The sequence below is a fragment of the Phaethon aethereus genome, assembly GCF_964289735.1.
Source record: "Phaethon aethereus genome assembly, chromosome: 21".
In the NCBI taxonomy this organism is placed as follows: domain Eukaryota; kingdom Metazoa; phylum Chordata; class Aves; order Phaethontiformes; family Phaethontidae; genus Phaethon; species Phaethon aethereus.
The window spans coordinates 3,092,510-3,214,405 of record NC_138597.1 but is presented as its reverse complement, the minus strand read 5'-3'; the positions used below and the strand labels follow the sequence as shown (position 1 = coordinate 3,214,405).

General features: G+C 40.0%; 2 protein-coding genes across 2 annotated transcripts; both read left to right on the top strand.

Moving 5' to 3' along the window:
• Positions 1-2,253: 2,253 nt before the first annotated feature.
• Positions 2,254-17,692, top strand: PDPN (podoplanin; the record flags this gene model as incomplete). The annotated part of the gene is made up of 5 exons (XM_082009303.1): positions 2,254-2,323; positions 14,335-14,420; positions 15,001-15,133; positions 17,158-17,193; positions 17,577-17,692. The coding sequence occupies 5 exons, from the start codon at positions 2,254-2,256 to the stop codon at positions 17,690-17,692; spliced, it is 441 nt and encodes a 146-aa protein (XP_081865429.1).
• A 24,046-nt stretch (positions 17,693-41,738) lies between these two features.
• PRDM2 (PR/SET domain 2) lies at positions 41,739-103,032 on the top strand (the record flags this gene model as incomplete). Its single annotated transcript, XM_082009381.1, has 8 exons — positions 41,739-41,771; positions 50,452-50,569; positions 51,834-51,937; positions 55,533-55,685; positions 61,740-61,866; positions 83,845-83,955; positions 85,512-89,886; positions 102,924-103,032. The coding sequence occupies exons 1-8, from the start codon at positions 41,763-41,765 to the stop codon at positions 103,030-103,032; spliced, it is 5,106 nt and encodes a 1,701-aa protein (XP_081865507.1). The 5' UTR covers positions 41,739-41,762.
• Positions 103,033-121,896: the final 18,864 nt, after the last annotated feature.

Below are 121,896 nucleotides of genomic sequence, written 5' to 3'. Positions count from 1 at the left end.
CTGCAACTTGCACATCTCCCAATTCCTAAAAGCTCAGGAGCTCCAGTTCTCTATTCAGAATACAGTACAGTTTAAAGGAAGAAATTATTTAATTCAGCACATATCTTATCCTTCTTTACAAAGGCTTATTCCTAAACCTGAGACAAATTTGTATATATGAATAAGCATGAAAATGAAAGATCTTCAGAGTACCTTTGAACAAAATTGAATGAAATCCTAAAAATACTCTCCTGTTCCTGATGAGAATTCGTTAACATTAAAAAGTTACTGTTCGTTCCAGTTTGTCTTTCAGAGTGTACTACATTCATTTTTCATTCTGAAAATACATACAGAAATCCAAACATTCCATTCTGATAAGGTAAAGAATGATTTGTTTTGATTTTTCAAAATAAGTTTCATTTAAACTGACATCCTCCCCTAGCAAATTTCAGTTTCATATGAGTGGCATTTCCCAATAAGCAGACATTCTTTTAAATAAATTTGAAGCAGCATTATCAAGGAATCATTAATCCCATATTTTAAGATTCAAGGCATACTGGAAGTTAGTGTATGGCAATATTTCTTTTACTGGTTTTTCTAAAGACAATAGCCAATATTGCTGGTTGTTTCTTTGCATTAGCATTGACTTTTAATCCTACTCTCCTGGTGATCTTCAATACAAAGAACACAATTATAGCTATAGATATAAATTACGGTGCTAACAAATTCCTTTGGCACCTATCACTTTCAAAAGTAATGAAGAGTGCTATGGAAGGTGTTGCACTTCCCATCTGCAGCCCAGCTCTCTTTACATGACTGTATCACTGCTTACGTTTAGACTTGCTTTGCTTCTTTATAGCACAAAATGTTGCAGGGTCTTAATGAGGGCTCTGACTCACATTCACTGAGCAAAACCACCTAGCCATGTTTTGGGGGGTGGTGGGGGTGGGAGTGTTTTGTGGTTTTGGTTTTTTGGGTTATAAAAAGATAAAACCTCTCCAAGTCTGCCCAGCTCTTCTGCTGAGGTTACCTCCTCCACAACTGTCAGCAGAAAGGAAACCAATCTATCCTGCTGCTGCTATGCTTCAGTCTGATGTCCTCGTAGTGCAGGACTTCACGGTACAGAAACTGAGGGAGAAGGTCACATACTTCATCCACTCAACCGTGTGGCACACTGGTGTAGTTAGTTCACATGGGAGCACTGATTAAAACTCACCACATTCCTAAATAGATGTCAATCAGCAGATTATTACTTGCCCAAGACAAGGGGAAGATTCAGCAAAGGGTTAATATAAATCATTGCTCCCCAAGTCCTGCCTCAGCCCCAGACTCTGCCTAATAACCATTATTTGCGAGAGTGTCTGTTACAGATGGTGGTAGAGTGTTAATCTAGTCTTGCATACATGCCACAATGCTGATGCACAGAAACATATACATGAAAAAAAGTCACTAGACTCGTACAGACCATTGTACAGCTGTACGACTAATAGTTACATAGGAAAAGGAAAAATCCTCTACCTTTGTAGGGTGATATTAGCACACTGAGGCCAGCAAGCCTGTGGGCAGAGGTAAATGCTAAAGCACAGCTAGGATGTCACTTGAGGACACAAGCTGAGAGACACTTAGACATGCAGAAAAACTCAGGCAGTATTTACTGCAGAATTAAATAACCTGTCCTAAAACTATTTCAGTATCCCTAAATGCACATTCACTACCACACTTGCTCAGATAAACATGGGGGCTCATTTTGAAATGAAAACAACATCAGTTCACTGCTGGAAATAACAGGAAAAATGTCCTTAGTGTTGTTCCTTAAATATTTTTAAGGACAGTTTGCAGAAGGGAGGGAACTCCCTGAACACCTCGCTCTGCCTGAGGACCCTTTCCCTCTTTACTAAATAAAAGTCTTCTGAAAGCCACAACAGCTCCTGTAACTTTAAACCTGGGCTGAGATCATAATTTTAGTACTGACCAAACAGAGTGCAGAGGGCGGGCTTGGCTCATCTTTGAGGACCACCTTAGGCATGCTCCCACCCCTTGGCTAAAGAAAATAATGCCGACTTCACTCAGTTTTCTTTTAGCTGTATAGTTATCATCTGGGAAAACCTTTCCCCTTCAGACTACAGCAGTTACAAGAATATTTGGAATACCAAAGTATTTTTTGCAGTGATTTCTTTTTGTGATCTCAATTTTCCCCTGCCTCTAAAAAAATTAATCAGAATTTGAATCCATCTGGTCTCAGGATTGGAAAGCTATTCTGTAAGCAAATCAAAGATGTTTATTAAAGTTCAATTCTTCATCTTCGTTCTAGGAAGCATGCCTTTCGTAGCACTTGCCGAAGAAGGTAAGAAGAAACTTTGGTTCAAATTATTTCCAGTAATTTCCTGTAATTTAACAGTTTGTGTGCTTACTCATAGGCAATATAGTTGCTCTGTCCTGTTTATAAAGCTTTCTTTTGAATTCTTAAGCTACTACTAGGCATCTACTATGGCTGTAATCAGGAAAAAAGACCCACATAAAAAGTTTTCAGATGGGCTGAGTTACGATCTATTAGAAAAGAATTTTCTGTGTGTGTCTGTGTAAGGGAAGGAGAATGGTACAAGCAGTCAGGGAAGGCATTACATCGGCAGCCCTTGGAAATGTCTTCAGTGTCACTATAGTATATGCAAAGGAGACTGCGAGCAGTAATTTAGGTGGTGAAACTCTCTATGAAAGTAAGAAAGTGAGGGAAACTAAAACAGGAAGAATTACTACCTAAGGGATTTGAAGAGTGTTATGTACCTACTCAGAAAAAGTTTATTTGGCAAAAGTTTATTCCTTTTGAATTTTATAAGGAAAATACAATATACACTTCTAGATAAAACAGATGTTTTATCTAGTCTTTTTGCAGCTAAAGGAAAAGTCTGATTTATTAACAGTAAATCAGAATTCCCCTGAGCAGTACTTGATTCCAGAAACATCCCATGCAAATTCAGTCTTTCTGCGTAGTATTTGACTCGTTATGAATGAATTTGCCATCAGGCAATGTGCCTAATGTATGATGTATGTGCAAACAGAAAAATATGCCTGTAGTGGTAAAATACAGCTACCATTGCTACGGAACACGTTCCCAGTACTAGTGCTCTGAACAATAACCTGAAACTCAACCCACTAGTCTTCCAAAGCATAAATCTACCTGCCTGACTTGGATTTGGGGACCCTAACTGAAACATATGACCCGATGTTGGCCTGGTGACAGTCAATATCATTCTGCTGAAAATAATGGAGCTATAACAATATACAGGATGTGTGGATGTTGGCTTGAAACTTCTAATGGGTATTCCTGGTGTTCTGTATGCCAGAATATGAGGCTGAAAGTTTACAGTTATGCTTTAAAATGTCACAGAAAATCTAACAGTCAACAGATATTAGGCAAGTCTCAATTATTGCTTTCTAGGCTTTCTCAGAGATAAGCACTTAGGGCTCACCCAGCTAGCTTATCCTGAAAAAGCGTCAATATTAAATGTACCAAAGTTTAAAGCCATTAAGAATAAGGCAAAACCCACCACCATTTTATAGAATTACCTTAAGCAGTTTCTAGGATACCAGAATTACAGGAAAAAAGGTCTTTCATCTTAAGGCTTTTGGGGAATTTTAATGCATATTTTCTCTCAACTCAGAGAAGGAGTGAGCAACAATCAAACTGAAACCCTACTAGCGAGAAAAATGTAAAAATATTTCCTGCTTGCAAGATTCTACCTCTGTTTTATTACCAGTATAGTTTGCACCGAACTCCACAGTTGGATCTAGAACATGGTTTACAGTATTTAAGGCTTTCTGTGTCTGTTTAGGTTTCATGACTTTTTCGTCACATGGGGCCAATCATTTAGGATAGCTTCCAAAGGATACACCAGGAAAATAGACCCCAGATACAAAATAAGCAAGCCTCAAATATTTAGCATGTGTATCACCACTGTTTACTGGTAACGATCAACAATTACAAGTTAGAACAAACTTAAAATGACAATGCCACCTTTGGCAATCTGTGACTGTACTGACAATGAAGATGGAGAATTTTTGGCTTGTATAGCCCTAGGTAGAGTGGGTATATTCAGATATCTGAATCTCTGTGGCAGACAATTTGGCCTGAAGGTTTTAGACGAAAAAAAGTCTCCTTATCAGATTCTGATACCTCTTAACACTGATAAGGCCATAACTATATCTGCAGCTAACCTTTTTTTGTATTTGGGCACTCCATTTTCTGGATTGAGACCTAATCAAGAAAAGTAGGTTTGTTTTGATCAGGAAGCATATTTCCAAGGATTATTATTGGTTCCAAACTCGTCCTTGAACTGCCAATAAATTGAATTCAGCTGCTGATCCTAGTTGTAAGCATAGCATTTTTCCCCCTCCAGGCAGTGATCCACAATTTGAGCAGTTTCATTACTATTTGCTGTCTTTGAGCTTCTGCAACTTTATGAAGAAGCCAGAGGCACAGAAACCATTTCAGGACAACTGTGAACCGGAAAAGTGACTGGAAAATAGCCGTTACCACTGACCCAATAACAGGACTATCAGCCAACCCATGAACATAATTTCAGCAAAAACCTATGAATCTTAAGGGAGAAGTCAAAAATGCTTAAGCATTCTTTGCTCATAGAGAACACGCAAATTAAATCTAACATCAGTAAGTTAAAAATTAATCCAGATTTCTGTTAAAATTTCCTGGATTTGTGCCACTCTTAACAGAAATTTTTGGTCCCAGTCAGCAATGCGGTTTCCAAAAGAAACGACAAAAGCTCCTTTAACTGGGTCACGTAAAGCAAGACATAAAGCTGTAAAAATCATAAAATACAGTACTGATGTGGAAGAGGAGAAAATAACTGACTTATTAATTCCGTTCTTCATATGTCAACTTCCAAATAAAATTAGTGGCAGAAGTTAGCAAAACCACAGAAAGAATACTTAGTAACAAATCTTAATCACTGTCTACTTAAAACACATTCATGAATGTTCTATTTGTGTTATCTATTAATGGTTTAAATGCTAACTAAAACAGCCAAATATTTTGTCTTTCTTACAACTAATGACAGCCCTGAGCACTATACAAGCTGATGAATTTTTAGACTAATGCATTTCCTATTGAATGATTAGCAGATAGATATTTGTCCTAATGTGATCCACTTCAGCATGCGAAAACTCAGGCAAATCTTAGCACACAGGATCTGACCAAATGAGCTGAAATAGAAGTTGGCCTAACATTTTTCTGGGCATAGCATTAATCAAACAATTAAAAGCATAAGCATTCCAATGAGTCCTTTAGAGGCAACACATTTTTTAATTTGCAACTTTTCCCATGGTGCAAGTATCATTGCAGAGAAGGAGATTACTCTATTGGCCGTCACATAACATGAACAAAAATCAACATGATCTTTAAACAAGTTACCACATGTCATTTGAGCTGTATCAACTGTCCACATGCCTGATCTTACCTAGAGGCAAATAATAGATTATAAGTCCTTATGCAAGTCTCAAACAGGTTTACACTAGGTCATGTTATTTTACATTTGTTTTGGACTAAAAGTAAGCACATGGACAGGATAATTTGATGAAAAGTGTTTATAGGGTAAGAAAGGAAATTGAAGATTACAGTCAACTATGAAAGACTAAAAGATTTTATATGTTTTTCAAAATAGAATTGACAAAAATCACAAGGCAGGACTTTTTGAAAAGTATCTTGATTTTCCCAAGCTACGTTGCCAGTTCAGTGGCAAAACTAAATGATAAAATCAGGCAACTCTGAACTCTTCTGAAAATCAAATTCTGTAACTGCTGGTAGTAAATAAAATGAACAACCAAAATGAACAGCCACGCGTTACTCCAAAAGTGAGCCAGTTTTCTACCAGTGTGACAAAACCTTTCACCCTGCATCTGGCTGCATCATGAATCATGAGCGTGCTCGTGCATGTTGTTGTTCCTCTTATTAGCATGATATGAATCTAGCTCTACATGTCCAATACTCAAAATTTAATTATCACAAAAAGGAGAAAAAAATCTTACTGGATATCAATTAGTGGGGTTTGCAAACTAGTGAGTCGGTATTTTGCAGTGTCTTAGTACAAGACCAGCAGAGAACAGATAAAATCTGCTTTATCTTCTTCACTGGGAAAGCAGAGGCTTGCTCATCTGTAATACAAAAGTTACTTTTTGAATTTGTATAACTTTACAAGCAAAGGAAATAGCCATATTTAAAAGCTCCAATGGCCCTTTCATTAACTCAGGCTGCACAGTGAAAACTGGAAACAGAGAGGCCAGGTTCTCAGCTCCTGCAATTTAACAGTTTCCACCAAACCCATGCATTTACCCCAGATCTAGTACCTGTAAATCATCTGCAAAAATAAGCAGCTGAGAACCTCGAGATAAAAGAGCATTTTAATAGATAATAAAAAACAGTAAAGGAAGGATAGCCCACAGCATGCAGGCTGTTGGGCTCTGACAGAAGCATGCAGTATTTTCTCCTTGTGTCATTTGAGGCAAGCCATATGTACATGCGTACCGCAGAAATGACTACTGTTTGCCCAGCTCTAACATATGGTCTGTCTCAGTTGCACGTTTGTTTTGTTGGTTTGTTTGCTTTTTGTCTGGATGCGGTCAGGGACTACAGGATGGAACTCAAATGCTGCCAGGTCCTACTATTCACTGCATCCCAGATGCATGCTGCAGACAGGCAGCCTCTAAAAGGGCCTTCTCCAATTTGTGTGTGCACATACCATAGCCTCAGCCTGAATTAATGCTGCCGCAAAGCTCACATAGCCGTGTTGTGCAGAGCTTGCTACACAGCATTTCAGAAAAAGATGTAGGATTGGGAGTATAGGTATGTTGGGATGTTCTAAAGAGAAACAAATGAGAAAAGCAAGAGACAAATTCACTATTGATTTCTAGCTCACTGCCTCAGAAGCCTGGCCAAAGACTCTCCAAGGAATAGAAACTGTGATTCTATGCACATTCTTTGTGTTGCTTTACGACTTCCTCATGTGTTTCCATCATTGTATTTGTTGATTACAAACACTACAACATCCAGCATAAATTGCATCAGAATAATTCTTTGTGAGGGCACAATTCAGCTGTGTGTACCATTTCAGGTGAACACAACACCCTCTCAGGAGGGCTTGAAAAGTGTATGAACTGCTGCTAAATCTCTAAATTCCAAATGCATATTAAGATGTTTTTATGACTGTAGGACCCATCCAAATATTAGCTAGTATGTTATTAGTAAGTCAGACTAAAGTCAGACTAAACTATTGGAATGGATCTTGCTTGCTGTGTGGCAATATAAAGCAGCTAGCCAAAAATCATTGTGTGAACAAAATTAAAGCCTAGACAGTTTCCAGTTAGTGTTTAGCATGCATATAACAAACAAATGAGTTAAGAATGATAATGTAAACAGTTCCACTGGCAGATAGAAGGGTTTAGTAAGGCAGCTGTGAAAGGGCATATGGCTACAGCCTCAAGAGTTTTGGGATGGAAGCAATTCAGGAAAAAGATTAGTTTATTACTGTATTAAAGGTCATTTCTTAATTCCTCTCTTCTGCACTTATATATCCCAATATTTGTACACAGATTATCTGCTTTCTGCTGCACACCCCGTAAAATCTGCCGATCCATTACACAAAATTTTGTACTCTTCACCTTATCTTAGCTCCAATGCTCATTCCTTGTCACCCATGCAGCGATAAAACTGCCGCATTACTGTACTGTGTTTATGTGCTGCTTAGAAAGATGCAGAAGAGATGCACACCTTGATCACAACTCCGATCTTGTTGCCCTAATCAAAGCCCTACTGCTCAGAGAAAACAAAGATATTGCTAGTCAGACTGCAAACAGGGCAACAGGGTCGTGGGGCAGCAAATACCAACGTGAAAGTGGTTTTATCGCACATTCACAAGACAGCAACTCTGAGGTCAGTGTACTCAGATACGAAATCAGATTGACAGCAACGCTATTAAAAACATAAACCGTAGAAGACTCACCTCTAGTTCTGCAGGGAATATTTTAAAGGAACATCCCATAATGGAGTTAAATAGTCTCTTCCTTTTAATGCCCACGGCTCTGTGGCTATTCTTATCACGCATAAGAGAAAGCTCAGTAAGTTACCACCTTTTCCTCTTGTGGCTTTGTTTCATGACTGTGGTTATGGGTCACACATATATAGCAAGCACTTGAAAAGCAGTTAATTTTCTCTATATCTGCCCAGTTAAAATATATTTTGTTTCACTTCTCTGTGGGTATCCTATATACAGGCAATGTAGAGTATCATAACATTCAGAAGACATGTGATTCACTTCGGAAGCAGCCAAGTGGTTCTTTGCTACTTGGCACTGTAGATTTAAACTCTGGCTTTGTTCCTTTGACTAAGCCAGCCACAGCAATAGAAACCATCTGTGGTAGGGTGTGGTGACCAAAGGAAATGTTTCTGACAATTCAGCAAAACATTGTCATCATGAGCTACATGGAATACCTGAACAAAGTCAGTCATACTCTAAATAAGGCTGAGCTAAATCCTTCCTTGTGCACCATGACTATTTTTCAAGTGGCAGATGCTTTCCAAAGTTGACGGTATTTGTCATCCAGCTTCCTTCATCACATAAAGCAAAGCTGTCAGTCTTTATATAAGGAAAGTGCAGGAAGCACTTCAGGCTTTAGACAGACAGTACATACTTTCTCCTGAACAACAGAAAGTCTAAACACTTAACACATATGCCAGGGCATTTCTTTATCATGGCATTGATAAAGAAAATTACTCCAGCTTCCAGAAAGAATTAACAGAGAAAGAGAAAATGCCAGTGCTGTGGCCCCAAACAGGCTAAAGATACAAAGTTCTCAGGATACTGTTGGTGTCATGAATTTTGCAGGAGCCACAGGTACAAATGAGAATTTCAGTTTTCATTACAAAACTTCCTTGCTTTTCTAACCTCTGAAAATTTTAACTGTCCTAAGGCTCAAAATCCAGAAGGCAAAACCCAGACTCCACTATATTATATTCTTCAAAACCTCAAATTTTCAAGTACAAAAAATTTTGTAGCCTGGATTTGGTAGCATTGAACCATTTCACACACAAAAAAAAGACTCACCTATATGCTTTTTTAAATACCTGGAAATGTTTAAGCAATTATAGAAAAATAATGGGAAACTACTTTCAGAGAAAAATAGGCTGATGAGGTAGGTTTTGGACCTGGCTCTGGAATATGTTTAAGTTGAGGATGAAGCCAATAACAGACAAAAATGTATTTGAAAACTACAGAGCTGCTGCTGAGACATTATGTATTCAAAAAGCAGATATCTTATCAACTCATACATTTTTGTTAAACTTCCACCACCATGAATAAAAGTTTCCGCTGAACTACAACTGAACAAAATTCCAATAATGAGATGCTGACTTTAAGACTCACTTTGCTCGCAATCAAATTAACATCTGAGTGAAGAATGCTTCCTCAGAAAGGGAATTTTTGTACCAGGACATAAATAAATACAGCCAAAATAGGATGGCTAACGCACATGTACATACAAAGTTCTTCAAACACCACCACTTGGTCTGTAACAGTTCAGGAAGCAGGTACTAAAACAGTCAACTCCAGATAGTTAGCTCAGTAGTATCTTAAACAGATACTTGAGCGGTATCTCCCAAGCGACCTGTCCCACTAAATTCTTTCCCTTGCTTTTCTAGAGAAGCATTCCACAATGTACCTCTCTAGCACAGCTGGATAGGGTACAATATGATATTTATAAGATGCAGATAAAAATAAACTTGAATTTTAAGATCAAAGCTTTTGTTTGACAGTTAATCTGCTAGTTTATTTTTTTAGCTGTTATAAATAATTGAAGCTGCTTTTTTTTTTTTTTTTTTTTTTTTTTTAAATAGGAGCAGAGGGGCAACAAGCCCCTCCTGCTAGAGGGAATCCTTTAAGGGTAGCCATTTTTACCTAGTAGCCTCTTACCACAGAGATAGAAACCCATGCTATATTCAGGGCTTCCTATTCCAAGGACTAAGCTAAAATACAGGCTTACAACTGCCTTTGCCCACTAGTGTCTGGGTTTATTCAGACTGCTGGTAAAGAAACAAGATCCTACAACATTTTTCATCTTCAAAAGTATCTTTGTTGGTTTTGGAGATACCTGAAAGAAATGCTAATGAACAACAGTTTTACAACTCACTCTCCTTTCCAACACAACCACTGTGCTTTGAAAGCAGCCCTAAGAGGTTTTTCTAGTAAACTGTCACTCCATGCATAACAATGAGTAGTGAGCTCATCTTCCGCTAAGTGGGTCATGGGATGCTTAACCATGGGATGTTTTCAAAGCAGTATTAAACTTTTAAAGACATCAGATTTTCTCCTGGTGTGAGAAGTTGCAGCCTGATAGCAGCTGGGAACTTTGAACTGAAACACACCCAGCTGGAACTTTGGCAGAAAGAGATGTCATGATTAATTCACATCTGCAGCAACGTATAGCTGCAAACAGAAGAGGCCATAGTGTTAGCTGGAGACAATCGGAGCACTGTGAGGCAGTGTTTTTATTTACAGCCTCCTCAAAGATAATATTAAGAACATATGCAGAAGCACTACTTAACCCTATGGCTCTTGCTGCATTTGGCCCACATCAGATGAAACTAGCAAATGACTAAAGCATACACTCTTGCATCCCATTTACATTCTCTTTGAAGTCAGCAGTACATGTGCATGGGAAATAAGTTTCACATCCCATAGTTTCTCTCAATTTCATTTAAATAGTTTTTTTACTTTATTATGAATTTCTTTGACAAAGTTATCCAGTATCAAATATTCCTTCCTGCAGACACAACACACTGATAACAAACTACCTCCCGGTCTTCCTTTTGGTAATAGTTCAGTGGTGTCTGCTTAACTACTGCCCAGACCACCTCTACTGTCTGTCCAGAAAAACAAACCTGGAAATATAGTCCAGGAACTATTCTCCAGCAAATACAGGACCTCAGCTTGAATGCAGTATTAGGCAGATTGGGCAAGGCTGGGACAAGACCTCCACACTGACAGAAATTGCTTTGATCTGGAAGCTTTAGGAAGTTGGTAGGGGAGCTATGAAAGGCAGCACTTCCAAGGATGACTCAAGTCTCAGGTGAGCTGAATTACCTTCTGTAAATATTTATTTTTCCATACAGACTCTTAAAGACAACAAGGGCAAGCAGAGACCTTATTTAGGCACCTTTATTAAGAACCTAAAATTAGGCAAGATTAACCTGGGCCACCTCACTGTACACCAAGGGCAAGTGCACTGAAATAGATTTTCTAAATGTCACTCATTGCCAGGAATCTGCAATAACTGTCACATAAAGAATAATTATTTCATGTTTCTTTGTGACATTCACCAATTCTCTATACCCTTGTTCTGTGACGCTGCTTCCTTTCCTGCCTTCACTCTCAGGTAATTCTAGTCTGAATAAGCTGCTTGTTGTTAACATACAAAACCTATTTCACTTTCTACTTGAGGTTTTTCCTCTGGTAATTGGTTTCCTCCATCTGCGCTCGTTTTGCAACTAGTGAATAAAGGATGTTTTTTCAGTTCCAACTGGGATTACAAGGTAAACTGACCCATACACAATTTGTATTGTTAAGCTCTATTGCTATTTCTTTCTTTACACTTAACATTTACACAGCATAATCCCAATATTGTACTTCCAAGACATTACTTTATAAGCAAAAAAAAAGTATTATAAAGTAGTGTCGTATCTTAAAATGCCCTGATATTTAGAAGGTGGCTAAATCAACACTCCTAAAAGTCAAGCCCCCTTTATTGCTATCTCAAAGGAAAAGTTTTCAAGGCTGCTTACCTGGGGGATTTAAAACAAAAATGACCAAAACATTATTTTTACCATCTAACTTAGAAATATGATTTAACCCGGCCTGTTCCAGTCTTTCCATGGACTATAAGGTGATTCCACACTATAAGGTGATTTTTGGGAGACTGGCTGTCTTCCTTAGCCACTATATTAGGCCTCATGCTGGCATAACATGAATACACTTTTCTTCATCTGTTAGTGCCTAAAGTACTACCTGCACACCCTTTTGGCTCTTAAATAGAAAGTGCATCTGTATTCAGGCTTATAAAGGTATAAAAATATAAAATTCTATTTACTTCAGTAAATATGAATTAGAAATCTAAATTTAGATCAGTGTTTAGTCTCTGGGCAATGGGACAAAACTCTCAGTCTTACATTGCTAGACATAGATGAAAATTTTTTAATTTGGTTCAAAAATGAGTTTTGGGAGCAAGGAAAAATATTTGCAAGTTTCCAGTAGAATTCAGATGACAGTTTCAAGGAGATGATTTTCCAATGTCAAATCATTCATATTCTGTATGAAAAATTTTCTTTAAAGTACCCATGCGTTCTTCTTTACTCATTTCAATATTAAATATTGTCTTTTTCATTTGAAATAGCATTTTTAAAATGGGTAGTTAAAAAGTAAAAAAAGCTAAATGGAACTCATAACTAAAAAAAAATTTCAAAGTGAGACCTGCATAGCTGATCCAAAGTGATTCTATTCTTTTTTCAATTTTGACTGATATCAAGCCAAATTCACATTCTTTCTAACTTCAGTCAAAGAACAAAAATTATGTTTACTTGCCTCTATGTTACATTCAACACAAGTAACAGTCCATTTAGGAGTATTAAAGTCTTTCATAAGAAATAGTCTTACTATTTGGCACTAGTCTAACGATTCAGAAATAAATCTGACTTCAAATGCAGAAGAGATGAGAACATTTTTAGGTCACTAAATAAAAACAGGTGTAATGACTGGAAACAGTGTTGAGATTTAATAAAAAAACAGGTCGTGAATATTTCTCTTACATAAAATAAGCAAATGGTACAGTAAATCCCTGCTTTTAGATATCTCATGTGAGTAGCTGTCCTCCTCACCAAAGAGATCACTACACAGCACTACCAATCTACCACTTTCGATTTCCACATTACAGAGGCATCAAACTATCTTGCAAAGGAAAAAAGGGTTAGGTATTCCTTGTTCATAATTAACCTGTTAGCAACTGACAATTGTTACCTTCCCTCCATCATAGGCACATGATGTGTGAGCATCCAGGGTTTTCTTCAACACCCGTAAAACTTCTCTGCTTTTTGAGGAGAATGAACATGGCTCTGTCACATAAGCTTCAACTATCATTGCAATATTTTCTAGCAATAATTCAGTATTATGCTGAAAAAGTATAAGCTTGATGTGAGAATGTTTGGACAAACTTTTGCTCTGACTGCTGAAATAAATGCAGGCTAGATGCAAAATTTGAATTCAGGAAAGAATTTTCCAGAAGTTTTGGGGGTTTTTTTCCTGAAGTTTTTGCTTAGGACAATGTCTATTATTAGCTCTTCACTTAAACACTGGTATCTGGAATCAGCAGCACTCTTACGCTGCAGGCAACAGCATAGCAAGCAGCCTCACCTACCTTTATAATCATGGTGAATTAGAAACTCCTGAGAGATATCACATTACAGTAACATCATACTGTGTATGGTCTTAGTTTTATGAATCAGCATGAAACGTAATCAAATGATACCTATGTTTTCAAGGTTTTGTTGAAACTGCCAGGATCCTTCACATATCCATCTCCTCCGTGTTCTGCCTTGTTCCATTCCCATTTTTCCTACTGAAGTTTGACTGCATTTGTAAAGAAAAAGCATTGTGTGGGCCAAAATTTAAGTCTGTTACACCAAAGAGCACAGATGACATATATAGTCTAGATTAAAAAGGGAGACCTCACATTGTTACCTAAAAAATTCAAATTATGGCAAGTAATGTCTGCAAGTTCAGAAAGATCTCTGAATAGACTGCAGGAATATTTTCTAAACTGTAGCTACACCCATAAATATTAATAATAGTTCTAAAAATAAAGGTTGCAGCTAGGACTGAGCTGAAAGATGGAAGAAAGCTCTTATTATTTTAGAAAATGGAAGATGCTTGAAGTAATTTATCCAAATATATAAACTAATACTTAACTTGAAATCCAGAGTAGTCGCATCCACCAGGGCAGAATCTTATCTTTAAAAAAAAAAAAAAAAAAAAAAAAAAAAAAAAATCTTTTCTTGGACAAAGCATTTAGTAGCCAATATGTTTCAAGGCTGTGCCAGGGTTAAGTGATGTGTACTCAAGCTCTTTGTCATACAAAAGTATAGGAGAATTCAAAGTTAATTCAAATAATTTTGCAAACCTGGGGCACGGGCAGAGAGATTGAACACTACATAGATCTCATGTTTAACAAAATTTAGATGTCAAAGTAGCCAGAACATGCGACTACCAAGTAAGATCCTAACTCACTTTCTAAAATTTTGTCCAGCAAGCTCGGTTCTAGAAGGAGAAGAAAGTGCAACAATTGATTTCAGAGACAGAAATGACACAGAATTTGAAGAATTACCAACCCTGGTGAGTATCATTCCAAGGAAAGGTTCCTTTAGGTTACCCTGATTTCATATTGGCTTGTGGCTTAGATTTTGAATAATAGTTATAAAGAATAACCTTGAGTTCTAACATAAGATAGATCTAACACCAATGCTTTTGCTTTGCAAGCAATCAGGTTGAGGCAACAAAGTTGAAAACATTTTTGGCAGTTCTGTACCACAGAAAGCATTCATAACCTGCTTATTCACTGCCATTTGCCTCTTCTAATTCAGTATCTCTCCACTAGCTTCAGTGAAACCAAACTGTTTAAAACAACAGCAAAAAAAGGCAGGTCTGCAATATTCTGCAATCCTCTCCTACACCTTTTGTAGTCCTACCGAGAGGTCACCTGATTTAGAAAGCCTCTAGCAGGGAAGACAAATCAGCTTGCTTTGGCTTTTTTTTTTTTGGGTCCCTGTACACAAGTCAAAGATGACAGACGATAGCTAAAAAAGCATCCACAGGGCACCTGACAGACCAGGCAATTTAAATGCTTATTTCATACATGTAGACTGAACGTACTGAGGTTTTCTTTTTCCCCTCTTTTTCCCCCCAATTCTTGTAGTTGCCCACAAGACTACACAATGTAACAAATCTCTTGCAGTTTGGACAACTGATGACCACAGAAAGTGCACTTGCCCCAGGTGAAGACACCAATAATTCTACTGGTTACGAAGCTAACACAGAAAATGTTGATGGTAAAAACATCTTTCATTTCTATTTTATTATATCAAAGTTCTACTGCCATGTACTAAATAACATCTGGAAAATTCAAATACCAAGTTTAAAGTGATCTCAAAGGTAGCATTGCTGATTTTTGAAAGGGAAAAAGAAGATTTCCTAAAATTACTCCTTAATAATCACTCAGCATCCTAACTTCATAACAGATGTGTGCTGACAAAAGGCATGAGTAGCTATACCATTTTGTCCACCAGTGCGCTGCCCGTTCTACCCTAAGGCAGGCAATAGCTCCCTGAAGCCTTCGTTTTCTTTTCAGATGATTAGTATAAAAATCACACAGTTCTCTAGAAATTTTTTTTTTTTAACCAATTCAAAGATCCTCAGATGCAGAAAACATAACTGTTACAGCCTGGCTGCCCTCTCAATTTTCCCCTGAGTTGTCTGCCGTCGCTTCCCTGGAGAGACAGTCATGCACATACAAAGCAAACCGCACCCATGTCCATACAGAGTCAATGAGCAGCAGGTTGGTGCAAAAGGCTGATAAAGTGTGTTCTGACCCGTTCACCTTATGCCTGCTTAGCTGTCTTCCAGAGAGATCACTGAGTACCTATGCTTTTGTGCCTGACTGCGTACAGAAGAATTTATGGGCACAAATAAGTGAGCATATGCTCTATATGGCTTCTTTTGGACCAGGATTGTTGTTAGCGGTTCACTCTGCGCATACCAGTAAGAAGTAAGAGAGCAGAAGCATCATAGTTTCTGCTCCGATATTCCAGTCCTGTAACGGTATCAACAACTGGTCTTAAGTTTAATGAATATCACTTTAAAATGTTCAGAGGAGCCGTTATGAGAAAAGAGGTCTTTTTTCTGTTTCCAGACAAACTTTTCGATAACTACATGCAAATTTAGCACGGTGTCTAAATAAATGAAGAATGGCTTCTCCAATTTATGTGAACAGTAGTAGCTGCTGCCAACAGATGCTCAGGGTGCACGTCACCTCAGGTACAAATGCAAAAATCAGATCACAAATATTAGAAATCTGTGAGGCTGGCAAGTATGTCAGTCACCTATCAGAATACATTAGTGATAAACTTAATTCACATGAATGGCAATCTGTCAATCACATGTCAAATCAGTTTGTTTTTAGCATATAAGCTTTGCTTTGAAACAGACAGTCAAATCAAATCTCGTGGCAGTTGCATTTCTATAAAGTCCTGTAGTATGTATATTATTAACTACTCCTCCTCTAAGTAGCCTAAGCCAATTACCTCTAGACAACAGCTGTGAGCAAACACTTCTTTCTTTGGCTAGCTTGTTTTTGAAGCTTCCATGTTCTACAGCAGTTTCATATCCTTCAATAGATTACACATTTGCTTAAAAATTGTACATACTTTTATCTCCTTTCCCAACCTGCTTGTCTCTGCTGAGAGTGTAGACCTCTTGTCTTGGCTTACCATTAAGGGAAGCAGCGTTTAGCAGATTTGAATTTTAGATAGAATTTTCAGACTTTTCCTAAAGGATATGCTATAGATTTGGGATGACATACTTCCAATCAATTAAAAGTAGCATTTGTGATTCATCTGTTTCTGATGGGGACTCAGCTACAAATTCAGTTCCAGATTTAGAGAAGTGTACTAAAGAGATTTTATACAACCTTCCATACACACACACACAAATCTATTTAAGGAACCTGAGGAACTTCTAAACTGACAAAAAGTCTTTATAAATAGACAAAGTATAGTTCAGCAAATGCACCGAGAGCAAGACAAAAACCTTATCAGCCTAAAACTGTCGCAGACAATCTACAGATCACAATCAGTACTTTAGATTTTAATTTCTTTCTATTACTTCAAAGAGCTCTGTGCACTCATTCTCTCAAGCTTTTCATTTGCTCACACCCTATGAAAAGAACAATATATTACACCACCCACAAACCATTGATATAGGTGATGAAAGTTTTCCTTGGTTATAGCATTATAAATTGGGATGCAAAACTCCGTACAACGCAGTATAAGTAATTTTTCTCTTTCTGGCTTTACAGGTGGACTGAGTGGGGAACCGGAGAAAACTGAAAAAGGTATTAAACAAAAGAACCAATTACAAAGACAAAGGAGAACTTAGCTGCCAGGTGATACCCTTCTAGAAGCCACTAGCTATGCTCATGCTATTCTTAAATAAAAGTTTTAGGAGGAGCCACAACCTGCTCCTTGATCTACCTCCTCTGGTTCACCCAATTACTGTCTCCATAGCCACATCTGTACAGTGCCCTCCAGCCCAAAAGCACATTTAAAGGCTACAAATAAGCCTGCTGAACTTACCAAACCTACTTCAGAGTTCCCAAGACATAAGGAAATTTTCCCCAAGGAGTGGGATGCAGCAGAACAGTGTCAGTTCTATCAGTAGCCTCTTATCTACGGTCTCCATGAGAAACATGCTAACATTCCCCACTTTTTCTTTCAGGTGGTCTGGAAACAATTGCACTGGTTGGAATAATTATTGGAATCATAGTTGCAGTTGGAATCCTTGCAGGAATAATAATTGCTGTTGTAAGGAAGATGTCAGGCAGGTACTCGTAAGTAAATTGCTAATCAGGCTTCTCAAACAAGAATCATTCTCTTAGCAAGGTCACAGGAATCAAATTTCTAATGCTTCCGTTTTGACAAAATAACCTATTTTCATGTTACACAGTGCCTACTGATTCAGCAAGAGCTGCCAATGTGACACGGGTGAGCTAAACCCCCTCACATGCTTCAGAAAAGTTTGTCAGATACTGCATGCATGCTTTTATGATATTCATCAGGTGCATGCATTTTGGATTACTCTACTGCAGAGATAAAATTTACTATGAAGTATTACAGGACCAACTTCTGGAAGAGCTGGATAACATGTGAATACTGACGAGTGATCTTTATCTTATTACTCTGGACATTTGTAGAAACTATTTTGGTACCAGCAAGATTCATAGGTGCCATGCAAATCAGAAGTGCTTTACAAACTCCAAAATAGTAAGAAAACCACACTACATTTACCAAATACTATTCACCCAGCATTAGCCAGTGGCAGGAAACAAACTGTACTTCCAGTAACATGGATAGGAGAAAGCAAAATCTGAACTGGGAAGAGAAATACAGTGGTGACAGGAAAGACAATGAGAGAGGGGGAAAAAGATCACATAACTAACACATTTGGGTAACTATGAACAATAAAACATCTGTGTCTTTTGTTTTACAGGCCCTGAACATAGTTGAAACAAGCAACAACGGCATTCTACACCAGAAAATACAAATGCTTCTTATTTTATAAGAACTAAAGACTATTCCCGTACTGGTGTGAGAAGATGATCCGTGGAAAATCTGGTCAAAGAATTCCAGATCTATGGGGATCCCACACAACCCTAAGGACACCTTTCCCCCTGCCCCACCCCAAACCACAGAGTATGGAACATTTCATAGGAGTTTTACTAACCAGGAATTTACTAAAGGAAAAGATTATGCAGTAAGAAAACCCCCAGCAGTAATGAGATTTACATCTGAAATGTGATTTGCAGGTAATAGATGCTAGCTTGACTTTTAAATGCTACCAGCAAAGATTATTTCACATTGTATTTTATGCATTTCTTTAAAAAGCATATGCAGAATCTTTTAAATGTTTTTGGCTGGTTAACTGCTTGTGGCATGTTTATCTACCAAATGATGTATCAAAAAGGAGGAATTAGCTTCAGAGACAACCAATTATTTACAATTTTAGAAAATATTAAATATTGGAAGCTAAAAATCTTTCCACTATTGATACAGATTTTCTGCTCTTGATACTTATGTTATTATGTGGCAAAATACGGTAGGCCCAGCTGGAACTGACCTACCACCCAAGAGTTTGCTCATCTGACTGTCGCACCAGGAATTTCCTGTCTTCATGGCGGGGATTGAAATACACATCCTGAATTAAAGGGTGCTTGGAAAATACCCAATTTTGATGGGTCACTTTAACCAGTTACTCAGCACACTTTAGAGCTGACATGTTGAAGCTTTTGAATTAGTACATACAATTTTCTTTGCAACTGTCTCATTTTCTAACTGTATAGTTGGCTTGTTGATAACAGATGTGCAACACTAAATTAGAAAATGTTAGTGAGATATAACACATCTTTGGACTCTACAACTTTTCTATGGCATATTTAGTGCAGCTGTACCTGGATGCACACAGTTCAGAGCAAAGGCTTTGTATGTCAGGTGGCTGCAATGCATCATGTTTGGTGTAAAAATCACAATAATCCATATGGTCAATAATTGCTAAACATGTCAACTTATCTAGATTTGCTCTTCTGTTCCTTTCATGTGCCATGAACTCTCATATCAATCCAAGCTTTGGAAATAAAAACTATGATTTAAATTGTCTTATACAATAATTGTTCTTTATTTTCTTTAGAAAACTTATAAAATGTTTTAAACTTCCCTCAATTTTCCTAAAATTATTTTGCTATTTGGTTGTAGCTACTGCACTGACAAGACAACTCATTTGACACTGATAAGTGAAACTATCATCAAAACCAAACATGTGAGGGAAAACAATAATTTCAAGGTCTTTTTAGTGCAGTTCTAATGGGGCATGTAATGGGGCACTCAGTCTGTGATGACCAATGAGTAGTAAGCTTTATCTTCAGACTGGTCTATGCTGTGAAAAACTGCAGGCTAGATCCAAGGACTGCAATTTCCAGATATTGGGGCTTTTTTTTGGTCTCATCTATAAAAAGAAACTAGTTTTCTGAAGTGTGAATTTAGACTTTTTGAGAATCTCTGAGTTAAAGCACATTTGGATACAAGGTTTTGTTCCGTAGCTCTGTCAGTAAATATAGTTGTCTCCAAGGTGCTGAGCTTATACACCTAGTAATACTACACCTGGAGCAGTCATTCTCTTCCTTACTAAAGGAAGATTCTAAACTAAATTTTTCCGACAGGAATGACTTCCCCCTTGAATAACTATTCCCATCACATTACAAGCTGTATCCACAGGTAGGCTATTTATAATGAAACTGAAATATACCTTAACTTGTATACCTTGTTTTGAGAGTCTGCTCTGATAAAACACAATCAAGGTTGTTACATGTAGAGTGAAAGCGTAGTACATGTAAGCACCCCCCCAAGGATGCAGCTAACATTAAGGAATTTGCCATGTGTTTGGATTCAAGTACTAAAGCCATGTAGTGCAAGTTCAGAGACCAGAGCATATGCATCCCAGAATTTGTCCACAGTCGTACAATACCATGGAATAATACATTTATGTGTCACATCCAGCATAATCTCATCTGGTTTATTTCCGATTACACTCAAGAGCTGCATAAAACTAAAATAAGGGAAAGATTAATGATACCAGTGTGCAAAGTAATATATGCACTATATATAAATCTATAACAAGTTTAAACCTAGGGTATATCTTAAGTCAGTTCTTTACTAATGCTAAATTCATATTGGGCATTTTTAAAGTACAAAATGCAAGCCCCAAAAGTGGACTTGAAGTAGGCTGCAAAGTTTTCACTGTCTTTCTTAAAGCCATGGGACCTCAGTTTAACTTTTTTTAAAGACATCTTTATTTAACTTAAGTGTCAGTAACTTTTTTGCCTATGACTCATTGGAGCATTACTCATGTAACAGTCATGCAGTTTACCCAAACAATTGTGAAAGTTCTGGTATATTAAATCAGTTATCTTTCAAGACAGCAGGTCTGCAGTCTCTTGCAGATGAACACACGAGGTCCCATCCCTGAAATACAATTCACACACACCCTAATACACTTTCCATTTGCTGTGACTCAGTTCAGTTGAAGACATTTGTCTTGGCTAGAAAGAGTTTACCTTTTCACACTAGCACCCTTTGCCCCCGTACTTTTAAGTTACAGTAAAGGGGCCACATTACTTCAGGTATTTTGTTTCCAAGTGTCCATACATCCCACTAGTTTTTGAAAGTTTCATGCATGACTATTCTATTTGCTTGTGTGACTTGTATGAATTAGCAAAAGATGCACGTAAACTCACATGAAAACAAAAAGATTACAGCTTTTCCTCATTGTGGCAATGTAAAAGAATAGTAAATTCTGTTACTCTAGATTTGGCAACTTCTTGTCTGTACTGGAAACTACCCCAATAAGATGCACTTGATGTCTGACCAAATGCACGCCACATGGAATTATGAATTATTCACTGTTGTAGGGAATAGCACAGATGTCACCAGTTTCTTCCACACCAGCTCAGTTGCTGCTAATGTGCAAATACCATGAAATGAGAAAACCGTTCTTATGCCAGTTCTGAATATTGGTTAAGCCAGAAGTAACAAGACCCCATTTGAAAAATGCATAGCATTAGAGCAGACCACCTTTTTGGGGAGTTCCGAATTTTCCTGGATCATGTACAGAACCCGAGCGTCAAACAGCTTGCATCCTGCTCAAGCAAACGGTTGCTTTGCTCCGACTCCAGAATCTCTCAGAGCCCTTTTAACTTCATATACCAACTATCTAAGTTTTCTGGTCTTAACCGTGCTTTATATTCTGCCCTTGAGTTTAAAGAAAGTTTTATTAGTCTTAGGCAAAATCAGCCCCTAACCAAATGGCCCATGCTCCACCAAAACATTATTTGGGCAGCTTCCAGCACTGGAGACTCGGTATTAAATATTGTGCTAATTGACTTAAATCTGAACTTGATAAAAATGTAAAGACATTAATTTCCCTCTGATTATCAGCTGGAGTACAGGATACTCAGTAAATGGCTAAAGAAAGCAAGGGCTCTGAAGAAGGCGGCTCTGAAGATGGCTCTGAAGAGCCATTTACTCAGTAAATGGCTAAAGAAAGCAAGGGCTCTGAAGAATCAAAAAGACCTCCATTATTCTGTCAACACGAAGAAACAGCAACTGCTGCTACACTGATACATTTAACATCCTGAGGATTCGTACTGCCTTGCTGCCTAGAAATCCAAAGTGTAGAACTTCCCAGGCAGTTTCAAGCAAACTCAAGAAACAACACCTTCATAAAAAGCTTCATCATATTTGTTACGTATTCATATGCTACTGAAGAATTCTTAATTCCCTTCTGTAACTCCATGATACAAAGGGTCTAGAGATAGACTAAAAATCCATGCAAAGGTCTATATTCCATATGCAAACTGCTGCAGCGTGCCGTGACTGAGCTTTCATTGACTTGTATTATCTAGCTTCCCATTATTAGTTCAGGAGTTCAAAAGTAGATTGAACAGAAGCTACATGTTTTTTGGTAGAATTTATGAGGAAGATGGGAACTTTTCTGCTTTGCAAGAAGTCAAACAGCACATTGTCCTAGGGCAAATACTTCTGTAAGCTGAAATGAATGATCAGTTATACATGCCTGCAGAATCAAGGCCCAAGGTCAGGAGACTTCCTACACATGAGAACGCATCAGGAAACAACAGCTCCATACTTTCACCAGCTGGCCAGGTTTAATTTTTATTCACAGGGAACAACATTCAATATATCAACACTTGCTTTCAGCTTAAAGTCCTTACTCCTGATCACATTCATTCCTTTATAGTTAGTAACAGCAATGTTCCCTTCTGCAGCTTGGCTTTGAGTCATAAATGTGGCTCTCCCTAACAGACAAGCAGGCACCAGTCTTCCTGTGAGAATGCCAGATGTCACTAAAAAATACCATAAACATAGTTATCCCCTTGTATTTGTGTCTGTGAGGAAGATATACAGCAGTAGTATACTATGAAAGCAATGATTTGATGCATCAATATTTATAATACTTCTAGGCATCGGTACAGCGGCATGTTTTCACTGTAAGAACAGAAAACATCAAAATAATGAATTCAGTAAAACTAGCAATAATTAAATATGAATCAGAAAAACTATGCAGATCTCAAGGTACTCCTATAAATTTGAAAAGTGTTCATTTATAGTTAAATACCAATTAAAACATGCAGCAATTGCTTTTACATGTAATTACACACTGTTTTAAGAGCACCTGCAGTATGCTATCTCAAGTATCTTAACCACATATTATTTCCTTAAAAAGCAAGTACAACATGCACATTAACACTTTCTGTAAAGTTCAAACTCAAAAGCACTGATGTGTGATTCACACGAGGATAACAAGTACAACCTCCAGTTCAGGCGAGTAGGATACATAGATTAAGTGACTTGCCAAGGGTTATAACCACAGGTAAGTGAAAACCCAGGAATCTTTAAACATTAGTCCTGTCACAGCTTCATATTAGTTCAAATGAAGTGATGTTCCATTATGTTTTATGATAGCATGATCCTTAATATTCTTTAATATAAAATCCAACAAAGGACACAGGGGAAAAGCAACCTACTGAATCTACCAAGAACCCTAAGGTCAGAATTATGCTCTGTTTTTGATGAAAAAACATTCCCTCTAAAAATAATTTCTCCTCCACCATCTTAAGTTTTGCAGTGTAGATACTATTGAAGCACTGCAATTTAAAGCTTAAGTTATAACTGGCCTACACCATGCCTGAAGACATTGTTATAGCTATTCATGCTCATCTAGTTAACTAGATTAAGTGTCAGATTAACCATACCCATCCTTTTCCAGACAGCTTTTTTAACCTAATGTATTAAACATACTGAAGTTCTCAGCATCTAGTTTTGTTAGACAACTACTGATGGATATAGAAGGTAATAGTGGATATATAACTTGACACTAGGTGCCATAATGTGAAGTTTGAATTAGTGCTTTGTACTTTTTTCACAGCTGCAGCATGGAGACATTTACGTATAAATAAACCCAGCATCACACTAGCCATGTGTCTTTGTCCAGGCCTTGTGGATTTAGGCATTGGACCAAACCCACAGCTCCCCCTGCTCTGCAACAAACAGTTGGACTGCAACACAAAGATCCCCATTCAATCATGTAGCTTGTTAGGCTCTTCCAGGCTGGAGAAGTCAGATTTTCAGACTCTGGTAAATGCTAAATTGGCAAGTGTCTTAGCAGGCAAGGAGAGCTGCACATTCCATGCATTTTCAAGGTTGTGTTCTGTTCGGCAAGGATGATTGATTTTGAGAGTTCAAAACCAAACAGTGCCATCCACGAAAAAAAGTGTAAAAATGGAAGTAGGGCAAGTAGAGAACTGCAAAACATTGTCTTCACTAAAATTTACTATTCATTCACATTTCCAGATTGAGCTAAAATGAAACAATGGACTTGCCCACTTGTGGGGCTACTTCAGATGTTAAGCCCCATGAGTATTCAGATAAACTCGCATCAGGGGAAAGAATTCTTAGAAATGTTTCCTTCTGAAAGATTAGAAGTTTGTCTCAAATCATTTGTCCCAGGTCAGCCATACAGGGCTCCAGGTCACCAGTCTGATCTTTTCCTGGTCTACACTTCAGGTTATCACAGAATCATAGTTCTGAAGTGTCCTCTGGGATCTCGCAGCACAAACACAAGGATAAGGAACCACTTAACTATCCTGGGCTGCTCTTGCAGTATTAGGGAGGGAAGCAGGAAGTGTTTTAATAAGGAGTTAGGCTCATCCACTTCTAGTCAATGATTTAACTCAGTTGTTGGGTCAGTATTGCCTTTAAGTTGTTACCCAATGGCAGTCTTATTGTAGGAAAAATGAGTTAAAGTTATTATGTAGTACAAATAAATCAATTTTCTTAAAATATCAGTAGCTGCATGTTCTGCATAGGAGAAAGAAGACAGAGGGGTTCTTTGATGAGGACAGATTCTTTTTACCATTACCCCTCCAAAAAAAAGCCAGAGGGAGCTTCTATTTTTACCCAGGTTTTATTGGCATTGTTACTGCATAGCCTCAGTATCACTCTTACTTTGCTCCCTTTCCTATTGGAAGATAAGGCTGCAATTACTTTCTGCTACTCTGGAATGACTAAACATTTTCTAACAAGGCAATTTTAAATGTACTGATGTTTGTCTTAGGAAATTAGTACTGTATGTCTCATTTGAGCTGGGAAGCAACTCCATTTCCTGCTTTTATCAACCATGTTATCCTCAAATAACACATTCCTTTATCATCCTGTGGATGTTTTGCCTCATGACATTTGATTCATCCTATGCAGGAAACGGGGAAGGAATTAGCAGGTTCAGCAGGTGTACTCATGAGAAAAGAGATAGGAATGTCAGCTTTCCCTCATTTCCTACCTAACATTTTGCAAAACCCCCCAGGAGTTGAATAAGCAATAACTGAGCACAGCATACACAAGCTAGCTTCCTTCTTGAAGGAACATCCTCTCCTGTGCACTTTGCTCTTTGCTGAGAAATAAGGGACAGCCATTTGCAGAACTGTCAGGGTTTTCCTGCCTACACTCATACAAACTGTTTATACAAAAAAAATAAAGAAAGGTCCACTTGTCACAACTTAGACACAGTTTTAGAAATTGGTGGTACAAGAGATTTTGAGCCAAAAGACAGTCCTTAAATCCAGGTTGTATTACAAAATACAGCTTACATTTCTAAGAGGCAGCCTTTGCTTTATTGGTAAGTGGTGAAAGAATTTACATAGTATAAGTTGCTGCATAAAGTTACCTGTGTAATCCAGAGCTGGACTTAGCCTGAGGAAACTAGTCCTAGCACTAAGACCTGTCTCTTTGCAAGTGACAAAAATATTAATAGCATTATGAAAACATACATTGCTATTGACCACAACTCACAAGGAGGCAAGCCCTGCCATCTGTTCATTTAAACCTAGAAGTGCTGAACTTAAGAAATGTTTAACTCGATAATTATGAAGTTACTCCTTGAAAACAGTTTTCCTGATCAATTTTTTTCTAGCTCATTTTGTCATGATTAATAATTAGCTTACTTCCACAATAAGCATGCTTGATTGACTGAAAAGTAATAGAAGTATCTGAGAAGGTAAAGCATGCTTCCATTTTATCCAGAAAACTAAGCAAGAACCACAAGAATGACTTAAGATTTCATACACCTAACAAGACATAACATATAATGAATACACAAGTACAACACTAAAATGAAAGACTCCTCACTGCAGGCTAATAATGCAGATGCACCATGACTGCACACTCAGTAAACTGTACCCTAGCACCAGCTAGTGGTAAGAATTACTGAAGGCATTTTACAAGAAAAATGAACATGTTCATAATAGAAAAGCTTCAGATTATTATATATTGCCTCCTAGCCATCAAGCCTGATTTTATTTTTAAGATGCTTCCAACAAAACCAAAGTTACGTATCAGTTTCACAGAGTATGCTTATACCATCTGTACAGCACCTCAAGTGTTTTTGATTGATCCAGTTGCCAGAAGTTGCTGGAAGCAGCAGTAGTGCAGGTAACAGCCAGATGCTTTCTCCATACTCAGTACTACTTCATCCTCAGAGCAAACTTGTCACCACACAAGTAGCAGGCAGCCAAAACAAGAGTAGAACACTAGATGTAGAATAGAACACTATTCTATATAGAATAGAACACTATTGTTACCATGCTTTCCCTTCCACAGTGTATTGCCAACATCTTCTCTCAACATAAATATTTCTTGTGTTTAAGTAAGTTTTTGCGATTAATTCGGCTAAGAAACTCATGGTCATCCATTTTCTGGACCCAATCCTGTAGCATCTGAATCAGTTTACAGAGGCAGTCCTAAAACATCTATGAGTTTACAATGGATACCATCCAATGTCCCCTGATAAATTTATATTTACCTAAGTTTAAATGGCCCTTATCTTTATCCCTGTGTCACTGTTGGTGCAATTGGCACAGATGATTTTTAACCAGTTACTAGCTGTCACCTGAGTACTACTCCTACTAAGTCCTACATAACTTACCTGATGGACTAAAGACCTCAGCAGCTGTCAAGTTCTGGAGAGGGCAGTGTTCAAGTGAAGCATGTCAATTCAGTCTTGGACAGAAGTCCTCTGTTCTATAAAACTGAAGAAAATAGAGTCTTTGGTTCCACAGTCTGTGATCAAGGGACAGTGAATTGACTTCACTAACTTGACACCATTACCCTGCCCCATCAGACAACCTACTTACCTTTTTGCTAAAGTCAGCCAGAGGAATTGTACGAAGGCCACTTGGAATATGCATTTGGATTAATTCAGATACCAAATACCTAAGACTAACTAGGTATGACCACATCATCAATTCCATAAAGTGGTCCTGGAGGATGTGAAAGATGCAGGAATGCTTAAGTGCTTGAGTTTTAAGACTCTCATTCCACAGGACATTTCAAGCACAAGTTACCTAAATATCTTAGTACTTCAGCCAATTCTTTGTTTTATCTGTCAAAAATGCTCTTATAGAAAAAAGTAATATTAAACTCAGAGCTATTAAGTAATCAGTAACCCTAGCAGTTCAACTCTATCAGTCTTTCGCAGATAAATTATTAGTTTAAGCCATAACATGCAGCCCATTGTCTCCTATGTTTATAAGGACAAACTAGAATAGCACAGAAAGTTTTGAGAATAGAAACCTTGTTCCATGAACAAGAGAAGAGTTGGCCATATTGGTATCACTTGGGCCTAGGTAGTCTCAAGGCCACTTCAGACCCTCTGATGAGAAAAGTATTTTCTAAAAATATTTTTTCCTGCCACAGCTCACTAAGACTTCTACACACAAAAAGTTCCCTGTTTCCCTGGCTAAAGTTTCCCTGTGACACATAACAGTCACCTTTTCAGTCACGCTGAAGATACTCAGTTAGACATCCAGATTTGAAAAAAAAAAGTTTTTGCTAGTATTTATCTCTACTGTGTGCTGATACTACGTGCCTGTGCATGCTTAATCACACACAGGTAACCTGGAAGTCTAACTCATGATTTTAGAGAGCACAATAGCAGCAATATCGATATTATCAAAATACAGAAAATTTTAAGCGTTCAGAACTTTAATCAACTAAAGCTTTGTAGGCTTCTCTGACCACCAGAAATAATATAAATTGAAGTGCAAGTCCTGTGGAACACCACCAGGTGGTATATATTCTCAGCGTAAGCACAGGGAAGTAAAGATGACTTGTACACACATAGCCAGATGTACCTGAATTTCAAGCACAAATAAGTGACTATACAACATAATCAACAAAAGCAAAAACTTCCAGGCAAGGAAAAATTGAGAAGTCTATCTGGCAGTGAAGTCTATTGGGCAAGAGAGGAACAAAGACCAGCACAGGCTATGCCGAAGCTAGACAACTTGTTCCTGTACAGTGTGACTGAATGATGGGTTCTGGAAAAACCGTATTAACAGTCACAGATGTGTCCTGATACAAGTGAAGAATACTACAAGGAAAGGACTGAGTTACGGAACAAGAGCGTTTGAGCCAAGGTTGATATTGGAAGTGGTATTTTTATTGTTACAGTGGATGTTTCCTTCATGTTCCACTCACAATTCGCCAAAACCTGTCACCTACCTTTTTAATGCTGCCAGTCTGCTAGCCTCACAGGTTTTAAATACCTCTGAAAACATGGGTAATTGGCTTGCTATAGCATTTTTCACTCTGGGAAGGTAGCATGTTGCAGTAAGCTTTGTAGTGACATTTATAATTTAAATGAGCAGCTTGAGAGCCCTAGGATTCATACATGGAAGACTGCTACATCAAGACTGACATACTAAAATATTTATAAATAATGTGAGTTTCTACTATTTAATGACTCCAAACTGGCAATATTAATGCCAGGCCAAAGATAAAACAGTATTTTGCTCCCCTATATCCTTTTTCACCTTTTGCAGATACGCATACAATGACACTCCTAAAGTACAGATCCCTTTACTCACATAAGAAACTCCATTTGCGGAGTTGAGATAAACACTAATTATTTCCAGAAAGAAATGTAGCTTTGAACTTTGACAAAGCTTCTGTCCTGTTGCAGCCCACCTTAGCTTTAAAAACATACTGTCCATACTACACAGATCCTTCCAGTCTCCTTCCAAATGTTAGTAAGGCCTCACAATGTAACAGGAGTGAGTCTCATCCAAGTTTTCCCTTTAGCGGTGTTTTGTTTCAAGCAAAGTATTGAAACAACACCCAACATTCTATCTGTGAAAAGCAGTAGCTCTTAGTGAAAGAAACTAATACATTTTTAATCAGAAGGACATATGCCAGATTCAACTACTTCACATAACTCTTACATTTCTTTAAAAGAAAGGATGTTAAATACCAGCATCTTTCTGGTCCATCTTTCACTTTTAAAAGCTGTGTGTTAACTGAATCACAGCAGCACAGGAAAGTATGAATGATTTGGAACTTGGATAATCAACAAGAAAACAGGGAGAAACATACTTGCCTACAGGATTATGAGTATCACTACATTAGACGGATATGGAAAAAAAATTGTACTGAAAGTACAGAGGTATTTTACTCACGCTTAAAGCAGGCAAATTAAATATATAGAACCTGGTTAAGTGACAGCTAGTTGGAAAACAATAGCATCTAGGAACACTTGAGCAAAGCACCGCTGTTTAGAGGAAGAGTGATGGGATAAACCAAAAATACACAGGCTAGGAAACTACCAGCGAGGGCCCTAAGGTACACTAATCGGAATCCTCATAGTTCAATATATGTAATACTGAGCTGACAAATCATGCCTTATGCCTTAATTTTCTCCAAATCTTGAAGCCCACTTCCACAGATAAAGTAAAAGTTTGTGTTTGTGGATATCACATTGCTCCCTATTCTTGTCTGTCAAGAGGCTGAAATTGGTGAAGATGATCATAGAATTTAATCCATGACAAGTCACTGCGTAGACAATACAAGGATTCTACAAAGCAATTTTACTGCCTCTTTTCTACCCTCTTTTGGTTTAATGAGTCCCAGTGGCAGCTAAAGAGATCAGTATTACTATTAGACAGCTTAACACCACTTATTTCAAGCAATTCCAAAAGCAAAGTGTGTATTTTCCAAGTGATTGATTATCACACAGAACTTATTATTATTCAAGGATACTCTTATAACAGATTCACCAAACATTTGACATAGAATACTGTTATATTTACAGTGTGGCTTATTTGCATCCCTTGTGCATTCATTTATTCCAATCTGTAAAGCAGAAGTTCCAGCACTAACTTTGTCAGGTTAGTACTTACTATCACATCCACAAGCATTCATCACAGGCATTCTCATCTTTACCCTAAGGAGATCTAGAACATCAATAATTGGCTTCTTGTTGTACAAATTTTTATTACTAATTTATCATTGTGATGCAGGGGCTGGGTTGAAGGCAGACAGGCTCAGTACAATATTCTGGAAGCTTTTGATAAGATTTCTAGCAGACAGAAGGGACCTACCTCTTTCCTCTCAACTTTTCTTTCATGCTTTATCTTTTCTTCATATTACTTCTGTCATCCTGACTTTTGGAAAGAAAAGATCTGCTGTAAGACAGAAATAGAAATGCTGTACTATGCAGTACTAAATGAGAACCTTTTACTATATATATAGCAGTGATGCATACACTTTAAGAGGAAGTCTTTTGGTCAGAGTTATTTCTTTAATGCACTGACAATCCTTTTATCCTTTGAAAGGTCTCGGGGGATGTTTCCAACTAAAAATTACAAGTAATTTTTACTTGTCTAGAAGACAATTTACTTGTCTAGAAGAGACCATATACCCATTTGTATAAGAATGTAAATAAACAGGATACAGGTACAACAGCATATTTACTACCAAACAGCAAACACAGTTGAGCAAATGGCTTCGGAATACCTATGGAAAGACCAGGACTACACACAGCTCATTCTGATAATAATGTTGCAACTGTTAATTACTAAAATTACTGATAAACTCAGAGTACCAGACAAGTTGTTCCCCCCCCGCCCCCTTTTTTTGTGGTCACACTTCGTATGCTTATGATAGCTACATTTCATACAGATATTGGAAGCACATTACTGCTTTCTACTCTGAGAGTTTTAACTGAAAAAAATTAACTAGCAGTTCTTTAAAACACCTACAAGTGTGAGTTCTTTAGTTTATAGATAAAATAAATGCAATTCAATCTAAAAGCCTATCCTGTCATAGAGAGCAATTATCAAACTCTTCAACATTTAGATTCTTTATTTTTACTTACTGTCTTATAACAGTTATAGTTGAAGTCTTATTAACTAACAGACTAAAAAATAAAAACTTGAACAATATAGTTTGCCTTAGCATTCTAAATTCTTCTAACATTTATAACATAAGCCTGTCAAGAAGCTATGAACTTTAACTCAAGAATTCTTCTTGAGTATCAGTAATTTGTTATCATAAAACTATAACCTTGTATTAGTAGCAATTACATGCACAAAAGCAAACAGTTAGAAGAAGCTACCTGAGAAAAAAATATTTCCACTTAGCGCAAAGCTCCAGCTTTTCAAGAGTCCTTTCTTCAACTATAATAGGATAGAATACAACAAAAAAAGAGTTAATTGAGTAAGTATTAAGTGTTAAAAACAACATGGAGTTACATAGCCTTCATAAGGGATTATACAGCTATAAAGAATTTCATATTGGCTTAGCATTATACTCCTACACAATAAGAAATAAGATAATGTTTTTGAGCAAGTCAAAACAATTTAAGATTTAAAAACCATCCATTAAAAAAGCTGTTTAGGAATAAACATTTAATAATAAAATCAAAAAAGCTTTTAAAAAGCTACAATTAAGCCAAGTTATAAACCAAGAAAATAATCTCAGCTACATAACATTCCTACTTGGACAATACAGAACAGCAAAGCCAAGCCCAAGCAAAATCTGGAAAACAACAACCCCACCAAAAACAAACTAGAAAAAACACAACCACCAGCCTCATTCAAAACATACTCACCTTCACACTGTAACCCTCAACCACAAGTTACTACAGCCTTTCACCATATCTCTTAATGGGACATCCTCCAATCAGTAGCACGGTGAGACTTCAAACTAAGCCTCTAAAGAGCCAGAACAGTATTGACCAGGAAGAAATAGAGAAGTAGTTCTAGTACTTGACCAATAGGTTTTAACCCCTTTTAGCATTGAGTAAATATTAATACTATAGTATTATAGTTATATAAAAAAAATAAAATTAACAAGCTCAAAGTCACTGTTAAAAATCTCAGTGTTTTGTAGTTAGCACTCTAAGTTTTTGGTTTAGCTTGTTGATACCTACCCTACCTTATTTACAATCTCAGTGACAATGCCTCTAAAATGCAGGAAAGTTAAACTAGTGAGAAGAAAAGGCTAATTAATTTTGTAAAAGCAGTATGTTTTGAGCTCTTTCGGAAACTTTTTCTAGAGCTATAAATATGGTAAGTAGAGGCAAGTTATAATTTGTATTATTTGTAATGGTTTTGGGAAACCTTATACTTAATCTTGAAGGTAGAAAGGTTTGTACTGTAGCTGATATAGTATGTATTTAGTTCTGTGTTTTTGTTTTCTCTGTTATAGGTGTAAGGCTCAAACATGTCAAATGGGAGTCTTGGCTTTTCTTAAAATAACCCCAAACTTACACAGGTGTAATTAGTTTAGCCTACTTATAAAATTAAATGTTATTACAGCTAAATTAGAATTAAATTAATTTAGCTTAATAAGCTAAAGTAGTTTAAACATATTTATATAAGGATTTGTTACTACTAAAATTACAGGTTTCAAAACCAATTTTGGTATATCTATGCAACATTTTAAAATATAAACATATCCTGAGTATTCCAGGTGGAAAGATCACTGTGTCCTGTTATTTTTCAGTCTGCTGTTACTTGGCAAAGTTAAGCATTACCACAGAGGCATTCAAATTCTCTGTCTTCAGAGTCTGTGTTTTCCTCATGCTTGAAAGGTTATCTTTGTAGCTGTGTTTGTTGGAAATATGGTGGATTGCTTTAAAAAGCTTCAGTTTGAGAAGAGTGGGTAGCCAGGTGATTTGCTTGGCTACTTGCTAAGGAAACCTTCCAGCTTCATGGAATGGGACTCCCCTATCCAGCTACCATACAAATACTTTGTCCAGGGTTATCGACAGTTTTAATGCTACTCCTTGATGTACATGCACAATGAATGCGAAAACAAAATAATCAAAGAAATGTGAAATATTTCTGAACTTTAGACCTCTAATCTGTAACTGTATTAATGACTCGTGTGTGTAAGTTGGGGTGGGGGGTGGTGGTGGTGTTTCCTCTGGAAAAATGGCTAATTCTTAACATTTCCCTGTAAAAAATAGTCCTAGCCCAGGAGGATTACATCTCTGACAGTATTATGAATACAAAATTCAAGTGAGAGATACGATTTAAAGGGGGGACACTGTTAAACCCTGCAATACAACTATGAGCATCTCCCAGGAGGTGACGGGTTTTTTTTACTTGCTCGGAAATTACAGTGAGAAAAACTTGATTTACACGGGACAACACAATATATGTGCAGCAAAAATGGGCCTCCGCCTCTCAGAGCGCGAGCCCAGAGAAACCGCCCGCGCCGCCTCAGGGGGTGAGGATCCTTCCATGCATCATCTCCAGTTATTCAAATAATTCCCCCTCAGCCACCGATTTATTCTTCTTTGTTTTCAGTCAAAGGCGAGAAAACCACCTCCCTCGCGGAGATGAATTACTATGAAAAGAAGAAAAACAGACAAAAAAAAAAAAAAAAGAAATAGGGAAAGAGAACCTGCTCTTCTCCACAGCTCATTGTCTGGGATGAGGGTGGTGGCTGGAGGCCGCGGTGCAGAGGCCGGCTCCGGCAGGTGGATGAGCTGAGGCGGTCTCGGGGAAATACTGGGGGTGAAACGGGTGCAGGAAGGTGGGGGGCGGCGGGAGGGAGGGGGGGCGCGGCCCCGCTCTGGAGGGGGTCCCGCGGCGGGGGGACCTGCCCGCTGGCCTCCCCCCAACGTCACTTCCGAGGCTGGAGACAAAATGGCGCCCGGACGGTGCCGGAGCTGAGGTTGCTCCGAGCCGGGCCGCAGGCGGCGGCAGCGGCGCAGGTGAGAGGGAGGTGGCGGGGCTCGCCGCGCCACCCGCGGGCGCTGCCGCGCCGGAGGGCGGGACGGGCGTGGGGGCGGTGGGCAGAGCCAGCGGCGCGGCGCCGGGGGCGCGGCTGGGAGGGGGCCCGGCGCGGGAGGAGGGGACCGCGGCGGCGGCCCGGCCCGGCCCGGCCCGCGGAGGAGCCTCCTTCGGGGGGGTGGAGCCGCCCTGGGGGGGGCCCGGAGGAAGGTGGCAGCCGGGGGTGAGGCGGCCGTGGCCGCAGGGTGGGTGTGCGGGCAGTGGCTGCAGGTGCGAGGTGTGAATCTGGGATTTACGCCGTGCGGGAGAGCCTCAGCGAGAGAGGGGGTCCAGGGAGCGGCAGCAAGGGTGAGCGAGGAGGATGGCGGTAGAGGCCGTTCGGAAGAACGTGCTGTATCCCCTGGGCTGCGTTTTCAGGTGTTTTTCTCTGAAAATGCTGCCCCGGAGGTGTGAGCTGGCGAGGCAGAGCTCTGTAAGCGCTGCCGGCCTGACGTTGTGAGACAACTGTTGTCTTCCACATAGTTCGTAATACACAGTTTGCCAAAGTTTTGACAATTCACACGCCTTAAAGCTCGCTGGTGATCAAGTGTCTGCCAAGCTGAGTGAGAGGGGGCTTGGAGAAATTAATGTCAGAATTGTTTTCCTCAGTGGAAATGCCTTTCCTAGGACATAAATTAGAGATTTCTTCATGGTGGTGCAGTGGTACCATGGGGAAGAACGTTTGGGATGAGAGAGGAATTTTGTGTGTAAGACTTTTAGGACACATCAAGAGTAGTATCTTCAAGTACATGCTATATTTGAAGGCAGAGCAGCGTGTGGAGCGTTGCTGGTAACTATCTTATGAGCAGGTAGCTGAAGTGTTCTGTAAAGTTTCTAGTGGTTTCAGATTTCTCCATTTTGAAATAGGAGAGAAAACATTAAATTGTTTTTAGTTGGTGAAGAAGGAAGGGAAGGTGATGTGGTTACACCTGATAATTCAATGGCAAAAGAAATATTTTTCTTAAACAGTGGGCAGCTCGTGCAAACAACACGACTGCTTGCATTTCTGATGCTGCTCCAGTTTGCTGTTCCCAGCCTATGATCTTGACTTTGGGCATGCTGTTTGGATGCAAAGTCTTTTTCAGTTTATTCACACGTATTAAGTAGATGAGGAGAATTAGAGAAGTATAGCAGTGTGCTATTTAATTACTACGTTGTTGTCTTTTGACACTTGCCACATTTTAATAAAAATGATGTGCATATTAAGAATCCAGGTATGCTTTCCTTGGTATAGACAGAGAGGCCTCCAGCTCTTCCAGCTGTTGAGAGGTGTGATGGTGAATCAGTGATAGTATTGGCACCCTTCACATAGAGAACTGCATCATTGATAGATGGGGGGAGCGACTTTTAAGAAACAAAAGAACTTTTGGACTTGTAGAGGCAGCAATGAGACCCATGTAGTAGTACCAGTTGGTTTTCAAGCATATAGCTCCTGGGATTTGCTAGGACAGAAGTGTCTCCACAGCTTGTCTGCCCATGGCATAGACCATAAAAATGAGGCCAGGTTTCACTTGTAGTGAAACCCTAGTTACGTTAAATAGAAGGCAAGTCATCACTTTGCATACTGTATCTTAGATGGAAATGCCACGATGAGTATGGTGTTTGGAGATCCCCGATTAGATGCCTGTTTAGTGTAGGTGTGGGGATCTGAAGAACAACCTTCTTCCAGAGCAGTGTGGAAGATGGAGGAAGGATGTGAAGTACTTACATGTGTATAACCCATTCTTACTCTTCTACGTGAGTATTTGCTTGAAAATGGAAGGAAAGTAAAGCAGAAAGTCAAAGCGAACAATTATTTTTCTTTAAGAACTAAAATGGCTGTTGAAGTCCATCCTCCAGTGCAGTGACGTCCCCGTTTTGGTGTTTTACATAAAAGCCTTGATCCTTAGGGCTAAAAAAGTAATAGTATATAAAAGAAGATCTGAATATTGTTGCTTGCTGGGTGGCTGTCTGTTGAAAACAGAAGTTCAGAGGCATTTAGAGATGACTAGTGTGTTAATGTATTTATGTATCGTTGGTATCCAGTTTGTTTGCAGTGTGCCTGCAAGGCCTTTAAGGATGTAAACCAGAATAAAAAAATAGTCTATGACTTATAGCAATAGCACGATACCTTGGTCATCGTGAGTCCTTTGCTTACTGGTGGAGGTTGGTGACTGCTACTGTGTTTTTTATCAGGGATTTATAAACAGCTGGAGTTCATAAACGCATGTGTATTGACTATCTGCATTGGCATGTCTTTGTAAAGTGCTGCAGTATATTTGCTGTTGAATTTGTTAGCATGTGAAAGGGCAGGTATGATCCTGATACTTAATGCTTCCATTCCAGTGAAATAATTTCTTTTACCAATATGTTTTTTCTTCGATTGTATTCTTAGCTGAAAAATATTTCTTCTCTGCCTCTGTGTAAAATATGCCTGTAGACAAAAGTGGGAGGCTGAGTCCTGTACTGTAAAAAGCAATGACTGGAATGGACTTCTTCACCTAGTAGTAAATCAGCAATGTACTTGTCTGAGAAAATTTTCATTTGAATTTACTGTCTTTGCAAGTAGAATTAAAAGGTGTAATTATGTCTGAAGGTTGGAATGGTCTTTCTGTATATTTGCAGTTGTTAGAGACGTTATTTTCTGTTGCTTCTCTTGACTAGTTGCTGTTTAATTGATAAACTCAGGTTTTATTTTTCTGTTCGTGATTTCTTGGCATGGTTATCTGAGTAAACCTTTCTAAGGTATAACAGTTTATTTGTTGACATGGCAGTAAGCAAAGCCTTTTTTCTTAGTGCACAATAGGTAATAGAATTTAGTGTTCAGAAAATAATTGTTTGCCCATTTTTTTCTCTGTTCATATTCTGGCAGTCTTGAGTAGCTGAAAACATCTTTGCAATTAAGTGCCCATAGATAGTGCTTCTTGTTTCTGTCAAATACATATTTTAATCTTTTAGAGTTAACATGAACTTTTTTTTTTTTGCAAGCTTTGTTTCACCTAATGCATTGAAAATTTGTGGATTAGAATATTTCAGTATTGAATTAAAAAAATGTGTCCTGATGTAAAAAAAAAAAAAAAAAAAAATTAAAAAAATCATGTCTTGCAACTAAAAACTAAAATGAAAAAAAGACAATTTCCAAAGCCCTGCGGTATGCCAGCCTGAAACTCTGGTCATTAGGAAAGCAGACTGTTGAGACTTTCAAGTTTTGTTCCTGGGTCTGTAATGAACATGGTTTTACCAGAGCAGTGATGTAATGCATGTCCCATTTTTAGCTTCCAGAATAGGATTGATACTCCTATGCCTGGTTTTTCCTTTCTCTGAATTGGAAGCAACATGCTCTTTTGATTCTGGGATTTTTTTTTTTTTTTTTTAAAACCCCACATACAGAAATGCAGAAATGATAAATATGGCTTATAAAATAAGAAGATAGACTATTTAGTAAGACCTAGGAGTGCTTACTAGATGTACCATCTAATTTAGTTTGAAAAAGATGATCTGTAATGCTGGTTTTGTATAAAATTACTTGCTCTTGTTTGCAAACTTTATTTGCAGAAAGTTACATTTTCTTGTAAAGGAATATTTAAAATTCTTAAGTGTAGAATTCAGAAATAAAGTCTAAGTGGGGTTTTTTTCAAGCATTTTGTTTTAGAGTGACCACGGTGTTTCCTCAAGTACGAATGCCTTGCATATTCTTATCTAGATAAATGTAATCTGTTGCCTAACAATGAGCCTTTCTAAATATGCTTTTCTGAAACTCTTAAGATTATATGATGCAGTAGATCTTCTTTCTCTTGTGTTTGTTTCCCAGATGCTTTAATGTCTTGAGAAAGTGCATCGTATTTTTGTACTCATGAGATACAGTAGTAGGTAGTGGTTTGAAATAAATATGACTTGACAATGTTTTCTGAATATTAGTTAAAAAGTCCAGTTTACTGGTCAGCATGCTTCATTTTTGGCATAGAACCTTTATTTATCTTTTCTTAAGGACTTCAGGGAATCTTCAAGATTTACCGTGGTAGACATTATTAACAATATTCAGGTCTTTGATGGTAGATGCAGGTATATGTTGTGTTGAGTTTGGAGGAAAGGTTGCATAGAAATAGTTGTTACCTCTATTTGATGGAGCTGCTGACGTGACTTTTCCAAAGTACTAACACAGTTGTAGACTATTGCTAACTTTAAAACTGATTTAATGTGGTCATCATCGCTTCTCTAAACTTAATATGCCACAGTTCCCCTGATGACAAATCAGAGCAGTATCATTTTATCTGGGGCTTTCCTGGAAAATCTTGTATTGGACTTGACTTGTATGTGTATCTAAAAAGTCATTAGTGTATGAAGTGTAAGCCTGTTTCTGCTGGCAGTGACAAGAGTAGATACGTTGTTGGTAGTCATTGATCATATGGGGAACTAGTATTTGTGCAGCAGTTGTAGAATTTGGTTCAGTTTTTCTTGTTTTTGTTGAATTTTGTGCACTAGAAGTTAAAACCCAAATTAAGTGTTACAGATATTTTGTCTTCTATTCTTATGTTCCATTTACATAGAAGGAGAACTAGTGACTGTACATAAATCTATACATAGTCTTAATTTCTTTTTTTTTCCTCAGTGCAATTAATCTTGCTTTCCACATAGCTGAGTTCATTGTTAACAAAATAGGTAATGTGGAGGAAGGAAAAAGTAGGGAAAGATTTTCAGGCGTTTTTTTAGTTAAAGAGCTCATACATGTAACTTCTCTGAACTGCAGGTATAACATTTTAAGATGAAGTGTGTGTTAATAGCTTTATAAATAGTTTTTGAAGCTTTTAGTTTACTGTAACTTAATTTATGATCTAATTGTATTTTATGGTCAGCTGGTTACTCTGGTAACTTGTAGCTGAAAGGGGTATGGTGTGGCGCTGTCTGTTATGAGTCTACCTAAACTGTGTTATGTGGACATTTAAATACATCAGTATGTTAAGATTTGTCATCTTCTAAGAAATACCATTGAGCGGTTTGGATATAACTAGTTCTATAAAAGCTGAATAAAGCATTTATAAAATTTGTAAAATATCAGTCTTATTTTTTGTTTTGAAAATTCTTGGAAAACAATATTAGTTCTAAGCAAAATAATTTTGAATTAGTGTATGACGTACAAGAAAAGTGTATTTTTACCACTCAAATGAAACCTAGTTAAAAGAAAAAGGTTTTTACCATTTTTCAGATTTCTGACTAATATATTTAACAACTCGGGTAAGAAGGCTTAGCTTAGATGGAACTTTCAGCTTGACAGGACCTTCCTTTAACATTGATCCCTTCAACCCATCACTTAATTGATGTTTACTTGTTGTTTCTCAAATTCTTTACACTTAGTGGCTGGATAGTGATGGTGTTGAATATTTGCTTCTATAAGGCAGTGCTTTAAATCCTTATTCTCTTTACATATCTAGAGTTCTGCATTAAATGCCTTCCTCATTTATTCAGTGTACTTCAGATGACTGTCATTTACTTCAGTGTAACATATGTGCACTTCTTGCAGCAGGTTTTCTAAATCACTTTCCAGAACCATGATGGAAAATGGTTGTGTGAACAATTAAGCCCTTGTCATTGAGGGACTGATAATCTTCAGTGAGAGGGAGGAGAAAAGGTAGAAATAGGCAGCTGGAGACAATACCCACTTAAACTCACATGCTACAGCCATAGCAGCTCCTCAGGCTGTGCTTGAAAATCATGTCAATAAGAGGTTCTTGCTTTTGTTGTCTTTACGTGAGTAATCCTTTTTTGTTTTGTAGCCAAGTATAGAAAAACAAGACACTTGTGACTAAAAATAAGTTGTTTTTCACACTAGGAAATGTTTTGATGCCTCTTGCTACCCAAAATATTTCATTTACAAATTGACATTGTGTGGGTATTGTCCCAATGAACAATGAAGGGCAGCACTGGATGTTTCTCTGTTCTTCAGGCCTCGTCTCGAGTACAGAAGTTTATAGTGACTCCAATTTTTGCTTTTTCTTTAGTCAGCATTTCCATGTGCTAAGGCGACTTTCAGCAAATGACAGGCTATCCATGGATCAAATTTCAGAAACCGTTTGCCTGGAGCACTTGCGTAAAAATACCTGAAGTAGAAATCATATTTGTCAGGAAGGAAAACGAGTTAAAATATCAAGGGTGAGGGAAGTAAAAGGTACGTGGAAGATGCGTGAGAAACAATGGTGTGCTAACGTATGAGAAACTTAGAGCTGAAGGGACGTTATTTTCATGGCAAGATTTAAGAGTTTCAGGAAGGACTGTAACTAGTAATGAAACCTGTGGAGCATTCCCTGCTTGTTTAGTTAGTTCCTTGGTGTCGGCAATGTTCTCTGTCAGCGTTGGAGAAAATGTTAGAAAATCAAATGCTTGGCACATATCATTCCTAGGAGTGGATTTGTATTTGACAGATGTACTGAAATAAGTTAGAAAGTTGTAATAGTACATTCCAAAAGGAATGCTTTTCTTCAGATGTTTAAAAGCTGTTCAGATGGAGCTGCTTATCCCGTAACTGGTCTTTGCTGGCAAACTGTAAATCCCCCAGAACCAGTTACAAAACGGGAACTGAAATACAGATGTTTCAGCTCTTTGTCTAAACGTTCATGTAGTCTAGAAATAGCAGGACAAAAGGAGTTAATCCTGGAAGAGCTGTATACAACAGAAATATCCTTTTCAAGGAAATTTTTCCTTTTCTTATGAATTTCTTAAGCAATGCAGCATTTGTATGATGGTTGGTAGTATTTTCACTGTTACGCAGTGTTAAGAATTCTTACAGTGCAAAGGTGTGGAGGATTATATGATACTTGTTTGGAGTATATTTTGCTTGTATGTATTTTAAATTAAATGTTAGTATTTATACGAAGTACTTAGTAAAACATCTGTTAATCATTGTTATACAGTGCTTTAAATGATTGGGTGTCAGTTAATCTCCAAAAAAGGGTTGTATTCATTTATTGAAAATTCTGTATGACACCAGGAAGGATAGTGTTTCCAGCGTAACTTGCGATAATGCTTTTTTTGTATATATTTTAAAAAAGAAGGAAGGAGGTGGGTCGATGTACTAGACTCTGAGAAATGGCATCGTTCTGATTAGTTTTGTCTTAAGTCATGAGTTTCCAAACTTGATACCTACTTGAATTAGGGAATTTTTGTTGGAAACCTTTTGAAACCTCAAGCTTCTGTTAAACAACAATGCCAAATGTGTTAGTGTAATAAAATAACTTAATAAAAGGCCCAATTTTAAGGAAGAATTTCCTGTTTCTAATATGGGAGAGTGGAGACTCAACTGCATGCATTTTCTTAATTTGAAAGCCACTTAAGGTCTTTCATAATGCTTTGATATTAAATTCTAAAGAGATCCGACTCCTAAAGTTCTTAAAAGTACTTAATCTTGTTTTTAAAAGCAAATGAAACAATCCTACTTGAGCACATTTCTGTTCAATGATTTTTTTAAAACTGGGAGAAAGATTAATGATAGATATCCGTCTTGAGATTATTCATGTACATTTGAGCTATAACAACAAAACTATAGCTTGGAGCAGATTTTTTTTATAAAGCAATATGCTCCTTTGTGACAAGTGCTTTAGGAAGAGTAACTATAGGTCTGTCTGTACTTTCAATTCTATGAAAATTTGTAGGTAGGTACGTGTTACAATTGTCTGTTTTTCTTTTTAGGGCTCATGTAATCAAAGGAGTTTCTTTGTTGTGTGTATCTTTTCAGAACACAACAGGAATTCAAAATGAATCAGGTGAGTATAAATGTAAGACTTTATCAAAATACTTAGATGTTAGAACAGTTAATTATTAATAAGAAAAGTAAATCATCCACTGAAAAAGAAATGTTCTTTAAAATCTTCAGTGTCATTAAATTTCACAATCCTCCTTTCCACAACCTGTATGCTTGTGAGATTTATTTTATTTCATGGGTTTAAGTTTTTTGTGTGTGAATTCCCTTTAGCAGCATGTAATTTATTACTGCTGACACCTCTTATAAGAACACCTCTCCAGAAAAATCTCTTTCATCCTGAGGCTTTTGGTAATAATTCAGCTCCTTATAAAAGTGGCTTGGAAATTGAAGGCTTCAATTTTTTCTTGTTTAACTCTTTAACCATTTTACCATTTCAAATGTGCAGTGAACAATCTGTCACAGAAATTGATTGATCGGGAGTTTTCACACTTTTCTGGAATCCTAAGCGTTTCCCTTAGAATCAAGTGAAAAGACTGGGAAAGCGCATTTCTTTTGTGAGGCAGTACTCTACTGCATGGATGCAAGAATATCCTGACTGGAGGGTGTTGTTTTAATCAATGCCACGTGTATGTGATTTTATTTTGCATTTGTCTATCCAAGTAGGAATTATACTTCTGCTTGTCTATCATGCACAATTGTATTACTTAAAGATGCTTATAGAAAAAGTATATGTTGCCTTAAATTTTTCTCTTAAGTGCTTCTTCCTCTGGATGATCTTAACAAAGTCCCTTTGGCATGGGAATGTGAACATAGTATGTTAGGCTGAAGAAATGCCATTTTTAATTTACTAAAAAAGTTGGCTATGAACAGAAGCTTTCTTAGCCAGAAACAGCCACAGTACACAGTCATGTAAAATGCTTTGTATACTTTTTTTCATTGATACCTGTATCTAATGAGTGCTTTTATTGCTCTTTATGCCCCTTTTTGATCATCAGCAACATTGAATACAATTAGCACTTTGCTGAAGTGTGTTCTCACTAAAGTCATAGAAGTATACTACACATAATACAAGTAATTACAGTGTGAAATGGGTTGGTGGGATGTTTCCTGTTGCTTTTCCTCTGATTTAAAATGAAAAATCTTCAATATATTATAAAAAGCAAAATATAATCTTTATCAGAGCCTTGAAATATGTATTGTAAAATACATATTTGTATTATATGATAATTTATATTTGTGTATATCTATATCTATTACAAATAATATTTGCATTAGCACACTTTGAAGCATTAGAGTCTGGTTTGGGGTATCTAGGTTAACTATTGCTTCACAATTTATTTTTGTTGAGACTTGAAATTTTTTCACCTGTAAGGTTTGTTTTGAATGCACTCAGTGGCATGAAGCGAATACCCTATTGCTCTGTCTGCTTGTGCAATAATCCTGCTTTATTAGTCGTTCTGATAAGCTTTGGATTCTGCTAAAATTCTGAAAGCTGTGGATCCTAATCTTTTAATTGTTATCATTGGCTGTTTCCTTCCCATTTATGTGTCCATGTCCTGTCTGTCGTGTTGTCCCATCCATCCCCTCCCTGATCTGTTCCTAGAATTAAGATTTCTGTGCTGTGTGAAAACAAAGTCTTCATTTTTCTTACTGCGACTGCTAGTATTGCTTATGCAGTGCTGTGATACATGTAATCTTACAATTAAATAATGAGATGACCCTGCCTCTGGGAGTCATTACAATAGCGTAGAGTCCTTCTTGGCATTTCTGGCTTTCACATTTAGTTTCCAAAGTGTACAGAGCTCTTATGGCTTTTTATTGTTCAATTACCATTCATATTAAGTGTGTATTTAGCATCAACCCTGTGGTGTTTTTTCTTGCAGTGCCCTTGTCATTTCATTCACTGTTGACAAGTTGTAGTGCCAGGTCTGTATAAGAAATATTTTTGCCTGATGCCAAACATCTTTCAAGTGTTCCGTTCTCATATTTCTTTCATTCTGCTTGTCTCTGCTTTTGGTGCAACTTCAGTGACCCTGAAACTAATTGGGCTATTGTTAATTTGGTTTATATGAAAAGACTGCTAGTCTGTTGTTTATCCCATAGAAATCTTGAAGTAGTGAAGGAAAACCTTTTCATAAAGACTTTGATATGGCCTCCTTGTAGTAAGGAGAAGGAGGATTAAAAAAAAAAAAAAGCAGTTGTGGGAATCCATAATTTTGGGTTTCTTGGAAGATTAGTTTCTCAGGATAGACAGTGTGCATTCTCAATATGTTTTAAAAAGATGTCTGCCCTTAATATGTAAACTACTTCATCAGAATATGCAGAATAATTGATTTTCAAAAAACCAAGCAAACAAGTGGTTTTGATTGGTAACATTTCTAGCATCTCGGACTGCATTAAGATTAAGAAGAAGGTTGTGTGCTACCCGGAAAACTGCATGGGTAGTTATTTAAAAAATGGTGAAGTCATATGTTAACAAATTATACTTGCACTTATAGTAAAACGCCCTCCCCCCATTCCTTCTGAATTTTTCAATGATTATTTCAATTATATCTGATACATCTTTAATTTTTGAGCACACACAGTGAAATTGTTGCAAAGACGGGTAGCCAGATAAGGTTCTTGACCAAGCAGAGACCTTTCTGCTTCTGACTTGCCTTTCTTTGTGCTAGCTGGCTGTTTGCCTCAGCCATCTTCCTTAGTCACTTCATCTCCTTTTCACATCTACCTCTTCTAGCTTCTGAGCCATGTCCCTCTCTCTTCAACGGCATCCTTTCCTTTATCTTTTATCTTAATCCTATTTCCACCAAAACATGATGCTACCTGAATGTTTGTCATTCATCACACCATTCAGGGTGATTTTTTTTTCCTTTTCACTCTAATCTCTGATCTTCTCTAAATATCTTGTTGCAAGTACTGTTTCTACTCTGCTTAAATGCTGCCTGTAATGTTATAGTCTAATTTGTGGTTGGTCCACAGGTAGAATTATATTGAAAGTGGTGTGAAAAATTGCTTAGTCAATGCGTTAAAAAGTCCTGTCAAAGTGATTGGACTGTGAATTCAATGCAAACGGGAAAAGATAGTTTCAGTTAAGGCACTCCTTCAGCCCTCAAATGTTTTTTTGGCATTGTCCTTAAGTCGCTTTACCCTGGCTGATTTGAAGGCTAGCAATGTAATATTTCTGATGAACTTCAGAGTAAGAAGTTTAAAAGTGAAATAAGCTTCAAGTCCTTTTGTATTCAAAAATGGAGTCTTGGAGTGAGTGAAAAATACCATATTAGGACTTCAGTTAAATGCAAAAATTTGCTGTAGGACCAGTACACTATCCTTATCAAGAGGAGAATTTTTTAAACAGAAGACTAAATTTAAATGCAATTGTTAAGTGTTGGTGGAAGGGTGATTTGAAATATAGTAGTCCTTCTTTTGGTAGACAGACGTTCCTTGGGGACAAGTTGTGATCTGGAAAATGTTTTAAGTAGCTACATTTAAATTGCAAATAAAATGAGATTGCACTGATTTGACTGAAATAAATTATTGTTTATTTTACTGTTTAGTATTTGGTAACTTATTACCATTCGTTTGAGGTGTGAAATGCATGTACTAGGCCATATCCAATTTTCTGGTACTTGTGAAATCCATTAATATGACAGGTGTTGAATATGTCTGAGTGTTGTGTTCTCTGAACATAGCTGCTTGTCTTTGGTTTATGTAGGTAAATGCACAGTAAAGTTCTGATTGTGTATTACTCCATGCAAATAAATGTCTTAGATGGTAGAACAGTTTTGGGATATTTACAGCTAAAAGGAGGTGTGACTATTAAGGAATATGCCAGACACATCAGGGGGTATGACGCAGTGCTGTGCATTTCTGTCTAAATTGAGTCTGATTTTTAAGGTTTTGGTAGGTAAAAAATTATTTACAGGCTTGAGATTTTTAACTGCTCATCTAGTTATAGTTGTAAAAAAAAAAAAAAACCACCCAAAACAAAATCACCAGCACCCCCAACCAAACCCCAAAATGAAACCCGACCAAAAAAACACACCACTTCTGTTAGCTTGAAACCTGAAGTACATTGTTCTGATAGCTGTCTTGTTCGCTCTCTGTAGTCCCCCTCATCTATGCCTATACATAATTTGTTAGAAACCACTGTGAAAAATAGGCTTGGTTCTCCCCTAATGAAATCATGAGGTAATGTACTGGAAAGATATTTAGGTTTCTTTGATGCGCTGAGAAGAGTGTGTTTCTGATGTTTGTCTGATGAGACATGGCTTCTTGTGTATCAGTTCAAGGCTAACAGGTGTCTGAAAATCAGACTTCTTTCATCACTGTTTTTCCTTTTGGATTGTTGGAAGAGCAAAATAAAACTTTGCTCTGCTTTGAATAGACTTCAGCTATTACAACTAGAGAATAAGGATTTCCCCCTGCCACGATCTCTTTGCTGTCTTGGATGGGAAGGGATTTCTGGCATTCTGTTCCTTCCATGGTTTCCAATTTGGGGGTCTTTCTCCCCTACAAATAGCTCTCTAGGATGTGTCTGTGCAGCTGTTAGGGCTTACCAAGGCAGCGATAGAATAACCTTGCTATGACTCCAGTTTTATCATTTTTCTCATTGTTGCTGTTTAAGCTGCCAGAAGACATGTTCTTGTAACTGAACTCAGCCAGTCGCGTTCATAAAGGTGCCATATGCAGCACCTTCACAAAGAGTGAGTGCTAAGTAGAAAAGATTGAGAAGCTTTACCTGTTTTGCTTTAGAGAGAAAAACCTTAAATTTCATAGTGTATAGAGATGCACTTGAAAATACATTTCCAGTAAACTTTCAGCATATTTCATCAGTGCTCAATGGAAAACGCTCTGAGTATTACTCAGCATATGGAAACTACTGTTGTATCTCTGCTTTATGGTTGTAGGTAAAAGCCAGAATAATTTCCAGAAAGCTGGGGGTTACTTGGACAACTGTAGTGTTGGTCAAGTTGTTGTTATTTCTTGGTTTTAACACCTCTTACAGCTTGTTCTGAGCTCAAGTACAACATCCTTCATATTAGAGTAGTTCCTACCATCACCACCAGTATTTGTTTCTGACCTGAATGATCAAAGTTCAGTGTCAGAGGGCAGGTAGTTTTTTTTAGGGCTAATGCACGTGGTTCAACATATGCCTAGTTCTCACCAAGCAGAATTCTTTCATAATGTGGACAGACTTTACGGGAAACTGTGCATGCTTGTAACTTTGAAATTCTGGTCCTTTTTATCAGGAATATGGTTTGGTGATTATAGTTAGGTAATAAAGGGCTAGTTGTTTAATGACAATGTGAGTAGTGTTTACTGTTGTGTTATACAAATAATAGTATGAATAATATTATAAGCAGCCTATTGAACCTTGTAGGCTCCTTAAAATAGAAATAATCACTTACTAGACATTCATAAATCATTTATTAGCTTTCTATTGCCTTTCAAACTTTAATATAAAAATACCTTAAAACCTTTTGTATTAATTATAACCTGCTGCTAAGGATTCTGAGCTGTTGATTTATTTATTTATTTATAATTAACATTTAGGGTACTGAAATAACAGCTATGACATTATCTAGAACTCTCTCTTCTCTCTAAAAGCTGCCTTTAGCTTATTATATTTGTTGCAGAGCAGTCAACTTGACAGCAGATATTTTAACGTCAATCTTTAGAGGGAAGTGGCATGTTTGTAGCATGTAAATAGAGCAGTGGAAAGACAGCAATAGACTCAGTAGTAGCTCTGTGAAGTATGTTAAAATACAAGCTTCATCATGTCAGGTACTCTACCATAAAGGTTTTATGCACATTACTAGTCTCCAGTACGTGCAGGGTAGCTTGTCTCTAACGTTTGTACCTAACGTTTGGTACCGGGTAGTACCGGATATATCCATGTGTATGGCAGAGTAGGTGGTGTATCCGAAGTGCAAGTTCTAGTATTTACATTGGAGTAGTTTGCTGCAACATCCTCGATTCAATAGGTAAACCAAAAAACTTTCAAGTTTTGTGAACTGTATGCACTTCTCAGAACTTTGTGTGTGGTTTTCTCCTTAAGTTACTGTTTAGTTTTTCTCACAAATGCTAAGTTTTCACATTAAGGCAATACCAGAAACTGGTTTAGATTGATTTTTGGTGACCGATTAGATCGAGAATGCCTGGAAGTCATCATTTGAAGAGGGGAAATAAAGGCTTGCCAATATATGTGAAATTATTCTCAGTGTGGTGGGTAGCTGGTGTTCTGGCTTAGCGCTGTATTTCCAAAGTCATCACTTGTGTGTTTCTAGGCAAGTTATTCCTGTTACTGAAGCTTTACATCATCCTCTCCTTATGCATAGAGGCATACACAGTTGTTTCATTTGGAACTTTTATGTGTGTGTTTAGGAAATGATTGACAAAATGAAAACGGAAGGCTGCATGAGCAGGTCTGGACCCTCAGACAGTAAGTGCTCTGGAGCTGGAATTGCCCTTTGTTTTGAAACTTTGAGGTGCCCCTGTACTCTGAGCTGAAATACAAGTTAGCTTTCATTATGAACACAAATAGTACTAGGGTATACTCAGGAAAATTGCAGTATATCTCAGTTTTCACTTAAAAGAATGGAAAGATTCTTTAAAAAATATACAGAGGATGGAAAATGCTTAGACCTGTGTGTTGAGTACAAATAAATATTTTTAGAATTTAACAACGTGTAGCATTTAATTTCCTAATTCTCTATTAATAGACCTGCCAAAATAGTTAAATATTTTTTTCCCTTGCTTTTTGTCACCGTTACTTTTTATGGGCAGGTATTTATGTTAACTCAAACAGAAAATTAAACGGATGGTTGGTAAAACATAAAAGTTTTTCCAGTCATTCTTTTCATCCATGCTGTCAGTTGTGATTAAGATAAGCTACATGCTGCCTGTCTGAAGCCGATCCAGTCAGGCCTATATGATTTTACTAACCTTTACGGAAAGGTTTTGACCTTTACTTGCTGAGGGTCACGATGGAGAAACTGCGTTGCTGGCTCAAGCAGGTTTATTTGATCCACATGTGTTCTATGTTTTGAAACAGAAATTGCAGAAAGTGAGTGTCTAGGTGTTAAGAAAAGGTAATGGAATGCAGCTGCTGATGCTTTAGTGCAGAATCAATTTGCATTATACCTCTGTTTTAGGGGCTTTTACAGTTTTATTTGTTGTAGGAAACTGAGGATTTTAAGAACCATGTCAATAGGATGGTTATGAAATAAAATGAAAAAAATCCTCTTCTTCCTGTGTTCTGGCTGCTTTGCTGCGTACTGTTTTAATCAGTATATTTTAGCTTGGCAATTCACTTGCCTCTTGTTACTTTAATTGCCAGTAACATGTTTCAACAGTATAATTTGGACAAATTATGTGTACGTCCTGAAACACTTCGAACAACTTCTCTCATCTTCTCACTATTTGTTATTCAAAAAATACAGAGCTAACAAAGATTTCTACTAGCAGCATCATGTGTTGCTCTTAAGGCAGTCAGAAGCATTTTCTAGTAGAAGAGTTCATATTTAAGATCTAGTGTACAGCTGAAACATGAAATAAGGAAAACTTTTTGTAGCTTATTTTCAGAAAAGATTAGGTCCGAATGTTAGATTAGGTCTGTTGTAGCTGTCTGTAATTTAAAGGGAAAATTAATATACCACTTTTACTTTTTTAAATCGAGTTAGACTTTCCAGGCAGGTTACATAAGAGCTAGTATGTTTTCATGCTATGTGGGTTTTTGGTTTGTTGGTTTTTTTTAAACTGGAGTTGTCTAGTTTAAAAATGGAATTAAAAATACTGTTTACAAATACGTTGTGTAATCAGAGTAATTCTAATGCTTCAATAGAATATTTAAGGAACTGGAGATTTTTATAGTGATAACTCATAAATACTAAAACTTTAGCACTGTTTCTGTGAATACCTATGACATATTTTTTTTGAAGAAAGTCTCAGCACAATAGTATAGGCAGGTAGATCAACAATATAATGTATGTTATCTGAAATTTGGAAGAACTTTAATACGAAATGGCGCAAAGGAATGTTGTCTCAACATAATGTAGAATGTAACAAACTGATCAGTCAAAATAATGCAACTGAAAACTGTTCTGTGGATGAGTTTTAGATTACCATATTAATGAGCGGTTTCAAAGACTTAACACTAAGCCTGAACTCATTTGAAGACTATATTCTGAAAAATAGAGATACTTTCCATGGTATAGTACTTTTCCGTTCATTCATCTTCAGGTATAATATAGTAGTGCTGTCAGGTAAGTCATATTCAGACAGGAAAAAGAAAATAGCTCTAATTCTCCAAGTAACTCAAGGGAGAATTTTGAATTTGTTTTTAAGGAGAGGGCAGGGAAGATGAATGAAATGGCAAATGGCCTAAAAGATACAGGAAAACCCTTTCAGTTAGATTTACTCACTGTATACTGCTTGTAATCAAAACACATCCATTAACTAATTACAGCAACTTTAGTTATCAGTGTTTTACATATATCTGTAATGTGGTCTTAGAACTCTGCATTAGAGCATAAACAAATGTAATTAAATTAATAGTGAAAACGGGAATATTCTGATAAAAAGATAGTTCTACGTTAGCACATTGATGGAGGAGACCCTAGTGGAAATGGCAATTTGGAAATCTTACCAGGAGTTTTGGTTGCTCGCGTGGGTTGATCATCTGTTGTGCTATTGTTTTTATCTGTTAATGGTCGTGGCCCTTCTGGCTTTTTGACTTGTAGAACCCAACTGAATCTACTGTTGCTGTGGAGACCTTAGATGATGTACCTGAGCATGTGCTTAGGGGGCTTCCTGAGGACGTGAGGCTCTTCCCATCTGCTGTTGACAAGACACGGCTTGGTGAGTGCTACAACTGTGAAAAGAGAATGAAAATTTTTACATGAGCTCACGTAAATTACAGTTGCTGTGAAAGTTTGGTGCCCTCCTGTGTGGGGTAGAGATGATATTTGGTGCACTTATCTGAAATAAATTCTGTTGGAAAGAGTGGACAGCTTATAAGTTTTTCCAGCATCCCAAGATGATGTTCCTAGAACATGAGAATTGTGGTCAAAGATGGACCGAGATGCAAATAGTTGACATTATGAAAACACTGATATATTACTTCACTGGTGTGTTTTTACTTACAGCACTTTCACTTTTGCCAGTTTTGTGTTTTGCAACTGTCATCTCTCTTTAAAATGCCGCATCTCACTGTCCATTCAACATAAAAAGTTTAATTTATAAGAACAGATCTAGTGCAGACTTGAAAGCTGCTATATGGAGCAAAGTGTTACTTCTGTAATGTGTCCAAAATGCTTGGCTTCTTTTTTTAATAGAGCTTAACGAGGCAGAACTTTGATGAAAGTCAGAATTGCAGGCTGGATACTTGCTGAAGTTGAAAGCTGTTATTTTGAGGAATAAGCCTGACAATAGATGTATTACTATTAGTAACAGGTTATAAGCTCCTTGGAGCAAGGTTAATATTTTCTAGTATGAACCTGATCTAGCATGGTCTGAATGAGAATGTTATGTTTAATCAGCAGTTATCTGTCAATCTGTTCTTAGTTTTCATGCTATAAAATGTGAAATGCAGCTGTCCATTTTCAGTTTGGTTAAATCTTGTCAATAAATTTGTGGGCAGATACACATGTTTTAACCAGTCCTAAATGTTTTTTTCTTCAAAATATGCTCACAAGTTTTGTGAGGGCTTCATTTGCCTGGCATTGTTTCAGACAAAGCAAATAGGATTTTTGTTGTAATAACTTACTCAGCAAAGCAGCTGAAATCTGGGACTTTACAATGTAAAACCTGTAATGCTCTTACGGTATTTTGAATATCACCTGAAGTACAAGAAAAATTGAGGTTGTTTTTTTATCTTCAGAGATACAGTAACCCCCATGAGCAAAGAATGAAACCAGGTAGATCCTTAAACCTTTCATGATTGCAGTGAGTTTTGAGGAGAGGATTGTTTGAATTCATTTTAGTAAACTTTAATTTCCGTATTGTGATCTTAATATTTTAGAGTGCTCCCCAATCTGCGACAGAAACGTATAATGATGTTAAGAAAGATTAATTGCTTGAGATAACTTAGATTAGTTCTAACAACTGCTATGTGTCTCTTCAGGTGTCTGGGCAACAAAATCAATTTTAAAAGGCAAGAAGTTTGGACCATTTGTTGGTGACAAGAAAAAAAGATCTCAAGTTAAGAGCAATGTATACATGTGGGAGGTAAGAAACGGCTTGTAAATGGAAAAAGGTATCTGTCACTAGGTCAGTATTTTGTATTTAGCCTTTAATTTTCCCAGAGTGTTAGAATAGACATGGTGTGAAATAACTGCCATCTATGTCTACATTAGTTATTTTTAGACGCTTAGATTGAGCAACCATTCTGAATTACGAAGTTTTAAACGATTGGCATTGTTTGAAATTGCTGAACTAATTTTCTTATATGCTGTCTCTGGATCACACCTCCCCTTGAGAGTCTCTTGCTGGCAAAGGTTTGCTTTGTTGGCTTGAACCCTTCGTGGTAGCCCTTCTGCAACTGAGTACTGTCAACTGCTTATGAAATTAGGGAAATTAGGAGGATATGGAATTTCTTAAGGAAGCCACAGCACTCCTCCTCATTTAGCTCTTTGAAGACCAGCTTTGTTATGGGAATTGGTTTTGCTTTTGGAGTTTTTATAAAAGTTCTCAACTGTTGCAGTATTTCTTGTACTGCTTGTGTTTGGGCTTGCCTTAAAGCAAATACTGTCTGGACAGCTGAATAGCTCTTAAGCACCACTGATAGTCATAAGACCTTGGATATTATGTAGATTTCAAAATGTAGGTGTCTTAATCTGGAGTTGAATCCCACCTACAGTGGCTTTAAGGCAGTTCATAACTACTTCCAAAGACTTCTTCAGTCTTTCTGAGGACACGTACAGCAAATGGCTTTAGCAAAGTGAGCGTTCGAGGAGGGGCGGGAAGGAGGAACTGTGGCATAGCATGTTCCAGAACAGAACTTGCTAGTTTACAGATTTTTAGGCTAAAGATACTGATAGTAGTCATCCTTCTGGCCCGTGGCCTGCAAAAGTTGAAGTGCATAAAACACTGGATGCACATACAAAACCTAATATTAACTCCTATCAGAGGAATCTATCTAGAAAAATTTCCCATAAATGCAAATTCACATTCAGGAAAGTAATAAAGCGTTCCAGTATAATTTTGTTGCATTGAGCTAATATTATCACAGACTCCACTGTATGAGGTATCTCCAATTTTGATCTGGTACAAGAACACTTAGTGAGATTGAATCAGTCAAGTAAATTATTGACCTTGCAATTGTTTTTCTCCGTGCTGGATTTTGAATGTTCTCAGTGGATATGTCTTAATATTTTTTGTGTTGAGAAATGATAATTTTTAAACAAGCTGTTACAAAGTTTCATGGTTTGTAACGCGGGCAATAACAGGAACCCTTGCTAGATTTCAAAGTAATTGTGTGTTGCTTTAATACTGATTTTGGAATTACAAAAAAAAGCAGCTGGAATGGGGCCACAGCAGTTGGCCCCATATGCTGATATCTGAAACCACTTCAGAATCTTAACTGTTAAGAAAATGCGGTTTGTAAAAGGATGGTGGTCTGTGGGAGTAGTTAGGTGTATGGACCTCCGATTAGGAGAAAAACGTTTTTCACAAGAATCCCTTTTGTTTCTTTAGTGGCATTAATCTGAAGAAAAAGTAAGGCTTCTAAAAGCTGAGATTCTCCAGTCAATTTTAAAAATTTTGAATTGTCACGCTAGAGGGTCTTTCTGAAAAAGACGAGTTTTGTGTTTCAGTGTATGCTTGCCATCTCTGAGGAGAGAAATAGAGACTTCAACATATTTTCATTTTCTGTCAGAAAAAAGCCAGAGATAGGAAAATGACAGCAAGTGACTGAAAACTGAGGCGAAATGTTGTCTGCCGATTCAGAATGACTGGCACAAGTGTGCTGAATGATCTTTATTGTGGTTTACATGACTTGCAATGTTATATAGAGGAGTTGGAGCTATTTCCTTTCTCACAGTGCACAGGGCCTTTAAACAATATTCTGTCAATTAGAAGCTTTAACTGAAAAGTAATAGTGTTTTTTGTTTTGTGCAAAAAACATAATAAAGTAATACATAAAAAAAGTAATAAAGTATTATGTTTTGCCAGATATTCCATATCTGCTACCTCTTCCACAGCATTGTTCAGCTCTTTTTTTTTTTTTCCCATTTTAACCAAAAGGGTTGCTTTTACAGTCGTGGTCTGTGAAGCTGTTTACACTTTCATATTGCAAGGGCTGGGTGTGCTGATGAACATTCTTTCAAAAGTCAGCTGATGAAATCCATGCTGGAATAGTTTAAGTAAGGGAGATGTTTTCCGTTTGCTTGGAAAGAAACTAAGATGATTTTGGTATATTTAGTTATGTATATAAATACATATTTTTTTTTTAATGGAAACTTTCCCTTTTTGGCTAAAATTCTATTTTATTAAACCCAACAGTATATCAAAACAAAAGAAATAACATTATTAAATGTTTCTTGTTTTAAGCTGTTGTAGAAGTATACTTGAAAATGTAAAACAGTTTGAAAAGACTTAGAATTACTTGTAAAGTAAGTATCAGAAACAAAAAAAAAAGCTACAACATTATGTAAGAGAATGGGAAAGTTATGGTGAAATCAGAATTTTAGTTTATTCCTTCACTGCAGTGGTGCTAAGTGAATGTTGCAGGAGGTAATGAGCTAAGGAGGCTGGGTTTTGAAAAGACCTCTGCCAGGCAGGGGCTGATATTTATAGGCTTGACCAAAAGGAAAAAAGCAAATAATAGGATATAATCAAATTGCACATATTTTTCCTTTTTTGTTTTTCTCAAAATCTGTGAGCTGCCCAATACTCCTGAGACATTGCGTACCTGTTAGTATGCCAGTGTTCTGAGACAAAGCGATGGCAGAATGATAGTTCCAGTTGCTGACCAGTGGTGTGTTCTTTGGTTTGGAAAAAAATAAATAGCATCCACTGAGACCTCTTTTTATTGGCCTCTAACTTGGATTATAAGAAGAAGAGTGGGAGATGCATAAGATGTCTTGAAAGAGAAGCAGAGTTGCCTGTCATCAGAAAATGCTGACGATGTCGGTAACCTTGCTTTATTGCAAGCTGTCTTGAAATGTAGAACAGGAAGTTAGGTGTTAAAATTTTTTCTCCAAGAATGGAAACCAAAGAATTTACACAGCATCTTGGAACATGCAGAAGTTTATTGACATGGTCAATTTTTTAAGGTGACTGCAAGATTTCTGAAAGGTCAAGATTTTCTTTAATACCCTGAAGAAAGATGAAATATAAATGATGCTTTCCCTTATCTGTCCAATAAAGCAAATGCTCCTGACGCCTAGAGAGTTTCTTTTCCCAATTCATCAGATAGTAAAAAACAAGCTCTATTGCATTTATGTCTTAAAATCAGTCATTTTACTAACTGCAAAATCTAGAGAATCATTTCAGGCTTGCCAAACTGAAAGGAAAGCATATAATATATTAAGTGTTTTGGCTTTTGAGCCCAAAACCTTCAGAGAAGGGCTCGCAGGCCAAAAGTGTGGGTTTGTTTGGTTTTTTTTTTTTTTAATTGTACTGGTTCCACTGAAAGGATTGCAGAAGACCAGCAACACTCTCCCGGAGCGCAACCCCTACCTCTGTTCATATCCTTTGTGTTATCTCTGTCTTCAGGTGATATTTACTACTTTGTATAGCTTTAAAATGCATAGTGTTTCAGTACAGGTACACTTCAGTGTTAACAGTTGTCCTTCTACTTAATGCCATTTTTGTCTCTTAGGTGTATTACCCAAACTTGGGATGGATGTGTGTTGATGCAACTGATCCAAAGAAAGGGAACTGGCTACGGTATATAAACTGGGCACGTTCAGGAAAGGAGCAAAATCTGTTTCCCCTGGAGATCAACAGGACCATATACTACAAAAGTTTAAAGGTATCAGTGTCTGAAGAATCAGTTACTGCTCTCTTACCTTTTACTATTAATACGTTTTATTCCCCTTTATTCAAATCCAATTATTTTACTATTTGTATTAAGGAGATTTTGCAACATTTTATGAAATAATAATTAAAATATTGCAAACGCTACATTTCATTGGTCTAAATTCTTCTGTGCCAATACAGCTGACATTAAGATCTACTGCTAAATTACAGGATATGTATGAACACTATGTCTGTCTTGTTGGTTAATGACTTGCTGCAGCACCAAATTTGATACAAACTGGAATGAAAAACTACAGCAGATGACATACAATAAACATTTTTCTATTTCTGTAGATAGAGACACTTTCTACTGAGGCTTTTTTTCAGAAATCAGTTATTTTTATGGTCTTTGCATCATATGACAAAGATTGTTTATCAAGACACTTTTATATAGGTAGCTTAATGAAAGATTTTTTCCTGATTTTATACCATTCCCTTTATATTCAGGGAGTGGGGGGCAGGAAAGAGGGTGTAATTACTGGGGCATTGTATCTCCCAAACCAAGAAGAAAAAAGGTTTAACTGTAAGTAATGGTAGAGTATGTTAGTGTTAGAATGTTGCGGCTATTTGAATCTCTGATCAAGAACCTATTAGCAATAAGTATATATAGCTCGACTTTGTTTTTATTTAAAATGCTTTTGTGGGTTTTGGGTATATGCGGCCTTGCTGTTGTGCTGTTGCTGTTTCTTACATTTCCTTGTAAGGCCAACAACATCTGTAAGTAACCGGTCTTTGCTTAATAAAGGCATGAGTTGATACCATGCAGTTTAGAAGTTTATAGGGCAGTATAGCAATATGTAAAACTGTTATATTTTAGGTCACTCAAGCTAGATTAAAAAAACCCCCAACCCTTCTAAACATTTTCTGAACTTTCTAATAGCTTTGAGATAGCATTCGAGTCGAGGTTCGCTATTGCCAGCCGGACTAGTGACTTCTCTTCAGTGTTTATTCACTGAGGGCAGGCTCCCAATGTAAAGCTGTAGCCAGCTTAGTTTTCTCTAGACGCTTTATCTTGGGTTGCCTCTGCCTTTCCCCATAGTCACACTAGTTCATTAACGTAAGTGTGCTTTTGGAGTCACTCTGACATCTTAAATTTCTCTCTGAATCTTTTCTGCAGAGGTTTTAGTCCTGATAGAGACAGGTATTCACATATTTCAAATTTGTTTTTTGATGGATAATATTGCACTTTGGAAAATAATTGCTCTGCTAAAAGGCTGAGCACTGCTGACAGAATAACAAATACCTTGCCTCAGCATCTGAAGTACCCTTTTGTTCCTTTGTCTGTCTTCTCTTGTGACCTGATGAATTTTATCCTAGCAGGTCTTGCCAACAAGATCATGCTGCCAAGCATCTCTTTCTGAAGACTGGAGCATCCTATAAGGATCGGTTTTATTGGTTTCAAAATCTGTCTGGGATTTGTTGCAGTGTGAGATTGAGTTTGGTGTGCAAAGGGGTTCTTCAAAGAGTTGTGTTCAGCAGGGTTTATTTGCCCCTGCAGCAGCCCCTCAGATACGTGTGTGCTGTGCCTTTCCCTGTGTGCTGTGGGGTTGTTTATTTGCTTCGGTTTAGCGTTAGCAATACCAGTCCCGGGCAAGCTTCTGGAAATTCATGTTGGTGTCTGCCCTGTATGCTAGTTGGAGGGAGTGTTACATCAGAAACGGCATTACCTCCAGGCTGCCTCTGCCCAAAGGCTTGCTTCTACACTCGCTTACAGGCCAGTGTAGAAGCAGCAGCTCTGAGTGGTTTTGGGTTTGGGTGTCGCACAAAGCAGGGCACCGGGACCCGAGCTGGTATAGAACCACTGAGTTGTTTCTGTCTTGTAGACTTAGTTCTAGGAACGGTGTGTGGACATGCTTGAACTAGTTCTGCACGAGCTGGGCTGGGCTGGCTTGTACTAGTAATCCCAGCTTCATGCTGCTCCAAAGTAACCGAACTGTTTCCAGGACCAAGTTAGCCCAAGAAGCATTGCAGCCATGGTTCAGTGGGGCACTCCTGTTGTTCCTTGGCTGCCATGGCATCTGTGACACAGGTAGCTTAAGATGTGGCTATAGAAATGTCTGAGTTGCTTCGCTGTGCAAAACTAGGTTATAATGTAGAGTATAACTTTGCTCTATATTGGGGGAAAAAAGCTCACAAATCTGTAATAATGAATATTTGTTAAACATGCATACAGATACTCCAATTATTTGTTTGAATTTTTTCAATTGCACACATGGTCTATTCTTGTAGTTTAATAGGAATATTTTAAATGCAATATTCTGTTTAGTTTCTTGTCCATTCCACAAATATGAAAACCAAAGGAAGCATCAAGAAAGCTTGTTTTGTCTAGTGTTTTGTAATTTTTTTTTCATTGTTTAAAGTGACAAATTTATGGTAACCAGGCTTTTTAAATAAAGTTAGTGTAAAGAAATTGGAAGCTAAACTGCAAGTGACTGATGGTGTAGGTAGGAGAATTATAATGTAGAGGAAGAGATTTTGAATGTCTCAAAGGTCTCAATGGCAAGTTACTACATTAAAGCATTTAAATATTGTCTGTTGTATCAGTTTTTACTATCCTATGCCTTAGAAACTGCATGAAAAATTCATGCCTTGGGGGAAAAAAGGAAGTCCTGTTTTCTGCTTTCTTTACAAAATACAGTTGCCTATGTGTCTGCTTTTTATTTAAAAGGTTTGGTTTTGTCTCACCTTCTGTATCAGATTATGTTGTTCTTTTATAGGGTCCATATTAGTCTTAGATTCACAATCACACCTTACTGACAACTGAGATAAAAGAAAGCACATAATAAATAACATCTTAAATGTCCTTCTCTTTCTGCATATAATGTGTTACGCTGTATACACTGCCATTTCAAAACTGTTGTAAATTTACCAGCCCAGGTATGTGCACATGGTTCCTTCCTGATCTTATTTAGAGGAGTTCCATTTGGTGATAAATAAATAGCACAGTTTTTATTTACCCCCGAAAGAGAATTAGAGTGGTTTGTATGTCACTTTTTTGTTCTGCTTTACCTTGAAGCATTTAAAATGCTGTCCTGGCTGTTTATTTTTTCTCAAGGTTTTCTTCAGCTTTTTGTGAGTTTCTAATTTGTAAGTTAAACAGGCTGATTTCCTTAGCTTCATTGCTAAGGTAAGCAAAGTCCAAATTTGCTTGGTATAAAAGAAGCTCAAAACTGCACAGAGCTTTAACTTCCCTGTTCTTGGCTGTAAATGAATAGTAAGAGAATAGAATTCTTAAGTGAGCAGAAGCAAATATTTTTCTCTTCCATTTTATTTTCATCTTTACTAAAGGACTGAGGATATGTGTAGGTTGCTTTGCATATGCTTTCCCCAGGATGCATATAGGAGAGTTGTGATAGTTCATTGAAACAGCTTAAACTCATTATGGGGTTTCGGAATTTCTTCCTGCCTCTCCTATGAAATGAGCTAGTTGAATAGTGTTCTGCACATAGTACAGGACTTTGTAATTCTTGAAGAAGTAAAATTGCAGTGAAAACTCAGTTTCAGAAAGTCTTCTAATTAAGCTTGGCTGTGAAACTCTCCTTGATTAAAGTGAAATTAATTTGTTTATGGAAGAATGTTTTGTCAAACAGGTTTATAACAACTTGAGAACCTCCCTGTTACATAGGAGCGCAATGTAACGTACGGTTATGCAGTGTGAAAAACGCATACAAGTACTAATGTCACAAACTGTCCACTGTGGTTACATTTGGAGAGATAAGGCCATATCCAGGTGCAAAAGCACAGTATCACAGTAAAAGGCAGTGTCTGTGGTGAAAAATGCATACTGTAATAAGGTCAGACTGGCAAATGCCTATCTCAGTCTGTACAAGATAGCACTGCAGTGCTTGCACATGTACAATGAGTTGAATTTTAGACAATCTGTGCTACAACTTCTTAGGATATAACTTGTTAGGATATTACTCTTGGAAACAACTAATTTTGAAATAACTTTAAACCTTTTGAACAGAAAATATTCAGATTAAGGAATGCTAAAAGTTGCAGTTAAAACATAAAGCACCAAAAAGCATGTGGGAGTTATTAAACCTAATGAGCCTTTCCAAAATTCATACCTTTTTTAACGAAGCTGTCCCAACTTGTCACTACTACACAAACAATCTGTAGGTAAGTGGAGGAGATTGATTTTTAGAGTCATTATTAGAGGGTGTCATCAGTAAGAAACGGCCGTGTGTTCCCTAGTGTCAGAGTAGTGGTAGAAGTGGCACTTGGGTCAGCGTAGTCCTTTTCTCTCTCGTGTTGCTAGTGAGGGAGCAGTTTTAATTGTCTGGTTTTGAAGCTGCTGCTGCATCTCATTTTAGATGTACAAGGTTAGAGGGCTTAATTTAGCTTCTAGAGTAGTTACATCAAAACTAAATTCATCGAGTTGAATGTTAGTTGCAGCCATGCAGTTAACAAATTACATACTCGTTATCATCATGTGTTTGCACTGCCCCAAATTTTTGCCAGCTCTTCTCTCCGAGTTTGTATATTGTTTAGATGATGAGCTGTTTGCATCAGACGATGACTCTTCGTTCTTTGCTACTAAACAGCTGCAAAATGGGACCATGCAAATAGGTTTACCACTATTTATCCTATCGGGCCTCCAGAGCTGTTAAGGAAGCCAAACTGTAGGCTTTGCTTATAATATAACTTAAACACTTAACATAATTGTTGGGATCTTGCATCTCTTGTTGTTCCACTGTCTGGGGCTATAAAGATAACTATCACCTTTATCGAGTGCTGTGAGACCCAGTAAAAAAAAAAAAAAGTGCTTTAGAAGAACAAATACTACTATAGTTCTTGATACAAAAATTCTGTTTGGCTTCAGACTTGAAATCATAGTGTAAGGATACCCCCTACTCTAACGTGATGACTAAAAAAAATAGTATCTTACCGCCACAAGCCCGATGTTCATTAAGCCCTGGAAAGAGGGGGATTGTAGTTAAGGTAAAGGCAGGCATTTAAGTTGATTTTTCTCGGTTTGGGATAGAAAGCTTCAGGAAATGGAGAGATAATGATGTCGATTTAAAAAAAATAGGTACAAATACAATCTTTAGTCTGCAAACTTCTGGACTTACTAGTTTGAGTCTGATGGTGCTTTTAAGGAACATATGAAGTAACCAGAGAAACTGGTATTGATCAGTTTGGTGACAGTGCTGGGAATATGTGTAGTAATTGCAGTGATGCCTACTTGACTAACTTGGTCTTTTCTGTGGATTTTTTGATTGGATTAAAAAAAAAAGAGAAATAATAAATTTGGAATGGAAAACAAATCTCTCATTATTGTGATTAAGTGGATCTCTCAAACTTGTAATAATCATCTGTGTTCCTCTATATTTCCCTTACTCCCAGTGACAGTCTTTTCCTGTGTCTTCAGATTTTGTTCCAAATTCCAACTTTAGTGAGTGACTGAACAGTTTTACTCACTGTTTAATGTTTTGTGTAAGGTAGGTGTGTTTAGCTTGAGTAATGCTGATAGCTGCCTGAAAAGAAATACACTGTTAATAGCTATAGTAATAAACACCGGCGATTTCACTGCTGTGGGTTCAGTCTGCATGGATTTAAATCAGCGTCGCGATTCGAGAGAAATCAAAATTTGGGTGTTCTGGCTTGAAGTTTCAAGTCTATTTAATAATTGTATGTTACTGTGTACTTAATTAGCAATGTTGACGGCACGGGCCGGTTTCTCGGCGGCAAGGCATCCTCACTGCAGTCGGGAAGAGGCCGGGGGTTGCCTGGGTTCTGCCTGGCGGCGGAACCGGGCCCCGTTTCTGCCCGGGTTTACTTTGCTCCCGGAGCCGGGGCGGGAGGGGGGAGCTCGGCGCTGCACACGCTGCGCGCCCTCCGGCCGGCAGGGGGCGCTGGCGACGGCCCCCTTCGCGCGCGGGGCGCCGCGGGCTGCGCGCGGGCACCGCCGTCGGCGCCGCCGCCGCCGCTCCCCCGCCCCGCGGCCCGCCGCCAACAAGCCGCCGCCTGATTGGCGCCGCGCCTCTCTCTTCTCTCCCGGCAGCCAATCGCGCCCGGCGAGGAGCTGTTGGTGTGGTACAATGGGGAGGACGACCCGGAGATAGCCGCCGCTATTGAGGAAGAGCGAGCCAGCGCCCGGAGCCGGCGGCACTCCCCGAAAGCCAAGAAAGGTAGGGCCCTCCCCACCCGCGGCCCCCGGCCCTCCCTGCCGCGCCCGCGCCCCGCGGCGGCCGGGCATGGCGGCGGGGAAGGGGGGGGGGGGGCGGCCCGCAAACTTTTGCCGGGTGGGCGGTGGCGGCGGCCGCCGTGACCTTCCCCCGCCGCCGCCGTCGCCTCCCGAGCCGGAGGGAGGGCGGGCGGGCGGGCCGGCCGGCCGGGGGGCGCACGAACGAGGCGAAACATGGAAGTTGTGGTGTCTCTCGGCCCGGCTGGAAAAGTTGGCCGGGGCGGCGTGAGAGGCGCCGGTCTGTTTTCGGCAGTCGGGCGCGACGCGGGGAGGGAAAATGTCTCCGTCCAGAGGCGGGCAGCGCCCCGGCGCTTGGGGGGCTCTTCGGGGCTCGCCAGGAGTGCGGGAATGCCCTCTGCGCAGCAGCGCGCACGGTTGTGTCAGCCCTCTTTAAACTTTTTGTGTGGGTGGGGTTGCTGCTAAAATTATTTGCAGGCAGTGTTAACAAGTGAAGCGTCGCCGAGGAATGGGTTTGTGTTACCCGCGTGGATTGTTTTTTGCTTTAATCGAGCGCTGGTGCAAATGAAAAATTAAGGCTTTGTTATTTTCGATGGTTTTTAATTTGTTGTAATTTTTAGGGTACTGGTGATATGGTTTGTTATGAAATTTTGCAGGCAGCGTGAATGACTGCTTTTGGCTGACTTTGGTAGAGGAGGAAGGATGGGAGAAGAATTTCGGGGGGGGGGGATATCCATATTAGTCTTTATGTAAATATGTATGTCAAGCCATCCATCCATTATTTTTTCCATGATTAATTTAGCAGCAATATTTTATAGAGTGCGTGTGCCTCCACGCATGGCCTTATATAACTGACATTTTGACTACTGTTTTAGGCCCAAATCACAGTACAAGCTATCACTTACAGGGAGTAAATATAAAAAGGAAGTATATACAGTTGTACAAGGGTACCAATTCCTCTTGTAGGTGAATATGTAGATTTTGGAATTATCTGAAGGTTACAAATGAACCAAAGAAGGGAAGGAGATAACATTTCAAATGGCATCATTGTAAATTCTTTTTAACTTAAAATTTAGGGCCTGATTTTACTTGTAGTGCAGTTGACTGCGGAACTCGCATTGGGAACAAGATAATATATTTAGGAGAACAATTATTATATAAGGGGTTTTTTATTTTAGAGACTGAGGAGGAGGCTGGGAGAAGGAAGTGGTGCAACACAATTGGTTATATTTTTGAACAGTAATTTGTAGGTTAAGCTAGTACAAACTGAAATGCAAGCACTGATTTTTATTTTGTTGCCTGTAGTGAAAAGCATATTTAGCACGTATATAAGTAATTTTTTGTAAATTAGAGGCTGTATATTATGCTTTTTCCTAAATGTGTGTTGTCTTAGCAAACAGAATTTATGTGCTTGTGATTTACCTGAAAGGCTAGAAAAACAGCTTGAAAGAATTTGATTATATTATAAATCAGAAAAGCCAGACAGAATAATTTCTAAGGTAATTTTTCAGGGCATAGAAGTTCTATTTGCATTCATGAAGTTATAGATAAAAATATCAGTAAACTAATTTGGTGGTTACTGGGTTTTGGTTTCATGCTATTTTGTAGGTTTAAAGTTTTAACTGTTACGAGTTTTACAAATTTAAGATTGTCATAATTAGGAACAATAGGTCTTTCCCTCCATTTTATAAACATAAGCTGCTTACCGAGGCTCACAAATATTACCTCCCCCAACCATAAAAAAAACCCACAAAAAAACCCCAACCCCAGACACAATATAGATGAAGCATTTGAGAACTGCCAAGAGTAATTTATCTGTGGAATGATACTCTTGTATCGTGAATACTCTTGTATCATGGAGCAGAAAGACGAAATTCTTAGTATTTATTTGCTTTGAATTGTTATCATCAAAGTTTCATTGCCTATGCTGTAAAAGTCAATTCATATTATGTGCTTTACTCTTTTCTAATACGTGTATATTTTGAAATTGTATGGTTCTATCTTTAGTAGGTTTCATTGGAATTGTTTTTACTCCTCTACATTTATTTGCAGTTATTTTAATATTTGTAGTAACATCTGCTAATATTTGCAATTCACAGCAATTGTCTTAAACGAAACATAATATTGTTCTGCTGATTTGATAGCAGTACCTGCAGTTAGGATTCCAAAATGGTTTCTATTGATAACCTTTCTTTTGCAGATTCAGCTATATCTCTTGAATATGGAAGTTTCTTAGCCCTGGGGTTGACGTTTTAGGGAAAATGAAGGAAATTGTGAAGAGCAGGGTTAAAAGCAATTTTTTTTTTTTTAAATAATTCTAACTATGATAAAAGGGGAGAGGGAGGAGAAAGATGTGGTGACTTGACTTCATGTATGTGAAAAGTTTGGAATCAGTAAAAGGTAATCTTTTAGATTAAATGCCAATTTAAGAAACTTGCTAGAGAGTAGCTTCTCTGGAGGATTGTGAAATTTTAATTTATTAGCTACCTAAACAGATCAATTATTTTTTTATAAACTTTATTTTGGCCTGTGTTGCAGGTTGTCATCTTACATATTGAGGAGAAAATAGAACTAATCAAGAAGTGCCAAGTCGAAACAACTGTGGAATGAGTGTGTCCTTTAGTAACACATTTTCCAGAAAAGGAAACTGGCAGTTCAGTACCTTAGAAATGACTAGACAAGACCTTATTTGAGAATTGTATTGTAATTTAGTTATTCAAAACATGCTGTTATTAAATAGCTCATAATTATTCTGTATTCAGTAAAACAAATACCCTTTTGAATTTTTAATGCATCTTAGGCCTTGTCCTTGAGCAGTTAAGGTATCTTAACACTTGACAAATAGTCTTTTTTTCTGCAATTTTTTTAATGAACTCTGATTATGTTGGAAAAGGTGACCATTTCACAGGTATTCAAAATGTGATGTGTTTTGCCCAATCAGTGAAAGCTTTCACTATTGTAAAACTTCTCATATTGCAGCAGGAATACTCTTTGGTTTTGAATAAGTCCTCGCATGCTGTCAGTTCAGACTGTTTTACCAGAAGAGGTAGGCCTTACTAAATTTGTAAAGTTGAGATGGCATGTAAGAATCAGCAGCTGACCAAGTCTAGGGTACACACAACGTACAGATTTAAATGTTTTCCTTGACCTTGATCTGACCTCTGTTTGCAAGTGATTACTGACACAAGGTTCATAATCTCCTTCAGAGCATATTTAGGATGGCACCTGGCATTCTCCTCTAGGTACCAGTCTTCTCTAACATGTTTGCAGAAGGTGGGATCTTGGTTATGCCTCAGTCATGTTTCTTAAAACTCTCCTGCTCTTTACTTGCACAACTTCAGCAGTTCAGTGCCTTGCATTTTTTTGTTTTTACAGTCTGCATTCAAAACACATCTCCCATGTGTGAATGTTCAATAGTTACTGCCTGACTCGGTCGTAGGTTTTCATAGCTGGAGTAAATGCTTTCCATCATTCTTCTACCATGCACAGCAGCTTAGGAGTCCTTGAAGAAAAGGGGCAGTTCTTAGTGATTTACTCTTACACGTTGAAACATTGCTTGTTGTTGCTAAGGTGATGAGTGCATTTGAGATTTAGGAAGAAATTTAGTACGTTGAAAGAGTATTGGGGGGGGAACAACCCCCTTAGAAAAAAAGAAAACAACTCGGTGAACTTGGGTATGGACAGAGATTTCTATCAGAGCCAACCCCTGTTATCTTTGACATGATTACTCTGTGGTTAAGAACTAGCAGCTGCTGGTGCATAGTCAACAACTAGCAGAAAAATCATCTAGTGCATTTTTTTGTTGCTTTTGCGTTTTCTGAAATTTCATTTATTTGTTAAGCATTTATCCTCTGCTTCTCCTGAGTTGCAGTTAATATGCTTCTGTTCTGCCTGCCAAGCTTGTAGGAAATTTGTTCAAATCAAATGTATTAGCACAAGATTTTTCATTAATTCCTTTTCTAAGGAGAGAAAAAAAAAAAAAACCCAGCTTGGCTTTCACTTTACAGTTGAATTCATGTGTTCGTTAGAGGAGTAGTGTGGGCTTTTTTTTTTTTTTTCTGTCATCAGGGCATTTCTTCCTTTATATATGGCAGTAGTAATATGTGGTAGTAGTAAGCAATAATATTGAAGATGAGTGTTTTCTTCAAGAACAACACTTTTGGAGTCTCTGGCTTCAGACTCAGTCTTCCTTTCAAAAGTAACTTCCCACTAACTAAATAAAAGTATTTAAAAAGAAAAAAAAAGATGGTCATACATAAAAATATCCAGTGGTTTTATCAGTCTATAATCTGCTTTAAGGTGCTAAGTAGGCTCCAAAGCGTAATCAAACAACGCTAAAATAATCTAGGCAGTTTGTCATGGATTATGTGGCAGATCAGAAGTCTGTTCTCAGAGGAAGAAAGATAACTGATGTTGCACAGGATAAAAGTTTGCTCTGCCACGTGCTTGTGAATAATACCTTTTAAAAAAAAACCTTGAGGGGTGACAAGAGGGCAATGTTTTATGTCTCCTGTGCTTGTTTATACCTCTATGGTAGTGGTTCCATGCTGTGCTGTTCAGCTGTATTTGTGTCTTAGCTGTGTTCTGCTTAGCACCTTATCTAGGCAACAAACCCCAGTGGCATAATTCGTACTGTTGTCTGGAATGAATACTGTGTGTGCCTCTTTCATATCTTCTTTCTGTACAAAGTCAGGCTGCCAGGAGTGGGGGGGGAAGGTCTGTAATTTCATTTTACCCAAAGCGCATGCTGCGTAAGGTAGCTTGAGTGGGAGTCTGTCATGAAACCAAATGACCTCTTAAAAAACCCAGTTGTGTCACTTCTTAAAATAGAGTCTTCTGTTGTAGTGCATGCAAAATACCTGAATCAGGCTTACCTATATCTTGGACAGCCCCTGCTGATTATTTATTGTAGCACAGTTTTAAAGTCTCAAACCGTTGCTGATAAATCTTTTACAACTTTACTACCTTAAATAGCTCCACTGCTATCATAATGTTGCTATTTCCCACAGTTCTTATCAGATTTCAGGGAAAGCATGATCTATAGGGTAACTCTTAATAAATGATACTGTCCCAGAGATAATGTGAGATTAAGGTGGGTGAATTATGAATCAATTATCATTGGTTATAAATAATTATTATGCCCTGTCTGAATGCAAAGTGCAACTTGAGGCTCCTGCTTCACAGATTCTAAATAAATGCTGTCATAATAGAAGTTAAACTGTATTTCCTGTTGTATATAAGCATAACTATTGCTGAAACAGTGTCAGATTGCTGCTGTAGAAAAGGGAAATGTGAAGATGAAATCAGCATAGTTAAATTCTAGTAGAAAACCTTGCAGGTTTTTTGTTAATACTTTCATAGGCATTATCACTTCGTTCCAAATAATTAGCTGTACTTGAGAGTCACATAAATACGCATTTTTACAAAAGGTAGGCCTTGGATTGCCATCTGGATGTCATCACAAATGGAAATCGTGGCCAAATGATGCCGTGATTGTCTGTCTATTAAGTTACGTGGATGTATTAGACTTGTACTAGGAATAAGTTTAAAAGTTTATTTCCAAACAGAAAAGAGCTTGTGAGAAAAATTATTGTGTATTAATCGGAATGTAGCTTATGGAAGGATGTTACGGTTCTGTAAGTTATACACTTGCAGCAAGGATAACATGAAATGATACTCTTATGTAAGCTCTTTCCAATAAACGTAATGAAAAACTTAGATAGGAACTTAAGGCGGCGTAATTTCTTAGCCAGTTACTGGGAAAAGACAAGGGAGGCGGGCGAAGGTCAACAAGACCATATGGACCGAAACCTTAAAATGCAGTTTACTTTGATTTCCCCCAAATCACACTGATTTACGAGAAGAATCATATAACTCCAGTTAAAAAGCTGCATTTGGCATGTCAAGGGAACTGTATCACTCATGGCAGTTTCTAACTGGTGAATATCTAATATATTTGAGGTGGAAATCTTCTTTTATCCCTCATAAATGGGGCCTTTGAACAGCAGACTCGTATTACTTTAAATTCCCATCTTTACTTCTATAGCAACACCCCCAGTCCCTATGATAGCTGCTGCTCTGAGCTTTCCCGAACAGCAGAGTGAAACTGGTATGATTCATTCCAGCCTTGCCTACTGCCTACGGGTTTAAGAGTAGGAGAAGATAAGCCTTCATTTCGGAGGTAAAAAAAAAAATTATCTGTTTTTTTTTTAAATAAATTTCAGCACTAAATTGCATGTATTGACCCCTTAAACTCCATATTTCTAAGCATAAGCTCTTGGAAATACAAGTCCTTAGCTCACTTGGATATTTCCTCAGTCATTAAAAGACATTGGTGTTTTTGCTTTAGTCAGGTCGTATCATATTTATATGAACATTGGGAAACTTGTTTACTTATGTGCTATAATTATAAGGTTAGGGAAGGCTATAAGGTTTGTTTCTTCTTTGGAAGCCTCAGATGTACTACTGTGTATACACTTGCTTTAAAAATTTCCACATGTGCAGCTGGTAATGGAAATCTGCAGGTGCTGTCGGCGTGCGCTCCTGGCAGCGTGGGACTGGCGCTGTCGGCAGCACATCGCGGCATGTATTTGTACTAGCAGTGGGATCGGACACCCCGACGCTTGTAGTACGGGGGCCCCCAGCTTTGTCTACACAAGCATCTGAGTGGTGGTGCCGCTACAAAAGCAGAACTTCTCATAAGAATTTAGCAAAGGGCTTGAAGGTGGTCGGGAATGCAGTGTAGGGACTCGGTGCTGCTTATCAGATCTTTGTGAAGCTACAAGCACCTTGCTTACTCTGTCTGCTACTTAATCTCTGTGGTTTTGTCCTTATCTTAAAATAAGAATAGGGCCTTCATGATTGTAACAAGTTGGTGTGTTTCTAGCCACTTGCTTATTTCTGGTTAGGGCAAATATATATATTTAACTAATATAACAAAAATATTTTTCCTGGGTAGTTTGGTAATAACCAAACTCTAAAGTGTTCCATGTTTTTCTTTATACTTTTGTTTTTTCAGTCACTCTTCCTTATACTATTTTTTCCAAGTTGTAAAATACATGTAGGCCGCAGTTGCAGCGTTCTGTAGCAAATTTGCTAATGCTGTCTTCAGTCAGGTAACCAACAGTGGGAAGAGAAATAAGCACCAGACAGCTTTCTAGTATTAATCAGGTTTTTTCTGTTGATCAGGGTTAGCTTTGAAAAGACGAATGACCTGGAAGAAAAGCAGCTTGGTATTCCACTGCTAACTTTTTTTAAGTAAGCCAGTGCGTTCTGGAAGTTATTCTCCCCCCTTTCTTAGAAAAATAATTTTTTAATTTTCCTGAAAATAAGTTAAAAGTCACTAAGTTTCTATCAAAATATTACTTTCAGTGCAGAAATATTTTACTGTATTTGGAGTTTCCAACACTTTCTTAGAATGTTCTCTTCTGAATCACAGAACTGCTTAAATGCTTCCGTGTAGAAGATGCGGAGAAGGTTTGGCGACTGCTGTTTTAGGGAAGAGCTTTGAGATAAATAGATTTGGAGGTCATGTTCCAAAATAGGAAGGGAGTGAATTCCTGCAGAATAGGAGAATAGACAGTGTTTTCAGAGTGAAACAAGTGCTTTTCTTATTCCCTTAAGTGAACTATCTCGTGATTTAGAATTGTCGTGTTGTTTATAGAGTACAAGAGAGCAAACTCAGTGAATTACTGACTGCCTTACTTACATTAAAGTGTTTGGGTTTGCCGTCTCACTTAAATCTGGATGACTTTTATTCACATGAATAATCCTTTCTTGAATTCCTTTGCGTTACCTCATGTTAAGTCAAGGGTTTACCAGACACTGTTGCTCTTTCTATGGTTTCCGTACCCTCCTGTGCAATCTCCTACTTAATTTTTTGTTTTATAGTTGGAGGCATTGGCATTTATGGTGGATATGAGGTAAAGTCAATGATTGACTTTCAGTGTGTTCTTATTTTACTTACCTCTAGTTTGAATCATGTCTTAATTTACTAAAGGTTCTCAGTTCTCCTTGTAATGAAAACCTTCCATACCTCTTAATCATTTTTACTGCCTTTCTCTAGATGTTCTCTTTTTATGCTTCATCTTTCAAAACCATTTGAACAATATTATTCATACTGATTCTGGATCATTAATGGTACTAAACTTTTTTAGTGCTTGTTTTTATTATAACTTACCAGTACTTTGCATTGACCGTTAATATTACTTGAATTGTTTACAAGGAATATCTTATGTGGAGGACCTTTTCACAGATGCCCTGTGTAAGTTATTATGCAGTGATAAACAAGCACGTTAAACTTAACTTCATGTGAGTGCATATGAAGTTTTGATAGCTGGTTTATTTATGGGAAGAGATGCAGACTCCATCTGTGTGTGTGTGGCTGAGAACTGTTTTCTTTAATTATGAGGTCTCCTTTGTAAGGTAATTCGTTTGTTAAGTCTCTCTGAAGATTCTAATGTCACTGGATTATGAAACTGCAAAATATCAAAGTAATTTTATATTGCACTTATTAACTATTTAGTACATTTTCCAAATGAACAAAAAGTAAATACAGTTGTTGGACCAGAGTGTAATTCATTTTTTTTAATCTGTCAAACTTTCACATTTATTTTGTTACTTCTGCCAAGAGCCTTACACAGATGGACAGGAGTGACTTTGTTCTGAAGAATTCTCACTGGCCTACACTCACTGTGTCAAGTTCCTCAAGGAAATGTTACAGCAGTCTTAAGTTTTTACTTGCGTTTAACAGTTACTGAAATAAGACTCACTGCTATTTCACCATTTGTAGCTGAGAAATTAGATAATGTCTGACAAAACTTGCTAGATTAGCTAATCCACCACTCACTAGCAAATATTTACTTACCTTTTATAAACTTCTTCCCCCCCCCCCCAACCCAAGCAAGCACAGCATTTATTTGGATAGTTATCTAGGATGAAATTTTCAGAAGCACTTATGAGTTTGCCAGAGTTGCTGTTAAGAGTTAATTTTGTCGTCACACTTTCCATCAGAGTTCTGCAAGAGCGTTTGGTAGACTATGATTAATGCTTTAGAATTTCAGAAGGCAGTATTATTAATGCCATGATTGACATAAAGTTACTCTAGTGAGAGTATTATAATAGCTGAAAATTTATCATCTTGCTTATTGTTACTGCAAAAAGCCATGGAAATGGGTAGTGAGCTATCTATCTATTCTAACTTGCACTGAGAGCCAAGGTGCCTTGCTTGAGGCTAGTCAAATGTGAATCTTGTTTTATTTGGCAGTCCAGGAGAAACAGTTCGATTGTTGAATGGGAAAGACCTAGTGTTTCTGGAAGTAACTTGATTAATACAAATTTTGGTAAATTTTCTCGTGTGTCACCGTTATTCAGAGCCAAGTCCAATGCAAACTTCCGTGTGTTGCTGCCAGTAAAATTGGAGACCAAGTGTCTAGGTAGTAAGCTGTGGCGTAAAGGAGCTCAAGTGCAGTGATAGCTGACCTCTCTTTAGCAGTAAGTTTGTATCAGAATGTTAAAATACACACCTTTGCCATAGAGTCATACTCTTCAAAGGAAATGTGTGATAGTGCTGCCAAATATTTGAGTTGTCTTGGGCTTTTACCAAGGAGTAGGTCATGCTAAGTGTCAGCGAGTTGAGTAAAAAATTGACTTTCCTGCCAAGTGTTCTATTTCAAGTTGCAGGTAAAGAGCAGAGAGTCCAGTGTTTCAGATCTTCCGGACCCTTGTCAGGGATCGCAGAAGCAAAGTGGACTTTGTGCTGAAACTTCACTGATAGCTACCAAATCCTTAACTGTTAGGTGTCAGCTTCCAGTCTCTCTGCTCTCGTATACGAGAGCAATGTTTTTTTTCCTCGTTACCTGCCTGCAAATGAAAATGTCCCAGTTACTTTTCAGTGACATTTTATTTTTGTGTTCTGTTTTAGTTGACATTTTATGCTATGAAAAGATGTGTGCACAAAAGTTCTACAGTTTTAAAGTCTAATTTGATATAAACAGGCTAATTTTGAATGTGGCAGTTAACTGAGCAGAAGACAAATAGAATAAATCTGTGCTCTGACTGCGGTTTGTTTTCACTTTATTTGAAAAATGGAGGAAGTTGCCATTCCCTGTAGTGACTTTATGAGCCTGTTGACTTTTCCTGATTTCATAGTTAAGCAGATAGCAGTTTGCTGTTGTTTGGTTTGGGGCACACTATAAATTTAGTAACTCCTGCTGTCAGTTCTGTTAGCATGGGCACCAACTGTTGCTGTGTCCTGTAGTAGTCTCTTCTACATCTCGAGAAATGCACTGATTGGGCAACTGGAGCATTACAGTTCGAGTTCCTTTGGAAATATAATTCAGTATATCTTCTGTTATCAGAGGAGGCTGAAAAGCATTTCTCTAAGAAAATATCAGTGGGCTGCAGCTGAAGTGAAGCAGATAAAAATTATTTGGGGACTATATTGTACATAAAAATCATGAGTTTACATAATGTTTATCCTTCTCCTTTATCTGCTTTTATACATTAGAAAGGACCTGCAGTGATATTCTGCCATATGACCTTGGATTGTCACTCTGAAGTTGGAAGAAGATGAGTCTTTCCGAATTTAACAGATGCAGAGAAGCAAAGTTTTCATGCCTGCAAATGTATTGTGACAGTAGCTGCTTATTAACGATTGAAGATGTTCCTTGTTAGGTTGGAGACCCAGTTCATAAAGCGCTATAATATTTTTAATGGGGACCGAGAGGAAATGGCCTCAAGTTGCGTCAGCGGAAGTTTAGACTAGATATCAGGAAAAATTTCTTTACTGAGAGAGTGGTCAAACATTGGATCAGGCTGCCCAGGAAGGTGGTAGAGTCACCATCACTGGAAGTATTCAAAAAACATGTAGACTTGGTACTTCAGGATGTGGTTTAGCAGGTGTGGTGGTATTGGGTTGACGGTTGGACTTGATGATCTTGGAGGTCTTCTCCAACCTTAACGATTCTGTGATGGAAACACACTGCGTATTTGCTGTAGCAGGTAGTTGGTAACTCCATTTTCGTCATCTCTGCTTAAGTTGTTAATAATGTTGTTTGCCTTGTACAAAGATGAATGCATGCCATTTGACACACATGTTTTCATTTCTATCCCTAGTGTCTCAGCAAAAAGCACTTTGGAGTGCGCTGGTAAAAGGAGGGCAATAAGGGAGTGTGCGCTATGGGAAATACTACTGAATATGTTTTGTAAAGTAATTTTCCGTTTTTGAAATGCAAGATATGAATCTATTGCAAATCTACTGGATTGCTGCTGATAAATCTTAAAAAAAGACTTTCTTGAATAAAAACATGTTTTTCCCTATTGAATCCCCCAGAGTAAAGATTACCTCTGCAAGTTCTACTGAAGAAAAATAAGAGAATGAGAAGGTTGAAGGAAAGAAAACTGGAAGTGTACGCCAAGGAGGGGAATTAAATACACTGTAAAACAAAAGGGGGTGTAAAATCCACAAGGATTTAGGTTGGTAAAAATGAATAACAAGAGGACAAATTTGAGTGAACATAAATAAATGTTGAGTGTGACCTTGTAGCAATTCTAAGGGGTTTAATTTTATCCATGGGAGATTTAATCTGGTGGTAGCAGCACTGTCTGGATCCTACATCTGTGAGAGGCTTTGCTCTTGTTTCCTCAGTGTTGGAGACTCCTGTTACAGTAATCCCAGTGCTCCGATTAGATACAAAGGCAGTCCTGTTTCCTGGGAATTGTAGCCCTTGTACAGCTGCAGTCTCCAAGTAAAGTCATAGCCCATGTCTGGACAAACAGCCAGATAAACGGGATAAATTGTGCATTTTTGGTCTTCCATGCAATTGCAGCTTTTCACTAACCTTTTGAGAGTTCTCTTTGGCATGGTGGAACAAAATTGCTCTTGATAGCAGAATACCACCTTTATCAGCAGTGTATGAATTGTACATATGTACATATACGTAACATACATATACATTATACATACTATATATGCATTGGTTTTTGGGTCTGCATGTGGACTCAGCAGTCTCTTTTTTTTTTTTTTTTTTTTTTCTTCAAGTCTCATATTGATATGACCACTATGGTATTTGAACATATCCAGTTTGTCAAATAGCAGAATAAAATGGCAGGTAAAGTCCTAAGTAGATAAAGACAACTTAGCTCAAAAAACCCGATATATTTTTGATCTAACCCTCTCAAATGTTTATTGATCCAAATAGGGCCATGACAAATATTTGGGTTATTTATTACAGATAAAGGCAGACTGATCTAATAGTGATCGTTTTAAACTTTGTGGTACAAGTAGTCATGCGAGGTCTTTTAGTTACATTATCTTGCAAATGATGCTGTCAAAATGCATGTTATTTCTTAATTATCTGAGTGTAGTTTCATTTCGGGGTCAGAAAAACATTTCAGGGAGAGCTATAGTGAATGTAGAAGCAACATTTTCCGGATTCAAGCAAGAGCTCATATATGTCAAAGTGTAAGTTTTGACTAGTTCTCTATAAAATTTGGATGCTCTGTTTTTAACTGAATTGTACATAAAAAATGGCTAAATATAGAGAACACTAGCTATTTCTGGAAAATGTGTATGACAGCTGTCATTTCTTTTGCTGCTGCTTTTGTTTTAATACTTAGCAAAATAAAAGCTAATGGAATGTAACTACAGAGAAGAATGTTTATCATATTTTCTGTAATGGGTTGGCTGTGTCAATGGTAGCTGTCGTTAGCTATCAAGTAACTGGCTAGGAATTTGTAGTGAATGGTGGGAAGTTATGTTATTACGGAGGGTGGGAGGTAGGAATACACAAATACATTGAGGGATTGAGAAATTCTAGAGCAAGTCCGATTGCATATTTCTGTACCCCGTATCTGCTATTTCAGTTTTAGAAATATTGGCATGGGGCAGAAGTAACATTTTTAAATCTTACTAAGATAAAAGCTCTGTGTTTAATTATTTACACTTAATTGTTTCATCACAGCTCTTGTGTGGGTTAAAATTGCATAGAATTAAACCCTGTGGATGTTTGTTTGCCATACTTTGTAATTGTTAGGTGACATTCTGTACTACTAAAGTCATTATGGATGAGTAAGTCTTCTATTCTATAAACTTGAGACTTCCTATGCTTTATACTCAGATTAGTCAGAAGGCATAACACATTAAGGATTTCAGTGAGATGCTGCAAATGTGGATGGCATACTGCTGCTAACAGATAATATAAACTACTTTTGCCCCTTTTTCTGTTACAGGGGGTGGTGATATATAATTTAATTTACAAAACGTGACGTGTATGAAGAAAACTGGAGACAATTCCTGTTTCAATTTCTGTGGACTGGTGTAATACCACACATTTAAGATAGGCTTCCCGCTCATAGGATTTTTCACCCTAAATTTTTTTTTTTAAGTATCTTTTTATCTGAATTTTGTGAATAGCTTCAGCTAATCTTTTCTGGGCTCATGAAGAACTCCATATAATGGAAATATACTCCTTTTTGCATCTTGCAAACTGTTGCATCATTTCTTTATGTTGTTAACACAGCATCATAGGGTATGCCTTTATACCATTTCTTGTACTGATTATTACATAATTTAAGAAGTTTGTGGTGAGATACAGTAACATGATCTTCAGTGCTATCATTAAAGTGGAGACTTTGCCAAAATTGGAGTTTTAAATAGCCCAGCTTAGAATTTTTTTACACTTTCCATGGCAACAAGTTAATCTGTTATGCAAATGTCATGTTAACAGTCTCTGTAAATGTATTGCTCTCTTTCTTTTCTGCAAAATGGTTGTTTAGTGCTTGGTACAAACATTTTAATACACATACACAGTTAGGTGTATGTGCATCTGTCTTCGTGTGTATTGAAATATCTACCCAAGGCGAGACTTTATTGGAACATTTATAATCTGGTTGGAAAATGCCATGATTAAAATGCTCCTATTTGTATGTGAAGTGATGGTTAATGTGTAGCAATATGTTTATACAACAGACAGTTTGGTATTAGTAGAATTACTGTGAAGTTTGTATTCCATGCTTATTCTGTTCCTCTTTCTCCTGCTTCTACCATGTAAGCTTGAAAAGTGTTTTCAAGGAAGAGGAGATGGAAGTGCTGCTGGAAGAAATTACAGAAGAACCTTTGCTCAGTGCATTTGCTTTTATTCTTGATGTCAAGCAGCTGTTTATCTCTGCTGCTGCTGTTCATGGTCTTCAAAAAGCAGTCATAGTACTGGTCGTTGAGTTTCAAATTACAGCGAGGGAAAATATGCTATTTAAAACAACGGGGCAGGCAGTTTGCCTTCAGAGACCTTGCTTCTGTAACATTTGCTTTAGGAATATCCCTCCTGGAGACCTTCAGTACCACTTGACATGTGTGAACCTGTTGCAGGACAGACTATGTGCCTGCACTATTGTTGCCTCTCCTGCCAGCCTGTAATGAAAGGATGTGGAGAAAACTCGGACAAGGTGGTCAGCCCCTAGCATTTCAATTACAGGGGGATCACAAGCAGCTCAAGTGCAGTGCCCTGCTGAGTTTTTGTCGTAGAACAGTGGTGGGGTTGTGCTGAGCGCGAGGCCTGACAGACACTATCAGCGGGAGGAAGCGATCCAGCAGAGAATGGAGAGGCCAACACAGGGTGAATGTCCAGTTTTGTAGTACAGGGGTAGGACTTTGGCTATAGCCAATTTCCAAGATTTTTTCCAAAGTATATAGCTATATGTATGATGCCTCTCCACCTTTAAAATTTTTTGATATATTAGGCTTGGGCAGGTTGACAATACAGAACTAAGATCTTCTGTAGCTCTAAATTATTCTCATAGTTCTCAGAAGTTAATTTTTTGTATACTGCGAAGCAGCACTTGTCAATTTTGGTGTTTCATTTGCTTAACAATACCTAAAATTATGCCTACATAAACTAGTTGTATCTGATAACTTTAAAATGGTATTGCGAGAAAAATACCTCACCTGTTATTTATAATAATGATAGATTGAGGAAAACCAGGTAATAAACAAACACATTTAAATTTTGCCTTTTTCTGCAGGTTTTCATACATACTTGACAACATTGTTGAAGTAGGCCTTTTATGATATTGTGTATACAGCCATTCAGGTTTAATTGACATCCTCTTTAATTAGATGTTTCTTTCAAAAATTGATGGGTGCCTCCTGTGGCTTGAATTTCACCCTTAAAATTGCGGGAATATGAATAAAATGTGCTGCTTTTGCATCCTTTTTACATATTCTTTTAATGTTCAGTTTTGGAAAGATTTAGTCTTGAAAATGGAAGAGTCGGTTAATGTTGTTATACTTGATCTGTATTTTTAAATCAGAGAGATAGATACCTTCCTACCTAGGGGAATAAGTTTGGCAGAGGGTGTTAGAAGGGCTTTTAGGTGTGCGTGCACACCAACGGGTGGCATGCATCTCTATAGCCAAATTGAAAATGTTTCTAGTATAGCATATCTTATACTAACAATGAAATAAAGATAAAAGCTTTTCCTGGGTTGACTCATTTCCATCTCTTGGGGGGGGGAAAAAAAATCTACCACCAAAGCTGTTCTGTGGCAGCACTTGAATATCTGAGCCTTGGGGTCTTGGGGAGCATCCTGTTGGGTTCCATAGTAAATTTTCTTGCCAGTACAAGAGCATTTTTCCCCCAGAGCAGTTGGTAGGCACTTGTTTCATGTTTTGTTTTGTTTTAAATTGGAAGCTTTTGAGTTCAAAAGACGTCCCCTCGCCAGGTAATAGTGTATGTGTGTGTTCAGAAGCATACTTCAGAGTTTTTCAGCTAAGCTTGCTCCAGTCAAGTTTCAAAGCAGTATTTAAATGCAGGTAGTTAAAAAGAACTTTGGTATATTGTTGTGTTAACAGTAATATTATGTAAGAAATATTGGAAGTTATATGTTATAATATTTAAGTAACTTTGTTTTAATAAAGCAGAATTGTTGAGGTTTTTTCTTTCAAGGTTGTAATCTTTTCTATTCCTAGCCTAATATTTACTAGCTTTGTGACTTGCCCCTACTATTTTTACTCTTAGCTTCTTCTTTCTCCAGTAATTTGCAGTGTGGCGTTTTGAACAACATAGTGGAATAATCTCACCTATCCTAGATCTCTGTAAAACTTTGGACAGCAATTTAAAAATGGTTTAATTACCATAGGCTATGAGGTGGCCAATGCTGTGAGTCAAATATTCTTTGACACAGTAATATGATGGAGGTGTAAGTCTGCAGTGCTTAATATGCAACCCCTCTTCAAAAATGAACGAATAACTATGCAATGAACCTGCAGTATATACTTTGAAATGTGGCTGTTGGCTTAGATCTTTAAATAAAATATCTGCATGACCTTGTAGGTTTGAGGTCATGTTTTCACCAAATTTCTGTAGTCCCCATGATTATACGAATAATCCTCGTATACATGGATTTATATATATCAGGCATGTCGTACCTCCCAGCTTTCCCTAAATGTTATGGGTTCTTAGCTGTTCTCAGTGACTGTAAGCAGCTCTTAACACACAGGTGTGTTGCCGTTTATTTAGCTAGGTGGTTTATGATTTGGCTTTGCTGTCTGAGCAGGTGCTGGTAGATAATAATGAAAAGTTTTGTAAACAAGATTTCACTATGTAATGAATGATGGCTAATGGTAGAATTTAAAAAAAAAAAAGGCAAAAATGGAGACACTTAAATGCTAACAGACAAAAATGTTTTAAAAGAACAGCCTTAGTATTCACGTCTTCATAATGAGCATTTTGAATTCAATACCGTTTTTTTTGTCCTTATTTACTTTACTGTTTAATCCCAGTTATTAAATTTGTAAAGTCTTTAACATTTTTATACTCTGACATTCGCAGTTAGACAAGATTTTAAGAAGTCTCTGCAACATGTTTCTGCATTTTTTTCATGTTCCTCCAGCCAGCAGAACTTGGATTTAACTTTTTTTGGAGCAATTTATGCTGTTATTTTGGATATGGCTCTTTTGTGTGCACAAGGCGTTCATTTTTTCTAGCCTGTCTTCCAGAACAAATAGCTAGTCAGATTTTTACAGATGCTTGAAGGTTTAAGGAATTTACTTTGAAAAGCGTGACATCTACCAGTATTCTGTGTGGAAGAACAGAGGAATTCTGTTGCATAGCAAACTGTTTCTCAAATTAAAAATCAAGTTGCCATCAGTAGTTTAGAATTCATTAATCAGAAAAATGTAGAAATGGTCATGCAGTTGTCATCTGCTGAATTTTGATGAATTTCATCATTCATCTGATGAAATTTCAAGCCCGTAAGGATTTTTTGGCTTGTATATACACTTAATCTTTATTTCATTTTCTCCAATGCCAAAATACTGACTTTTCAATAGGAGAAAAAAAAAAATTGAAAGCTGATTTACAGAGTAGTAGCAACTACTGTGTAGGATTGATGCAAACTTCCACTAATCTGAACCAGTCCGAAAGGGATTTGACTAGCGAGTTTGTGTTATTACACTGTGAAACTGTGGGTCAGAGTATAACATGCAAATTTGTCCTTTTCCCTTTAGCCATACCCTTTCAAGGTAGCTACACTCGTCTGTGCTCCAGGAATACTTTTTGAGGGGTCTCTGAGGTAGCTTTCCCACTGTTTTCCAGGAGATTTGAGGTTTGGGCAGCTATCTGTGGTACTTCTAAGCAACAGCGCGGATGGTGTATGGGGTAGATGTGTTACTGGGCTGCTGTTAGCTGTTGACTACGAGTTTCAGAGGAATACTGGAAACCCATATCAGTAATTCTTTTCCCTTATTAACCCAAGATTTTGGGGGAGGCGAATATCTATCTACCATATTTATTGTAAGTGATCAAAACAGTGTTTGAGATCAGATGCGAGTGTCCACCTTACTTTATGATCTTAACTGCAAACATGTTAGGTGCTGCACTTAAAGGTTATTAAAGATGATAGCATCTTGTACAACTTAGCAATATTTAATTATAGAATTCAGCTCCAAGTGTATGGAAACACTGTATTTAACATTTTCCCTCCTGGCATCTGAGTATGCTTATGCCATTCCACCAGAAATAACTCAGTGGTTTTACAGTTCCATTAGTATTTTGGTTAACAGCAAAAATACAAGCACAGATAACTGTAGGTTGTCTTGAGATGTCATGGTTTCATCAATACAATGAAGTATGGGCAAATAAAGATTATTTCTCTCTCTTAAATTCTTGCTCTGTTGTCATTTGAACTCCTCTGAAGTAAGTGGGACTACAGCATGAGTTCAGCCGATTATCTGGACATTGGTAGTAGCATGAGATCTCCTGTGCCTGTTGCAATGTTTGTGCTAAATGTTACACAGGTATTGTAAAGGTGTAAAGGCGGATAATGCTCGTGCTGACCTATCTACAACATAAGGAAAGGGGAGAAAAAGGAGCCGTATTTTAAAATTAAGTTGCAAGTCAAATTGATGCATTCCTCTCTTGATCTTTGTCACTACGGACAAGTAGCTACTTTCCATCTGTTTCTTTCATTCATTTTCCTTTGCATCTTTCTTTTGCAATTCTTTTAATGCACATACACGTATGTTAAGTTCTGCCCTCATTTATTCTTTTGTCATGGTTTCCATTTCACTTTCCCTGTGTTTCATTCCTGTATCTTTCTTGTTTAGACCAAGTGGAGGATCCAGCTGGCAGTAGCAGCCATGTAGGACCCTTCAGGAACCTGATGGTAAGTGCACGTGTGTACTTATACTCAGGCTTCCACCAGGTTCTGTGTTCTGAGGCATTTTCCCCCTCCTGCAGGCTTCTGTTAGTTCTTGGCATCTTAAACTGTAAGAAAATCAAGGGACAGACCTTGGGCTGATCATTGATATCCTTTACATCAGAATAGTAGGTTGCATTTTTCGTTGAAAATCTGCAGGAAGAAAAAGATGCAAATCTTTCAGGTTTACATGGATTTAAAAAACACTTTGAGAACTCATGGAGGAAAGTCTATCAAAAGCTATTAAATATCTTTAAAAGTTTCTGAACTCTAGATACGTGAAAGCTGGGAGAGCATACCAGTGAAGTATGACTTTACTATTACTCTATTCTTAAATTTTCTTCCTGGGCATCTGCTATTCAACATTCAGGGCCATGAAATGGATGCACCTGGGACAGTCATTGCCATGCTTGAATATAGTGGATTCTTTTAATCTTTACAAAGAAAGCTGCAACCTAGAAAATGAACAAACTAAAGCTGGTAAAAGGAAAAAGTCAAAAATTGATTAGTGTCTCTAGTTGGTATGTGTCAGAAATTGATCTGATGCCTCTAAAATTATGTATATATGCAAGCAATTTTGCTTGCTAGTCTGAGTAAGGACAGGTAGGTGCTAGATGTATCTTCTCTTCAGATGCGTTTATGCTTAAAAGCCAAGAACTTGAAACATTTCCAGCCGTATCGGTGAGCAGGTTGCATCGTTTTTTCTTTGAGCGTGCACGAGAACTTGCAAATTATCTTCTTTCCATCAATAGCATAAGGAAGCATGTGAGTATATTACTTAAGTAACTCAATTTTGTGTACAAATCCTGCTATTCTAGTGATTTCCCAGATTATAATTGGATTTGAAATACTATAAATTTTACATTCTATAAACGGACGACACTTTGGAAAACCTATGCTTTAGCACTTATGAGTGATTTTTCTTGTTGCTTTTACATACTTTCCCTCACACTTTAAAGAGCACAATATATTTCTAATCTTGGTATAACAAAGAATTAATTTGGTCTTGGTTTGAAGGGTTTTACCTGTTGTTATGCTGAAACTTAGTGCTGCTGTAGAATTAGATGTAGAATTGCTCAGTGACTTCATCTGCAATACCATCGTATGCTGCATCATCTAGTAAAATATTGTCTCTGACTGTGGCCAAGTTTGGCATAGGTGAGAGGGGCCTGTGGACCAGTCTTTTCCTCCTTGTTTCCAGTCTCACCTGTAGGGGTGAAAGGTGAATCTAGAATTTTGTCATTTAAGTCAAGATACTGATGTTGGTCTTCAAATGTTAAGTAGTCTGCAAAAAAGTTGATAGCTCTTAAAGGGTTCTAGCAATTAAATATGTTTTATATGTTACGACGTTCCTAAGATGTGTTGTGATGCATGTTTGATTCTCTAGGAATGTATTGAAATTTTACATTTATACCTTTTACCCAGGAATGGAACTGTGTGTTGGTTGCATTACTGTACGTTTCAAGAGGGATTTCAGGTGGCTTGGCAGGTATTTCTGGAAACTTGTTTGAAATCCGTCATACTCAGATCTTGGTACTATCAGTTGTAATTACAAACACTAGAGGTGCTGGTGATATAAAATTACGTTCAGACTGGGCATTCAGTAGCCTGCCAGGTAAAGATGCGCTTAAATTCCTTATACCTGTGTGAATGCTAAAATCCGTGCTAAATCTTCTGACAGAGGGTAGGTGTTTGGTATAAAATACAATTGAATATTGTGTTGTTAGATAAACCAGTGCTGGTTCATTATGACAGGCTTAGACACAGGGATTGTTACAATATTTGAGGATATTATGAGGTAATTGCTATTTCGCTTCCAGAGTGGTGCATATGTATTTTCCAAAGGTGAAAAAATTAATTCTGAGTGACTGTATTGCCAGTTTCTCAAACTAAAAACTGTTAAATTGGAATAAGGGGTGGGGAGTGGGGAGATAATTACATGTACATACATGAAACTGAAACACACTGGGATCTGGGGAGAGCCTGTGAAATCTAAGTTCCTTTAGAGGAAATAAGACAATTATTTAGATAGAGCAGAATGTTCAACTAAAAACAAGCATTACTTTTTAAAGCTGACCTGTCTCTGATCTGTTCTATTGGAGGGGGGGTGCATACTTGGAAATTTTCAGTTTGAATAGAGGAACATTTTTTAAAAGGCGTTTCGATTTCTTAGCTCAAGATGTGAAAAATATTTTTGAGGAAAAAAGGAGGAACTTGTTGACAGGATTGTGAGTTGGAAGAATGTGCTTCTAAATAAGAAATGGATTTAGGGCTATGATGTACGCCTCTAATTAAGAGGGAAGGGTCGGTGCATTAAAAAGTAGCATTTTGTGTGTTTAGAAGGGAGCAAAAGAGAAATTTGGATTGCTGCTTCTGGACAATTCTCGTTCCTAAAAGGTGGTGTGTAGAAGTGTGATGTTTTGGAGGAGACTGGTGTCTGAACCGCAGTCTTGTGTGTGAAGTAACCATTCTGTATGGAGAATACAGTCTTTGCGATGAATTGAATTGGAAGACTTTTAAAGTTTCATTTGCTATTACACAGTCCTTATTGTAATTCTTACATATTATAGGACTGAATTTTTAAAGATTAATGAAAAAAAATTAGAAGTATAACTTTGTAGTGCGTTGGTAAATGAAGTTGTCAATGTCTTTACATCTTGCGTCACTGCTTAGGTCTTGGCATAATGCCATATTGCCCTGATCTTCATTGTGCTCATCATCCTGTGCAACTACTACATGCTGCTTAATTTCGCTAACAGAAAGCATTAGCAATCTTGTTTGTGTCAGTGGACACGATGAGAAACCTTTATATCTTTCTGTTACCCAGCTCCATCTAATTTGATTTTACTGTCTTTGCCTTGTTGGTCAAGATCATGCTGCTTTTGGTCTTCTCATAGTGTTTTTACTTCATTGCTTTTACTATAACGCTCTTGAAGTTATTACTCGGCTCGTACATGTAGCAAAGCCTCTATGGGTTTCTACTTCAATAAAGTCTTCCAATTAACATTAAAGATTAATAGTATTTTGGAGTCTTAAGTTTTTAGAAATTCATTGTTATCTTCACTTTTAATTTCTTCTGGGCTCTAGAGACTTACTGCTTTATCTGAATGCTGTCCTTTTTACTGATCTGTCATTTGTATTCTTTGCGAAAACAGAGTTTCTACAGAAGTGTGTTATAGTCCAAACCTGGGTGTTTTGATTCTGCCGCTCAAATATGAAACATAAAAATTGTTGAACAGGAATAATAAATATTGGGGTTTTTTTCCCCCAGGAAAGAAAAAGACTCAGGAAGGTAAAAACAAGGGAAAGAAGGCAGCGGATACAAAACAGAAAAAGGCTGATTTGGATTCTACTTCTGCAGATATGAGGGATTCTAAAGAGGGTGAGTTCTCAAGTATCTTATTTTTTCCTTCTAGCTATCTTGTTGAATCAAAGGACACTTTTTGTCATGTTTAGTATGTTAGCATGTTATGTTAGTGTAGCAAAGTGAACGTGTGTATATTGTTTGCCCGAACTTTTTTTAGTAAGGAAATCGGATATTAGAAGTATGTCATTAAACAGGCAACTCTGGCAACAGGACAAACTAATGTACTGTAAAATTTAGATGTAAATCCAAAATCCTTAGAATGGAAGAGTAGAGAGAAGTCCTTATTGTAAAGTAATGTCTTTGGAGCTTAGTTTTATACAGTCATTATTTATTGCTATTTAATGGAAGTCAGTGTCAAGGGCAGAAAAAAACACAGTATGAATGCACCGACTAGCTAAGCATGCTGTTTGTCCTAAAGATTATCTGCAAAGGGTGTTTATAAATTGGCTTGGCTTTTTTCACATCATATGTGTGTAAAAATGCCTGAAAGGCACTTGAAGTATGTAGTTTTTTGTGTGTTTTACAAGAATGTAAAACTTGCCACTGCTGTGGGTGTCACTGGTCATGTTTAAAGCTCTGTATAGGTACCGATTTCTTTCAAGCTGCTTTTCTTGAACTTCTAGGGACACGGTTTAGTGGTGGACTTGGCAGTGTTAGGTTTACGGGTGGACTCGATGACCTTAAAGGTCTATTTCCGACCAAAGTGATTCTATGATTCTTTGGATCCATAACTCTTCCTTCACTCTATTGTCCCTTCTGCTTGCACAATACGTGCACCACTGTTCCAGCCATCTTATGCCCCAGCTAGGGAATGGAGAGCAACTTCTTGCTCTACTCATGTAACCGCTTATGCAACGTTGTGTGAATTGGCAGCAAAGTTTCTTTCTTCAGCAATGGATATATCTGACAGCAGATAGGTAAAACTAGTATGCGGAGGTGTGAATAAAGGATCCATCCACTCCAATAAATGAGATGCATGCAGGCTGTGATTCAGAAGTGTAGGAAATAGCCATTCAGACGATGGTTAATAGAAAATGTGATACAAAGAATGGAAGGTACTTTGCCAGGTACAAGGTATACCTTGCTATGCATTACAGTACAAATCCAGATTGGTTTATTGTTAATAATTTGGGGGAAATGGTCAAAGGCTACTATGTATACTTTATGTATACAATATGTATACATATTGCAATACTTCCCTGACACTTATTTGCTCTAAGAAAAGTCTGTGAAAGTTTTTTGGAGGTTTCTTGAAATGTTCTGAAGTCTACCGTGAAATGTTCTGGTACTCTTGAGGCTGTTTTGGGTTTCTTGGCCACAATGTTCAATCCAAAGATTCTCTGTTAAGTATAGGCAGTCGCCTACCTTTTGCTGAAGTTCCAGAAAGGAAGTTTCTGAATACAGTTTTACTTTCTAGTACTGAATCACAACAGTGAGTAGTAGTGGTATTGTGTCAGGTAATAAATGTTGGATATGTTGTGTTACAGGAACAGGTAGAAGAGAGATGTAGCATACTTTAAAGTGTTAGGTGAAAGTGTCTCATGCTTTCCTTTTCATACTTTGTGTACCAGGTCATAAAGAGGAAGATGAAATTCCTTCTGTTTCTGCTGTACTGTCCCTGGAACAAACAGCTGTGATTCAGGAAATGGTAAATCAAGATGTACTTCCAAAGCTGATGATCCCCAGTCCTACAGGTGAACCACAAATGGTGACTGAAGACAAACAAGGAGAAGTAATAAACTTTGCATCAGATGATTTAGATGATGATGAAGAGGAGGATGATGAAGAAGAGGATGATGAAGAGGAGGTAGAAGATACCATTATGCCTAAAGAAAATGCTGAGATGCCTTTGATCTGTGAAGAAAAGTTAGACTCTATGGAAGAGCAAAAGAGTACATCAGAAGACTCTCCAGAAAGCTCTCCAAAGAAAAAACTTGTTGTGAAAATTCCAAAAGCGAGAGGAGAGTCCAACGGTGATGTTCAGGAAACATTCACGTTCCCCTGTCAACATTGTGAGAGGAAGTTTACAACAAAGCAAGGACTTGAACGCCACATGCACATCCATATATCTACTGTTAACCATGCTTTCAAGTGTCGCTATTGTGGGAAAGCCTTTGGTACTCAAATTAACAGGCGAAGACATGAGCGACGCCATGAGGCAGGGCCAAAAAGGAAACCGTTCTTAACACTAACGTCATCACAACACTTGGATAATGTTGCTGATAACCAGGTAGTTGTGGATGATGGTCTTAAAGATGATCTGAATGTTTCTAGTCTTGTGCAAGACTCTGTTGTCTTGGATTCTGAGAAAGTTTCCCAAGAAATGTCAAACTCTGCTTTTGCTGAGGAAAACAAGGAGCCCAAAGAATTGCATCCATGCAAATACTGCAAAAAGGTTTTTGGAACTCACACCAACATGCGGAGGCATCAACGTAGGGTTCATGAGCGTCATCTTATTCCCAAAGGTGTCAGAAGAAAAGGATTCTTTACTGAAGAGCCACCGCTTCAGACAGAGCAGGCCCCACCAGTCCAGAGTGTATATATAGCAAGTACAGAAATAGAAGAGGAGGGTGAAGTAGATGACGTCTATATTATGGATATCTCCAGCAATATCTCTGAAAACTTAAATTATTATATTGATGGTAAAATTCAGTCCAACAGCAGCACTAGCAATTGTGATGTGATTCAGATGGAATCCAACTCTGCAGACTTGTATGGACTGAATTGTATAATCAGTCCCGTCACAGTGGAAATCTCCTCAAATTTAAAGGTTACACAAACGCATGTGAATGAACCTCCCAAGGAACCCTCTAGCAGTGGGAGCAATGAATCCAAAAAGAGGAGAACTGCCAGCCCTCCTCTTGTACCAAAAATAAAAACTGAAGTAGACCCAGAACCTATAACTCCTACTAGCTCTTTAAATCTTCCTCTTAGCATTTCAACAGAAAGCTTACCTTTTCATAAAGAAAAAGGTGTTTATTTGTCATCAAAATTAAAACAGCTTCTTCAGACACAGGACAGTAAGAAAGTAACTCCGTCAAGTGAAATCCCTAAACTAGGACCTTCTGTTACATCGTCGCCTATTTTGCCTCCAGTATCCAGCAGATTTAAAAGAAGGACCAGCTCTCCTCCCAGTTCTCCACAGCACAGTCCAGTACTTCGGGACTTTGTCAAATCAGGTGAGGGAAAAACTGTGTGGAATGATAATATTCGGAGTTCAAAAATGCCAAAGTTAGAAAGCCACAGCAACTCACCTGCTTGGAGCTTGACTGGAAGGGAGGAAAGAGAGACTTTGAGCACTCTTTGCTTTGAAGACTATAAAATATCAAAGGACTGGACAGCAGCTCCGACTTTTGGCAATGTGTGCAACCAGCAGCCACTGGATTTATCTAGTGGTGTGAAACAAAGGTCTGATGTCAAAAATAAGAATCAGGTTCCCTGGGAATCTGTTTTAGATTTAAGTGTGCATAAGAAGCCTTGCAGTGATGCTGAAATTAGGGAATATAAAGAAAATTCCATACAGCCAACCTGTAGTGGTGTTAAAAAGAAGAAACCAACCACTTGCATGTTACAGAAGGTTCTGCTGAACGAGTATAATGGAACGGATGCAGCCACAGACAGCACGCTCAGTGTAAACAGAAGCGCGAGCCCAAGCAAAGCCCTGGAGCCTCAGGCAGAACCTGACATGGATCCCAGTCCATCTGCATCATCTTCTGTTGACACTCAGCCCCTTAGTTCCTCTGTTTCCCCTGTGCCACAGACATCTGCTGTACCTTCCATGTGCCAGCTGCCTCCTTTGTTAACACCAACCAATCCTTCTTCCCCACCGCCCTGCCCGCCTGTGTTAACAGTTGCTACATCACCTCCTCCCCTTCTTCCAACAATGCCGATATCAATTCCAGATGTCTCTGCCAGTGCCACTAACACTTCTTCTTGCCCATCGCCACTTTCTAACACTACTACGCAGTCCCCACTACCAGTTCTTTCACCTACGGTTTCTCCTTCTCCGTCTCCAGTTCCTTCTGTTGAACCTCTTATTTCTGCTGCTTCACCTGGTCCTCCTACACTCTCTTCCTCATCTTCCTCCTCCTCTTCTTCCTCTTTCTCCTCTTCTTCATCTTCATCATCTCCGTCTCCACCTCCTCTTTCTGTAGTTTCTTCTGTTGTTTCCTCTGCGGATAATCTTGAAAATACTCTCCCAATAATAAAACAGGAAGAAGCTGAAAATGAACAACAGAAAGCAAGAGAAGATCCTCATAATTCAAGTGAATCGGGAGTAGTGCAGGAAACATTCAATAAAAGCTTTGTGTGCAATGTCTGTGAATCACCTTTTATTTCTATTAAAGACCTAACGAAGCATTTATCCATTCATGCTGAAGAATGGCCCTTCAAATGTGAATTCTGTGTACAGCTTTTTAGGGATAAAACAGACTTGTCGGAACATCGCTTTCTGCTTCATGGAGTAGGAAATATCTTTGTTTGCTCAGTCTGTAAAAAGGAATTTGCTTTTTTGTGCAATTTGCAACAGCATCAGCGGGATCTCCATCCAGACAAAGAGTGCACACATCATGAGTTTGAAAGTGGGACTCTGAGACCCCAGAATTTTACTGACCCCAGTAAGGCGAACGTGGAGCATATGCAGAGCCTGCCAGAACCTTTGGAACCTTCTAAAGAGGAGGAGGAGGATGAAGATCTAAATGATTCCTCTGAAGAGCTTTATACTACTATAAAAATAATGGCATCTGGAGTAAAATCTAAAGATCCAGATGTTCGTATGGGCCTCAATCAACACTACCCAAGCTTTAAACCACCTCCATTTCAGTATCACCATCGTAATCCTATGGGTATTGGAGTTACTGCAACGAACTTCACTACCCACAATATTCCACAGACTTTTACTACTGCCATTCGATGCACAAAATGTGGGAAGAGTGTTGATAACATGCCTGAGTTACACAAACACATCTTGGCCTGTGCATCTGCCAGTGATAAAAAGAGATACACACCTAAAAAAAATCCAGTACCACTGAAACAGACGGTGCAGCCAAAGAATGGCATGGTGGTTATAGCTGGCCCTGGAAAGAATGCCTTCAGACGAATGGGTCAGCCTAAAAGACTTAATTTCAATGTTGAGATTAGCAAAATGTCCTCAAATAAACTAAAATTAAGTGCATTGAAAAAGAAAAACCAGCTTGTCCAGAAAGCTATCTTGCAAAAAAAGAAATCCGCCCAGCAGAAGGCAGAACTGAAAAGTAATCCATCCGAGTCAGACTCTCACATCTGCCCCTACTGCAATAGAGAGTTTACTTACATTGGCAGTCTGAATAAACACGCGTCATATAGCTGTCCCAAAAAACCCATCTCTCCCTCCTCTAAAAAGAATTCTTCAAAAAAAAGTGCAAGTTCTTCTTCACCTGCAAGCAGTGAAAAAGGCAACAACCAGCGTAGGCGAACAGCGGATGCAGAAATCAAAATGCAAAGCATGCAGCCTCACTTGGGCAAGACAAGAGCACGAACCTCAGGACCTGCACAAATCCAGCTTGCCTCTGCTTCCTTCAAATCAAAACAAAATGTTAAATTTGTACCTCCCATTCGATCTAAAAAGCCAAATTCATCTTCATCATTGAGGAACTCTAGTCCTGTAAGAGTGTCCAAAATGTCCCATGTTGATGGGAAAAAAACTAAGGTGGTCGCTAAGAACAATTCGTCTGGAATCTCAAGCAAAGCATCCCGGAAATTGCACGTCAGAATACAAAGGAATAACAAAGCTGTTTTGCCAAGTAAGTCTGCCGTGGCAAGTAAGAAAAAGGCAGACAGATTCACTGTAAAATCTAGAGAGAGGATTGGAGGACCTATTACACGAAGCCTACAGCAGGCGGCAAATGCAGAGGCAGCAGAAAACAAAAGAGATGAAAGCAGTACAAAGCAAGAACTAAAAGATTTCAGGTAAGCGTTTAATTTGAAGTTGAAACAACACAGGAACACGTTGCTCGCTGTTTTGCCAATTTTCTTGGTCTTTTTTGAGTTTCTCATGCTTAAATAAAAAAAAAAGGTTGCATTTCGTAAAACATGGTTAAGTAGCTCAGTCATGCTGAGGTATGGTGTACATACTTGATGCATTTTGTCATGTTGTCCTGAAATAATGCATAGTTTGTATAGAGAATGACTTTATAAACTGAATTGAAAACTCTGGAAAAAAATGTCAGTGCCTGAGTTCAAATAAACTTAACGTCATTAAACTTAATGTGATTGGAGACAATGACCTTGTATTTGCTATCTAAGATGTATGGTGGCCCAAAATCATTCTAGATTTAGTTTATGATGGTTCGACTGCATTTTTTTACTCGCTAAAATAACTTGCATTGTTGGTTTTTAATAAAAAGCATTCTCTGCATATCATATATATCTATATAATAAAAAACCTCATGACCAAATACTTCAAAAATGTATGTGCATACTAACTGAGTCAGATCATTAAATACTTAATATAAGGGAAATAGACATGTAAGAAAAGTTAAACGAACATGTAAATTTGTTAGAAGTATCGCACTCTTTATGTTTCAGTATAAACAAATTTTATAAGTTCTGTGTCTTTTTGAGAAGAAACATTTTAATCGCAAGAAAGGGTAATACTTCAATAAATGAATAAAATCTTAATCTACGTGCCTGAGTCCGGACTTAAATCTTCATGTAGTCTCTCGAATCAATAGGATATTTTGCAAACTGTTTTTAACTTTTATTAGCATCTTCCTGCCCTGTTATTCTTGGAAATAGGCATCTGATTTATCAAGTAACTTTCACAAAGCTCAGTGGTAATTAAGAGTTCTTTTGATTTTGCTAATTGCAGTGCGTGGCTGTGATTAACACCAGATTTATGGCTGAAGGAGGTACATTTTTTTAAAATCAAAGTAAATCGGTAGTGGAGGAGGGGGAGGAACTGGCAGCTTCCTTCGGAACAAGTGTCCCCTGGCAGAATTTGTCATGAAGTGTCAAAATCCAAATTGTTTGCAGCTTGTGTGTCTTACGGTGAAGACCTCCTAGGTGCAAATTTTGAGGAAATACTTTGTAAAGTAAAGATTCAATATAACAATTATTTCAGAGAGCTAGAGGAGAATTTGACTTATAATAGTCAATACCCAAATTAGGATGTGTTGAAGGGGAAAAATGTTACTGGAACTTGGAGACTAGTGATGTAAAAAATGCCTTTAAGGAACAAGAAGTGTCTACCAGGGCTGTTCTCTTGGGACATAAACATCTTCATGTCAGTTAATTCTCATCAGCTGCTGTCTTAGTGTTATGTGTGAAACTGTATTTTATGTGATGCCAGAACAGATCAGTAGAATTTGGAGCCAGAATGACACATCTTTCCATCTAAATTAATCATTTGACCCTAAGCAAAATAACCGAGTACTTGGAAATCTGTGCATATGGAAATTGTTTTAATGGTATTTGGGGTAAATAACCATTTACCTAGGGGTAGGATTTCCTTGACTGTCTCAAATACTGTTAGTTTACTTTGGCAGCTTGCAGTCTTTACTGGTTTAATGAATAGTTATGTTAGAAGAATTCTTGCTTTTTGTTTCTGAAATAATGTTCATAAATCTAGATTATCTAGTCAACTTTTTTTTTATTTCAAGTATATAGCGTGAAGAAATTTTTTGCCTTCATCCACTAATGTCAGCACAGGCTAATTTTGATTCTACTTGATGTAGGACTGTTGTGGTTCTGCCCCCCCTCCCCCCCCCCCCGAATTCTTAATTCTGAATATTTTTTCAAGACTTGCTTCATGTAATATTTGTCTCCAAATTTGTTTTTCACCTTTCAGTTTTTCTGTGTAAACATACTCCGTTCACAAATAGTTTGTTTTGTCATTTATCTTCAGTTTTTGTTCTTTATTTTCTAGGAATCTCCTGTAAAAACAAAACAAACAAAAAAAATCCCTTAATGACATGGTAGAGCTGTTGCATGCTCAACTTAGGATAAGCACTACGACAATGGATGTGAAATCCACCAAGCTTGCGAAACCAGCTGAAGCTGACTCTCAATCATAAAATTGCCTGCAGGCTTCTTGCTAATATTCAGTGTCAGGCATAGATTTTCTTATTTCGTGCCTGACACACATGCTGGGCTACAGGATGATTCAGATAAGAGAAGGGTACTATTAAAAACAAAACAAAAGCCACATGAAACCTTCAAAAGAAATAGTGGGATTAACTAAACCAAATCTTTTGCTCTTGTGTTTGCTTAGAATCTGGTTTTGTCCGTACCTTCATGAGCGGCATACAGGCAATTCAGCTGTATACTTGGCAAAGCAGGTTCCTTAGTTTTGTCAGTAATTCAGTGTAGATTCAGGGACAATAAATGTTGCTGCACTCAAAGTATTTTTATCATGTATTAAGTCTTTTAAAGCCTTGTGTTTAATTGAAGGCCAACCTAGCACAGCAGAATTTCCTTTTCTTCCTGCCTTCTCCTCGCTTTCTGAGTCCTTTAGATGTCCAGCATACAATGGGAAAAAGCCTGATTTGGATGTTTTATGGATTTTCTGAATTCCTATTTATACATTGAAATGAAACTTTATATAGCAATGAAATACCGATATCTGTTTTGAAATACCATATATATAATGAATGCAGTGTATCTTTTTATCGCTAAGAAGCCTAGACCAGGACTACATACCTGTATATTTTGAAAGTTAAATATATAATTACTCTAAAAGGTTGTACACCTCTATCTAATAACTTAAGACAACAAATTGGTCTGTTGTTCATAACAGCTTTTTATGGAAATACAGTTTGTCATGTGTTCATATAGCTTTCAAGATTAATGGCAGAATCGATGGAAAGTGACTAGTTTCTTTATACAGCCACCCCTTTTATTTTTTGTTCTTGACTTAAAAAGTAATCTACCTCTTAAAATTTGTAGTTTAATACTTGTTTGGTGAATTTGTGCCACTTTAACTTTCACTTTCACTATCATTCCCATTTTGTTACATTTCTGTTATGGGGACTTTATGTTGAAATATTGTATAAAGCATTTGTAGCAAGTTTAAAAAATAAAAATATTTAAAATTATTTAAATTGTTTTGGACACTTCAATTGTACTATATGTGATTTACATTTTACATTAATTTCATTTTGGTTTCATTTTGGGTTGTTAATCTTGGAGCATGTTCCTGTATTAAAGTATGCTGTTAGTTATATTGTTTCTTTTATTGGAGAGTGATATAAAAAATATTCTAATGAAAACATTAAAAATTACAATCTGACGTAAAAGTGGGGTTGTCATTGCTTTTGAACGTTGTAGCCTTGCCGAAGATACTGTAAATGCAGGTAAGCAACTGAAAAGGGGGTTTTCTCCTCTGGCATGCAGTACATCATGTGAAGTTGCAGATGTATTAAAGGGTCTCTGTGGTGTTGCAAGCACTTAATGGCCAGCTAGATGGAACTATCATGACACATTTTATAAGACTGTAACCAATAAAGTAAAGTTTTTAAAAACTTGTGGGAAACTTGCCTTTTGTATGGAAACCAGATGTACCAGGAAAAAATGAAACAATGTACATCTAGAAGGAATTAAGCATGCTTGCATCCTTTAGTTGTCTACACCCACTTCGCTGAAACAAATTTATACTAATTTGACGCTTCTGAGTTAGTCTTAGATGTTTGTTCTTTAAGGGTGCCCATTTCTTAGGATAATCACTCCTAATCCAGTAGTAAGTTAATATTTTTATGTAGTTGTCTGTTCACATTAATACTTCTGTTTGAGTGAGATTCTTCAGCAAGAACTCCCTGTTTATTTTCTCATGTGATATGTCATTCCTTGAGCATGTTATCCTCCCCATAACAAAGTTTTCTCTGAATTTTAACCGATGGAGAAGGAGCGGTAGAGTAAATGCAGTTCTGGCATTGTTCACGGAGTGTTTTTGCAGGCACATCTACATTGTGATAATACACACTGCAGCTCGGTAGTTGCACCACGATTATAGAGGTGAATTCTTAGTCTGTCTTAGAGCAGCGGTTGTATCAATTTGGTGGTAGGACAGCCCCAGTGAAGGTTTTTAGTAGAGATTAGATTTTACTCTATTTGCCTAAGAGGAAACATTTTGTTTTGCATACCCATAGTTGTATTTGGCTATTTTATAAGAATTAGGAAACATGGGGAAAAAAGGTAAAAACTCTCCCATAGTTTTGAAGTTACTGAGGGTGGGACATAAATCTATCCTTTTCACATCTTTCTTCTGTTACTGACAACTGAATTACCTGTTGGTGTTTGGTCTTACTGCAGTCTTGGTGTGTTGATCACCTTGTAGGGTTTTATTAGAGACGTCTAGCAGAGAACTGATCATAAATACACCAGCTTCCTTCCCTCGTTCCTTAATATTATGGCAGAAATCCTGTTGCCGTTGTCTGTACTGTTTCTCTGCTGTGGTATTAAATCCTGTTGTGTCCCAAGGATGTTGACCCCCTGAGATGGTTCACACGCGTTCATACGCACCAGTTCCCAAGCGGAGTGCTCTATGATGGAGGTTTGCATTCCAAGCTGAGGGCTGATCATCATACAGTTTTTGTAGTTACTACTGCATCTCATCTGCATAATTGAATTTCTGTGGCTTTTATAACTGCCTCTCTATGATCTGAATGCAACAATAAAGCTGTAATGATGCTCACAAAGTGCTGACGTTTCTTGAAATGCATCCAAACAGGCAATGAAAACAATTAAACTTGTCCTGTTTATAGAGACTAACTGACATGCTGGTCAAGATCAAATGCAGTGTCAGTTTAATAAAAACAGTAATGCTGAAGTGCGTATGGAGACGGGAGATCTGACACATTGTGTTTACCTTTCCCCCCCATTATCCAGTTTGCTGGGAGGAGTTAAAACCAGCTTGTGTCAGAGAATATCTTAAATGTGTTCAAGCCTCGGCGTTACGAGACAGTCCGGGCGATGCAGCCAGGCCCCCGCATATGGTGTTTCCTGCCAGCTCCCGACCCTTTGTGTAAGCTACCTGGGGCTGATTTAGGCTAGTGTTATTTCTGGTACTATGTTTTGTTGGTGTTTTGTATTGTAAGCCTTTTATTTAAAGTGTCCTAGTTTATTTGCTGATGACTTGCTTTAGGGAAGTGTCATAGAAAGCTAGATCCTGGCAAGCTGATGTGTGAGTTTTCAAGTTCAAATGTAGACATGCATAGCACTCCCTTCACTTACTGAGGTTTATGGCTTCAGTTTCAAAATCATGAGGTCAGTTCCAGCTTTTACCAGAGTCAAGTTCAGCTAAGAAGCTGAGTTGCAAGTGAGAACCTGTGACAGACAAATAGCTTGTGAATGACCTTAAAAAGAGAACTTGGAAGACCTTCCATACTAGTTCTAGCTTTTATTTACTGAATGTGTGATCTACATGAGCCACATGATACTATTCTTCTACTCGTGATGAAAATGAGCTAAAGGATAGATTCTGAACAACAAGTGCATGCTGTTTCGCATCTCAGCTTTTGTGGTAAGTGAATTATGAAAAAGAGGTAAACTTCCACATCTTCTATTTAATTAAACTAGTAAAGAATTGGGAAGAAACTCTTGGGACTAGCATGAAATTTCGTAGTAGTAACTGAAGATACTTTGATACCAATGTAGACAAAGCTGATTTTGGGTCACCCCTATACTGTATTTAAAAATAGAATATTAATATTTCTTGTAGAATTAATATCTTGGTGTTTTTAAGCCGTAGCTGGAGTTACGAACAGTTATGAACTCAACAGTTGGATGCACAAATCTTACGGAAGTTTAATGGGAACTCTGTAAAGCTTCATCTACACAGCCACAATAATTTGAATTAACTTTTAAAGCAGATTGCTTTATCTAAACTTTGTGGACAGGCAGATATCAAATATTTAGTGAACTGAGAGCTAAAGGCTACTCAGAAGAGATGCTTTAGAAAACACTTGGGAATAAAGTATAAATTGAAATGGTCAAGAGATTTCGACAAAGCTAGTGTTCAAGTTGCAGTAAACACCCCCATGTTTGTTTTCCTGTTTATGTATGCTGTGTGATGCATTTTAATTGTATACCTGCGTGCTGTGCTTTTTCGGTAGAACCCATGTAATGTAATTCATAGGATAGAACTGATACCCTCTTCCACTAAAGAGCTGCTGTGTGTAGGCCCTTGCAGTATTTTTTGGAGGAGTGGGAAGGGGAGGGAAGTAATTCTATTTCAGAGCAAGATGCAAGTAAAACGCTCTAAGAAAGGCATGATCTATTAAGTGTACGGTTAACGGTCCATTTTACACCTCAAATGGAACAATGAAAAGTTAGTGTTATTAAAGACGGATCTTTATTCCACACATATGAGTGACTTGATGTCATTTCCTAAGCTTGCTTTGGGATCTTAACTTTGCAATTGAAGTGTAGGTATTTTTTGAGTGAAATCAATACCGAGGTAACACTCAGACTGTAGCTGACATTGGTGCTACTTTGTGCTCATCACTTACAGTCAGGCAAGGGTGTCCACCCAGATGTTTAAAATATACATTTTTAGACCGAGCGCGGGAAAGGAAGCCGTTGGTGTAAAGACCATACGAGGTCACTGGCAGAACTCGGAAAGGAACGGGACGTGTTAGAGTCCCGTTCTGTCTCTGGACCACAGTCTCTTCGGCCACTAACTACTTTTAAACCCCTTCCTTAGTTAAGAGGAAGCCTTATTGCTGTTGAGTCACCCCTGATTACTGCTTCCCATGCACACCTCATCGCTTTTCCTTCTCATTTTGCTGATCCTGCATGTTCGCTTCTCTTAGTAAGTCTCTCAAAATGCTTTTGGGCGAGTGCGCTTTTGAAAAGCACGCATTTGAAAAGAGCATTGAAGTAACTGCTGGGGGTTTTTTTTCCAGGTACAAGGCAGTAAAACACTGAAACTCGAAGCTTGAGCAGGCATCAAGCTGGAGGGAGGCTTTTTCTTAAAAGATGGCTAGCTGCTTCAGCTTCCTAATTTATTCAAAGCCGGAGTGGTTTGTGGAACATTAGAGTAATCAGCAACACGTACTTTGTTTGTATATATCTCTCTGCTTATTTTTCTTAAGGCTTTTATGTTTCACAAGCCAAACGGGGTCTCTGAGTCATGTTCTGGATGACGATACTCCCAGAAACTGCCAAAGGGTTGTGAGAAACGGCTTTGGTTGCTCAGCGGGTGATGTTCCATTTTCAGAAGTACAGGCTCAGCATTCGGTCCGTGTGGTGCAAGGTGGCATTTCGTGCTGGAGGTGTGCTGCCTTGCAGATGAACAGCAAAGCAGGACTTGCACCACTCGTAATGCCCTGTGCCAGTCAAAAAAGAAGAACCACCTCCTACCTGGGCCTCTTTCAGCAGAGCCTGCCTCAGTTCCTTCTGCAGCTCAGGCAATGCCACTCAGCAAGGTTAAATGCCCACGGTAAAGTAAATGCGAGGACTTTTTTCCAGGGAAATTATTTTGTTGGAAACGCAGAGGGTGTGCTACCTGCGAAGGGCGTTTGAAGGCTTGGCAGCGAGTGGAAACGGGGAAGAGCTCCGTGCGTTCTCCTTGCTGCGGTTGGGTGTTGAACGGCGAGCGCTGGTGCTGCTTGTGGAAGGAGTTGGCTTTGGAAGCGCCAGGCAGGCTGAGCAAACTCGCTCTCTTGTGCGGGTAGCACTTGGTCACGTTCCGGCTGTGACTCGATGGCAGAATTTATTGAGCATTTCATTTAGGTACTGGGCTTTCCGCTAACCGTCGCGGTGCGGAAGGAGGTAGGAAGATGAGAAACGGAGCCGAAGGGTTGCACACTCCAACTGCCCTGTCGCTGGAGTTGGACTGAAGTTGTATTCCCCGTGCGTTATGGCACATGCTTTAACTCCTCTCTCTTTTTAAGCGGAAAGCATATTTCTTTCGGTGGTTTCTTTTTTATGCAAGGAGATGCACAGGACTGAAGGGTCATACTAGTTCTGCTAGCCTTCCGTAATCATTTTGAACTCGTTTGAGTAACCGTTTCTGTATAAAGCTAAATAAAAATCAACTACAGTCTTCCCTATGTGCGATAAAGTTTTCTCGTTCTTTTTCTCCGTCATGAATGCGACTCAGTAGATACGAATTTTATGAAATTATCAGATTAGATTGCTCGACGGTGTCGAAGATGTATTTGAGTACTGCTATTTTTAATCCAACGTTCTTCACCTTTTGGCTCGCACGATGCTCTGGGCTGCTTTAGAAGGGCAGGAAGATGAATTGCTGAGGTGATACTGTTCATCTACATTTATAGGCCTAGACCAAGATTTCTTGAAGTGACTAAAAGACTAGAGCGAGCTCAGTTTGGAGTACTGTCGGGGAGACCGATTTTCTGAAGGAGCCGAGTAGCCGTCCTCGGTGCCGAATCCCTTCAGCGCGGCTACTGTACATCACTAGCTGCTTTTAAAAATCTAGGTACGTTTGAGTAAAGTGGCACAGATACGCTCATTTTAGGTAGTCCCCCGGGTGAGTTGTAGGCATGGTGTGCCGTTGTTTCCGGCAGTTCTCGATGTTGATTCGGTGTTCGTCGCTGAAGTTAATAGTGGGCTGAAGCAGGATTTCGCTGGGGGTGGAACTAAGCCAAGAGTGAAGAAACTTGAACTCTGGAGCACGTGCGTGAAACAACGATTTTGGAGTTCTTGTGGGGGAGCGATGCTGCTTTAAAGGCATTGAGGCCGTTGAGCCGGCGTGGTTGGAGAGTGCTGCTGTGTATCCTCTTGAAAGCTGGGAGCGCAAGGATCTCGGTAACAGGCTTTTCCACTTGAGATTCCTGAAAGGCCTGACCGGCAAATCGTAATACTCATGTTCTGTCCTTTAGCGTCACACGATTGCAGGATAAAATCCTGATGTGTTCCAGCTTTTTTTACTGCTTTCATAAATAAACGCACATAAGTCTTGGAACAGCTGTTGTACAGCATGATGAGACCCTTTTTGCTCTCTGCTCTTCCCCCATTTTTCATGCACAGAGGCAGGACTCTTCTGCAGTAGAGACAGACATCCTCCTTAAGAAAATTCTATCCATAAACCTTTTTCTCCTGCTAAATATTTTGTTTCTCTTAAATAATAAAAAAAAATCTTAAAAATTGTTCATGTAATTGACGATGTTTTTCCAAGTCCTCCTTTTGTGTATTTGCTTTCCCATTAAGCAATATGCTAGTGCAAGAGAGTACATGCCAGTTAGGTTAGCAACATGCTGATTTAGTTTTCACTGCGAGCAGAAAGCCCAGAAATCTCATTTATCCGTGCCCCAGGCCCCCCTTGCTTGCCTTCTGGCCTGTAAAATTACCTAGCCTAATTCTGCAGAGCCGGGAATTTGGGTTTAATCATCCACACCTCTTTTATCTTTTTTTTTTTTCTTTTCTCTCAGGCAGTCAGTTACTTTAGAAGTTGGTCTGTGTCAGCTTAGACAGCGTTTTATTTAAGAGTAGTGTACACTTTTGACAGAATTTGTCCCTGGCATGTCTGTTGGTAGGAGGTATGTTGGAGAGTGTGTGTGTCTGGAATTTCGGACCATATGCATGGGGTTTTATTGAGATGAGGAGCATAGAAGTATAAGCCCTGCAAGAAAAACACACTTATATGAGGTAAAGCTGTAGAACCTAAATCTCCCGAATGTTTTATCATGTACTGCGATGACTTTGTCACTGAACTTCACTGGCGTGACCAGCAACCACATCGGATCGCTCCAGCCGTCATTCCCACAGGGAACGTGGCTTATTTTTCTGGGACGTTTCTAGTGCAGCAAACTAGCAGCTCGGAAGAATGTTAATTGCACAAGTGTGGTAGAAGACAAGGTAATTTGCATTAAAAAAACCAAATGTATTTTAAGAACGTCTGAGGGAAGGGTGTGTGCCAGGATCTGGCTTTTTCACTAGCCGCCTGGCTTGTGTGTGCTGCTCATTTCAAGGCTCGGTGGCCTGGGAAGGTGTATGGGAGTAGGAATTTGGTTTGGGCAAATGAGGTGAAACTTCTTGAGTATTCAGGAGACAACTTAACTTGGGGAATAGTGATGCGGTGCGTGTTAGGGGAGCCTTTGCCTTTGTTCCCGCCTCTGCTCTAAGACTGCAGGTTTTCTGGGTGACCTCGGCCCATCGCCTTTCTCCAGTTCTGCCTCTGAAAAATGGGGATTATGGTGCTGACTCATACCGCCAAACACTTTCAGATCCAAGGATGGAAGGCTGTAAGACCTGAGACTTAACGTATTTTTATTGTAGCGAGTCTCGCCAAATCCAGCGATCTGTCCCCCTCTCTAGCTGGGCTGTGCTCTCGGGTAAGAGAGGAAGGGTCAGGCCCTGTCTACGAGTGGAAAAAAAAAAAGCCATCATTTAACTTTTGGCTTAGCTTTAATTTATGGTATAGCGAGCACATTTACCAAAACAGTTTATCCCCATTTAGAAGTCCTAGTTGACGCAGAAAAGTGAGCGCAGGCGAGTCCTTCCTGCTGCCTAACGTTTGGGTCCTGTGCCCCGTTGCTTGCAAGCATAGTAATGTTTTCTGAGAATATGCCTTTCCTCTTTTCTTTTTTTTTTTTTTCCTCCTTTTTCCAGCTAGGACTGTTCCTACACAATGGACTTGGTGGAGCTGGGTGCAGCATGGGCTGCGCTGCCCGTCCTTTGGCCCAGGATGTGGGCTGTGCAGGGTGCCCCGATGGGGCTGGGGCGCAGCCCCTCGCCCCTTCCGCTAAAGCCCTTATTGCCCGGCTGCGTCGCCACAGGGCGTCTGGGAATTCCTTTTCTTTTGCCCGTCTCCAGTTACCCCAGCACGGGTGATGGTGAAAGCAGGTGCAAGGCGACAGTGGTAAAAATAGCGCTCTCGAGAACCGTTCCTACGTGCGATGGGGGTATTTCGGCTCCCCGCCCTCTCTGAGGTCCGCTTGCCTTGCAGACCCAGGGGGTTACTCCTGGAACATCCAGACATCCCTGCGTTTCTTAAACAGGCTCGTTAAAAAAAGGAGTTACCAATCGGCTTCACACCGGTACGGAGAGGGGCACGGGTTTCCTGAGTTATCAATCGGCTTCACACGGGTACGGAGAGGGGCACAGGTTTCCTAACCGTGCTGGCAGAGCAAACGTCGGCACGGCGAGCGGTCCGTGCTTTGCCGCGAGCTTTCAAGGCTTGGCTAATTGCGAGCAGAATGGAAAGACAATAATAAAAACTCCGTTAAGAACTCAATTCCATTTTCTGTCTAGAAGAACAATCCGTTTTTTCGCCTCTAATCCTCAACTTCCGAATAATAAGCCCATGGTCTGTTAGTTTTAAAGCTAGATGAAATCAGGGGATGAAAGATCCCTTTAGCATATTGTTTTTTTGGGCGGATGAGGGATGTGCATTTGAAAATGCAGGTCAGATTTTCTCAGACACTTTGTCTCTTTTTAGATTTGGGGCTTTTTTTTTTTTTTTTTTAAGTTTCCCACAGGATCTAGGCATTGGCTCATTGCATGCAATAACACACAGATGTTACTGATTATAGAAGAACTTTTGCAAGTCATAATTAATTTTTTGACATTAAACATTACTTAAATGGAAACATTCTAAATAAGAAGAAAATTAAAATTTCTCTTTTCTAGTTATAGTAAAGAACCGAAGCCAAACAAACTAAACTTATTTTGGATATTCTGCTGTTTGCCTTGGTAATAGTCCTTATACAGGACAACAAAATCTGGCTTTTGTTGACTTCCTCATTACCACTTTCTGATTCTTACACACTAGATGAATGCTTCAGTATTAAATTCACAAAGGCTGGAGAGTATGATTTACATATAACAATAACAGAACTTTGGCAGACTATTTTAACCACAAATTTTAATTTGGAAATAATTGAATTGCTTGCTTTTAAAAATTTCTGTGGTTTTGTGTTGTAATGGAAAATTTTGCACTTCTTTATGTCTAACTTGCAGTTACGCTGCGCTGCAAAATCTGTATCTAAGGACAAACGATAATGGCAATCTCCTTTAACGGGTGTCTGTTGAACTCTCAAAATTACCTGGAGAGCAACCTAACTTTTAACTATTCCTAAACACGTTGTTATGTAATAAAATTACTTTTCAAAAGATGTTCCCTTGGAAGAACATGAGTAGCTGGGTTTGGTTAGAGCTTTGAAGATGTTGCCTTATACAAGGTGGGTGAGTCGTTACCGCAGGGGTGGGGATGCGCAGCTGCGAGGGGGAGCAGACATGCGTCCGCACGCACCACGGAGGTACAAGTATGTGCAAGATAGCAAAAGGTGCCGAATTTAAAAACAAATAGGGTGTTTTTTTTAATCTTTTAGTGTAAGGAAAATTAGCTTGGGTATACATTTGAGCTGAGACCCTTATGTTCAGAATATGGCATAAGCCTTTCTATTTCCCTTGCTTTGACTCAGGTTTTCAGGCTTTCTTCTTGAAATCGGTTGACAAAGGTGTAATACCGTCAGTTAAAATCTCTGATTTTCACTTTCACTTCGGTATTCTTGGAGTTGGTTTAAGATTTTAAGTGAAATAACGTATCATCTGCAATAAAGGCACAGTAGCGGTGCCAGTGCTATAGTGGCAAAAGTATTCGGCGGACTTTGACCTTGGGAAAAACGACCAGATGTGGTATTGTGCTTATGTGAAGTAAAATTCCTTTTCCGTAAATACGTATTTTAAAACCTGATACAGACTGTTGTGAGAAAATAGACCGTGACTCTTTTTCACATAACTCCGGATTTGTCCGTCTGTCCCAGTTGGAGGGTCTCTAACTGGGACGTTGCGTGGGAGGCTGGATGCTGCTTCCAGTTGACATTGTTTCCTACTTAAACTTAACGGGGTAGGTTCTGAGCAAGGCAAAAAAAAACCCCTGTTGCCTTCAGAAGTGGCTCTCGGTACTTGCAGGGTGGGTGGAGTGTGAAGGTTTTTTTTTCTCGCCGCTCACTAAAGGCCCTGCCGGGCCCTCAAGCATGTCTCTGCTGTTCTTCCCGGTACCCTAAGGCGTGTATATGAGTTTCTTCTGCCTCTTTGTACAGTTACAGACTCCGCATGGCCTCTAGATGTCCTTCCTCCTCTTCGCATAACTCCAGCGCCAGGCACTGCAAGAAACCCAGCTGCGCCGCGTCCCACTTCTTCAAGGAATAGACTCTTCCGCGGGTCCAGCCGGGTGCCACATCCAGGTACAGCAATGCCGCCGCGGGGGACGCGCAGAGCTTACCCGTCCCGTGTTTCTGTGGGCAAGGAGGGCGAAGCGCTTACAGACGTTAGCCGGGGCTCGGAAAGCCCACGGCGCCGTTGCCCGTGTCGTAACCGGTCACTGGTAAGAAAGCAGGCGTGAAGGGGGAGGGCACGGTGCCCTGTGCCAGAAACGGGGCCTCTCCGTTAAATCATCGAGCACCGGGGACGAGGTCTTCTCTAGTGGCGTGTACCTCTGTCCTCTGGATCAGAAGGATCTGTTAGGGCAGCGTCAGCCCTTTAGCCTCGTGCAATGTGTAAGTAAGGAGAATTTGCTTTTGTTTATGAGCCTTTAAGACCTGAGGTGTTGCTCCTCTGGATCCGCTGGGGAGCTTGAAGGTGGTGGTAATTTTTCTAAGGAAGGGGTTTGTCCCCGCCTCGGAAGCAGTGCTATCTGTCTGATCGTAGTAGTGGGCAAAGTCCTTTCAGATCTTCTAGGCTGAATGGATAAACGCTGAACAAATATTAACTCTGCCCCCCCCCAAAAAAAAAAAAAAAAATTTGCCTGGGAATGCGTCTTACGGCTGGCTGCTTTGGCTGAACGCCAGAAGCTCCAAGACCAGTATTGCAACGCAGATCGCAGGGCCAGGATAACGTACAAAAACGTTAGTTGGGCTTGTGGCGAGAGAAACTGGTGTAATAAAGCTCTATAGGCTTGGACAAATTAACCATCTGTCCCAGTGTTATTGGTGAAGCTGAGTTGATTTCCCGTTGGTTGACTTTAAACAAGACGCTGTCTTCTGCTCCTTCATTTCCCCACCCGCAACATGCGCATGGTCACCTCCTTTATACTGACGTGGTAGCTAAGGAACATTAGACTTGCTCGTGTAAAGGTGAAGGTGAGAATGAGTGCCAGCAAAATCCAGATGCTGCAGCCTGAAATTTATTCTTTGTTAAATATGTTCCAAAAAATAACATTTGGGGGAGAAAGTTAGTAAAATTCTGAAGTTTACTACCTCCTGAATAACGGGAGTGGCTGCTAATGAAATGGGAACGTCCCTAAACTGCGGCATAGACCATGTAGTCGTGGGAAGCCCAAGCCAAAGTTAAATCACGGACATCGCTCCTGCGCAGCACTCGGCGAATGACTTGCCCCGCTTCCAGCTCAGCGTAACGGGGCAGTTACTACTTAATCTTGAAGCTGCCTCTGATTAAATGCACCTCTCTGTGTATTCGCAGGTACTGGGAACTTTTGACTGGAAAAGGTGAGGTGAAGTAATCCTCAAGCATTGTCCTCTCCTGCTTTTTCTCAGATGAGGTGAGACCAGTTCCTCCGTAGCTAGCAGGGACAGTGGTTTCTTCTGCTGGACGCAACGGTGCGCTTTTGTCATATTGTCCTTCCTTCCAGAGGGAGAGGGAGAGAGCGCAGAGCAGGGCTCCTGCCTTCTCCAGAGAGTGCTGAACTGTGGATGCTGGTGAGAGGGTGATCTCAGGGTCCCTTGCCCCGCGGAGTCCACGTACAACAGCCGGTGGAATAGCATGGAGAAATGTTCAGACATTTGCAGGCAGATTAACCATGTTCAGAGGGCTGGTGGGTCTGGATGAGTCTCCTCTTTCTGGTAGAACACAGAGGGGTTTAACATACTATGCAATTAAATTCTGAAAAGACTGTTACATCATTTTAGTTTTACATCCTAACGGGTAAAGAACTGGGCATCCCACAAAAATCCACTGAAGGGAGTGGTAGGTTTTGCTGAGGTTTCCACATCTGACGTCTGTAGGTCTCTTGACTTTGTACCATTAGCTTTAATTGGCGTGATGCCATTGCTTTCGAAGTGCGTCGGGACCCACATTTTTTTTTTTTTTTTTTGGAAGACCACCTGTTAAGTAATTTCTGCGAATGTGCTGGTAGCCCGGGTTCGTAACAGGACAAGCATCCATTTCTCAAAAGCTGCCATTACATTTGTTGCCAGCCTGGTACTCTGTTATAGTCGGGATTTATTTCTTTAGTGAGAGTATCAAGCACGCGTGTTGCTGTGCAATATCAAGCAACGCTTCTTAAATACAGAGCTTGTGTTCGCAACTCGATACAAGCGTGTTTAGTGTCAGCGGTCTTGTAGAGAGGGCGTCCATGAAGGTAGCTGGCAGCCAGTGAAGACAAGTGGCAGAAACGTGCAGGTCAGTTGGTAAAACGCAGTGCAAAAAGGTCTCTTGCCTTTTGCTCCACAGTGGTGACAATCACACCCGGGTGCGTCATCTGGCCCCTGCAGATTTCACCTCCCAGATGAAGGGTTCCTTCAGTCAAGAGAAGTCTTTGCAGGATCCCCGCTGATGTAGCGTCCAGGTTTGGGGTTTTTCAAGATGGCCAAGGGGGTCGATTGCCTATTTCCCCCCTTACTTCAGTCAATCCATACTTCTCCTTGTCTTTGCACTCCACACAGATAAGCGCACGTCTGTGTACGCACACGTTAGTTGAGGGAAAAACAAGTGCCCGGTTGATACTCCTTCCCACCACCACCCTGAAAAAGTAAAAAAAAAAATCAGTTATATATATATGTGTATATATATATGACATATATATTAATATATATATGTCGGAAATTGCTGAAAACAGTTAATTTTTTTTGTAGTTTTGATGAAAATCAAATTGTTCGAAATGAATGCAAAAGCTTTAAATAAAGACATTGGTTTTGTTCAGCGTAAAAATGTTTTAGCTACATGTTGTTTGAGTCGGAAAGAAAAGGTCTTCGGGACCTTGTATTATCTAGCTACGGATTTTTTGGATAAACCCCTGTTGGAGGCTTTCTAAGTGCAATTGTGGTTTGGGGGAAGGCTGAGGTGCTGAGAACTAGATGAGCCATAAAAAGCTACATCCCCTCCCATGTTGGAAGTGATGCTTCCAGTTCACGACTGTGAGACCATTGAGATGCCGGCTTTGTGGGGAGAGCGTGTGCCGTGCTGGCTGCTCTGTCTCTTTCCTAGAGTGGTGAGTCTCTAGGATCTGTCCCCTCTTGAGCTTTTTGCTAGCAATAATTTCCTCTTGAAATATGTGAGGTACTAATTTCAAACAAAGGCTGAAATTTTTCATAGCAGCCTTGGACGACTGAGATTCTCATTATTCATTAAAACTAGTCGGAAGTGAGCATCCAAACCTGCCAGGCAGCTTGGTAAATCTTGGCCAAATAGCACAGAAATTAACGTTTCCTGGCCTTATGTGTATCTCAAAGCTGGCGTGCACATACAGCGCTCTAATCAGTTTGGCTGACTTTAGTTTTGCACGTTATCTTTCTTTTTATGTTCTCTCCATGTTATCTCCTTCCTCTCATCATCTAGTATTAGTATGGTAAACCCTGTTCTCTCAAACAGGAATTATCTTCCTGTGTGTCTGGACAGCATCGAGATTATTTGAAAAATGAATATACAGTGCTAATAAAGCCCAGCTCCAATATACTCTGTCTTAAAGCACCAGTATGATACGCCCTTGATTTTCCCCATGCAACTTTGTTAGGCATTTTGTCGAAGATCACACTTACTGTATAAATTTTCCCTGGTCACTTGAGGATTGTTGCTGAGGAAGAGCTTTCCTGCCATGCAGCCCAAATCCTGCTTTAAACAATCGGTTTTTCTGAGAGCCACTCAACTTCCAATAGCAGTAAGTTGAATTAAGTACAGAGTTTCTGGCATGGATGCTGCTCAATTTAGTGCCTTTAAGGCATACCAATGAGGCTATTAGATGTCACTTTTGTGCAATTTATTTTTGCTGCTTTTTTTTTTAGAGTGGTATTAATTATAATAACTGACAAACTCAAGGAGAGGAGCGTGTAAATTGTTGTGATACATGAACGTTTTTCCCAGAGAAATTCTGGTTTATCGCGCAAGCCTGTAAATATGTATTTACAATTTTAAAAGCACGTCTTTATGTCCCTGGTTGTAAATGCTCTGTTTTTAAAGTTTTATAACATGTGTTACTCAACCAAGAGACCACAGCACACAGCTTTATATTGTACTGGTCTGTTTGAAGGATTCATTACGGTCTAAGCTGTGGCAGAAGAATATCCACACCACTGACAAGAAATAACCCATCGTTATACCAGACATTTCATCTTTTTCCCCTCAGATAACAAACGCAGTTTTTTGGGGAGGGTGGGTGAGTTGATTTTTCTTGCAGGAAAAAGAATCAGTTCAAAATGGTGTCATTTCTCTAGAACGATGAGGATATTTTATTCACAGTAAATTCAGGAAAATATGCCTTTTTTTTTTTTTTCCCCAAGGCAGAATTTCACAGTTTTGCAGCAAATTTTTAACCTCCCCCGTGCCTGCTGATGAAACGTGAAATTTTGCCCTTGACCAATATCACAAATTCTTGTGAAAATTCAAGGAGAGGGTGGGGAAAGAGCTCAGGTTTTGCATGTAGGAATTTGCGAGGCTGACACCGGTAGCTCTGCAGTGCTCTCATGACAATTGCTGGTATGGAGAAGTTGATTAAGAATAAACTGTGTGGAGATGTGGTGTTACCTGGTTGGTGCTTGGGTTCTTGAACATTGCTCTGGAAGACTGAAAGCTCTGTTGTCTGTCCGCCATGTAAAAACAAAGAACAACAATAAATTAATGTGACAAACCGCATCATGGAAATATTTATTATTATTTCAGCAAAGGAAGTCTTCAAAATGGAGATCCAATGTATTCTAGCTCTGAAATGGTTTGGAATTTTTCTGGTGGGTGGCAGGAGAGGGGGGAGGAGATGGAAATGTCCCCTTGGTCTATCAAGCTCCATGCGTGCTAACAGTAATTACTGCAGACTGAGCTCTCCCGACAGCCTCAGCCTCGGGGTCTATGCGCTTGGGTAAGCAGCACGCAAGCCCGTTGTCCTCTGGACTCTCCCTTCGAAGCCAAAGCTCTCGTTGAAGCGTTGCAGCCTTGTGGAAGCAACATGGTGCAATGAACTTCAAGGGTTGCTGTCCTCTGCAGGAGGGTGGAAGTTTGAGCAAGGCACGAAGTGGGAGGGTTTTTCGCTGCCTAGAGACGGTCCCTGTTTTGTTCATCTCCGTTAGAAGGGTACACTCCATCACAGCTCCTGGAGGGGGAGTTTTATACCTCGTCTACGTCGCGCAGGGCCAAGGGACTTGGCAGTTCGTTAAGGGCGTCGCTGAGGGTCGGTGGGCAGCCATTCGTCACTGGTGCATTAATTCAGCCACATTCTTTAAAAACAATAGCAGATACAACAAAAAGGTTTGGGAACAATTGAAGTATAGGTATTAATATTAATTTCACGTGGGCTAAAAATGGCTCTTTTGCCCCAGAAAATCTGAGGATTCCTTATGCATTCTAAATCTGACCTGTTAGTAAAAAAATCACTGTTGTCACCATTGCACATCGTTGCCTTGCCTGCAGCACCCTACCAGTGAGTCAACCTTCTCTTACGTCTTGTAACCTACTTGAATGGCATTCAGGCTTGGTTAAGTTTTGAGTGATGAGATTTTGCTGAGCTGTATTTCTCTCCCTGCATGAGAATCTTCTGAAATACTCTTGAGCCAAATAACTGCATGCTTTCTCTTATCTGTCTGTTCTGTCACACGGAGCAGCACTAGTTACTCCTTTTGGCTTTTTTGGAAGGAGACTACCTTCAGAAACAGGTAAGGAACAAAAAACCTCATTCTCATAATGAAGTTATGGCCTTAGTGCTGTTTATTTTACCGCTGTATGTACCACACTGCTTGCGGCTGCCAGGAGGCAGAAGGATGCAGACAACGCGACGTTGCCGGTGGCAGAATCCCCTTACAGAGACTGGGAAAACTGGCTAGGCTGTTCCAGCCTTGGATGCCAGTGCCAATTGTTAATAGTCCTTCAAGGCTATAGGATGCACAGAGTCTTACGTGTGCTCAAGAAAAAAAAACCACTTAGTGGACATGGAGGACACAAGTGCATCACACCTGCGATCCCCAACGGCTTGTCATCTCCTGTGAGACGAGTGAGCTGTGGAAGAACGGTAGAAATAGAAACGTACGTCACGCGCTGCTGAGTAACGTCTTCCCGGCCCGTGAGCAACGCCGCCTTTCACCTCCGTGTCGTTGGCCTGCGTCAAGGCAAGGTCATTGCTCCGAAGTCGCTGCGGCTGAGGACCGGCAGCCTGGGTGAGGTGAGGAGCGGATGCTCCCGCCCGGTGCCGCAGGGCGTGCAGAAATAGCGCTGTGCCCTTGGCTGCAAGAGGCACTTCTCCGGGTGTGGGGATGAGCTAGCCTGGGAGGAGGAGCACGTTCTGGCATTACTATTACCTTAGATATGAGATGCTAGCGCTAACTCCCCCTCCCCCCTTTTACTGCTCTGCTAAGCTCTGGGTCACCTTGACTTTAGCGGAGCTTTGCAGGGTTGGTCTCATTTTTTTTGGTTCTTATTTCCCCCCCTTGCTTTGCCAGTGTCACTGGCTGTGCGAAGAGCTAGGCGAGAGGGTGTTCTCTCCAGGCTCACCTCCTCCTCACCCCTCCAGCTGAGGCTCTGTCTGGGGACCAGCATTACATCAGCAAATTTGTACTATAAATCGTATTGCGCGCGATTATACTCGCATCCTGTCCTCTGCACAATACATTTACTCTTGTACGTTGAATCTTCCTGCAGCCGGAGTGCTTAACTAACAGGCTCCTTGAACTGCGTTCCGTGGTTTCTCTACGGAGTGCGGTCATTAAGGCTTACCTGGGGGGTATTGATTTAGGAATGCATCTTAATGTGACCTCGAGAAGTGAAATATCCAGACTATTTCCTTTAGTATTCCGTCCTAGGAGATAATGTCTGTATCTGAATTCAGCTTCTCTTTGTGCCCAGCACCCAATGATTAGAGTCCTTTCATTGCTGGTATTTCTTTTCAACAGGATATTTATATATTAATGAAGCCATACTTCAATCTTACTTTTGATCAGCTACCCGCAGAATTCTCTTTTAGGGTAGGATGACTTCTTTCTGCACCGTTTACATAATTTCCCTCTGTGGCATTCAAACTTTTACTTTTGGAAAGAATAAAACCCAACCAAACAAAATTCTCTTTCAGCCAAGAATTGATGGAGCTGTAATCTGAAGGGAGAAATATGTTTAATTGCTCTTTCTGATGCCAAACCTTAAGTGCATTGCTTCAGATTCATTGTGAGTTCTACAAAATACTCAATTTTCCTTGCATGACACAAGCATCAGAATTGCATAAACGTTCCAGAATGATCTCAGTAGTGTTGTCTGCGGAGGAATACCTGCATCCGTACTTCCCTGTGCATCCAGCCGCTGGTTTTGCCGGCCCTCCTTGTGACGCTGCTGTCCTGGGAGCAAACGCAAAAATCCTTCTTCGTTACTTTTTTTCAGAGTCTCTGCCTTGTGACAGTGAAACACTGACTTCTGACACACAAGAAATGAGTTGTCACTCGTTACCGTTCGTTGCTGGTGACACCTCGTTAAGGATAACGTCTGAATTTCCCTGTGCTCTTTCTTGAGTCCTCCTCCATCCCAGAATCCTTTGCTACTAAGAACTTCGTTATGCGTAACCCCCGTTTCTTGCCGGGGGTATTTCCAGAGATGTTAGATATCACCCTTGGGCAGCGCCCGTTCTACTGGTACGGTGAGTGAAACTGAGTTTCTTACTTCCCCGTCATACGCGCTCGTGTGACACGCCGGTGTCCCTTCAGTGAGGTAACGCGGTGCGGAAGAGAGCAGACGCCCGTCAGCGGCATTCCCCGAGGCTCTTCCGTCCTGATGCGAACTCCCGCGCCGCCGTCACTGTGGACGGGGTGCTGGCGGTGGGCGCAGCCCCTCCTCCTGCGTCCCGCGGCTCCCACATCCCCGCCAGACGGGCCGATCGTCCGTGTGGAGACGACGAGCTCTACAGCCTCGTGAAACGGCACGCCAGGAGAGACGCCGGTCATTCCGGAGCGGGGGCTGATAAAGGTACGTTGGGTGGACTTGCTGTCACGCTCGGTGATGTGACGGGAACCCAACCGCAGCGTTGTTCAGCTGCTCGTACTGCTGCACCAGAGGAAGTTTCCCGGTGAGCCGATCTCTTTGGCTCCATCAATGAACTCCTCTGCCATATTGTCTCCGACCACGAAGCTGACATCACCCTGGGGTGGGACAAGGCCCTTCCCAGAAGGGATGCCACGCGGCGGTCTGGTAGATCTGAGATGAAGGGAGCAGAGCGCTTAACGTCTCCTGCAGCGTTATTTGCATGAATTTTTCCTTTGAAGCAAGCGCCCAGCTGAGATGGCATCTCTCTTCTTCTCGGTGACTGAAAGCAGACAAGATCGAATCTGCCCGTTAGCTGGCTAAGGCTTTATCTGTGACAAAGCTCAGAGGAAGCACACTCTGATAAAGGGAGTGAATTTTCGTTTCTAGAGATGGCTCTCCGAAACACAGGCTTGCAGAGCCAGCAATCATCCGAAAGCCTTAATGTCTGCACAGAACTCCCACGCAGAAAGCAAAGGTCCGTCAGAGCTCCCGTGGGAGCTCAGTCCATGGTGGTCACAGGCACTGGACGTCTTTTGTGTTCCCCTTTGGTGGCCACGGGGCAGCTCTAGGAGTGCTGTGCCGATAGATGCCCCTGCCTGTGCGCGGGCGTCTGGCAAGGCCCGCAGGCGCTGGCGGGGTGCAGCGTAAGGGAACGCACGGTGTTGGAGAAGGGCTGGCTGAAATCAAGTTACCTGGTTGGTTTTTTTGTCTTTTCCTACATACTCTGTAATATCTTCACCAATGACAGACAGGGACCGAGCACAGGGACTGAGCACACCCTCGGCGACAGGGCAGAGGACACCGAGCCGAGTGGGGGTCAACACACCACAGGAACGGGATGCCGTCCAGAGGGACCGGGATGGGCTCAAGGCATGGGCCTGGGGAACCTACGGCGGGGCCACAAGGCCAAGGGCAGCATCCTGCACCCGGGTCGGGGCAGCCCCGGTACCCGTACAGGCTGGGGATGAAGGGACAGAGAGCAGCCCTGCCGGGAGGGTCCTGGGGGTGCTGGGGGATGGAAAGCTGGCCAGGAACTGGCTGCAGAAGCTCACAGACCTGATGGCTGCTGCCTCAGGCCTAAAGGGGGCCGAGGAGAAATGCAGGGACAGACTCTGCAGCAGGGCCCGCAGCGACAGGACGAGCACTAACGGCTCTCGGCCAAAACAGGGCAGATTTGGGCTAGATCTAGGGAAGGCGTTTTCCACTCTGACGGGGAGGGACCCCCAGCCCAGGTTGCCCAGAGAGGGGGCAGACGCCCCGTCCCTGGAAACACCCCGGGACAGCTTGGATGGGGCTCGGAGCAACCCCGGGCAGGGGGTTGGACGAGGTGGCCTGGTCAGGGCGCTTCCGACCCAAACTGCTCTGTGATTCTATGATATTTGAGAATGCTGCCATTGTTTTTATGTCTCCTTAAGCTTAAGGGCAGCTGAACCTTCCCAGTTTACCACACAGCTTGCGTTTGGAAGCAGAAGAGCGGAATAAGCTCGCAGTTATTAACGGGTAGGGACTGACCTCCCTCTCCCTTTCACCTTCCTCCTGCGCTGCCGGTGCAGCACCCGCACGTCTCATTCACTCTGCGCAAGCACGGCACCTCTCAAACCGAGCGCCGGTGTCTCAGCAAGGGTCACGTTATTCCCAACCCTCCTATTTTTCCTTTTCATCTAAAAAGATAAGCTTTGATTCAGGTTATTAGTTTTATTAGTAGTTATTGTCTATGTGGGGGTCAATCACTGCAGCTGAGGGAGTCGGCACCTGCAGAATGGGGGGCCCTTGAGGAGCCTTGTACATGTTGAATAAAGCTCAGCTGCTTGCGGTAAGTGCAGAAGCCCAGAGGAGGAAGGTCTGGCACTGGATCCTGCATGAGGCTGGGCACAGCAACGCAGTTGTCAGCTGTGAGTGGAGTTCAGGTGAGAGGCAGCGAAGTGGAAAATACAGGAAAATTTCTGTATTTCATAGAGGGTCATAGGAGCAAAATGTACGGAGCTAATCCGGAGCATCCCTTGGCCGGCTGTTCAGAGTAAAGATCAGGCGCCGGCTGATCCTGCACTGTTGATCTCCTCTCAGCGTCTCGCTGGGCGAGAAGGTAATCGAGGCCGAGCAGGTACACGACTCCCAAACCAGCCCAAACAAGAGGGCTTGTTTTCTTGCTTTCTGGTGTTCAGGGACACGTACTGACTTGATCTAATAGCCGCAAGCTGCGAACAACGGTGTTAAATGAAGCGTGGCTGCGCAGCACGTTGCGTAACCGCTGCGGCGCGCTGCGCTGTACACAGTGCCCCATATAGGACCATCAAAGCCCACTCCGGCCGGGGAGCCGCGCAGAGCAGGAGGTGGGGGCCAGCCTGCCGTCTCCCCCGCGCTGTAGCTACCAGGCATGCTCCAAAATCAAATAGCAAACAAGCTTTAACGCTTCCCCACTTTCTCTGTTCTCCTCTGGGAAGCTTTCTTATACCCAGGGTGCCCACCCTACCAGGGACAGAGTCCTTAGATTTTCATGAATGCAGATTTTCTCATATCTCTTCTCTCACCCCGCCTTGGGGGGCTTTTTTTTTGCTTTTCAAGAATGTTCAGGCCACTCTCCCAATGCATAATGGGATTGGGGAGGAGGAAAAATATATCTGAATTGCTCTGCAACCCTAAAAGCCCTGAAATCTTGAAGAGCTGGAAAAGTTTTATTAAGGAAATAGGGGAAAGGGACTTTCAGGTAGCCTCTTGTGTAATTTTTTTTTTTTTTTAATTATGCTTTAATATTTCAGAGTCAGGTGCAGCCATGTGGTGGATTTTGCAGAGAAGTTGCCAAGCAGCTCTGGGAGGGTTTCCTGGTACATGATCAGGGATTCGTGTTGCACAAGGTGATGCTGGAGATAGAACTGACCCTCGTCCCTTGGCTCTTCACTTACCCCTTCCCACCCAGCTAAATGCCACTCCTTTTATATCAGCTTTTTCTGACAGTTTGCGTAGCTTTAGAACGTGCTCTTGTAGGCTTCCAATATCAGCAGGCTTTGCCCGAATGACAGTTTGCTCTGGGCAGCTGGGCATAGTCGGAGAGAGCAACAGGCACTGGAGTCAGGAAGGAAGAAAACAGCCACAGGAGTAAATACCTGAATGTTGATGACATCTGGACCAAATGGGCCAATTTTTGCTTTCCACTGTGTAACAGGTGAGAAGGTCAAGTTAAATCTCTGTCTTCTTTTGAGGACAGAATTTGTTCCTGTGTCTTTCGCAAAATAAACTCGCAAACATGTCTTTGTTTTGTTTTGTTTTGTTCGGATTGTACTCTGCCATAGCTGACCTGAGCCTAAAACCATTTAAATCATTACAGGAAGGAGCAATCTCAAGGGAGGCGATATCTTTCATAGTACACAACCAGTTTAGCAGCTGTTACAGTACTAAATCTACCAGTTTCTTGGGACTAGAGGGAGAGGGAGTAGGCACAATAAACTGATGAAGCTGGGATGTTCTGGGCGACGGTTTCCCGGCTGGGCGCCCACCCTGTGCAGTAGCATTGCCGGGGGAGCTGCGCTGCCTGCAGCACAGACCAGGAGACGTGACTTCCATTCCCCGCGGCTAAAATTTCTCCAGGTGTCCCTGGGCAAGTCACTTTGCCTCTCTGCCTCCGCCGGCTGCGGGAAGGCGCTGGGAACTCCGGCCGGCCTCGCCCGGGTCCTGAGCTGCCTGCAGCCGCCTCGCACGCTCCAGCCGGGGCTCTGGGTGCCCTGCTCCGGCGGTTTCGTGTTCCAGCCAGGTGACGGTGGGTGTTTTGCCGGCCGAGCGCCGACCTCTCTGCCCAGCCGGCTGCCCGAGGCCAGCGCTGGTGACTCAGGGCGGACACAAATTGCGCAGAGCTCTGGGGCCGGTACCCTGCGCAGGGGCAAAGGGAGTTTTTAAAACGGAGATGAAGCAGCGCTGCCAGGCTCTGCCTGGGGGTTCCCCCGGTGCTTTGCGCTGGGGGGTTACGGGGGTGCGGCCTGCGGCGGGCGCCGCCAGGGCGGGTTTTTTGGGTGCCGGCCCGCGCAGCCCCGCCAGCAGCGAGGGGGTTAAGGCTGGCTGCTGGCTGCCGCCTGCCCGAGTTCGCGCTTCCCCGTGCCTGCAGAAGAGCTCGGGAGCAGCCGCTGCGCCGGGGCAGGGGCGGAGGGAGGGACACTGCAGCAGGGCAGAGGAAATGTTATTTAACGGCGGCTCCAATCTCCTCCCCCTCGCCTGTTTTGCTGGGGGAAGGGGAAAGAGGTCTGTAGGGAAGGAATAAACCGGGGGGGACTGCCTGCTGCGGGCTGCTGCCGGGGCGGGCAGGGAGCCGGGCAGCCCCCGGGCAGCCCCCGGGCAGCCGCTACCGCCGCGGGCCCAGGCCGGCAGGCGCGGGGGCTCCTGTGCCATCGGCCTCCCGGCATAACCCCGCAGAGGGGCAGAGCTCTGCCCGGTGCTCCGGCATCCCCGGGTGCCCTCGGCGCGGGGGGCCGGCAGGACGGGGGTGCAGCACCCCGGGGGTGCCCGCTGCCTTGTGCGGGGGAAGCCGCCCGTGTTTCCTCGCGTGGGGGTGTGCCCTAGCGCACGGACGCGGTGGCTGCTGGCTAAAGCAGCCGGTTCCACGAGGAGAAGAACAGAGCTCGTCGGTTTGCTGTGGCAGATGGCCCAGGAGGGGTCGGTCCTCATTGCCCCATGCTGATTTGGGCCCGAGGCCACCAGACCTGCCTCGGGCACACTGCAAAACTCCTGGAGGAGGCAGAGACCGGTAAAGGTGAAAATACTGATGACACTCAGCTGAAAACATGTGTGCCGTTACCCCCCCTTGAAAAGAGAGAAGGGAGCACCCTTCGGGCTTGGGAAGAGGCACCGTTGCTCAGTGGGGGTCTCCTCCTGCCCGCTGAGGACCTGTGGGGGACAGGAGGCTTCTCACAGCTGCTGGGCTCTGCCCATGACTAACACAAAGGACCCGAAGAGAGCCATGGCCTCCTCTCCGGTGACCTCCAGCTCTGCGGCAGGCCCCGTTACCTTCTCGCAAGTTTTCGGGCAGCAGTGCCAGCTGATGGAAGCAGGTAAGAGGGGATCGCGCGTGCACGCAACCGCCACATCCTACATCTCACCTCTGGGTTTCCGATGTCCTTCACCCCCTCCCTCCCCTGTCCTGTTTCTCAAGCTCTTCCCAAAACCTGGTGTTTTTGGAAGGTTGGAGTAACCCCTGTTGTATTTGCACACCTGCCTCAACTTCTCCCAAAGCCGCTTAAAAGCTTTGTGTCCAAGTAGTTACAAATTGGAGGCAAGGGTTGGGATGGTGGTGCGTTTTGGGCTAAGGTGGCCTGGAAGGGGCTGCTCTTCGCCTGATAGCGGGAGTTACGCTTGTGCTGAGACGTGTTCGTGACACCTATAGCAGTTGTTCCCATTTCAAAACAATGACATTCAAACTGGAGGATGATTTGTTGTTTTAACGGGCGACTGTTGCAGTAAAGGGCATCTCTAGGTGTGTGGATTCTGCTGTCGTGTTCAGTGCTATGAAGGACAAAGCGTTTGTTTTTTTCCTTTGCTTTTTCTGGCTGCTGGTGTTACCATAGCACCTGGAAGCTCTGTTCCTTTTCCCAGTTGTTTTCATACACTTGTAACGTCTCTACAGATGGGCCTGATCACCCGTTGTCTGTGCCTTTTGAGGAGGGAGTGTGTAACACGACCAATCCCAAATTTTCCATCTTTGCCTTTTGCTTTTTTCCAGTAAGCACCCAGAGCTTTGCACTAGCATCCTCCTTCATACCCGAGTTCCCAAGACTAAAAGATTGGCATAATGAATTTTACAAGACTTGCTCTCTTTTTGCCTATCCCTGTTTACAGACAGCTCAGAGAATGGATGTTTTTATTTACTAACGGCTGTGGAAGTCTGGGGTTTTGCAATGATACCATAACAATACTTGCTCTGAATTTGTAGGACTCATTTTACTCTGACCTACAGGTACTTTCTTACTACTGTCTGTGATGGTGCATATATCTTAGCCAATACGTTCTCCAAAGTGTCCCATCCCCTCTTTCTCTCTCCTCTTTTCTCTTCCTTCTCCCCAACCCATTCTGTAACTAATGATGTTTGGGCTGTAGTGTTTCTCTTTACGTGGTGAGATCCAAAATATTATGTGTTAGGGTTTTGCTGTAGATCTCTGTTGGACCTTCTGTCGTGCCTCTTGTAGTACGTTCAGGGGTTGAATTAGGAGAATGGCTCGTTAGCTGATAACTATCTGGTTAACGGAGCCTGTGATCGTGCTGCTGCCTCCGAGGAAAAGTCAGGCAGGTTTTCTAGAGGGTTTGGTATTAATGTTTCATATTATATGGCCTGGGATCGGTCCAAAGTCTGTGGATCCGTTATGTCAGATGCTACATGAAGAAGAGGTGTGTGAGAAAGCCCTGGTCCTGAGAGAGCATTTTGTTTTCCAAATGAGTAAGACCAACCAGGTGGGAAAACACAGGTGGTAATTTTTGTTTGCTTTGCTTTTCCTTTCCCTTTCTTGCAGGGAAATGCCAGAGAGGAAGCCTGTCAATCTAGGGCTTTTGAATCCCACCTCGGGAACTCAGCCATAAGATTTTCTTCCTTCTGATGGACCATTTTGGTAGGATTTTCTAGATGTCTCCTCAGGCACGTGCAGCCTTCTGGTACAAGGTGCAATGCACTGTAAGGGTGGCTGCCACGAATGTCACTGACATTCAAAGCAGATGAGTGGATCATGTGTGTGGGCGATTTACATCTACTTGAGCTTTCTATTCTTAGGGCAATATCCATCTATAACCAGCATACCTGAGAGCAGAACCAAAACAGAAGCGTTTGTGGATGTGTCTCTGTTCACAGGGCCTTGCAAACCTTGCCTGGCCAAGCTGCCACCGTACTCCGTCGTTTTAACGTGGGCAGGAAGGATGCCCTAGGGAAGCGGGAGCGGGTACCGGCTTGGGACACCGAGCTCCGGTTACGTAGCGGCGTCCTGTGCCACTGAACAAAAGACGCTTGGGATGGAGCCATGAAAGGGCCCTGCGTTGTGCAGGGCTGTGCAAGCGCCGTTCCAAACCATAAAACCAGGCCTTACCCCTCTGAGTCTTTTGCAACGACCGTTTCTGAGGAGCTACGTGGAGGCAAGTTCTGACCTGTACTGTCCAAATCCACAAATGAGGCTTGTAGGCGCGCAGGACCACATCGCTGTCGACATCTGGGCTTTTTTAATAACACTGCGATGTGCTCGAACAGTAAAGGTCCTTGCCTTAATTAAATGTCGAACCATGTGCCTGGAGAAATGCCGAACTCTAAATCGGAGACTTGACAGCACAACTTTCATGTGCCACCTGGAAAGATCTCATGTTTTCCATAGCTCCTGCCTTCGTCATAAGGACTCTTTTCCTCCAAAGCACCCGCAAGAAGGGCTGGTGAAGAATGTGCCCGAGGTTTTGTGTGGCAGCACCCGTCCTCGGGGCAGGGAGCACGGCACCCCGTTGCGAATGTGTGTCCCCTCTCGCCTAATGCTGCTTTTCGGTAACTTGCTCTGAAAAACAAATACCGAATGTCTTGGAAGTTAACTTTTCTCCTGCCAGCTGCACGTCTTCCCGTTTGGTGGAAGATGTGAAGAGTTTTCTATGCAGCTGATTCTGCGTAACTGTCCAGAGAAGGGCAACGAAGCTGGTGAGGGGTCTGGAGCACAAGTCTTATGAGGAGCGGCTGAGGGAACTGGGGTTGTTTAGTCTGAAGAAGAGGAGGCTGAGGGGAGACCTTATCGCTCTCTACAGCTACCTGAAAGGGGGTTGTGGCGACGAGGGTGTTGGTCTCTTCTCCCAAGTAACCAGTGATAGGACAAGAGGAAATGGCCTCAAGTTGTGCCAGGGGAGGTTTAGATTGGATATTAGGAAAAATTTCTTCACTGAGAGAGTGGTCAGGCATTGGAACAGGCTGCCCAGGGAGGTGATGGAGTCGCCATCCCTGGAAGTGTTCAAAAAACATGTGGACGTGGCGCTTCAGGACATGGTTTAGGGGACATGGTGGTTCTGGATTAATGGTTGGACTTGATGATCTTAAAGGTCCTTTCCAACCTAGTGATTCTGTGATTATTCACGCATAGTTCTTGTAGATTTGCATAATGCCCTGGGATGTACTGTGGTAATCACAATTTTGGTCTAAGGAGTACGTTGTCATACGGGAGCCCTGCTCCAAAGCTGTTTTGCCCTTTGCCCAAGCACTGGATCTTTATTTAACCTCTAAAGGACTGTTTGCTTGTACGTTACATAGGATGCTCTTTTGAAAATTGGTTTTCTATCTTCCTGTTCTACCCCTGTGTGCTGCTGCGGGTCACCGTCCCAAGCTCCCTGTGCCTCAGTAAGTTTGTTTGCTGGGACGTGTTCCTTGCGGTTACCCATGGGTTGTTTCCTTTGCGCTGAGCACAGGCAACAGCGCAGATCGGAAAACTGCAGCTAGCTTAACTCCCTGGTTTGGGACTTCACTCGCAAAGCTCCGATTTCCCAAGGCAGTAAATCCTTGCTGTTGCAGGCGCTAAATTTGCCTGATGCACGGAAGATCTGTTGGTGTCGGCTGGGGGCACAGTCACCTCTCAGGAAAGCGTAATTTCAGCAGAAGGACTATAATTCCTACCTAGGATTGCTCGGAGAATGAGGTTTTTGTTTCACGGGCAAGCCGTGCAGGTTGGTTGGTTGGTTTTTCATCTCGTCCAACCTTAACTACAAGGCTGAGGATTTCCAAAAGGAATAATTGAGAAAGAGGCCGTTTCCATAACCCAGCCCTAAATCTTCCCGATCTCAGCTGAAAGTCCTGTCTGCCAGGCAACGCTGGAGGATCTTTGCTGTTTGAAGCCTGGACGTGAATCTGACACAGATCCTTGCTATAAATTTTGCTAAGACCAAAATGAAAGGCTCTAGGTTTTGGGTTTTTTTTTTTTTTCCCATTTGACAGTTTCTGCATTAAAAAAAGAAAAATTGCCTCAAAGTTTTATGATTGGCACTATCAAACTTAAAAGTGAGTGAGACTGAGAACTGGAAGGGTATTTCTCCATTCCCCCTCCCATGAAGTATTGAATCTATGGAGTGAGACCTGATGTCAAGGCGAGTTGAGGGCTCTCTTGATGAATTAAGCTTAGCAGGGAAACCACTTTCTTGATATGCTGGCAAATTCCAAGCAACTTGTTTGGCATAATGCGGTTTTCTGGACTTATGGCCATGTATTATTCTCTGACCCGCTGCACCATTAGATTAATTGTAATTTTCCATTCATTCTTTGGCCCACAGGTGCTGCTGATTTGTTAGGCTCCCAATGTGTTATTTTTTTTATCTTGCCAGTTATTTTCCATCGGTTATAAAATAAGAAACTCAGTTCAAAATGTGACCAGAATGAACCAGAAAGCTTAAGTAATTTGAAAATCATCAAGACTTAAAGATGTTTCACTGAAACCTTTCCATATTCTCTTTCAATTACATCGATATTATCCGGTATTTATCTTTTGTATCCCGCTCTGAGAGTTGCTCCACAAATGGATATGAATTTGGTTTGGCTATCAAGTAGAAAACTAAGGACACGACGCAGAGTTCTTGGGAGTTCTTCTGTGGAAATGAATGCCTTTTTCCTCTAGATGGTAGTTTAGCTCTTCATGCAGTTCCTCTCAAGAGGAATGCCAGGTAAGAGTGATGCGGCATTACCTATGCAATATATTTGTCCTGCAGCATGAAATCCCTGGAATCTCCTCTGCTCTAGCACCTTATTGCAAACAAAACATTGAATATGCAACATAGGATTCCTTTGTCTGGTGCCTGAATATGGTTTCTAATCAAACAATATAGCATTTTTTTAAAAAATCTGCTAGGTACCCTCTGATTTGGATGAAGTTTTCCTTGGGAACTGGGTCCTTGAAGCAAAAAGTGCAAATCTGATGTGTGTTGAATCTGAATAAAAATGTGCCTTGAACTGTGAACCAAAGCTAGAGCTCTGATGAATTATCGATTGCATTTGTGCATCTGTTTGGATGGAGGTATCCTGTCGCTCTAAGATTTTCTTTTTTTTTTCTGTGAAGCACAACTTGAGCCACATTTTATCTTAAAACTCCCAAACACAATGATGTTTCCTTTAGCATCTCCTCTGCAACAGCAAGGTCCTTCCCTGAGTGGGTAGGTGGGAGGGGAAAGAAGCGTACTCGGTGTTGAATGATACTCGGACAAAACTTAACGGCTGCAATACGAAATAGTGGCTCTCTCCTGGCAGAACGTGCTGGGCAACACGGCTCCCACCAAAAGCTGTTGTGAGCATCAGGAGCAAACAGCCTCCTGGGGGCCTGATCCTTGCTCCTCTCCCAAGACGCTTCCAACTGCCTGAAAGGGGGTTGTGGTGAGGTGGGTGTTGGTCTCTTCTCCGCAGTAACCAGCGATAGGATGAGAGGAAATGGCCTCAAGTTGTGCCGGGGAAGGTTTAGATTGGATATTAGGAAAAATTTCTTCACCGAGAGGATGGTCAGGCATTGGCACAGGCTGCCCAGGGAGGTGGTGGAGTCGCCATCACTGGAAGTGTTCGAAAAACGTGTGGATGTGGCGCTTCGGGACATGGTTTAGGGGACATGGTGGCGTTGGGTTAATGGTTGGACTTGATGATCTTGGAGGTCTTTTCCAACTGTAACGATTCTGGGATTCCGTGGAGTTTTCCTTCCCTTGCAGATGCGACGTTTTCACCTCCCCTTGGGGGCTGCGCTCCCACCGCTTGCCGCTTTGCACCAGAAGAAGGCTGGTAGCAAAAGGGGTTGTCAGCAACGAGTGGGGAAACTGCGAGCAGGGTTCAGGTTGAAAGCGAAGCACGTCGGGGGATAGCAAAGGAACTCTGCCTAATAGCCCCTTTGTAGCCAAGCCCTTCGTTAA